The sequence below is a fragment of the Arvicanthis niloticus genome, chromosome 18 (assembly GCF_011762505.2).
Source record: "Arvicanthis niloticus isolate mArvNil1 chromosome 18, mArvNil1.pat.X, whole genome shotgun sequence".
In the NCBI taxonomy this organism is placed as follows: Eukaryota; Metazoa; Chordata; class Mammalia; order Rodentia; family Muridae; genus Arvicanthis; species Arvicanthis niloticus.
The window spans coordinates 22757204-22871930 of NC_047675.1; the positions used below are offsets into that span (position 1 = coordinate 22757204).

General features: G+C 44.9%; 2 protein-coding genes and 1 long non-coding RNA gene across 5 annotated transcripts; 2 read left to right on the forward strand and 1 right to left on the reverse strand.

Annotated features, from left to right (window-relative positions):
• The first annotated feature begins 18608 nt into the window (after positions 1-18608).
• Positions 18609-41996, forward strand: Cfap263 (cilia and flagella associated protein 263). The gene is made up of 9 exons (XM_034522799.2): positions 18609-18804; positions 21244-21370; positions 23038-23199; positions 25659-25814; positions 27436-27516; positions 31126-31281; positions 36377-36484; positions 40324-40479; positions 41843-41996. Exons 1-9 carry the CDS (start codon positions 18704-18706, stop codon positions 41927-41929), a joined length of 1134 nt encoding a protein of 377 aa, XP_034378690.1. The 5' UTR covers positions 18609-18703; the 3' UTR covers positions 41930-41996.
• Positions 41997-42157: 161 nt separating this feature from the next.
• On the reverse strand, positions 42158-61456 carry Prss54 (serine protease 54). 2 transcript variants are annotated; one of them, XM_076915694.1, is made up of 7 exons: positions 61403-61456; positions 60471-60713; positions 60245-60339; positions 56381-56552; positions 48285-48543; positions 47313-47444; positions 42158-42918 (listed from the first exon to the last, which is right to left on the reverse strand). In XM_076915694.1, exons 3-7 carry the CDS (start codon positions 60303-60305, stop codon positions 42388-42390), a joined length of 1155 nt encoding a protein of 384 aa, XP_076771809.1. In that variant the 5' UTR covers positions 60306-60339; positions 60471-60713; positions 61403-61456; the 3' UTR covers positions 42158-42387. The 2 variants fall into 2 exon arrangements, with proteins under 2 accessions (XP_076771809.1, XP_034378892.1); XM_034523001.2 differs by having other exon boundaries at positions 61239-61426.
• A 56-nt stretch (positions 61457-61512) lies between these two features.
• Positions 61513-82641, forward strand: LOC143434959 (uncharacterized). Of its 2 annotated transcripts, none has more exons than XR_013104855.1 (3): positions 61513-61877; positions 62735-62794; positions 76226-76413. It is a non-coding gene; the product is annotated as an uncharacterized LOC143434959 (long non-coding RNA). The 2 variants fall into 2 exon arrangements; XR_013104856.1 differs by lacking the exon at positions 76226-76413 and adding an exon at positions 82515-82641 and having other exon boundaries at positions 61739-61877.
• The last annotated feature ends 32086 nt before the right edge of the window (positions 82642-114727 follow it).

Below are 114727 nucleotides of genomic sequence, written 5' to 3' on the forward strand. Positions count from 1 at the left end.
CATGCATGCAAAAAAAAAAAAAAAAAAAAAAAACCAAACCACTCCAACACAGAAAATAAATAAAATGTGAAAACAGAGGAAAAAATGGAAAGAACCGAAGTGTCCATGAAAAGAAAAAAAAGATAAACAGGTTGTGCTATAATTCTCTATGAGAATGCAGCAATTTAGATGGGGACCTTGACTTGTCTAATGTGTGTGCGTGTGCATGTGCGTGTGCGTGTGCGTGTGTGTGTGTGTGTGTGTGTGTGTGTGCGTGTGTGCGTGTCTGTACTGTAAATTGAACCCAGGGTCTTGTGTGTGCTAGGCAAAGTGTTCCACCACTGGCGTACATTCCCAGTTCCTTTCTACTTCTTGGAAAATTAAAAATTAATTTAAAAATGATTATGCATAGATAAAATCTAGACTGTTCCACACTAAGCCCTTAATAAGAGTTTCCTTTGAGCATAGGCTTGGCTAGAGAGGAAGGCAAAGGTTTCTGTTTTGACTCTAGCCATCCCATAATCTTTTTTTCTTTATAGAGACCTCAGGGAGAGTTTTGACCAGAAAGGGGTCTGAGAGTTCAGACAGTTCTGGCCTGGCATGTTTTCTGCTTCTGACTTGGAAGGAGGGCAAAGGCGAGGGTTCTGGGTTGGCAGGGGCAAGGGCAAGCCCCATCTCCGGGGGATCTGGTAAAACCAGCTGCAAGTTGAATTCTGGAAAGGGCATGTTGACAGGGTGACTCATTGTTGGAGAGGGTGGGGATGGCTCTCTCCTCCCCTTCCCGCTTAGCCACCATGCAGCTGGAGCTTACACAGAAGTCCATCTCTAGAAAAGAAAGTATCTTTTCCAAACCCAGAGAAACAAGGGACCCTTTTGACTTAGGCTGTGCATGAGGGTTTCTTGGAGCCATCTGGAGCAAGCAGAGCCAGGTTCATTGATCAACTACCTATGATGGGAACTGGGAAGAGTCATGAACTCCAGGACCTTCCGGCCTGTGTGCACTGAAGTTGGGAGGAGCCCATGGTTTTAATCACCAGTGAAGCTTCCTTGATTATCTTCATAAGCCAAGAGCGCCTGCCTCTAGGCATTTTCTGTGTGACCCTCAGGGAATACTTGCGAAGCTTACAGAAATGCATAAAAATATCGCCCAAATTTTTGACTATTTATGTATTTGTCTGTTTATTTTTTGTTTTCAGATAGGGTCATACTTGTGCTCAAGATGGCTTGGAGCCCACTCTATAGTTCATATTCATTTCAAGTCTATGGCAATCATCCTTTTCCACCTCCAAAGTGCTGGGATTACAGGCATGAACTACCACACCCGACTTTATCTGACAGACAAGCCAATGGCTATATAAAGTGGGGGCTTCAGCACCACATGTATAAAGCGATGTGGCCCCTCCAAGGTATGGTTGAGGGGAAGTTTTTATCACAGATATAAAGGAGAGTGCAGCTATATGCACTTGGAAAAGTCTAGAGCAGGAAGAGAAAGTAGTAGATTAAACATGACCAGCAGAATTGACCAGGCCATAAGGAGGTGGGGGAGACCAAGAGATGAGTGTGTGTGTGTGTGTGTGTGTGTGTGTGGCAGTGGGGGGGGGGGGGGGCGGCAGAGGCAAAAGAGAGAAAAAGGACCAAGAGAGAGACAAGAAAGTGCAAGATCAAAATGGCAGGGTTCTATAGGAATGAGAAGCTGGGGGAAGGGAAGCCTATGAGCTAAAAAAGTTTAGGGTAGGGGTGAGTGAGAAGAGAAAGATAAGGGTTACGATGCAGGCATGCGCTTTGGTATGCTAATAAGGGCTATGTTACTCACCAGGTTTCTTTGGTTTCTTTTGGACCTGACATTGGCTGAGTCCGGGGATTACTCAGCTCTCTCTCTCTCTCTCTCTCTCTCTCTCTCTCTCTCTCTCTCTCTCTCTCTCTCATCTCTCCCTTTCCTGTCCCTCTCTCTCTGCCTCTCTTTGTATTTGAGACAGTCTCACCAGTCCAGGCTGGCTTCCAACTCAAGATCCTCCTGCCTCAGCCTCCTCAGTGCTTTGATTACAGGCAAGAGAACCTTGCCCAGCAAACTCTGCCTTTTTACCAGCTATGGGGCCAACCTTGAGAAAGAGTTAGAGAGACTCCATTATGTCAAGCAACACTCCCCTTCTTTGCCATCCAGTATTAACTTTACACCAGTGCCAGGCTGGCAGAAACTGAGTGAGGGACTGGTAGCCCACGCTGGGCTCTCACTTGTTATCTGTCTTCCAGCAGTGCTGCGTACTGTACCATGGGCCCTGCATGCAATGCCTGCAAACCCCAGGTTTGCAATGCCTCGGGTCATGCCTACACCGTCTCAGGTCAGTCTTCAAATGGGCCTCCACTGAGGGCAGTCTGCTCTCCTCTATGGTTACGCTGGTGATCCAAGTGGCTCCTGAACCCTGGTTTTATACTTCATACGTACTTATCTGCTTTGTTGATCCTTATTGTTCTGGGCATGAGATTAGAGCATTGTGCACCCCAGCCAAGCTCTCTGCCAAGGATCTTCATTCCTTAGTTTTTTGAAACATGGTCTCACTCTGTAATCGAGGCTGTCCTTGAACTAATGACCCTCTTGTTTCTTCTGCCTTCCAAGTGCTGACCTGTGCTACCATGCTTGGCTTATTTATGTATTTATGTATTTAGAGTCTAGGGCTAGAGAGCCAGATGGCTCAATCCTTAAAAGTGCTTGCTGTTCTTGCAGACGATCCATTTTTTGGGTTGCCTGCGCCCTCATTGGCAGCTCACAACCACTGGAATCTCCAGTTCCAGGGAGTTTCCAATGCCCTCCTCTGCCTTCCACAGGTACATGTACATGCACGCTTGTGCAAACACACACACACACACACACACACACACACACACACACACACACTTAACATAAGTAAATCTTACATTAGGATCTTGGGGCTTATTGGAACTCCTTTTATATCTAGGAATGTCCTCAAACCCCTGACCCTCCTGCCTCTAGCTCTGGTTGGCTGGGATTACAGTCCACACACACTAACCTATTTATCATTTTGATTTCAACAACGATGAGCTAGGCACTTCTTGGCTCCCTCTTCCTCTCCCATTCAGTACCTGCTCTGTCAGCATCTGATCTGTGCTGCTTCTTGGGGAATGGGGAAATGGTGGAGGACAAGGCATGGCTCCCGATGTCCTGCAGGTCAGGATCGAACAGGGATCGCTCATGATCTTCATCGAGTGCTGTCAGTTTTAGTTATCCCTGAGTTCTGTAGAAAGTACCTGGTGGAGGATGGGGTTCTTTTGTAGCCACCTGGAAACAAACCAGAACCACAGCAAGAAGGAGCAGATATTTGGGGGTTCCCCAACATCTTGAGGCTTCAATATACAATGAATGGAGAACTCGGAGTCAACAACTCTTTCTTTTTTTTTTTCTTTTTCTTTTTGTTTTTACTTTTTTTCCTCAAGTCAGGGTCTCACTATGCAGAGCTGTCTGGCCTTGAACTTGCTGTCCTCTGACCTCTAGCCCTCGATTCCCTAGAGTGCAGGAATTATAATTATAATGTACACCAGCACTCATGCCTGTCTGACAGCCAGAAGTTTGTCTTCATTGGGGGAAGGCAGGCAAAGTTCTGAGTGCTTAGGTCACACTGCTAGTGGGGGACAGAAAACAGGAGAACATGTGTCCTTGTTAGCTGCTCTGTCCTTCCAGTTTCCTCTTATATTATATAAATTCTGCACGAAAGAAACCAGAACTTTTTGAAATAGCAGCCGAGCACAGACTTGGGTAAGGGAAACATAGACAGATGAACATCTGGTTTGCCAGGAAGTAAACAGGTACACAAAAGGTGATGATGATGTGTCAGAAGGACACAGGCACCAACTCAAAGGGGCTTTTGCTGGCCAACTTTGGGGTGATTCAAGTGTCACCTAATTTAACAGTTAGCAAGGAATTACAATTTACACAATAAAATAAGGATCTACCAGTTGGGCTGGAGAGATGGTTCAGTGGTTAAGAGCCCTTGCTCCTTTTCCAGGAGACCTAGATTGAATGCTGGTTAGCACCCAAATGACAGTTAAAAACCTTCCATAACTCTAGGTTCAGAGGATCTGACACTCTCCTCCGGCCTCTGGGTGCACTAAGCATGCACATGCACCAGCCAAAACAACCATAGACATAAATTAAAAATAAATAAAAATTTAAAAAAGAACTTGTCAGTCTGTCCTGATATAAATAAGGTAGAATTTAGACAAAGAAACATAAAGGGCTTGATGGGATTAGAAATCCACCATTTGGCATCTGTTACAGTAACAAGAATTTGGGCAAGAATCATAGGAGCACTAACACTGGTGGGTGGAGAATGGTGAGAAACAGGATATTTAAATAGACTCACAGCATCTTCCCACAACATACTCACTAACCACAAAGGGACAAACAGCAGCTGCAGCAGAGAAACCCAGCGGGCGCCATCTTAACCAAGGGGCTGGGACATGTTCAAATTCTCTCGAAGATAGCACTTCTTGCCCTCAAGTTGACACTCCAGTACTCCAATGTTGCTGTCCAATATGAGAATCTGAATTGAATCATAAGAACACACCAGAGAAGCCCAAACCGAGGAACACTATTCACAAATAACTGGTGTTTACTCTTTAGGAATATCAGCTGGGCAGTGGTAGCACATGCCTTTAATCCCAGCACTCGAAATGCAAAGGCAGGTAGATCTTCTGTGAGTTCCAGGCCAGCAAAAGACACATAAAGAAACCCTGTCTTGAAAACAAACAAACAAACAAACAAACAAGAAGAAAAAAAGAAAGGCTATCAAGGCTAGGCCAGCTCTAGAGCACTGGAAGAGGCAGAGACAGGTGGATCTTTCTGTTTAAAGACAGCCTGTTATACACAGTGAGTTCTAAGACTCTGTATTGAGACTTGAGACTATCTTTAAGCAGACACACACATACTCACTGAGAGACCAGACCAACTCCATTTTGGGTTCAGACTCCATCTTAGAGAATCTGACCTAAGGTAGAACTCAAGTTAACCAACAAGCTAGCACCTAGCACTAGTGTCCAGGCTACTCCCCAACAGCATCAATCAGGAGGAAAGCATAAGTAAGGTTTATGGTTTGGTTCCCAGCACTAGCCAATTATTTTAAAGGGCAACAAAAGTCCATAATAACTCCCAATCAGGTGTGTGCCAGGCTAGAAACCTCTTTGCTTGTTTGCTTGCCTCTATGAAGGCTTGCTTGGAACTGGGCTTGGGGCTTCACCCTCCCATGCAGTGGTAGTGTAGCCCAAGCTGGAGTTTGAATAAAGATCCTAGTGTGATTGCATCAAAATTGCCTCCTTGGTGGTCTTTTGGGGGTACATAAAAGGCATAAAAGGAACAAGCTTTTCAAACAATGAAGGTCAAGGTTGTAGAAAACAAAGACTAAGGCACCGTTTGAGACAAAGAACTGTGAAAACACTGGTGGTTCATTTATCTATCTTACTCTGCAGGGCTCTAGCAGAACAACAGATACAACTTACACAAGAAACGTAAATTAGACAACGAACCACAGCAGCCCTATTCTCCTGGTCCTTGTGAATTATTAAAGTTTATTATTTATTTATTTAGGAGGTGCTGGGAATCCAGCCCATATCCTCTGCAAGAGCAGCAATTATTCCTAACCACTGAGTGTTGTGTTTTATAAAAAGATAGAAGGCAGGGGTTATGTTTGGTGGAGGCATAGTAAGGTGTGGGGGAAGGGGTGCCTCTGCAGGCCCATACTGAGGCATCCCTTCCCCCTGAGAGACCAGCCACGGGCTGGAAAGATGGCTCAATGGTTAAGAGCACTGACTGTTCTTCCAGAGGTTCTGAGTTCAATTCCCAGCAACCACATGGTAGCTCACAACTATCTGTAACGGGATCCAACGCCTTCTTCTGGTATGTCCGAAGATAGCTATGTCCGAAGATAGCTACAGTGTATTCATATACATAAAACAAATAAATCCTTTAAAAAAAGAGAGAGACCAGCCACATGGTATAGTATAGAATAGAGTTTATTCAGGGCATGGGGAGGGGAGTTGAGAGGAAGGCAGAGAGAGAAGAGGAGAGGAGAGGAGAGGAGAGGAGAGGGAAATGGAGGGAGGGAGAAAGAGTAGAGAGGCTGGCCAAGAGCACATGAAGAGCGAGAGGGGGAAGGGAATGGGGAGGAAGTAAGGGAGTAAGAGGAGAGAGCAAGAGCGAGAGGAGGGGGCAAACAGCTCCTTTTATAGTGAGTCAGACACACCTGGCTGTTGCCAGGTAACTGTGGGGCGGAGCCTAGACTGAATGCCAACACTGAGCCATCTCTTCAGACCCCAGCTGATTGATTCTAGTTTATAGTTTACTAAAGTGCCCTTGTTTCTAGGAAAGGCACACTGAAGTATTGGAAGATAAAGAGGTGCCACAAATTATTCTTAAGTGTTTCAGAGAAATTAAACACATAAAGAATGATAAAGCCAATGTAAATGGTTAATATTCAGAAGTTTTGGGGAATCTAGGTAAAGGGTATATGTCAATTCTTTTATACTGTTGCAACTGAAAATACCTCTATATCAATGGTTTAAGAGTATAGCCCTAAAAAGAGACCCTATAATTATAAAAAGAAAGAAACAAAGAAAGGAAAAAGACCTGTAATACTGAGGTTTCAATGTGGTCACCAAGAGGACACACCTAAGGGTGGTGTCCAGAATAAGAGGCACATCCATAATGTATATGTGTATCAGATAAAATATGGTAATCGTCTGTTTGCTTCAATGTTTATATGTGTATATGAATGCACACATAGGTGTGCATGCAATACTTGTGTGATGCAGGAACACCCGTGTCATACTGTACCCTAGGAGGTCAGAGGACAGACAGCCTTAGGTGTTGGTCTCTGCTTTCTATCTTGCTTGAGGAATACTCAAGGTGATCGGCCTGCTGGCTTCTAGCAAATTCTCCCATCTTCACCTCCCATCTTGTCAGAGGCACTAGAAACACAGCGACTTCAGAGACCCATATCCAGCTTTTGGGTTGTGGAGATTCAAATTTAGATTTACATGCTCACACAGCTGGCACCTCACCTACGGAGCCATCGACTAGTCCTAACTGGTTTTTCGTTTGTTTGTTTTGTTTTGTTTTGTTTGTTTTTTTGGGACAGGGTTTCTCTGTGCAGTGCTGGCTGTCCCAGAAGTCTCAATGTAGACCAGGCTGGCCTTGAACTCAAGAGATCCTCCTGCCTCTCCCTTCTGAGAGCTGGGATTAAAGGTGTGCGCCACCATGCCCAGCTTGTCCTGAAGGTTGTCTTGAGTTGTTTTCGTCTGTTACTTATCTTAACTAAGTACATCTGGAAAGCCGGTGTGACATACATGCACTGAAGCCCAGTTTCATTACTGTGTGTGCATGCGTGCATGCTTACCATCACTTCCACCTCACTCATTTGTCCAATTCTCCCCAAAATCTGGCCCAGGGGGTATCATTTATCATTCCTGCTCTGAGCATTGCTGCTACTGATAACAACGCACACTGGTTGGATACCTGGCTGAGCATCATCTCATCCAGAGAATGGACCACGGCAACATGTTGAGTGAGTTAAGACATCGATGCTGGGAGCAGGGTCTGCACATAGCAAAGTGCTCACAGGTCAGTTATGACTGCCCACTGTGCATGAGGTATGCGGGGTACCATCAGGCCTAAGATGCCACTCTCCACTGCTGGGACTGCTCCCTAGGTAAGAAGGCGTGGTACATCCTACGCAGGTATATAGCTACAGTGGGCAACTCATGTTGAGAACAGTCTGTGGGTCCATAAGTAGGCTGGAGCAGCCTTGGCTGGCATGAACCTGAGACGGGAATTCTAACACTGCTTCTCTGTTTGGGAAGAGTCACCACCTTTATTTGGCAGCAGTCTTCCTGGTGAGGCCTCATGCAACCTAGTGGGTCACCCCTCCCCAACATAATCTTTTTTTGCTACCATCGGTGCAATGATGTACTGAATAAGACTTGTCCTTTAGCCTGGAGATCTCCTCACTGTCCATGGAGGTCCCAGTCAGGATCAGGTAGGTGCCAACAGGAAAAACAACCCTTCTACAGCCTTTAAGGAGGACACACTATGGGCGATGGGATGGGGACATGAGAATGGAGAAGCGACCATGCCTGGCCTAACCCGAGTTTGCAAAATATACTATGATCTAGCATAGCATTTCTGTGGAGAGCTTTTGGGGCCCCTTGCCAGGAATCTGACCCAAGGACAGGAAAATGGGCTTTAGGCTGGAATGACAAGAAAGTAATTTCAGGCAGGAATCTAAATCTTAGGCTAGAACAAAGAAGTAGGCTTCAGGCATGAATATGACTTTGGGTAGACTAGGGAAGTAGGCTCTGATATTTTGGTCATCCTGATAAGCCCTTAGAAACAGAGATCATGGGAATGATCATGGGACTTCGTTTATTGCCTTGCTTATTTTTTGACTATTTGTGTTTATTGTCTTGCTTGTCCCTTGACTATTTGCATCTACTGTATTGCTAGTTCCTCAACCTAGAACTGACCTTAATACTTACATGTAATTGAAACGGTATAAAAGCAGATTGGGAAAAAATAAACCTGCCTCAGCCTCAAAACTGGCTGGGGTCATGCTACAATGTTGTCTAATTGTCTTTTTATTTTTTTCTTTTTAATCCTCACTCCTGTGCTGGAGAACCTGTTGACTGACTGAGCTGGCATGGTCACATTTCTCCTCCTGAGGTAACACCTAGCAGAAACACACATTTGAATTTTCCCGGTAGCCCCTTATTACAACAGCCCCAAACTAGAAACCATGCATGGTAGAACAGATAGTCACAATGGAATATGAGATACTGTTCAGCGGCTGCAGCAAGAATGAGTGGCATACAATCACCTACACAGGGGCGGGTGACACTTATTAATATGCTGAGTGAAAGAAGTCAGAAATGGACGTCATGTGTTGGATCAGGGTTAGAAGAGAAGGATATGTCAGTGGCTGGGTTCAGGATGCAGTGGGTACTCTTGGGGGTAGTAACATATGTGGCTGGGTTCAGGATGCAGTGGTTACTCTTGGGGGTAGTACATTTATAGGGGTCTCTGGAAGGCTGGGGGTCTGTAGCCCACTAGCACCAAAAAATAGTATTCTATTTTTTCAGTCATAGGCTGGTGGCACAAATCTCTTCCACTTTCAAGGTTGTGTCGAGCTGTACAGGTATGGCTTGTGCACATTTTCTTGTACAGAAATCTTTAGTGAAAAAGGAATACCCCAAGAGAGAGACCATTATCTTTAACTGATCCCCACTTTCTCCATCTCCATCCAGTGAGTGTCCCCAGAAAAAAAAATGGGTGAAGGAGGAATCTGGAGTTGAGTTCATGGCCAAAAGCAAGGGGGAAGAAATGAGTACGAAGGGCTGTGTTCTGTCTGGGTTCTGAGCCCTATGCTGAGTTCTCACGGGAATGAGGTCATGAGGTTTGCAATATACATAGACGTGCAGCCCTAGGGGGAAATAGTGTGATCAAAGGCAATGAAGCATGCAACCAATGAGTGGTAGGGACAAGATCTGAACACAGATGAGTCTGATGCCAGAGCCTAGGGTCTTGGTACTTTTGTTCCTGTCTGATACAGATAAAATAGATGACATAGGTCTTTAATCCTCTCTGTTCAGCCACCATCAGCACAATGCGAATGAGACTTACCCCTTCTTCAGGCAAGCTCCTCACTGGCCTTAAACCACATGCTTCTGATGCTGATTTTTATGTTGGGAGCTACACTCTCAGTGAACATGTACACAGGCTCATGCTTCCTGGGAACATTCTTTGCTTTAGCCGAGACAAAGCAACTTCTAGATATCAAAGATGCCTGGCCATTTCCAATGTAAGAATGTAATTTCAGGTCTCAGCTTGAACTTAAAAATAAGAGATCCTTAGATTTGAGTTTCAGCTTACACTCAAACATTAGCTGCCCCCCCCGAGACACAACCCGGGAGAAGCACATTCTAAAGACTCAAACAAACATTTCAGGAAGAAAGACCCAAGAACTGGAGATTATCAGAGAGATGAACCCTTAACACAGTAAACCTGGGTAAACAGAAGCCACTTAAGCTGACCCTCTTTGTTGTAAAAGATAAGGTGCAAACTTGAGTTACTTAGAAACTGGGCCTGGGAACAGCGGTTTGAAATCCTTTATGGTTACTGTTTAAGAAGTAATTAACTGTCCTTGTGAACGCTGTAAAAAAATGGTATAAAAGCTGCTTTAGCTCCAACTCGGGGTTCCTCTTGTCTGCATACAGGGGAACCCCAGTATACTTGTTATCATCTTATCATCAATAAACCTCGTGTTATTGCAGCGAGTCCCATCCGTGAGTGTTTCTGGGGGAGTGCTTCTCCTGGTTTTGGATCTTTAGGTCCAACACTACAGTCTCAGTGAACATGTGCTCATAGTTAAAGCTTAGTACTTGGGTAGATCGGACCTTGTGGTTCAAAACAGACTCCCGTGGAAATGCAGGCAGGGACCAGCATCCACTTAGAAATACCAGAGGCCAGGTCAATGGAAGGGGTCCCAGAGAAGCATAGGCAGTGAAAAGGCAGGGTGGTTGGATTGACAAGGGTGCATTCTTCTTGCTTCCTAGGGTACAAATGCCTAAGACTCTTCAATCCCAGACTTGCTGGTATCTGGAGCTCATGGGGCTAAGAGTTCACTGTTGTGCTGCAACATGTGTTAAATGGTTTCTCTCCCCAAATGCAGGCTCCCTTGGAACTTCCAATATGACCCTTAGTGAGGACAATGGTTTTCACAGGCGTAATTAGAGCAGAGTCTGGGGATGAAATCATTTCAGATTTAGAGTTGGCTCTTAACGTAATGTTCTGTAACTGATTAAAAAAAAAATGAAGAGCTAAGGAGACGGCTCAGTGGGTAAAGGCTCTTGCCACCAAGATTGACTCAAGTTCAATCCTCAAGGAGGAGAAAACCATCTCCTGTAAGTTGTCCTCTGATCTCCACATGTGTACTGGGGCATGTGCATTCAACTATACACTTAACTAATTAAAGCAAAAGCAAAAAAATAAAATATACAGGAAAAACAGACCTGGTAACTGAAGAAAATACTAAAGGACACAAAGTTACAGGGATAGAGGCCATACAGAGAGGAGACATGGGATGTGGAACGGTGTAGCCAAAAGTCTAAGACACCAAAGAGAGCAAGGAACCACCATAAGCTAAGGAAATCAGGAAGAACTCTTCCCTAGAGACTTCAGAGGGAGAAGAGCATTGCTGACACCTTAATTTGGCATTTATAACCTTCAAAACTGTGAGGCAAGCAATCTCTGTTGCTTAAAGGATCATTTTTTCCTGGGGCTCTAGGAAACTAGCATGAACAGTAATTCCAGCAGGCCATCAGATTAGCACGACCAGCATTCCAGCACACCATCGGATTAGCATAAACAGCAATTCCAACACCTCCATTAGATGCTCATGGCATCCTCAGTTACTACAAACAAAATTAGTTCAGGTATTTCCAGATGTCTCCTGGGAGCGGGGTAGAGGTCCCACCTACCTACCCACGGAGGACCACTGTGGTAACAGGGCAGATAGATCAAAGGACTGAAAGGACTAAGATAAACTTAGATTGAAATTTCAGCCCTGCCCAGTATGGCTACGTGATGCTGGGCAAGTTGCTTAACTTCTCTGATCCACAGTGTCCTCATGAGGGGGAACAGGACACACGGAGGAGCCTGTATCTCACAGAACCATCAGCACTGACGCAACAAGAGGATGCACAGGACGCGCTTTGCAAAGCACGTTAGCACTCAACAAACAGTGACAGAAACAGCGATCGGCCTAACTGCACTTATTAGGCAACGGTAGTATTACCTAATGGGTAACAAGTACACAGGGAACAACAATGATAATTTCCACTATTATTATTCAAATTCAGCAGGCTGAATCACTCAGCCATGCAATAATCTGTCATGAGCAGCCTCCCCACCCAACACCGCAGCACTGGCCCCTCCAGGCGGAGGCGATGCTGGAGTGCTGGCCCATCTTTGTTTCAAGTTTTCTACATACTTTTCCCTTCCCCTGTCCTATGGATCACACTAGTCTTGCAAGATGCACAGAGTAGTCACCGCAAAGTGCTGTCCCCATTTTATAAAGGTGGAAACCAAGAGTCAAAACCACTGGGAGGCTTACCCAAGTAGAGGCGAGCAACCAAGCCATGGCCGGAACCCTGGACCATTAAAACAATCTGCTTCTGGGGCTGGGGGAGATGGCCCAGTGGATTAAAGTGCTGGCTACACAAGCTTGAGAACCTGAATTCAGATCCCCTGCACCCACATAGTCACGGACACAGTGGGGTGCTGGAAACCTCAATGCTGGGGGCTGATGTAGAGACAGGAGAAAGAATGGCTTGGGCTTTCTTGCCAGACAGCCTAACCAAAAATCAGCAAGCTGTGACTGCAGTGAGAGGGGTAGTACATACTATAATCCCAACACAGAGGAGACAGAAGAATCATGAGTTCAAGGTCATCCTGGGCTATATAGGGAATTCAAGGCCTGGGCTACATGAGACTCTACCCCAACAACTAAACAAAAGCAAAAGCAAAAACAAAACAACCCCCCCCAAACAAAAAACCAAAACCGATGACTGGAGGCAGATTTGAAGGACAAGAGGGGGTGAAGTAGCAGTCTGTGTGTTGCAGTGAGCCTGTGTATGCAAGCTACTCCGCTTTCCAGGTGATTCTTTCGGCATTAACAAACTTGCTTGGTAGTGCTTCCAGGACTGAGAAGACAGCAGAAAGGAGGAGGTAGGCTTGAAAGGAAACTGAATCTGGAAAGGGGGAAGGGATGAGCCATGTTGGCATCTGAGGGAAGACTGAGGGGATCAGCAGGGTAAGGGCTCAGAGGCAGGAGCCTGCCTGGCCTGTTTAAGGGGACTGCCAGGGAACTAGTGTGACTAGAAAGAATTAAGTCAGGAGGTCTAGGTAAGAACTGAGTCAGGAGAAGAACTAACAGGGGCAACCGCGTCCTTATAAGGGACTCTGAACATCCTTATAAGGGACTCTAGATCTCACCTTGAGCCAGACAGGAAGTTATCCAAATTCTGCACCAGGAGGCATGATCCAATTATGTTTAACCCATTCCTTGACTGAATGTGAATACACTGCATGACCTGAAGGAGGAAAGCCTTTCCTCCCTCCCTTCCTTAACCCTTCCCTCCCTTCTTCCCTCCCTCCCTACTCCCTCTGTTCCTTCCCTCCCCCTTCCTACTTCCCTCTCTTACAGTTTCCTTATGTCTCTCCCTCCCTCCCTCTTCTTCCTCTCTCCTTCAATTAGCCTTTTCTTTCCTCCCTTCTCATCTGCCTCCTCCCCTTTTCCTGTCCCTTCCCTCTCCTCCTCTCTTACAGTTTTACTGACACATTACAAAGTGTGCAGCGATATGTAACTGCAGCCATTTAGGCAAAAGACAATGGTGGTTCAGATCTCCGTAGTTGGAGCGATAAGAAGTTACAATCTGCATTTACGTTGAAGGAAGAGCCAGTGAAACCTGGTGAAAGATCAGATGTGGGGTTGAGGCTGGGGCACTCGAGGGCTGTTCTAGGATGACTCCCCCGTTTGCTGAACTGAGCTCATGGAGGGAGGAAGTCAGCATCTTCTAAGATGATGAAGAATGTGCAAAGAGTGGGTTTGGAGAGAGAGAAGAAAGACCATGACTTTAATGGGAAGATGTGACATTCGACATGGCTGTCACACAGCAGGTGCAGAAGTTGAATGTGCAAGGCTGGAGTGGAAACGACAGGATGTTTACCTTATAGTTTTATTGATTTGTAATTTGTTTTTGTTTTTTTGGGCTTTTTTGTTTGTTTTTGTTTTTCAAGACAGGGTTTCTCTGTGTAGCCCTCCCTGGCTGTCCTGGAACTCACTCTGTAGACCAAGCTGGCCCAGAACTCAGAAATCTGCCTGCCTCTGCCTCCCAAGTGCTGGGATTAAAGGCATGTGCCACCACTGCCCAGCGATTTGTAATTGATAGACAGCATACATATATACTAAAAAGTTTTTGGTGACCAATTTGGTAAGTTTTAGTCTATTTATATCCACCATGCATGTTCCTGTTCCTTATGTAATCTTTCCCACAGTCCTGTTCCACTGGTCTCCTCTTACCTCAGGCAGCTACTGATCTGTTTCTATCATTATAGACAGTATGTATTTTTTGGAAGTTCATACACAGGCATCTACACAGCACGGATCTTGTGTTTTCTGACTTTTCTCACTCACATCCTTGTCTTGAGGTTTATGTGTCTCCTCGCCTGAAGTAGCACTCCGCTTTCCTACCTGCTGGGCAGACACTTGTGCACACCAATGTCTTTTGTCTTCTATCTGTGGCTAAACATTTGGGTTGCTTCCTATTTGAGACTATTAAAAATAGAGTTGCCTGGGGTTGGAGAGACAGCTCAGCAGTTAGAAACCCAGACTGTTCCTTCAAGGACCTCAGTTTGGTCCCTAGCACCCAAGCTGACTGTCTCAGAACCATCTATGACTTCATCTCCAAAGGAATCTGATGTCTGTGGCCCTGAGCATCTGCATACTCATGATCACACATGCATGCGCACACGCGCGTGCGTGCGCGCGTGTACACACACACACACACACACACACACACACACACACTACAATTTAACATTTTGTTTTCTGTTTTTTGTTTTTCGAGGCAGTGTTTCTCTGTGTAGCCCTGGGACTCACTCTGTAGACCAGGCTGGCCTTGAACTCGGAAATCCACCTGCCTCTGCCTGCCAAGTGCTGGGATTAATGGTGTGTGCCACCACTGCCCAGCTCAATTTAACAAATTTTAAAGCTGTGTAAACATTCTTGTCTTTTGAACTTGATATCTTTAGGTAGACTTAGGTGCCTTCTCTTGGGTGAGCATCTCAGAGTGCATGACTGAGTCACATGGTAAAGTATTTTAGATAGTCAAGAAACTGCTAAATGACTTTTAGGGGGACCGTATCATTCTACATTTGGGTCAGCAGTGGAAGCCTTCATTTACTGCTTGATCCTGTCAGGCTTTTAAGTTCTGTGCACTTACATAGGAGTTTATTGGTAAGTTATAGCTTCTCCATTCACTTTCCATAAGGAAGGAACTGTTGGGCATCGGCTGCTTCGTGGTGCACACACAGCTAAATGCTGCATGTGGCAGCTCTGTTAAAAACAGACTAAATCTATGATGTGGTCCCACAGGTAGTAATGAGTTAGAATTACACTATTGTAGCCAGCCTAACGCAGTGCAATGTGTTACTGGCCTGTTTGTGATTCTCCTGGTGTAACTGAACCCAATGCAATTGAATATTACATATATTTAATAACGAACGAGGCTAAACTACTAGGTTGGTTTAAGTAAAAAGTAGACTTCTAAATTTTATTATATATCCTTTCTGTTACATGCTGTAAAGCAGTCTGCTGTATTATACCAGCCGCAGCTTCCTGGGTTTTGTGCTTACCAAACCACTGCCATGTATCATTCTCTCTGGTGTTTGATTTAATCTTGGGAAGTTTTGTTTATCATGGCCATGAGTGAGCTAGGCTGAACTATGAATATTTATACCCTTTAGCCCAGGAATGCAGTAGGCCGCCTAACTTTGTGCAAGTACACTCTATGGTGTTTGTCCAATGATGCAATAGTCTAACAACCCATTTTCCAGAGTGTTTCCTTGTTGCTAAGCAACACAACAATGTCCATTTACTTACTTGTTTGTTTATTTGTTTGTTTTTGAGACTAGGTCTCAGGAAGCTCGGGCTAACCAATAACATACTATGTGCCTGAGGATGACCTTGAAGACTTGAAGACTCTCCCATTCCCTTCACCTGCGGAGGGGAGGAGGGATGGGGGTGAGGGTCCCTGCAGGAGTCTCACAGGGAATCCGAACCCCCATGAAGAGGTAAGAATGAAAACCAGATGCAGATTGACTTCATCAACCTGGATCAGACTTTGGGGAGTCTAATTTCAAGTGATTCATTGTCAGAATATTTAAAACAGAGTACAGCTTAGGGAAAAGTTTCCAGGCAACATTGGTTCAATCAGTCCAATTTCAGGTGCACAATAAGCCGTAAGGTGTGTCCTTATAAAAATTCCTTTATAAAGTGCATGCGAGCAATGCAGTGGTGGCGCACGCCTTTAATCCCAGCACTTGGGAGGCAGAGGCAGGTGGATTTCTGAGTTCGAGGCCAGCCTGGTCTACAGAGTGAGTTCCAGGACAGCCAGGACTACACAGAGAAACCCTGTCTCGAAAAACCAAAAAAAAAAAAAAGTGCATGCGACTGTCTGTGAGGGTGGGTCTATAACTAAAAGTCCTAGAATTGGGCTGGGGAAATAGCTTAGTGGTTAAGAACACTTGCTGTTCTTCATGAGGACCCAGGTTCAATTCCCAGCACTCACAACTGAACTGTCTGTAACTCACCTTCCAAGGGATCCAACACACTCGCACAGGCAATCATAGAGACAAAATACTATTGCACATGAAATAAAAATAAAAAAATAAAAGAAAATAAAGAAAAAGACAAAATACTATTGCACATGAAATAGAAAATAAAGAAAAAGCCTAGAGTCTAATGTAGTCTCTGGCCTCTAGTCTTGGGAAGGAAGAGTCTGGCATGATCATTCTGGGGAATTTGGATAAGGGACTGCCTCTATAACAAAAGGTGGGAGAGGTCTGCCTCCACAGACAGCAGAAAGGTCATCAGGTCATTAATTAAATTCACTCTCAGCTTTCTGAATGGAATGCAGGCGTTTGATTTTTGTCTCCTCCATTGAGGATACTCCCCTGCCTGACTAACATTCCTGGTTCTCTTAGTGCTTCTCTGTGAGTACAAGGACCCTATCACTTACCAATGCTGGGATGCCATGAGGGTACCAGCACACTCAGCTTGGTTGTGTGCATGTGTCCGTGTATTCTTTAAACAGCATTAGAAGTTGATGTTGATCACAAATGCAATCTAGGGGTGAACAAACACACAGTATCTTTTCTCTCCCCATTCCCATGCCCCCTTACACAGAAAAAAAAAATTCAAAATGTCTCTCCATGGCCTCTTTAGCCACAGTTGCCCCTCTTATTGTTTTAAACAGACTGCAGCTTGGTCTTCTTTGAACTTCAATACATCTACTAAAGAATCCCAGGAAAGTAATTTTACCGATATTCACGGTGGTCTCCAAGCAGTGAGATAACTGTCTGGAAGATGACTGGCAGGGGTCTTCAGCCAATTGAGGGCTGCTGGAAGATATGCAGAGACAAACCCTCTCCTCTCAGCAAGTTACCAGCCCCTTCATTAAAACTGAGAACCCCGAGCATCGCATCACAGCTGACCCTCTTGTAGCTACCAGTCCATTTCTTACTGCCAGAATGGTCCCTGTTTAGATACCAGTGGCAGAGTACCATACACCTCCTGCCTCCAACTTGAACAACACTACAGTCAGTCGTGGAAAACAGACCTCCCCAAACCTCAGTGCTACCTTCCAACAGTGGAATTCTGGGTTTGTCACATCTGCTCTGGGTTTACTCCAGCTGGAGAATTCTGAAAACTTTTGATGCCCTTGGCAAAACCCTTATTATGGTCACATCCACAATTTTCCAGGAACAAGACTCTCTCTCTGGAATTCCTCCTTCTTGACTCTAGTGCCCCTCTTTCTTTTTTATCCTGGAACTCACTCTGTAGACCAGGCTGGCCTTGAACTCAGAAATCAGGGATTAAAGGCATGCGCCACCACTGCCTGGCAGTGCCCCTCTTTCTAATTCCTTGAAGTAAAAGGTTCTTTCTCCCCACCCCACTTCCTTTTTATCTTAGTGTCAGCAGGCTACACTCCCAAGCCAACACAAAGAATTTCAGTATTAACTGTATTGTGCCAATTTAGTTTTATGATGGGTGAGTTAAGGTTTATGTTTTTCCAAACTTAATGCACCTTGAAACTCACACTGCTTTACATGCATTTAAATTTTTAAGAATGTGGTTTTCGACAGCAAATCATAAAATTTACAATTAAAAAATATCTACCATCTTAACCACCTTTAAGTGTACCAAAAAGTGCTGTTGCTGTCATCAGCCCAGACTGCAACTTGTTTGGGTCTCTGACATCTCATTAACTGCAAGCCATTAAAGGGTCTAAAAAGGTCCTTGCCACACATTATCCCAAGATACTAAAGACACAAGACTCAATCTCCTTTAGGGACTTGTCATGAACTCATAGTTATTTTTAAAACGAACCAGTTTCTCTTTCTCTTCGAGCAACGCGAGACGTTGCAATGATATAAAAACTGCAGTTAACATGTGTGAGGCTGCAGGTAGTGATCACAGACAAGAATTCTCACTACACCACCGGGCAGACTTCTGCGAATCTCTTCTAGCTTTCTGGACCTGTGGTTTCTGACTGGGAGGATGAATAGTAGTATTACAGAGTCCATGCAAAGATTTGCATGAAATAGGCATCACATGGTGCCAAGGACAGAGAAGGCACTGGGCAACCCGGAGCTGGTGTTGTGACTACCAATCGAAGAGCAGTGAGACACAGTGTGTTTAGGTATCTGAGTAGCCAGGCACCTTTGCCCAGTCTCCACCGCGAGGCGCAAGGGAGGGGCAGGACTACCCGAAGCTCCGCCCCATAAGCGGCGTTCAGTTGTCTAGGCAACGCTCTGCAGGGTCGCGGCCTAAGTGAAGCCGGACATCTTATTGAATGCTCTCAGAGTACCACAGGCTGAAAGATGTCTGAGGAAGAGTCGGACAGCACGGTCACTGACTCCCACACGGAGGAGGAAGGCGAGCTGCCAGTCATCCAACTGTGCGGGCTGGTAGAGGAGCTCAGGTACCGGCACCATGGACCGCTGCGGGTCTCGGTTGTAGCTTACAGACCACTCACGTCTATGCGGAGCCCCACATTACGATGGAGAAAGAATTTGTGTTTGCCTGGTTAGCCTTGCTGCTTGCTTGCTCCTGAACTGAGAAGCCACTGATGGAGCCTGGACAGGGTGGAGGGACAAGGGAGCCGGTGGCCTTGCAAAGATCAGACAGAATTTAGTGACGATAGAGCTTTCTTTGGCTTGGTGCCTTCCTGGTGCTGGCAAGCCACCTTCCCGGTCTGCATCAAGTGGCCTCCTAAGCCCTTTTCCAAAGTTAGTGTTAAGATAACATTAAGTTAAGTTAACATTAACATGGTGGCTGGGTGAAAACTAAGCTATTGAAATGATTTGATTGAGGCTTTGTGGGCTGAATAAGGATTTAAGCGTGGAGATGGACTGAGAAGAATGATTGGCCCAGTGGTTTGTATTTTCCACAGTCTGTTTTCCATCTTCCACAGCAAGTTACCTGGATATGAAGATTCTGTAATATAGTTGAGGTTCAGTGTACAATGTATTGATATTGCACAGTATCGTGTTTCCAGCGACCGGAAGAGCTGTTGGTTCCATATATCTGTAAATAGTTTATACCAGAATGGGGGGGTTATTACTAATTACCATTTTGAGTGTCTGTCCTATGCCACAGCCTTATATGTGAAACAGCCATCCTAAGAGGCATACACTTTCTGAAGTTTCCTTGTGAGTGTCTATAACTGCCAGTCTTGTATATCAGACAGCTATCTTAGGAGATAAACACGGTCTGAAGTTTTTTACCTTAAGGTCTTGCAGTAGAGATTCAGACTCGGGCCCGTGGAAGGTTCCCCTGAGAATACAATATGTGCTGAGAAGACAAGACTTCATGGTTTTCCTGTTTTCCATTTGGCCTCCGTACTAATCTCAAAATTCAGGAATTAGTTTAACAGTACACGTAGGCCTCAGTGCCACCCTCTTTTCTGCATATGTATGTGAGTATGTGTATGCAGATACAGTGGGAAAGTTTTGGATCTGGAGATGTAGCTTTAGCCCCTGCCTAATATTCATAGGGCTATGGGTTCAATCCCAGTACCCCGCCCCCCCCCCCACATTAAAGTTGGGCATGTTGGCTCACACCTTTAGTTCCAGCACCTGTGAGGGAGGTGGAGTTCTGTGAATTCAAGGTCAGCCTTGATATGCATAGCAAGAGCTCTAGGCTAGCCAGGCCTATGCAGTGATACCCTGTATCTTAGTTACTTTTCTATTGCTGTGACAAAATACTATGATCAAAGCAACTTAAAGAGGAAAGCATTTAAGTTAAGGGCTTACCGCTCCAGAGAGTCAGAGTTCATGATGAGCATCGTGGAGAGCACGGCAGCAGACAGGCAGACGTGGCGCTGGAGCAGTAGCTGACAGCATTCATCTGATACATAAGCACAAGACAGAGAGCAAGTGCTGACTATGAATGGCTTAGGCCTTCAAAACCTCAAAGCCAATGATACACCTTCCAACAGTGCCACACACCCTAATCCTTCCCAAACAGTGCCACACACCCTAATCCTTCCCAAACAGTGTCACACACCCTAATCCTTCCCAAACAGTGTCACACACCCTAATCCTTCCCAAACAGTGCCACACACCCTAATCCTTTCCAAACAGTGTCACACACCCTAATCCTTCCCAAACAGTGTCACACCTCCCAATCCTTCTCAAACAGTTTTACTAGCTGAAGACTAATCATTCAAATATGTAAGCCTAAGGGGGAGGGGGGGCTCATCTCATTCAAACCGCCATACCCTGTCTCTAAACAAACAAACAAACAAACATAAAAGGCAAGTTTTATGTATGAGAGGTAGTCATGAAGGTCATAATCTTGGCATATGCAAGACAAGCTAGATATATTATCTCTGGTTGTTTAAAAAAAAAAAACCACTGTTCAAATACTTCCTCTGTTTATGATAAATGTCCAATGGAGTTTCTAATTTGGAGGCTGGTGGTAAAAGAATAGAGACGTGCAAGCCCAAGGGAGTATCTAGAGATGATTGGTGGGTATAGATATAGCTTCAAGAGTGCGGCCATTCGGAAGAACTTTTACAGATGAGTTAGAGGACATCTGAAGACGACAGCAGCAACTGTCATTAATAGGACAGTAGCACTCTGAATCTCGTGGCTTCTTAGACTCAATAGGCTAGATTAGCCTGCTAAGATACTCTAGCAGAACTATGTGGCCCAAAGCTGACCTCAGGCCACAGAACCCCCCACCACTACCCTTAAAGGAAAGTGATGTCATCATACCTGTTGTATAGGTGAAGAAAGGAAGGCACCAGGAAGTTGCATGTCTTACAGAAGGCCATGAGTAGCCAATGATGTACCAAAATACTGATTATTTGGGTGTGCTATTCACAGAATTCACTTACGTGCCCTGTATCTTGCAGCTATGGAAACTCTGCTCTCAAAACAGAAACAGAGATGTTCGAGAAATACTACTCTCGACTAGAACCCAGGGACCACCGAATGCCACGGTTATCAGATATTAAAATATCAGCAGCAGAATTTTCACAGGTATACAATGAAAGGTGAACAAGACTTCATCCTGTTTGCTTTCATAAATGCAAATAGTGTTTGTGTATCTGCCTTTGGCACATCTTCTTGGGTCAAATGGCCATAAGACTTCCTCTCTTCTATTTTCTGATTATTTCTTCCCTCCTAATTTCTTTCAAGTGGGGAATCCCATTCAGTTAGTAGCTGACTCTTCCAGAATACCTTAATTTATCCAAATGAATTCCTTGAAGGCTAGTATGGTGGCCCAAACCTGTAATCCCAGCACTTGGGAGGCTGAGGAAGGAAGGCCACAGGGTTTGATATCATCCTGGGCTATATAATAAGACTGTCTCAAACAAAAACCCAAGGGCCGGAAGTATATAGCTCAGGAGTAGAATCCTTACTTTGTGGGCTGGAGAGATGGCTCAGTGGTTAAGAGCACTGATTGCCCTTCCAAAGGTCCTGAGTTCAATTCCCAGCAAACACATGGTGTCTCACAGCCATCTGCAATGTGATCTGATACCCTCTTCTGGTGTGTCTAAAGACAGCTATAGTGTACTCACATAAAATAAATAAATAAATCTTTTTTAAAAAATCCTTATTTGTTAGAGACTGGCCTCTGGGTTCAAACCCTTTCACTGAAAAAAATCCCTGAATTCCCTCAACTGGGGAATCAGTTTACAAGGCCTGTCGAATCCAGGCATGGCTGCACATGCCTTTAATCCCAGAACTCAGAGAGTAGAGGCAAGAAAAGCTCTGTGAGTTTTATGTAGCCAGTCTGGCCTACATAGTGAGTTCCAGGCCAGCCAGGGATATACACAGAGAGACAGACTATCTCAGAACAGCAGCTGCAAACAAGACCTGTCCAGCTACATAAATGAGTGAAGTCCCTGTCTGTCAGACTTTATCTCAAAGGGCCAACGATGTAGGTCTATTCTTTGAGGAGCAAACAAATGTACTCTGAGGTTCACACTTTACCGGAGCCACCATCTATGATCACTGCCATTTAAGTGCTTAGAAAATTCACGAGTTTTGCCTGTTTTGCTAAACTTTGTGGCTGGGACACATTGCTCTCCTGTGTTCATCTGAAAGCATGGAACTCTGGGCTTTCCATGACTTATAGCTGGGGTATTTCTACAATTCCTTCCCAGGGGAGATATAAATCACAACTATCCTGTCCTTCTAAGGTCCCAACACAAACCAAAGTACCCTTGCCCAGCTCTCCCCAGTCTATTGCCCCTTCTGGAGACCTGATGCAACTAGAGCAGAATTGCCTACAGGTGGCTGGGAGGAGTGGCCAAGACCCTCTCTGCTCCTGATGAGGGGATGCCAGGAGTTTACAGGCCTGATTGTGCTGGACTCTCAAAGATAGATAGAGCTGTTCTCTTGATGGCAACAGTTCGGTCTAGAAGATAGTGCCTTACAACCCTGTCCTGAAGCATTTCTGCCCTTATAATGCATCAGATATATTTGAACTCACTGCTAAACATAAGCCTTGTGGCATTAGGTGCAGGGTCTTAGGATGACTTGGGAAATGTATTTCTGGCCTAATGTCCAACATCCTTTCCTCTCCCAGGTTCCACCCAGGGCAATTTCTTGTAGGTCTAAGAGCTCATTTTGACGACTACCCAAGGTTGCTTTATCACCAAATCCTCCTTTACCCTGACTTGCTTTTGCTTGGGTTACAGCTACGAACTAGGCGTAAATCCAAGGCCCGTGGAGGTCTGGATCGTATGGCAAGTCTCTCTGTAGAGCAAAAGCTCGATCTTGTACAGAAGGAGCTGGAAGACACGAGAGATGAAATACGGCACATGCGGGCTAATGCAGAACGGGACCTGCAGCATCATGAGGTATCTTCTTCCCTCCGGGTCCCATCACTCTGCTGGTGGGTGTCCACCTCACTGCCTGTCCTTGGGAAGAAACCCAAGGAAGATAAGGCAAATGGAGGACTTACTTTTACAGAACCTACCAATAGCTACATGTGTGTACAACAGTCTTTAAATTTGTTTGATATAAAATATCAAAAATGTTTGACATATCATCACCAACCCCTACGTGCTCAACACCCAGGTATGACCTCATTGCCGTAAGACCACTCTGGTTCTCCTATCCTCACTGGGATGTTAGGAAGTGGACTCTAGGCATATTGTCTACTTTAAGTATTTTATCATCTGTTTCTAAGATATGATGTGATAAGATATGATACCCAACAGGTGAGGTGGAAGTCACAGAAGGACATAGGAACAAGCTTGGCAAACTCTTATATTGAGGAGTCTGGTTTGGGAATCAGGTCAAGTAGAGTAATGGGACCTGAGAGCTAGGCAGAGGGTTTTTTTTTTTTTAAACCATTCATGTCTTAGAAAGCTGGATCCTACTGAGGATAATTTAGCAAAAAAACTACGAGCTAAAGGCATCGTGTAAGGGGACTGGTGCTCCCACATGGGAAGACTAGAGTCTGAGGAGATCCAGTGAAGATGCTATTTCTTGTTGATAAATCAGAAAAGACTGGCCAAAACATTTACTGTGTGATCCGGATACCTTCTAACTTTATTCTGTAAAGGAGTGTGTGTGTGTGTGTGTGTGCGCGCGCGCGCACGCGCGCGCATGTGCGTGTTTCAGTGTTCAATGCAATCCATATTTGTCATAGAATATTTTATTTATTTTTTTAAAGATTTATTTATTCTTGTTTTAAAAGTATCAGTGTGTTTGCCTGCATGTATGTCTGTGTATTGTATGCATGTCTGGTGCCCATGGAGGCCAGATGAATGTCAGGATCCCTAGGACTGGAGTTACAGATAGTTGAGAGACAATGCATGGATGCTGGGAACATAAGGGGTTTCCCCGCAGGAGCTGCAAGTCCTCTTGTGTACCATGCCTTCTCTCCAGCCCCATTACGGAACATTTTTAAAATATGGATAAGCTAAAGGAGCATTTGAAAACAACAGTGCTGCCATCTTAGCAGAAATCATTACTATTCATGCTTGGATCTGTCTCCCTCTAGAGTTCAGATAGCTCTCTGTACATAGAAGGCTTTCCTCTCATGATGTATACCTGTTGATTAACGTCTGTGTCAATATATGGCCCTCCCTTATATTGCTCCAAGTTATCCTGTGGAATCCCAAAACCTTGGATATCGACAAACCCTATCCTATATTTTCCTCTACATACATGTGATAAAGTTTAACTTATACACTGGGCATAGCACATGATTTAAAATAACCAATGTAGATTAGAACAGGTTTTCCAATGAACATTAACAAAATTCCAGCATTTCTTTTGCATTTGGGGGAACTTCATTAAATAAAATAAGGGTTGCTTGAACTCCCACACTGAAATCTGCCCCCTCCCCACGGTCAATGGATAACCCAAGTGACTGCTAATTCACTAATGGGAGGGTAGTGTATATAACAGGATACACTGGATAAAAGATGACTTGTGTCCCCAGTGGTGGGATGGAAGGGAAATTTTATCATGATGTTTAGAATGACGTGCAAATTAAAACCTGAATTAGTGCTTTCTTACATTTTCTGCTTACTTACTTACAAACGGCTGCTCTACAGACACTGAAAGTGCACATAAAAAAGGACTTCTGTGTGCATAGGTTCATTTGCAGTATCTGTTCTCCAAGCTACACAGCACACAAGAGTGCTTGATCATCCTCACTAACTCACCATCTCTCTAGACTTAAGTGGGACTCCTGCTTTGTGTTTTATTAGCTGGGGTTTTGGTAGTATTGTGTTATTTTGAAACAGATCTCACTTTGTATTTGTAGCTCAGGCTAGCCTCAAACTCACAGCAGTCCACCTGCCTCAACCCCCAACTCCAGGTGCTTGGATTACGGGCATGCACGACCACACCTAGATTTTCCCTGTATTTTATATAGCTGACTTTTAATGGATAAAGAGTAATCCCAACATGGAAATAGTGACAGATATAACATCTTGTTTTTGTTGGTTGTCAGCTTCTGTGGATGCGCTAACTTCCAAGGCATATTTTTGTTTGTTTGTTTTTTTGAGACAGGGTTTCTCTGTGTAACCCTATCTGTCCTGGAACTCACTCTGTAGATCAGGCTGGCCTCGAACTCAGAGATCTGTCTGTTTCCAGAGTTCTGGGATTAAAGACCTGTGCCCACTGTGCATGTTTTTGTTTTTTAAAATACTAGTTGTCATTGATCAAGTTTGTACCCAGAGATATCTTTCTAAGCCTAAGAAGAAGCACCTACATTGAGACAGAAGTCATCGGGGACACAGGTATCCTTAGAGGGTGTGCCATTGCGGCATTCTGGAAAGTCTCTCTTGTGCTGACCCAGGCTATCATCGAGGAAGCTGACATTCGGTGGAATGAAGTTCAGAGGGCGGTGCATGACTTTGAAAAAGACATCCTGAAAACCATATCCAAGAAGAAAGGGAGCATTTTGGCCACTCAGAAAGTGATGAAGTACATCGAGGACATGAACCGCCGGAGGGTGAGTTGCTGGCTCTTAATCAATTAAGTACTCAGGAGACGGTCAGAGGCAGGTGGATCTCTGTGAGTTCCAGGCCAGCCTGATCTACTTATTGATAATTTATTGATACTTATTTACAGGCCAGGGCTATGTAAAGAGACCCTGTCTCGAAGGAAGAAAAAAAAAGAATGAATTCTTAGGACAATGATGCAGAAATGGCCCATGTGCCTCAGTTTCCCTCCTGTTGTTCCTGTTGCTCCGCTGCTGTTGTTACGGGGCATCTCCCAACAAGACAGCAGTGCCTGTGGCTCAGTAAAGGGCCCAGAGATAATCCATTCTGGAGATGCTTTCAGGGAACAACCTCTGCTTTACCACACTTACGAAGTGGAAGCCTGTCTACTGTGATTGGTTAGCACATTACCTTGGATTGGATACCTCTCTCATACCACCAGGGTCTCTGTGCAAAAGAAGCACACTGAAGGAGACTTGGAGAGTGCAGACCTGTCCACAGGCCAGCTCCAGGCTACTTCAGCGACTTCAGCGTTCTGGCTTCTGAGGCATGGTGTGCCATGCTTCTTATTTATAAGTGCAGTGTGCCAAGTAGGCTGGCTGCCAGGTCATGCCTGCATTGTCTCCCACACTCCACCATCATGCTTCCCACATATGTAAAGTATTTTTTTTTAATCTCCAGATGTGTGTTTAAACTTTTAAAAAAAGTTTGTATGTATGACTTTTTTTGTTGTTCTTGTTTTTTGGGGAGTTTGCCTATGTGTATGTTTACACACCATATATAAATATACGTGGTGCTTGTGTAGGCAAAAAGAGAATGACAGATCTCCTGAAACTGGGCTTATGAATGGTTGAAAGATTCCATGAGGGTGCTGGGAATCAAACTTGGGTCCTCTAGAGAAGCAACCAGTTCTCTTTAAGTGCCGAGCCAGCTCTTCAACCCCCAAAATGTGTGTTTTAAATGCATGCTATTTAAGCAAAAACAAAAAGAGAAACAAACAAAACAAAACAAACTCAGAAAACCAGGCAAGAAGATTATTAGTAGCATAAGATTGGTTTCTTCTTGTTTGTTATCTTGAAACAAGATCTGTGTGTTTCCTTGGGGAAGGTGTGAACTAGTCCGGTTACTGTAGAGCCTGTAAAGGCCACTCTCTTTTCATCTTCTTCCTTCATGGACCCAGACTGGCATGAAAAAGGAAGGGGAACTGAGTGAGGAGAACATGCTTTCAGTTGCAGAGATTTTGTAGCATGTAAATCATGCTAACCTGTTGAGCAGGGTTATTAATCATGACACACTATGAATGATAAAACATGTGCAGCCATCTTACCATCCAATCAAAAGGCCAAAGAATCCTAACACTGTATTGTTAGTAAAGGGACCTGCATTAGCACCACACCCAATGCCAAGAGCAGAAGCGCTGTAGCCCTGGCACAGAGCCCACCCAGTTTCCTCTGCAACTTGGATTCCAGTAAAATGCCACCCCAATACCAGTTGGGGCAGAATTAAGATGGCTGGAAAGAAATGACTGAATGTCATTGATCCAGTTCTGGTTTGTAGTTTCAGATTTACTATTTGGAGCAACAGGGGAATAGATAAATAATTGACTAAAATGTGTGTGTATTTTTTCCTTAGGATAGTATGAAGGATAAATTGTGTTTGAAAAATGTTTCTCTCAAAGTTCAAAGGAAAAAGATGCTTTTACAATTGAGGCAGGTATGTGGTTCTTTTCTTTCTATTTAAAAAGGTAACCTAAGTGTCTTAGTTTTTGTTGTTTTTTTTTTTTTTCTGTGAAGAGACACCATGACCACAGCAACTCTTATTAAAGAAGGCATTTAAGGTTGGCTGACAGTTTCAGAAGTTTAGTCCATTATCATCACTGTGGGAAGCATGGCAGCATGCAGGCAGACATGGTACTGGAGAAGGAGCTGAGAGTTCTACTTCTAGATTTGAAGGCAGAAGGAGACGGTCCCATTGGATGTGGCTTGAGCAATCTGAGACCTCAAAGCCCGCCTCCACAGTGACACACTTTCTCCAACAAGGCCACACCTTCTTAGTGCTAGTTTCTATGGGCCAAGAATTCAAACACATGAGTCTCTGAGGACTGTTTCTATTCAAACCACCATACTAAGTAATATCCCTACCCATCTTCCCAGCTACTCCTGACAATTATTCCTGTCCTAGACACTGGAATCTTTGAACAGGTTATTTTACACAGTAGAATAACTTTGCAGTTATTAATTTAAGGGTCTTGAGATAGGGAAATGTTCCAGCTTCATTTCTGCTGTGATAACATACCTTGAGGAAAAGGAACCTCGGGTAGAAAGGATATATTTTTAGGTCACAGTTACAGGTTATGGTCCAATGTCATGAGGGAGTCAAGGTGGCAGAGACTTCAAGCAGCTAGTCACATCACATCCACATTTCTGCACTCTTAATACAGTTCAGGACACCTTGCCTAGGGGATGATGTTACCCACAGTGGATTGGGTCTTCCCACATCAGTTAGTCTAATGAAGACTTCTCCACAGGCCAGACCAATGTAGACAAACCCTTGTTGAGACACTCTTCCTAGGTGATCCCAGATTGTGCCAATTGGACAATTAAAGCTAACCCACACAGGAGATGATGTTGGATTACCCAGCTGCACCCAGCATCACTTCCCTCTTTATGAGAGAAAGGGAAAGGGGTGAGAGGAAATTAATAAGCAGAGGTCAAAGTGATGATAATTGCGATACAGGAAGGGACCACAAGCCAAGGAATACAGGCAGCCTCCGGAAGCTGGCAAGAACAAGGCCATGCCCTTCCTAAAGCCTCCAGAGGGATACAGTACTGATAACATTATAATTTTGGAGCCAAACCCATCAGACTTTCAGCCTCCACACTGGGAGAGTAATATACCTATAGGTGGTTAAGTCACTGGGTTTATAGCAGTTTGTTGCAGCGACCAGAAGAAACCAACATGGCTTCTGGGCAGGCAAATTTGAGGCTTTCTGTAAACACAATCGGCTTGAATTTGAGATTCTTATGACACATGTGTGGCTTTCTGAGGGATGTAGCAGAGTGGCATCATTGAAATGTGTGGTGACAAGTGTTTCAACAGCTGACTTCAAGAGCTCCCAATTAAAGGCAGGCTTGATGTGGTCCAAGGATCCTGAAACATGGTCTAATGTCCACCACTTCCTTGCCCAAAGTTTTCTTTTAATCACTATATCAATGTGGGCACTGATGACATGTGCATCAGAGGTAGCCATGAAACCATGGAACTGAGAAGGACAACTTTCATGCCAGGCAACTATTGCTTGGTTACCTCAAGATCTAAAAAGACCTGGATAAGTCAGAGCAGCCCTAACATGACTGAGGAGAAATGCAAGACTCCCAGAATTCCTGCACAGGCATGGGCTTAAAGGAAGAGTCTATAACAGTCAGTTCAGCGGGAGTCCAGGCTGTCCTAGAAACACAAGCCAGACCAAGGAGGGACTGGCTCTGCTCTGCCCTTCCCCAGGCGGCCCCACCAATGTAAATGCCACAGTTGAAAGTAGCAGACAGTGTGGTGAAGGCAAGGGGAGGTTGAATGGCTATTTGTGCCTAGGGCTACTGTGGAAAGGAAGGGAGGGTGTTGAGGGGGACCTCTAGATAAAGAAATGCTGCCCAGGGGTGAGCTCCCAGTCTCCAGGGCTTCATGAAAGCTCAGGCATCGTGACAAGGGGCTTGAAGTGAGGACTATGTGGATGTCCTTTAAGCTATATGTCATTGCTGCTCAGAGGTGACAGGGATGTGAGCCCTATCCCTAAGCCTACAGACTAATGGGGTGTAGTATCCTGAGAAGAGGGTAGGCTCAACTCTGTATAAAGGTAACAGAGATATGAGGGCCTAGAACCATGCTGTCAGAGGCTCAGTGGAGACCGGGGTTACCCTGGTTGCAGAAAACAGACTTTGTAGTGTTGCTGGGTGAATGGAATCCGGATTTAAGGAAATTGTAGCATTTGGAGGAAGCAGCAACCCCAGGGCTTTATGCGTCTCAGTAAACTTGTAGAGGTAGGAATGACAGCAGTCCTAAAGCTGGCTACTGCACCCACAAACAAGAGGCCATGAAGCCTGGACTGGAAGCAGGCACAGTTTAGAGGGGAACCCCTTTTACTAACAAACCTACAAAAATGTAGACTCAAAGAAGGAGAAATTATGGGCAGCCCTTTGTGGGTTTCCAGGTTTAAAGTTGAATTTATTTGTTCACTTTCGAAACAAAGTCTTGCCACATAGCCCATTCAATCCCAAAGTCTTCCTGCCTCAGCTTTCCAAGAGCTGGTGAAGACCCCCAAACTCGGGAGACCCTTCCTCAAGTCTCAGGAAATCATGGCCACCCAAAAATCACAAGAAACCATATCTGGATGCAATCAGCAGAGGTTTATTGGGGAGAGAGTTGGCTAGCCAAGGTCAATTCGGTTTACTTAACTGAATTGACAAAGCCAGTCAGTCTCAGGAGGGTTTTTAAAGGGAAAAACCACAAACCAGGGGAGTGGGAAGGGGGGGGTGAGGGGTTGTCAAGGATACATAACATAAAAATAGTGGAACATTTCAGAGGAGCCCACCCTAAATGATTTAGAGTCATGTGAAAATCACTCTGTACACTCATTCTTCTCAAGAATGTAGTTTTACCATGTCACTGTGCCCCACCCTGTCATTTACCAACTATTTCAGATTAACTATTTTTCTTCCCTGAGGCTTGAGGAATGTTAATCCAGCAAGTGTCCTCTGATTCAGGGATATGTCCTCCACCTGGAATGTGTCCCAGGGCAGTGAAGGCCTGAAATCTTACATCCAGTTCCGCTTTCTGGAACTTGCATTCTTTTGCTCAGGTCTAGGGTAAAGAAAAAGCCTGTATATATTTCATAAAATGGCCTTTATAATTTTTCACTCTACACTGGGATTTACAGGGTTCTTCCACCAAACCCAGATTAAAAATCACATTCCAATGGCCTGTTTTTAGACTACCTCTATAGCTGTGTTGAAGAACCATTTTCCCTGTGGGCGTTCTCCCTCTGCCTGGCTCTAGAGCTTCTGTGTGCTCTTGTCGCCCCCCCGCCCCCCCCCCCCCCGTTTGCACTATACTATTGGCTCTTCTTTGATGCCTGGGATGTGTTTCTTGAGACCCAGAGGCATTGTGTTAACTGAAGTAGCCAGCTCTAGTACACACACCATACCATGCCCGTGCCCAGGACAGCTTCACAGAATGGTGTCAGATCTCACATATCTTGCCAGATTGCAAGGGGGAGCATAACCTTACATCTCCACCGACCTTGCCTGTGTTCTTCTTTCTGAACCACAGAAGGAGGAGGTGGGCGAGGCCCTGCACGATGTTGACTTTCAGCAGCTGAAAATTGAGAATGCGCAGTTTTTGGAGACAATCGAAGCAAGGAATCAAGAACTGATCCAGCTGAAGCTGGCCTCTGGGAACACCCTGCAGGTTCTCAACACCTACAAAGTAAGCTCCGCCCCTGGACCAGGCACCCTGGCAGGCTCCCTCCAGCCACCTGCCCCACCTCAGGGAGGACCCTGTGAACAGGAGTTCACCCAGCCTGTAGGTGTCTCCTGCTGTCTCCTGACTTCTCTTGACTCTCTCCTGCTCTCCTAAAACCCCCAGAATATCTTCACAATCCTAACGGGGACATGAGGCACACCTGGGAGCTGTCCCCTTTTGAACACACGTGTCTGTGCTGTATTCCCTCCCTGACTTAGGGGGAGAGGGACACAGATCCTGGCTTGTTTTAAATTCCCTGGGTGATTTTTATGCACAGTATTTGAAAGTGAACCACATTAGTGCCTCATTTAATTGAGGTATATATTCAGCACTTCACTTAAAACCCTGCAAAGGAAAACAGTCACAGCTACAAATCAGAACACTACTGAATTATTTATCACCCGAGTGCAAGGCTTTGGGGAGAGAAAAGAGGTGCTATTAATAATTAAGCGGGGACTATGGACGTGAATAGGGCCTGTCCTCAGCAGACCAAGCCATCTGGTCACCCTGTAAGTGATGAAGTACCGCAGTGGCCAGCAAGATGAGTGAGCTTGTCACACCCCACCAGCCTGCGAACTAAGAATGGAGCACACGTGTGTAAGTGAACAATGGAGAACACTGTCAAACTAACACAGAAAAACCTACCTGTCTTCTACAAAGTCTACACACACACACACACACACACTCACACACACAATGTGACAGATAAATATCATCTTATTATTTATTTATCTATAATACCATATCCTATTTTTAGTATGCATACGTGTGCTTGTGCGTAAGCATGCCATGGCATACATGTGGATATCAGAGTACAGCTTAAGAGTCAGCTCTCTTCTATCAAGTGGGCTGCAGGGGTTAAACCCAGACTGTCAGGCATGGAGGCAGACAGGTCTACCCACTGAACCACCTCACCAGCTCTGTTCAAAAGTATTACACCCGGTTATAATGTTCTTACTTTCATCAGTAAAACACTTGTAGAAACTGAGCCACCCCACCCCCCCACCCCCGCATAATAAGTAAAATGTTGCCTCTGGTCCTACAAAGCTGAAAGTTTACTATCTGCTTGTCCAGAGTGAGTTTGCTGGCTCTTGACCTTGTGCCTAGGTGACAGTGATGGCTGTAGCTTGGGTAGCTTTCATGTGGCCTTCGTTTGGCCCACAGAAACATAATGAAGAAAGTCAATTTGTAGCAGGTGTCTATAACCCCTGCACTTCGGGATGGGGTAGGGGCAGCCTGGGTGAGATACAGTGAGACTTTGCCTTCTCCAAACAAACAAAAATCCCAAAACCTTCCACACACACACACACACACACACACACACACACAAAGGAAAAAAAGAAAAACAAAGTGAATTTGACTCTGACACTGTGAGACAAGACTTATGCTTGCTCAACATTTTTCTTTACAAATAAGAAACAACAACAACAGACAAACAAAAACAATCTAAAGCAAAGTTGCTGAGATTTTTGTAGAGTTCCAAATTAGAGGCAATAGGGACTGCCTGCCCTGTATGCAAACCCGTTGACCTTCCTTCATCCTGCACAGCAGGAGAGCTATTGAGCGGATCACTCACATTTGCTTATCCCATCTGAACAAGTTGCTTCAGAATGAGACCTGTCCAGGTGACTTTCAGGTCCTTGATCTCCAGAGAGCTGGGTAGGACTTGGCTAGCCCTCACTGGGCCTTGACCTTTTCCCATGGAGACAATCCAGCAGCTCCGGGACTACCTGGACTTGTGGAATTTGGGCAGTGGAGAGCTATGGTTTCCATGGTGAAGCTACTAGGTTGCAGAGCCTGTCTAAAGTCACAGTGTAGATTACAGACTACGGGAGAAAAGGGGGCAGCAGCATAGTTGGCCAGTCAGAATGCTGCCCGCAAGCTTACTTCCCGTGAAGGTGAACAAAGATAGAGCTGAGGAAGATGCTTCGTAGGAATCTGAGGGTGGGCCCAAGTAATGAATTGAGGGAGAGGCTCTCTTGCTTCTTGTTGGCTTTTCTCACGTCCCAGTGGTCAGCACCTGTGAGAAATGGAAGCAGAACAGGAGTGACTTGGGACGTCTGACTTCACTTGGGATTGAATGGTTGCTCAGTTATGGGGAGTGGTGGTGCCTCATCTGGTAGAGGAACTTCAGCTGCCAGAGGCAAGGGCCATATCTCACTCCTGGACAGAGTTTCCTGTGCCCAGCAATAGAAAACAGGGCCTGCCTAGAGCAGGTGCTCAGCAAATAGCTGCTAACTGCCAGCAGTCTGGCTTTTGTATTTGGTGGTCTTGGGAAGGTGAAAGGAAGAACCATTTGGCAGTACACATGTCAAGCACCCAAGTAAGAGACCTTGTTGAAAACATTCAGATTAACTCCCCTCTATTGGCAAAATCCAATGCCCATGCATGCCAGGCACAGAGCCAAATGCTCAGGGCAGAGCTCAGACCATACAGGGAGACCATGCAGGCAGACACGCTCTCCTTTCTTCTGTGACTCTCCTAAGTGAGCCTGAGTGTGAATGATTCTGGTATTTTCTCTGACTCCATGGCCTGAGGCCTGCCTAGGGAGTCCAGCAGGCATAAGCATGTGATTACAGCCACCACAAATCACCCTTGTATGCCTTAAGTGACCTGGTGCCCCATGAGGATAGCATTCTAAAGAGGTCCCCAGCCCCGATCACAGGTGCACACCCTGTGTAATGTAAATCCAGATGGACAGGGAATGTGATGGCTCTGGGCAGGGGGTCATTTTTGTGATGCAACTACATGGCAAAGTTGACCTTAAGATAAGGAGGTGTCCAGAAGGCCTGATTCATCCCACGAGCCCATCAACAGATTTTTTTATTTATTTATTGCTAAAACAAGTCATAGATATGAAGTTTAAGTGAAATTTGGGGGCCAGAAGCCCTCCATCACTGCTTTGAAGATAGAGGCTATAGGGAAGAGCTCTTAGGGGACCTCTAGGAGTTGAATGAACTGCTGACAATCAGGAAGAAACCCTTCAGTGCTATGACTTCAAGGAAACGTGTTCTGCCAACAACCACTGTGCTTAGTTAAATAGGCTCTCAAGACCCAGACACAAGCCCTGGTCCTGACCAATTCCCAGATTTCAGGCTGGTGCTCTCATGCATAGAGAATCCCCTGCACTGTGTCCAGACTTCTGCCCTGAGTAAACGGAGACAAGGAGTGGCCATCGCTTTAAGCACAGGATCTGAGTTGCTTTTGTTACACTGGAGAGTCGGGTCTTTTCTGTAGTGACCTCAAGTCGCTGACCTTGAGTGCCTTTGCATCTCTTGGCCCAACAGAGCACAGTCCATTCTGCCCTGCCTCTCAAAACTGGGCAAATGTCTTCTTCGCCGGCTCTTCTGCCCTTCTACATGAATAGTCAGCCCCGCCAAAACACTGTCCTCACCCCTACACCCGACGCTGACCCTCTTTGTCTGGTTTCTCCTCCTCATACAGAGCAGGGAACAGGAAATGAGGCTTAAATAAGGGAATGTTGTGTTTTATACAAACGCGGTACAACCCGGCAGGAGAGAGTACCTTGGTGTGTCCTGCCAAGGTGTCCACAGGCAAGGTGTCCCCCTGAAGAATCAGCCAAAGGATAGGCCTAGTGAAAAGGGTAGTTTATTTGGGGGAAGGGGGAGAGAGAAGGGCGGGGGGGTAGAGAAGGACAGAGAGAGGAAGAGAGAAAGACGGGAAGAGGCCGGCCCGGGACACGTGGAAAAAGAGAGGGAGAGGGTAGAAGGAGAGAGAGGGTGGGGGAGGGAGAGAGGAAGGGCGGGAGGTCGGGAAGGAAAAGGAAGGAAGGAAGGAAGGAAGGAAGGAAGGAAGGAAGGAAGGAAGGAAGGAAGGAAGGAAGAGCGGTCTTCTTACAAGATTCCTAGGCTCCTAGCTCGAACCTGGCTAGCGGAAACACAAGCTGTTGCTAGGTAACTGTTGGGCGGAGCCTAGAGGAATTGCTAACGAGGAGGCCTGGAAGGACTAGGTCTGAAAGGTTCCTGCGAGCCTAAGGACTCCAGGCAGATGGCTCCTGGTCAGGCTCCTCTGCATTCTTTAGGTTTTGAGCTTCTGGGGGCAATGCCCCTGCACCCTTCTTCCTTTGCGCTTTGTGATCTCCTCTTCCAGTTCCTTCGGGACCCTCTTCCCCCCATCCCCCGACTTTCTTTGCCCTCTCTTCCTTTACAGAGTGAAGTGTGCTTTTATCTTTGAATTCTCTGTCCTCCGTCCCGTCGCAGGACACCCCTCCAGGACACACACCAGCTTCAGCCTATTGTGTACCCTTTCTTCTCACCGTTATGTTCTGCCTCCCCAGCTCCCTTGGCATTAGCTGTGAGTGAGCTTCCTGGAGGCAAGGCTTAGAATGTTTCACTAGCCAGTGCCTGGTGTGTGTGTGTGTGTCCAGTCCTCAGCCAGGCAGAGTACATTCTAGCATTTCTGGAGATTTCCATGCAGCAGAGATGCCAGGGAGATGGTTGTAGAGGAGGCCAATCTAGGCAGCAGGGGTCTGGGGACACTGAAGGGCAAAGAATGTAGGATTCTCTGACACCAGCAAGCCCAACTCCTTTAGGCTGGGTTGTGTAGTGGAGCTCAGGCTGAGGAATCACACTGCATTCATTCAAATCCAGGCTCCCTTACTTTTTAGTGGGAAGGGGGGTCGGATCCTTCTGTGGGGGGAGCTTCCCCCACCTCCCTCTCTGCACCTTCCTGAGGTAATCATCACACCTGCTGAGGGACTGTACCTGCCAGGCACAATGTTCTGTTCCCTACCAGGATGTCTCCTCACAACCTAGCAAGGTGAGCATATCAGTGCAAGAGAAGCTTGGCTACCTAAGATCTCCCTTAAAAAGCAGTGGGACAAGGTTTGAGTCCTATTGCTGGACCACTCTGCATCTCTAGCACAGGCCAAGATGCCAAGGTCCTCTCCTTCCCTCCAGCCGGTTCTCAGATACCTTTGGCAGTCCCGAGCTGGTATGAATGAATCTGTGGGAATGGATGGCCTTGCTTTTGCTCCTGTCTTCCCTCCCCACTGTTCTGAAAGCTCCTCCCTAGCACGTGCCATGTCGGTGTGTTTCAGAACAAGCTTCATCGGGCAATGGAGGTCTACATCAATCTGGACAAGGAGATCTTGCTGAGAAACGAGCTACTTGGGAAGATTGAGAAAGAAACCATACAAGCAGAGGAGGTAAGAGGACACAGCGTGCCATTTCTGATGTGTGCCTCCTTCTTCTGTCCGCAAGGGTCACTGTCCACCAAGACTCCAGATCCTCAGTAATTAATCTAGAGAAAGAGCCCTGCCCACAAAAATTAAAATAGCGTTGACACACAAGAGCAGACGCTAGATTTACAGTGCAGTGATACTACATTTGCTGCTGGGTGATGTTCTAGAGGTTGCTCACAGAGAAAACAGAGTCCACCGGAAATGCCAGAATGGAACGTTCCGAGTTCTGAAGTTCTGTGTGTATAACCTTTAAAAAAATATGTAAGAGGTATATGGCTATGGAACTCATATGAGAGAAAATGCACATATGTTTTACATAAAGGGTAGAGATGAGAGGGTGGAGAGAGAGACGGATGGAGGTGGGGAGGATGCTCTGTGAAGCATAACTGTCCTTTGGATGCTCAGTGTGAGTGGACTGTAGCAGAGATTGAAGGACTGTGACCTCTGGCCAGCCAGAACTCACTCCAAGGCCAACAGCAATCAGAGTGTGGAAGAGTGGGCGGAGCCAGAAGAGAACATCAACGTTGCATGCTTGGAGCACGTGCAGCTGAGTGTCTGTGACCGCAGTATACTAGGATGTTATGCAAAGGGGACCCTTCGGGGAGGTAGAGGAGAAAGTCCGTTGGCCTCCTGGGCAGAAGACAGTCAGTTCAGGATAGGATGTTTTCACAGCTGTGCTGGTGACTGGACAAGTCCACCTATAACACTGCTTTGTCCATTGCTAAGTCACGAGTACAGTTATTAGTGTCACGGTTTTGAGTGGATTCCAGGAGTACGTGTGGCCCAAACCTCCTCACAGGGACCACACCACCTCAGGATTACATCAGATTGTGGTGCTTGTCCACCTCATGCATCATTTCTGTGGGTTCTGGGCTTCGTATCTAGTCCTCTGCAGAGCGGCATGCTCTGTTAATCACTGAGCCGTCTTTCTAGCCCTGCTTGAAAATATTGTATTAATTCTTTGAGAATCTCATACTCTCCCTAACTCCTTTCACATCTGCTGCCTACTCCCCCCCCTCCAAACTTTGAGTCCTTTCTCTGTTTTTAATATTGCTGAGTCCAATTTGCACTGGCTGATGTACTCTCAGGTGTGGGGCCACCCACTGGAGTATGGTGACCCTAACAGGAGCCAGACCTGCCCCATTTCTCCGCACCCCAGAAGCCATCAGCTATTAACAGCTCCTCAGTTACAGGTGGAGGCGCACGAGCCCCTGCCTCCAGACTAATGACTGGCCTAATTTTCTGTAGGTCATGTGCCGGCAACCATAGGTCCTGTGAGTTCATGAATGTGGGAGCCCCAGCATGCCCTGCACTCATTGTTTTGCCTGGGTTTCATAGCCTCTGGCTCTTAGATCTTTCTGCCCATCTCCTCCTTGATGGTCCCCAAGCCTTGGGAGTGGAGGTGATACAGATGCTCTCTCTGTGGATGAGTGCTCCACCGACACGTATCTTTTGTACTTTTCATCTGGGTTTCCTAAGCGGGTTCCCAGGATCCAACTTGGGTTGTCAGAGTTGCATGGAAAACCCTTTGGACCGCTGAACCATCTTACTGACCCCTTCAATGCACTCTTACCCACACATCACTATTTATTTTAATGGCCATCCGGGTAGGTGTGAAGATGTGTGTCTTGTGGTGGTGTTTACTTGGCATTCCCTGATGGCTGATAACACAACGCACCTTTTCCTGCCTGCGCTGCTTGCCTGTTGTTTAAGAGAAACATGCAGTCATGACCTCTGCCCCATTTTTTGAGTTTTCTTTAAAAATTGAGTTGTATGAATTCTTTGCATATCCTGAATTTAATCTCTTATCATATATTTTGGTTTTATTTATTCTGTGGTATTTTTTCATTTTCTTTTTATTTTATGTGCACGAGTGTTTTGCCTGCACATATGTCCGTGCACCATGTGCCTGCCTGGTGCCCAAAAGAAACCAGAAGAGGGAATGAGGTCCCCTGGAATTGGAGGCACAAAAGGTTGTGAACCACCATGTAGGTGCTAGGAATTGAACCCTGTGAAAGAACAGCTAAGCTGGTGCTCTTGACCACTGAGATATCTCTCTAGCCTTCTTTTATCTTTTTTTAAAAAAAGGATTTATTTGTTTTATTTATATGAGTACACTGTTGGTGTCTTCAGACACACCAGAAACAAATTAGATCCCATTACAGATGGTCGTGAGCCACCATGTGGTTGCTGGGAATTGAACTCAGGACCTCCAGAAGAGCAGCCAGTGCTCTTAACCACTGAGCCATCCCTCCAGCCCTGTCTTTTATCTTCTTAATAGGATTGTTTATATCTCAGGACTTTAAAACTTTGGTGAAGTCCAATTCCTGTTTTTCTTTTACTCTGTGTTGTGAGGTTGAAGGTGCTCTAGGCTTCTTTTCTCTTGGCCTTCCCTGGCACTAGAAGACGCTGTGTGCTCATCCGGGTGAGTCTCATTCTATTGAAAGATCAGCACTCTCTCAAGGAGTCCTGGTCCATTTTAATTGACAATAGCATTAGAAACAAGCACCCAGTGCTTTACCTACTGTGCAAACACGAGGACTTGCGTTTGGATCACTAGCACCCTTATAGCCTGGCACAGACATCTGTAGCCTCAGTGATGGTAGTGGCAGAGGTGTGTGTGTGTGTGTGTGTGTGTGTGTGTGTGTGTGTAACAAGATCATCCCTGGAGATCATGGTCTGGCCAGGCTAACCAAACCAGTGAAGCTCCAGGTTCATAGAGAGATCCTGCATCAAAAAGTATAATGGGAAGTAATCAAGGAAGACATCCCATATTGATCTCTGCTTTCATAATCTGCCTGCATGACTATGTGGACACACCCACACAGTCATACACAGAACACACACACACACACACACACACACACGAGGGGGAAAGAGAGAGAGAGAGAGAGAGAGAGAGAGAGAGAGAGAGAGAGTCTTGATAGTTTTTCTCCTTCTTTAGCATATGCTATATCCCATCATCTTGTGGCCTCTGTTGTTTCCAACGAGCAGTCAGCTGTTGCTCTCACCAAGCTTGCACACAAGACTGATCGTCCTGTTTTTCTTGCCATCTCAAGCTCTTCCTTTTGCCTTATCCCTCAGTGGTGTATTTGGGTTGGCTTTCTTTGCATTTATCCTCTTTGGAGCTTGTTTAAATTATCTGGGTGTTGGGCTTAATGTTTTTAAAACAAAAATTGGGAGGTTCTTGTTCATGGAAGCCTTGAGTAGGTTTTCTGTCCCTCCTCCTCTTTCTTCTTCTGTTACTACCACTACGTGTACCACACTCAGGCTGCCTACATCTCTCCGAAACTGCTAGTTCTCTGTGTTTTCACTTCCTCTCTTCATATTGCATAAACTCTACCCATGTATCTTCAAGTTCAGAGCTGGATTCTTCTAATAACTTAAATCTGCCATTGATTCCCTACAATATGCATTCAATGCCATTGAACTATGAGCTTAAAATTGCTTAAGATAGCACATTTTGTTACATAGATTTTACAATACAAGAAGACAGGAAAGTAAAGACGATAGAACCAAAACATATATAAATGCACAATCTCACACACAAAACAGCCTGAGAAATCAGAACAAGAGAAAGCACAGTAAAGAAAGAAAATAGGAAAGGAAAAGAAAGGGTCGAGGATCCTGGCCACTCTGGGGTTTCTGAGCCAGATGAACATCACCATCTGCTAGAAAAACCCAGAGTCTTCAGAGGGCCCTGCCCTTTGCGGCTGTCACCTTCCATTTTGGAACTGTACTGAGACATGGGGATGGAGCAGGAGCTCCCAGAACTTCATGGGCTAATGGGTCCTTCCCAACAGGACAGGGCCAAAGCCTATATCTTGAACAATAAGTTACGGAAGCAGCTGGCTGAGTTCCGGGCTCCACAGGTAATGATGTACGTCAAGGAGAAGATTCTGAATGGGGAACTGGAGAAGACCATCAAGATGTGGGAGCGGAAGGTGGAGATTGCAGAGGTGAGCCTGCTGTCCCCAGGTGGGATCGAGTCCGACTTAGTCCTGGTTATGGGATCACCAAGTATCTCAAGCCGTCAACACTTTTCTTCAGAGTCTTGTACTTCAGGGCTGAACTTACAGGGAGGGATGTTGGACATGTTGCATCTGTGATAAATCTCTGCAGCTGTTTCAGCTGCTCAGCCAAAACGAACAGTGGATTTCCTTTCTAAGTTCCACTTTTAATGATTAGGGACAATGTACTTTAGGGTCAGAAAGAGACTCGTATGACACAAGTGTGTTTAGTTGCTTGTTTTCGTAATAAATTTTAGAGTCTTCTAAATCTGTCCATATCATGAGATTTATTAATTACTGCTTCTTTCATGGAGAAGATAGTTTTTAAGAAAAGGAGAAGCTGCATGGGGTGGGGGTGGGGTCGCACCTTTAGTCCCTAGCACTGAGAGACAGAGGCAGGTAGCTCTGTGCTTGAGGCCAGCCTTGTCTCTTTATAAAGTTCTAGGGTGTGAAAGACTACATACATAGTGAGATCCAGTCTCAAGAAAGAAAGAAGAGGCCTGAGGTTGGAAAGGAAGGAGGGAGAAGAAAAGAAAAGAAAAAAGAAAAGTTGTTTTTAATGGCTCTCAGAACCCAACACCATGCATTTACATTGTTACTGTAGGCCCCTTGTTTATAACTAAGCCCGCAGCCTTTTAGATGGGCAGTATGCACTTTGACCCCATATGGGCTGCCCATTAGGGTGTCATTAGTGTAGCCTAAACATCACACGGGCTGCTGGGGACACTGGCATCTTGACCCTAGTTCCATTTCCCTCATATGGTAGCTTGGTGACAGAGAAGACATTAGAGACTTGGGGGTACATACCTGGGAACTGAGCAGAGAACCCAATGGGGGCATACACTGTCTTATTTCCCTGGACAAAAACATACTCTTTAAAACAGACTTTCAGGTGTTGGTTGTTGCTGTTTCGTCTTTGCTTTTCTTTTCCTTTTCTGAGACAGGGTCCCACGCATCCCAGTTGATCCTTCAGCATAAATTCAGCTTAGTAGGTAGCTGAGGATAGCCCTGGCCTTCGGATCCCCATCTCCCCACCTGCTATGTTGATCACCATTCCGATGTTGATAGGGTGCTGTGGGCCAGATCCTGAGCGCTGAGAGTGCTAGGCACACACTATACTAACTGAGCTACAGGTCAGCTCTAGAAAGATCTTTGGGGCATCCGTTGCCCTAAGGTGACGTCTACCAGCAGAGTGCACCACAAGAGCCCAGCCCCCAACAGGGGCTTAAAGATGGTGGTGGCTTTCAGCTCAGGCACATGCTAGCTTTCCCAAGTAACCCTTCTCCCCCTTTCTCCCTTTTTTGTCTTGTAGATGTCCTTAAAAGGGTACCGTAAGGCCTGGAATAAAATGAAGGCTTCAGATGAGCAGCTGCAGATGATCCGGCCCCCTGGGAAATAGCTAGGAGCAGCCGGCAGCTTGTAGACCAAGATGTGACCCATTAAAGTTCTATATTATTTTCCATTAATGGGGTTCTTTCACTTGTTGCCTATGCCCAGCTAGCATCCCCCCTCCCCCAACTACCAGGCCACATCTAGATGGTCACCTGCAGGACCACGTCTCCCCATGGGAATATCTTCGCAGCCTGGCCCCTGGGACCATTAACAGTGAAAGAACCACAAGGGCACTCTAATCGTTTGACACTTGTTAGCCCACATTTAGTTCACAAGCATAAATGAAAGTGACCTCCCCACATATGGGAGTGGGACGGAGGAAGGAGAGCCAGCCCGGTGCTGCCGTGGGCCTGCCCGTGGCCACCCAGGGGGCACCTATCAAGGGCAGACACCAGAACAGTACGGCAGATCCCGACCGTCTTGCCCTCTGAGGCTTCTTCTCTGTGGTAGTAGGTTAGCTCCTAGCTAGACACCGCTGCCCAAGAAAACAAGCACGAAGGACATCAAGATCCTTTCTTGGGACCAACGCAGCCTGTTCTGGCCAGCCACAGCCCCGTCCTCCCCCGCCTCCCCACCGTAGTAGTCATAGTACATGGGTTGAATAGCCACCTTCGAAGGCCCGCCTGTTTCCGGTTGCCCGTTTACCCTGAAGTTCTGCCCAGTATTATTCTGCTTGTTGTATGTAGTGGATATTCTTTGTCCTTGGGAGTAGGAGTGGGGCCATTCAGTATAGCTATGTACAGAATACGAATTCTTTGTCAGGGCAATATTTGATTCGTGAAAGGGGAGCTCAGGGATCAACTTCTCCCAGAGGTGGAGCGAGGACAGGGAAGAGCCAGCCTTCCTCGTCTTGGCCATGATCCAGTCGCTGTAGTCTTCCACACTGGTGTACAGAAACAGTCCAGGGCATGAGTCGCCTCCATAGGCCAGGAGTCCTCTCAGGATCCAGAGACCTAGCTTCTTTACTTGACACATCATAGGGCTTCCTGGTTCCCCCTGCAATAAAGGACAAAGAGGGCTTCAGGTCTCAGAAAAACTTCCTTCTCAGTAGACCCTTGTACCCGTGTCTGTTTTAGAAAGTCTTGCATCGATTCTCTCTGGAAATGGGACAAATTAGAGGCTACCATTTAAAATCTAGACAGCCACCACCAATTACAACATAGACACACACACACCTCTCCTTTTCTGCCTCCTCTTCCCTCTACCCCTCTCCCTCTTTCCCTCTTTCTTGCCTGCTTCTTTGAGTCTGGATCTCATATAACCTACTCACTGTGCAGCTAAAGATGACTTTGAACTCTCGATCCCTGTGACTCCAACCCCCTCGGGCTGGGAGTACCAGCCACCACAACTGGTCTTCCACCAAGGGCTGGGGAGCAAATCCCTGACACTGGGGTTCTATGCAAGACAAGCACCCTCCAGCAGGGCTACTTCCTTGGCCCAGTTTTTCTTTGTATTATGCAAACTATTTGTGGCCCTGATACCCAGATTGCCTGTAGCTTCTTGGCTCAATTTAAACTGTCTTGTCTTTTTCTAGTACCATGAGTCTTCCTCTCTTTTGGCTGCTCCTCCCCCAAACACCAGCATCTTTCCATTCTGGGTTAGAATGATCACACCTCTGAACTCTTCTCCTGTTCGTTTTTTGCTTAAGGAGGGAGCTGGATAGAGGGGCGGGAGGACCAGAGTCTCTCAGGAAGGAAAGCTGTGCTGGATCTACAGCTTCCTGCCCCCTGCCACAGCTGCAGTCCATTTGGACTGAGGCAAACGACCAGGTTCACATGCAATGCGTAGGTGAGCTAGCGCCTGTAACATGTTCAGCTCTGGTGCTGGGCGTGCAGTATGCACACAGTAAAGTATTTGGTGCGACTGTTAGCTATGTGTGGGGTTATAAGGGCTATGCTTTTTCTGTAGGAAGTTGGAGAAATTGGGGAAGGCTCAAAATAACTACCAGGTTTCATTTATTTCACCTGTCCCTCCTAAGGCCCCTTCTTCTTGCACTCCATAGTCCATCTTGGGTCCGACATAGAGGAAAGACTATTCACCCTCCTTAATTTTTTTTTTGTCCCCCTTGACCGGAAGAGCCAGGCAGGCTGGCCAATGATATGTTGCTCTTGCTGTTTGGACTGAGGTAATCAGTGAGCAGGGTGGCAATGGATAACAGTGAACAGTTTGGAAAAACTCGAGGAGACGCAAAGAGGCAAAGGGTGACCTCTCAGCTGCTTCTGCTTTGTGACCTGGGTAATAGCCCTGCCTGGGGTATCCCTTCCCACTATATTCTCCCTTGCTTAGGAAGTATGGGCAGAGCAGGGGTGAGAGTTCATGGTAGAAGTGACTGGGAACAGGGCAGAGATGCGGCACATACATTCTGGAAAGACACCGTCAGGCCTGGGTAGCCTTTTAGAAGGCCAGAAACAGTGTAAGGGCAATAGAATCTGCATATTATCCCATCTTGCTCGCTCCAGGGGCAGCACGGCACCCCTGTACTTCCATTTCTTTCACAGTCTGCTGTGTCACCCCCCACACACCATCAAAAAGCAGATGGTTGATAGGTTATTTCCGAGTTCTGACTGGCTACCTGGGACTGTTGAATGACCATTGTCTATAATACACCAAGGCCGCTTGGGGCATTGCTGATGAGTGATATGGTCTCCATCCTCTCACTGGTCCCACCCCCAGTTGATCATAACTGCTCTTGAGGAAGAAAATGGATGGAAGTTAGGACACACAGCATGATGGTCCTGATGCACAGCAGTGGGTACAGGCGGCTCTGGCTCGCACAGAGCTTTGCTGCTAACCCCAGGCTCAGAATGAACGAGTCTTTTTTCTTTTGTTGTCCCCCCCTCCCCCACCCGCCCATTCTTCCTCACCTAGTAAAGCCATGATTTTTGGTTTCTGAGGTAAAAGCTACAGAGGCCTCTGGCCCAGGAACCCTGAAGCAGCTCTGTCTTACCTCCTGGGGTGAGGGGGAGAGAGAGGCCCTTCTCTCTGGGTGGTCTTCTCCCTCGACATCCCACAAAACCTCTAAGAGTTGTAAAAACCATAAAAGCAAAGAGTAAAGTTCCACAGCAGCTCTTCTGGGTCCACAGGGAAAATCACTAGTCAGATTCTAGAGCTGAAAGTTTCTTCTATACCCAACAAATGTGGTGTTCAGAATCCAGACACCAGATCACATTTCTGTTCTCCCGCAACAGAAGACATTCAACATAATGAAGTCACCATTAGATGTTTTGTGAGCAGAATTCAGTTCAAAAGCTAAAGGTTAGTGGCTGAGGATGGCTCAGCGGATAAAGTGTGTGCTGAGCAAGCTTAGATGCTGAGATGCTGTAAATGACTGGTGAGCTCTGGAGGCTGGGTGGGACGCATGGGGCAAGTAGGCTAGCTAGAGTAGCCACATCAAATGATCACATAGTATGTTCAGCCAAGAGATATTGCCTCAAAGTAGTAAGGAATTCATCTAGGAAGACAATGGTTTTAGATAGACACACATGAAGCCACATACGTGTGCACCCTGCATGCACACCCTTCATACATATGAAAGATTTCACAGGGGTGCCACAGTTAACAACTTTGCAGGGTGATCACTTAACACAATATACCATTTCTAGAGTCTAGGCACACTTCAACACTTAGCATCTTGGAAAAGATGATGTATTTTGGATCCGTTGATGGCAAAGTCTAACTGTCACCCTTCTGTCTTAGCACTGTGTAAAATTATGCCAGCATCTACAGCTGATGGCATCTTAGGTACAATGAAATGTGGTACTGGACTGGTGGGACGATTGCCACCAGGATTTTATTAAATAGCTATGACTTGTACTGTTTTTAGAACATCCAATTTGAGAAGTTGCTGAAGCTGAACAGTGGTAACATACACCTTTAATCCTAGCTCATGGTATCTCTGTGGGTTTGAGGGCAGCCTGGTCTACAGAATAAGTTCCAGGACAGCCAGGGCTACACAGACTCTGTCTCAGCAAAACAAAAGAAGAGGAGGAGGAAGAAGAAAAAGAAGGAAGAAGAAGGAATGAGGAGGAAGAGGAGGAAGAAGAGGAGAAAGAGGAAGAGAAGGAGAAGTAGGAGCAGCAGCAGCAGCAGCAGCAGCTGAGGTCTTCCCCTGACAGGGAGCCAAGCACAGAACAGTTAAACAATGTTGAACCACTGCAGGAAGAGCAAACTTGCTGCTTAATGAGAACCATCAAGCCTTTGGTATCCAAAGACTTTTAGAAAGGTGTGTGTGTGTGTGTGTGTGTGTGTGTGTGTGTGCATTCTTTACTCTAAAAACCCCCTTGCCTTCTCTCTCTCTCTCTCTCTGTGTTCTTTACAAAAAACAAAACAAAAAACAAAACAAACAAACAAAAAAACCCTTGCCTTTTTCTTGAAGGAAGAGCATTTTGACGAGAGGAGTCTTGAAGGTTATTTGTAGATGGGAGAGTTGATCGACATCTTACCAAGGCAGATTTAAGTTGAGAATGTAGCTTAGTAGTAGAACATTTGCCTAGCATGCTCTTGGTCCCATGTTTGATCCCCAAAGTATATTATGTCTCTGTGTCTGTCTGTCTGTCTGTCTGTCTGTCTGTCTGTCTGTCTATCTGTCTGTCTCTCTCTCACATGCACGCACGCACACACGCGCACACACACAAACAGAAAGAGAGAGAGAGACAGAGAACTTTGCCTGCTAGCCTTAGGTTTTTTTCTCCTTACTCTATTTATTGACTAGTCTTAGTAAGCCACATTAGTCTGGGTTTAGACATTAGGGAACCTGAACCAGATGGCAGTAAATTCTGCACATTTTGCTCAGATCATAGGACAGTCATTCTCTGCAGTGCTTGTTTGTGTAAAGAGCAGGGGTTCTTACAGAAGAAATCCCTAGTTCCTGGCAAACAGTGCATCAAAAGAGAACCTAGGTTCTGGTTCCGAAGGTGCTGGGCATGGTGACTCCAACCCTGCAGACCTGTGTACATACATACCCACAAGTAGAAGCAGGACTCACCCCTTACATGTTTAGCTCCTTAATGAGCATCTGTGACTCAGATATGTTTGATCATTACACCGAAGATAGTAACTTCATGTAGTCCTTTCAGCAGATTTTTCTTTCTTTTTAAGGTAAGATGTGATAATGTAGTTCTGGTTGGCCTTAAATTTATGATCCTTCTGCCTTGGCCTGCTAGGTTCCAGAATTCTAGGCATAACATGTCACACTCAGCCACTCAGCAAGTTTTTGAGTATCCACTTTCTGCTAAATGTTATTCCTACCAGAGACATGAATCTCACCTCACTCTCTCTTTGTCCTTCATTCCCCTTTGTCCAGTGAGGAGGCGCTTCTATGATTCCTTGGTCCCATGGGTGCAACCCATCATTACTTTTGGGATTTGACTACTATTGGATCAATTTCTTACCAGGCAAACATTGTTGGGTTCCTTATTTGTGTGACTGGCACATTCTGTTTTCCGGTCTCTATGTATAGGACACACTTCAATGTCTGTTACGGGGATTCTCCTCAGGATACTCATTGTCATGTGATTTCCTGTCTGGACCATGCAACAGAGAGCCCAAGAGTTATTAACAAGAAGGTGATCCTGTGTCAATATAACAGCAACTCACATAGCCAAACAGCAGTGGACAGAAAAGTCCCATTAACCCATAGAAATCAGAACCTGTGTCTGAGTTTTTACTGAAAACTATCTTTGCTTTGAATCTGAATCTGTAAACAGAGAACAATTCACCCTTCCTCCACACTTAAAGACTATGCATTTCCTTGTTTCATTCTTACCCAAGACGACAGAAAAAGAGTGACTTAGGTAATCAGCTCTAGTCCCCTCACTCCTCCTGGCATTGGGTGAGGCAGTTTGCTGCTTGTTTACTGCTTGGGTATAGAGAAGAAAGAGGAGGAGAAGGGAGGAAGGGGAAGGGAGGAATGGGAGAGGGAGGAGGGGGAGGAGGGAGGAAAAAAGAAAAGGAGAGGAGAGAAGAAAAGGAGGAAGAGGAGGGAGAGGAAAAAGAGGGAGAAGAAGAGGAGGAAGTGAGGGAGGGGGGAAGAAGAGGGGGAAGAGGAAGAAAAAAGAAGAAAAGGAGAGAAGAAAAGGAGAAGGAAGAGGAGGGGGAAGAAGAGGAGGAGGAGGAAGAAAAAGAAGAAGAAAAGGAGAGAAGAAAAGGAGAAGGAAGAGGAGGGGGAAGAAGAGGAGGAGGAGAAAGAGGAGGGGGAGGAAGAGGAGGAGGAGAGCGCCCCCTGTCCCCCACAAAGGCAAACACTAGGAATCAGCCCTAAACATCAAGCACCCTGATTAGGACAAGCCCTAAAGAAGTTCATCTGAGTCACCCCCCACTGCCAACACACACACAGCCTCCTCTAGGAGAAGGAATGCATTAACTGCAGACGTGGGATTCCATCCTGCTACCCAGCAGTTCCTCAAGGCTGGTGGTTTATGTAGCTTTTTGCCCAGGAAGCAGATGGCCTGGACCAGGTCGTTGAAATGTATGGCAGATTCTGTCTTCAGGAGGGCTATGTTATTGCTCATTGAGTTGTTATTAAAGTTCTCGTGGGGGATGATGGTATTGACTGAATACTCTCTGTGGTCAGTCTTTCGGGGATCCATGTTAGATATACCAACAACAGCAATGACCTCCTTCCTAGAGAGAAAGACAACAAAGGGGATTTTGAAAAGTCAAGACAGAAAGGAAGCTTCCCACTTCCCTCATTTCTCATTTCTCACAGTTTTTATTTTCAACCCGGCATGCTCATCCAACCCATTCCCTGGGTATTTTGGTTTTGTTTTTAATTTGTGTGCGCGTGTGTGTGTGCATGTGCGTGTGTGTGTGTGTGTGTGTGTGTGTGTGTGCTGCTATATATCTGCCAAGGCCAGAAGAGGGCGTTGGATTCCTTGGATCTGGAGTTGCTGGTGGCTGTGAGCTACTTGATGTTGCTGAAAATCATATTTGGGCTCTCTGGAAGAGCAAGAAGCGTTCTAACCACTGAGCCATCTGTCCAAACCCTGGGTTACTTTTTACTCGTACCTTTGAGCTCAGTCTCCAAGGAATTTCTTCTAGGTTTGTGCTTTCCCTTTTGATCTCAAGGACTCATGGGGGATTCTTCTGTCTTCATACATTTATTTATCTTACCAACCAAAGATCATCTGTTCACATATCACTGGGTAACTTTGTGCATATGAATAGTGTTTTTAAACATAGTAGCCAAGTAGTGATGATACCAGCTATGTAATCATAACTCTCACTCACAGTCTTAGCAGTTTACATCTTAATGAATAATACGATACGGCTAACGAGTGGGAAGATATGGCGTAACAGTGGTTAACAGTGGTGGAGTTTGAGCTGAGTATCTTTTCTTCATCAATTGGGACTCACCCAAGGAACTGTAAGAACTCGAAGCAAATGCGAATACTGTGAAACCATAAAGAGGATCGAACACTCAGCATCCAAGCAGGACAACTGAGAGTGACAGGTGACATCGGCTGCCACTGAACTCAGAAGAAGCTGGGTGAGAAGGTTCTCAGCAAAAAAAGTCAAGAATGAAGGTCAAGTTAGAAACAGCATGGAGGAGAAGAGAAAACACAATGAAAGCCTTAGTAAGTAGGCTGAGAACAGTGACTAAAATGAGATAGAAACTAGCAAAGTTTTCTTGTGTGTCTGTTTTCACTTTTGTGTGTGTGTGTGTGTGTGCGCGCCCCCCAACACACACACACACACACACACACACACACACAAACACACACTGAGTTGCTCTTTCACTGTCTTCACTGAAGCATGGTCTCGCAAGCCCAGGTCCCAGACATAGCTGTCTCCCTACCTAGGTGAGAAGAGTTTTAGGTCAGGTAGAGTTATATGGAGCTGGGCGAGGGAACCAATCAACACTTTACCTCAGGAGAATAAAGATCCAATTATACTGTCTCCTACAGCTAGTGTATGCTGCATTGATGTGACCCAACAGGAACCAGTCAGTAGGCAAGGCAAACTGCTGCTGTCACCCACACAGGCCAAACCCTCTGGGGCCCACCAGAAGGAGGAAGACGAGAGAGTGGCTCATGAATGACAGATGGGAGCCATCTGGCAGAGCTGGACATCCAGTCCATCAAAGATGAAGTCATTCTAAGTTTGATCATACATGTTCTTGTCTAACTCATCAAAGTCAGGAAACTGAAATAAAGGAGAACAGCAGGCTCTGGGAAGCAGGGCTGAGCCGGGCATCTCCTTGGCACATAAGCATTCAGAGTCACCCTGCTTAAAATCAGAATTGCCTCAGACTTCTTCACAGAAACATTTAATACCCGGAGCCAGAGGGGCAATAGGAGGGGGAAGAGCGATGCCTAGAAAATGGACAGGAAGAGCAAGCCATAGAGAGGACATGAACTGGGAATCAGAGTCTTTTCATGTGAGTGTGTGTATGTGTGTATGTGTGTGTATGTGTGTGTATATGCATGTGTATATGTGTGTATGTGTATGTATGTGTATATATGTGTGTATGCATGTGCATATGTGTGTAAGTGTATGTATGTGTATATATGTGTGTGTATGTGTATGTATTGTGTAAGTATATATGTGTATGCATGTATATGTGTGTACATATGTATGTATATGTGTGTATGTTTATATATGTGGGTATATGTATGTGTTTATATACATGTGTATATGTGAGTGTATGTGTATATATGTATGTGTATATGTATGCATGTGTACATGTTTGTATGTGTATGTGTAAGTATATATGTGTGCATATGTGTATATGCGTGTACATATGTGTGTATATGTGCGTGCATGTATGCATATGTATATATTGTGTATGTATATATATATGTGCATATGTGTGTATGTGTGTGCGTGTATGTATGTGTATGTGTGGAACTGTGTATGTCAGGAGTCTTCACAATCTCTTTTCTGTCCAATTTTCACATAGAGGGAAAGAGCCATGTGAAGACACAGCTAGAAAGAAGCAAACATGCTGATACACTAACCTTGGACTTTGTGGCTAACCCACCCGGACTACAATATTTTGTTATGGAAACCTGAGCTGACAAGGGGAGAGAGGATTCCGTCTGTGTTAATAGACCTAAGAATCAATTTAGAAAGATGTATAGATATTCCTGAACACGTTAGATTTTTAAAAGAGAAACATCACGGAAATTGATGACAGGACATGGTGCAATGGAAGGAAACTAGTGACTGAGGGATGTTTTCATGGTGTATCTTTGCTTCTTTGTGGATAGTAGCCTGTATACATGGATTTCCATTTAAACATATAAATTCTGGCCCTCCTGAAGACAGTGCTTAGAGACACTCAGAATAGTCCAAAGTTTGACACAGCACTGCAGGCTTTTCTACAATATAGCCTCGGACAAAGCTAGGATGTCTCAAAACCCTGGCAATAGAACTGTTTACCTTTATACCAAGAAGGTTTGGAAAGCACCAAAATCTGTGTGTGTGCCCAGACAGACTGTGAGGGCTTCATGCCAGAAGACCTAAGTCTTTAGGAGATTGTCTAAAACAAAGAAGCATGTCGGCAGGACCTACAGCAGTTCCATCTTTGTTAAGTGTGTCCATAGAAGATCAGGCGTTCCTCATTATTGAGGAGCAGAAACTTGTTGTGAAGGTGTTGAAGGCAGAAGCACAGGGTCAGAAAGTGAAATAAATATGGAACTTTTTAAAATAATAAAAAGGCTTTGTAAATGAAAAAATTATAGATAAAACATATATATACATATACATCATATATATTACATATACACAAACACACACATACACACATATATATATAGACACAGAATATATATATATATATATATATATATATATATATATATATATTCTGACCACTATGAGGGTCAAAGGTGGAGCATCCATAATGAACTAGACATCATATGGTACTAAGTAAACCTCCAGTGTTACATATGGGTTACATATTATTGAGTGATTGGCCAAAGGGATCCCATGAAATCCTCAGAGATCACAGACTACTGCCAAGGCTATTGGTTACTCTCTACAACTTGATGGTAAGGCCATATTGCTGAAGACATCACTTATGCCATTGAACAAGGAGAAGCTGATCTGGTGCCTAACTAGAAGCTTCATTCATACTGACTAGTGTTCATGGTTCTGGAAGGTATTCAGCACAGTACCAGAGGAAAAAGGTAATCGTGACTATCACTCAGCTATAAACCCTGACCCATAACAGCAACCTGCCTGCAAGATATGCCAGTATAACAGTGGCACAGATATGCGAGTAACCAACCAACTCCACAAGACAGAACCCACACCTGATACAAAGTGGCCAAGAACCTGAGACTAGATAGGTCACAGGCCTGAGAAGAAACCTAATACTATTGTTTTGCTAAAGAACGCAGCAATAAAATGACTCCTAATGACATACACACCAAACCACATTAAAGGAGTGATTTTAATAGTAGGTGGGAGTTAAGACAGAGACCCACAACTGGGCAGAGAGTTTTCACTCTTGGGAGCACTCAGTCCTAAATGAGATGTGTTCATTAAACCCCTCCTTCTCAAGGCTCAGGGATCTATAAGGAAGAAGAGATGGACTGTAAGAGCCAGAGGTGATGGATGACTCCAAGGAACCAATGTCTTCCAGACACAATAGAACTGACATGCATGTGAATTTGCAGAGACTGTGGCAGCACACACAAGACCTACACTGTTCCAAGCCAGACAGGGTCCCAGCATTGAGAGGGGAAAGCAGACACAGAAAGTCCAAGGTTAGAGTATGAGTAGGTTTGTTTCTGTCTTGACTTACAGGCAGCAGCCCTAACCAAAAAGTCATTTGCAACTGACACCTGCCGGCAAAGGGAAAACCAGTTATCTCTAGTAGAGATACTGGGTGCTGGGTATCTCTAGGGAAGGCCCATTCCCAGGAACAGTTGGCCAACACAAATCAAACTCAGTGGTATTTTGTGGATCTTTTTATTTCATTTTTGTCTTGTTTGGCTTTTTTTTTTTTAAATATCTCATTCATCTTTTGCTTGTTTTGATTTTTGTTTTTGTGGGATTTTGTTTTTTTTGCTTTTGAAAGAGAGAATGAAGGGAGTTGAGGAGGTAGAGAGGTGAAGAGAAGTTGGTGAAACATGATTAGAATATATATATTTAAAAAAATAAAAATAAAATGCCATATGAGGCCCATTATTTTACACATACACTAAAAGAATAATAAAAGTAATTTTAAAATACATAAAACAAGTATTAAAAATTCAGCAGCTCACGGCACTTCATACCCAAATACTGCTGGGAGAGAGCCGGTCTCCCAGGAGTGTAGGCCCACCAGTGAGCACAGGTAACACCACCACTTCTGCTAGGAAGGATCCGCACTGAGACCTCAGGACACAGGAACTGAGGAGTAGCCTGGGACAGGATCCTTCCGGTTTCCATCTGCGCCCCAGAGCTGACCCTGTGCCACAGCTCTCCATACCCAAATTCATCCCAGAGAGAACTGGTCTTCCAGGAGTACTGACACACTGGCTTGCAGGAGGAACAAGCCATAGTCAGATCAGCTAACACCAGAGTTATCCAGATGGTGAGAGGCAAGGGCAAGAGCATAAGTAACAGAAACCAAGGTTACCTGGCATCATCAGAACCCAGTTCTCCTACCACAGCGAGCTCTGGATACCCAACACACCAGAAAAGCAAGACTCTGATTTTAAGTCACATCTCATGATGATGATAGAAGACTTTAAGAAGGGTATAAATAACTTCCTTAAAGAAATACAGGAAAACACAGGTAAACAGGTAGAAGCCCTTAAAGAGGAAACACAAAAATCCCTTTAAAAATTACAGGAAAACATAACCAAACAGGTAAAGGAATTAAATGAAATCATCCAGGATCTAAAAATGTAAATAGAATTAATAAAGAAATAACTAAAGGAGACTACCCTGGAGATAAAAAACCTAGGTAAGAAATCAAGAGTTATAGATGCAAGCATCACCAACAGAATACAAGAGAGAATAGAAGAGAGAATCTCATGTGCAGAAGATACCATAGAAAACATTGACACAACAGTCAAAGGAAATGCAAAATGCAAAAAGCTCCTAACCCAAAACATCAAGGAAATCCAGGACACAATGAGAAAACCAAACCTAAGGATAATAGGTATAGAAGAGAGTGAAGATTCCCAACTTAAAAGGCCAGTAAATATCTTCAACAAAATTATAGAAGAAAACTTCCCTAACCTAAAGAAAGAGATGCCCATGAACATACAAGAAGCCTACAGAACTCCAAATAGACTAAATCAGAAAAGAAATTCATACCACCACATAATAATCAAAACATCAAATGCACAAAACAAAGAAAATACTAAAAGCAGTAAGGGAAAAAGGTTAAGTAACATATGAAGACAAATCTATCAGGATTACACCAGACTCCTCACCAGAGACTGTGAAAGCTATAAGATCCTGGGCAGATGTTATACAGACACTAGGAGAACACAAATGGCTACTATACCCAGCAAAACTCTCAATTACTGTTGATGTAGAAACCAAGATATTCCATGACAAAACCAAATTTACACAATATCTTCCCACAAATCCAGCACTACAAAAGGATAATCGATGAAAAACTCCAACAGGAGGAGGGAAACTACAACCTAGGAAGAGCAAGGAAGTAATTGTCTTTTAACAAACAAAAGAAGACAGCCATACAAACATAATTCCACCTCTAATAACAAAAATAACAGGAGGCAAAAATCACTTTTCCTTAATATCTCTTAACATCAATGGACTCACTTCCCCAATAAAAAGACACAGACTAACAGACTGGATATGTAAACACGGCCCAGCATTTTGCTGCATACAGGAAACGCACCTCAGTGACAAAGACAGATCCTACCTCAGAGTAAAAGGCTGGAAAACAATTTTCCAAGAAAATGGTCCCAAGGAACAAGCTGGAGTAGCTATTCTAATATCGAATAAAATCAACTTTCAACCAAAAGTTATCAAAAAAAAAAAAGATAAGGAAGGACACTTCATACTCATCAAAGGAAAAAAAAATCTACCAAGATGAACTCTCAATTCTGAACATCTATGCTCCAAATGCAAGGGCACCCACATTCATAAAAGAAACCTTACTAAAACTCAAAGCACACATTGCACCTCACACAATAATAGTGGGAGACTTCAACACTCCACTCTCAGCAATGGACAGATCATGGAAACAGAAACTAAACAGAGACACAGTAAAATTAACAGAAGTGATGAACCAAATGATTTTTAACAGATATCTATAGAACATTTCATCCTAAAACAAAAGAATATACCTTCTTTTTAGTACCTCATGGTACCTTCTCCAAAACTGACCATATAATCGATCACAAAACCATCCTCAACTGATACAAGTAGATTGAAATAATCCCATGCATCCTATCAGATCGCTACGCACTAAGGCTGCTCTTCAGTAACAACAAAAACAACAGAAAGCCCACAAGCACACGGAAGCTGAAAAAGCCCTACTCAATGATAACTTGGTCAAGGAAGAAATTCTTATGCTTCCTTCTGTTTACATAATGCATATTATACTATCTTATATACAGGGTATGCAAGAAATTATCATTTGCTTATCTGTGATAACTGAATGTTTGCTTTTTGTTTGGTTGGGTTTTTTTGTTTTGTTTGTGTTCATATTTGAGGCCAACTCTCATGTAGCCCAGGCTGGCCACAAACTCAACACATAGCCAAGGATGACCTTGAACTCCTTGATCCTTCTGCCTTCACCTTCCAAATGCTGAGATCACAGGCCTTAGATGGTTACTTTCTTTCCAGCATTTTCAGTGTTATTAGTCATGCAATGAACAACTTCGTTCATAAAACCTTTCTTCCCAAGAGGTTGAAATTACCTTCTTTAATGCCAATTCTCAAAAGTTAAGTGCATTGGACCAGATAGAAGTAAGGTATCCTACAATACCTATGAAAATAGTTTTAGGACATTTGCCAAATTCTTTAGTCATATGATTTTTTTCTTATTTGTAAGAATCTAAGCTTATGGTATATAATTTGGGGTACATATGCAAGCGCAATTAGAGAAAAGAAGCCACAGGTGTTCTTAGCACCCAGAGAAAAGCCTTCTGAAAGCAGCTCTAATTTATTTCCACTTTCTCTGTGTGCTTCTCTCTGTGGCACAATTATTTATTTAAATGACATTTGTAAGGCCCAGGATGTCTTGATAGGACTCCTGTCGACTTCCTCAACTTACCCTGGAAGGACACCCGGTGGATATAATCAAAGAATCCACGCTTCCGTGGTTATGGCAAAATCACAAGTGGACTTCCTAGATACAACCAATGGCATCTTGCTTTTCACTGGCGCCACCCTCGGGCCTCATAGTAAAGTTCCATGAGTCACTGGTGACCTCAGGACCTTGGTGCAGGCACACATACCCAGAGTCAATCCTACAAGCCCCACAAGTCCCCAGGCCTACAGGACATTCCACTCCCCAACCCTCACACAGGGGAGCACTGGCCTTTGCTGGAGAGCGGAGGCGGTGCTGAGGATCCAGAACTCGCTGAGAATGCAGCCGAACGCCAGGTGGGTGTACTGTTTGTCCTGGATGGACACCACCCAGGGGAACTCGGTGCTGCTTACAAGGTTCTCCTTTAACACGTCCTCGGTGTTGGCTTTCTGGATGCCACAAACTGCAGAGGGAGCAGAGACCTCAACTGTGGCAAGGAGCTAGCCCCACTGTGAGCACCGCCATTCCCCAGACCTCGGGACTCCTGTTCCGCTGGCTGTTTTGCTTGGGGCTCACTGTACCACCCGGATGCTTTGTTTATCCCAGGAGAGCTTCCACATTAAAGATGCTTGGCTGCATCTCTGAACCTTGTAAAATTCTCGGCTACTGGCACCTCTCTGCCAAGCGCAGCACCTCTTGCTAGGCCTTGTCTGGCATCTTTTGTACAAAAGCGGGTGGTAACGGGACCCATAGGCATCCTGTAGAGTCTAGACCCTTCCTTCAGGGAAAAGCTGTTGCTTGCTTCCTCAACTCTTCTCTCACAAGTGTATGATGCAGTTTTCCAGATTTGGGATGTCAGCACTCTGATGGTCAAATGTATGCATGGATTTGTATATTCTTGTCCTTTTGTTTTCTCTAGTTCAATTTCTACTATGGTAAGTGTGAAAAATAAAGTCTGTGGTGGGTAGTTTTAATTATCAACTCGATGCAACCTAGAATCACTTGGAAGAGAGTCTTAATGAAGAATTATCTAGATGAGGTTGGACTGAGAGCATGTCTGTTGAGGACCCTTAACTGCTATTTGATATAAGAAGAACGGGGTCACACTGGGCAGTACCACTTCCTGGAGGGAGGGTGTCCTTAACTGTATAAGAGTAAAGAAGCCTCAGGGGTGGTGGCTTACATCTTTAATCCCAGCACACAGGAAGTAGAGATAGGGGGAATCTCTGTGAATCTGAGGCTAGCCTGGTCTGCAGAGTGAGCAGAGTGAGTCCTGGCCAGTCAGTGCCACGTAGTAAAACCTTGTCAATAAGAGAAAAAATAGTAACAAAAGCTAGTTTATGGAACAAGTAGCTTTTGACTATGGGCATGATGTGACTAGCTGTGTGAACCCCTCTGGTGGGGTGTTTAGTAACAGAAGTAACACTAGAACAAAGCCCCTCCCCAGCAAAAGTAGTTTAGGGGCCCCGATAACTTAAGAGCATGAAAGGGTCTTGAGGCCCAAAGGTTTGAGCACTGCAAGCACCCACATACTATGGGACAATTCTCCCATAACCTTGAAGGTGGGCACTGCTAAGGTGGATGGACAACTCCAGTTTTAGGGCAGATCAGAGGAATCCAAACTCCACCACTCGCCTAGTCGTGACCTGTGTTCCAGACCCCGCCCCCTGCCACAGCTTTAAATTCAACCTTCCCTTTCCCTGTACCCCCTGGAAGCTTCTCCTTGCATGGCTCCTCTTACCAGTTCTGTTTTGCTTTATTAGTGTGTCCCTAGGAGCTAGTGTGGTGTCTAGTATCTAGCGGGTGTTCAATAAGTTATCTGGTGCATGAATAAAATGACTCTGTCGATTATCGACTCCCTGACCTCCTGTCAGGAAGGAGATAAAAGTCCTGCCATGTGGAAGCTGTCTCTGTTCCCCCTCCAATCCTGCTCACCCTCTTCCTTCTAGACTGTCCAGCTGAGCTGTCTTCTGGGAAGCCTGGATTTTGTTTCCAAGAGAATACAATGTTGTTTAAATGATATGCCCCCACTGTCAGCCTGAGGTTGGGTGAACCTGTATTGTCCTTAACGGTCTATATTCATACAAGCATGGAGACTGTTAGAACAGGAAAGATCATGGAAGAAAGAGAAGAGAAGAGAGGAGAAGGCAAGGCCAGAGACTGACTTCCTTAGAGTGCTGGGTGGGGTGGGCTGAGCCCCCACTTTCCTGGCATCATTCATAACAAGATGGTACACTCCATGTTGTTCCCCAATTTGCTGACACCCCACTATTGTTCCAGTCCTCCCTCTGACATTGATATACCTTGTTGAGTTCTCGCCCTCACAGGGCTCCTCAGCTCCTTGTGGAGCCAGGGCGTAGAGATTCACCATCCTGAGAGTATCAGGCATCTGCAAGAATCTCTAGACACTGCACTGGCTAAACATTTACCAGGGTAGATGTGTATTTGTGAAGTGCCCGGATGCAGACTTCAAAGTCAAGCTAGTGTGCTGAGATCATAGGCAAGCCACTACTCTCTGACAGCTTCCTCTTTTAAAGGGTGCAGTCCTGGGCCTGGCTGTACATCACTTGGGCTTGTTGCAAGATCCTACAGAAGGTTATGGGACTATGCAAACTATAGCTCTATAAACGACTGTGCTGGGCCTTGGGGCAAAGCTGGCAATTCTGTTTCCAAAAATGCAAGCCGACTCCCTCCTCTCAAATCAATGCTTCTGTGTTGGTGGCTTTGGGTCTCCATGCCGTGTAACAAGCACCCATAGCAGATCCTGTGTACCGGACTCCCAGTGAATGCCTTTTCGGCCATTCATCCACCTGCACAGAGCCCTGCCAGGCACTGGGTTGAGAACTAAACATGTTGGGATGGACTTAGAGTCTGGGACAGAGAGATGTGACCCAAAGGATATGCTGAGAGTTTAGAGGAGAGAACAGGAAGAGTGGAAGACTTCTTCCAGTGGTGACCTAGGATGTCAGCAGCAAAGACATTTCCAAAACGCAAAGTCCATCGCCATCTACAGTATTGTCAAGAACTCAGAGAGGGCTAAGCATAGCAGAATATACCTTTAATCTCAGCACTCAGGAGGCAGAGACAGGTGGATTAAAGCCAGCCTGGTCTATCTAGGATAGCCAATGCTACATAGTGAAACTCTTGTCTCAAAACAAAACAAATAAGCAACATGAATGAACACAGAGGACCTCTTCACTGTGGGGTATCCTGAGACCAAATGTCCATCCACAGACTTTGCTGGGAGAACACTAAAGCCACTAACCACTTCAGAAATACCAACAAATGAAATTCCTTGTCTATGCCTTGGTTTTTCTCTAGAGAAACTGGTGATTTAGAATGCAGGCATTAGCCAATTCTTCCCAAGCCAAGAGCCTCCATGTATGTAATGACATTCCTTTTTCCAAAGTGCCACTTGGGTACTGAGTAAGTACATGGGTAGTAGAGTACTTGTGCAGAGTCCCTGCCTTGTGCCCCAATTCCATCGATAATGGCCTGATGAGAATATTTGGTTCGGAGAGCAAGTGTTTCCCTCCAACCCCTTGAGTCTCAGCTTTGGCTTAGTGGGAGAGACGCTATGTCTGTGTTTCTGAGCATCTCTTGGTCTCCTTGGCATGGAAAAGGAGGAGGCTGAAGATGGTGTGGGGTCTTTGCAGTGTGTGTGTGTGTGTGTGTGTGTGTGTGTGTGTGTGTGTGTGATATCTTCCATCTAACCAATGGCCCTGAGCAGTCTACAGGCCAGGAAGAAGGGGACAATAGCAGCCACTTTTGCAACCTGAGAAACCTCTGCCTCTGTGGGACTAGTCCTGATGTGTGTCACAGTTCACAGAGCTCAGAGCACTCCAGGTGGGTGAGGTTGAGCCGAGTGTGGGAGGCAACTTTCACTCTGACCCTTCCGCCCCATAAGTGATTCTGGGCCCTATTGCTGATTTTTCCTATTTCCCACCCTTAGAATTAGACCCACATCCCTGCCCTGACACTCTGCATTTCCTAGTCCCTGCCACTTACACATGCTGCCCAGGACAAAGGGCTGGGGATGGTGAGTCCCTCTCTGGGCATTTAGGGCCACCTTGTTCTCCTGGATGACCCTCCACCCCACCCCACCCCAGGCTCCACCTGTCACTGAACGCCTTGGGAAGGAAGCTACACACTCACTGGCAGATGACGAGTGGGACATGTACAGCAGCATCAACAGCATCCCTCTCATCTCTGCCATCCCCAGAGAGAAGCGCAGCAAGCACCATGAGCAGCTGGGAAGACAGAAGACTTGTGACTCCATCACCATCCACAGACAGGCTCCCCTGCTCCCCGAAGGGGGTGATCCCCATTGTAGAAGCTTGTTCCTTTTTGCCATCAAGTTTCCCAGATGGAGTAAACTGACCTGTCACATCCCCAGCGCTGGGTTCCCTGCAGGTATGGCCAAGGAAGAGGCTGTCTGGCTCCGATGCTTGGCTAGCAGCTTGTGAGATGGCCCAAGGAGAGAGGGTATTCTGTGTTTTTTCCAGTTGTCTTCTCAGAGCAGCCTGGGGCCCTGGTTGTGCTAGAGAGTTGGTTCTCTAAAAAGGGTTGGCTTTTGATTTGTGGAATTCAACCCTTGCTTTGACTCTATAGCCATAAAACACTGCTAAAAGAAAAGACAGGGTTTTGATGGGAGCTCTCCCAGGCCTTAGTGTCTTACTGTGATGTCTCCCTCCTAAACTAAAACTCACATCAGAGATGAGAGTGATGGTGCATGCCTTTAATCTCAGCATTAGGGGGGTGGAGGCAGGCAGATCTCTGTGAGTGAGAGGCCAATCTGGTTTACAGAGTGGGTTCCAGAATGGCCAGCACTGTTACACAGAGAGGCCCTGTCTTGAAAAATGAAAACAAAACTACAATGACAACAACAAAAAAACAAAAACAAACAAACAAAAAACCCCTGACGTCCAGTGTTTCTGGGATGTCATCACTGATAACAGTCCCAACATTTGTTCCACACATTCATATAGCCACCCTAGACACAGACACTCTCACAATCCCCATTTTACAGACTCAGAAACTGAGACCCAGAGACACTGAGTGACAGGCTCAGGGTCACACAGCAACTAAGCAGCGAATCCGAAATGTGAGCTCAAAACTATCTGAACCCCTAAGCCCTTGGGAGCATCACCTCACATCCTGGTGCCTCACACTGTGCGTCATGACCTAAGGAAACTGTATGCACAGTTCTAAGTCACCATGTTCCCCTCATGACACGAGATGTTCCTTTTGCCCTCAGGATGACGCTTCGAGTTCTTCTGTGAACTATTCCGACTAAAGGAGAAATGAACTCACTGTGGCCTTATGCAGCAGAGCTCTACAGCGGCGTCTCTTCTACGCCTTGGGAAGAATTCCAAGTTCCATTGTGGCGTCATGGTTACCACGGCATCTCTCAGCAAACATTTGGACCCGAGAACTTAAGAGGAACAGGAGGAAATGTATGAACTGCCTGACCTTGACAGGGTTATTTTGGAAGATACCTTCTGAGTGTGACTAAGAAGACTTCTCCTTTGCAAGAGCACAAGGTCCTTGGTTGCAGCCATTGGCGTCTCCTGCTCAGCACCTGCCCCCATTTATACGAGGTGCTTTGCATAGTAAGCATATCTTGAGTCCCCCTACCAGGATGGTTTTCTTGAAGACTTCCAGCTTGTGAGTCCAAACTACCCTACTGGAGAGGCTCTAAGAAACCGTGTGGCCAGGTGGGATCTGCTCTCCAGCAGCTTTGACTTTGCACAACTGTAGGGACTAAACAAGTACTGGCAACTTCACGGTAAGATTTAGCTCTGTAGAAACACGGAGAGCTTTCGGGTTGCTGGCATGGGCTCTCAGAAGAGACCTACTTGGTTGATAAGAGTGGCCAAAGGCAGGTAGTTTTAGGGGGATGGAATGTGGATCCTAAGAAAGTGATGGCTGTCTCCTACTGTTCCCTGATGTCCCCTGGGGGAATAGGTTTGGGCAGTGAGAACTGATCTGGCCATTGTTTGGTGTTGAAAGTCCCCCAAGACCTTTCCTGTGCATTTTCTCACTCCCTAGCCATACCCTCCCTGGAGGAACAAAGGAACTGTTCCCCAGACAAGGATACAATGGCTCAGATTGGTCACTTCCCTAGAGTCAGCCACCTGGAGGCTGACAGGAGAGTGTGAATCCAGATGTTTGCATCCTGGAGAAACTTGCTGGGAGCCAGCGGTTTCTCTGCTTACCTCATGGCTGTTTTTATCTGGGGCAGAAGCAGATAGAGACCCGGCTATAGCAATAGTTGCCTTCGAGGGAGGAGGGAAGCAGGGAAGAAGCAGGGAAGAAGAAGCAGGGAAGCAGGGAAGCAGGGAAGCAGGGAAGCAGGGAAGCAGGGAAGCAGGGAAGCAGGGAAGCAGGGAAGCAGGGAAGCAGGGAAGCAGGGAAGCAGGGAAGCAGGGAAGCAGGGAAGCAGGGAAGCAGGGAAGCAGGGAAGCAGGGAAGCAGGGAAGCAGGGAAGCAGGGAAGCAGGGAAGCAGGGAAGCAGGGAAGCAGGGAAGCAGGGAAGCAGGGAAGCAGGGAAGCAGGGAAGCAGGGAAGCAGGGAAGCAGGGAAGCAGGGAAGAAGCAGGGAAGAAGACTGTCAAGTGACCTTTTCTGTTTCTATTCACCCTAGACAGAGAGCACAGCTGCAGACTGAAGAAATGATTTCATCCAAATCTAGCCTGGTGAACCAGTGAGTTGATTGGGGGTTACTCATAGGTACATAGGTGAGGGGTTACTTGTAAAACTATGAACTTTTATTTAAAAAAAAAAAACAAAAACAATGCTGTTTTAGAAAAGCTCAATACTTTTGAAGGAAATCTTTTCTTTGATTATGATTAGAAAGCAAAGAGGCTGCTAATCACCTCCAAGACCAGCGTCTGTTTTCTCTTTCTCTCCAGGATATCTGATAGAAGGAAATAATTGACTGGCTTTGCAAGTAACCCGCTCTCCAGTGCCATGTTCATAGCAGACATCACTAATCTAACACTGCACCCTTCCCATCAGAATAGGCAGTCATTACCAATCAATCAGTCATTTCACAAGAAAAATCTCATTTATTGTCTTAGGTCTCAAAAATAAAAATCTGTCTCCTTCAAAGAAAAGACAGACTTATCCCACAGCCCCAAGCATTTAAAATGAAGATATATAGCCTACTACTTCAACTAACAAGCTATCAATTTTCAAACTAAACATTGTAAATGATTTGAAAAAATGAAAAAAATCATCTGGTTATGATTTATGAATTCAGCAAAGTAGATAATACACTGATACTTGAACAAGTACGGAGTTTGTAGTGGTCTAGCCTTTCATTTTTAGTATTCAACTCTTTGACATTTTTTGCAGAGATATTTCAAGATTTTTCTGGATGTTCACAGTCCCATTCCTCCTGTCTCTCTGGCCCCGCCAACTACCAGTCTACCCCGCATCTTTATGCATTTCACTACAGGGAACCTTCATCTAAACTGGGTTGTGTACTTGGTGGCCTTCTTTTTTTTTTCTTTTTCTTTTTTCATTATTTATTTATTGGATATTTTATTTATTTACATTTCAGATGTTATCCCCGTTCCCCACCCCACCCCCAAAGCCTCCTCTCTCATGTCTCCTCCTCCTTCTATGAGGGTGTGCCCCCACTCACTCACCCACTCCACCTCCCTGCCCTCGAATTCCCCCACACTGGGACATCCAGCCTTCATGGGACCAAGGATCTTCTCTCCCACCTGTGCCCAACAAGGCCATCCTCCCCTACATATACAGCTGAAGCCATGAGTCCCACCCTGTGTGCTCCCAGGCTGGTGATTTAGACCCTGGGAGCTCTGGTTGGTTGGTATTGTTGCTCTCCTCATGGGGCCGAAAACCTCTTCAGCTCCTTCAGTCTTCTCTCTAACTCCTCCATTGGGAACTCCTTGATTTGTTCAATGGTTAGCTGTGAGCATCTGCCTCTGAATATGTCAGACTCTGGCAGAGCCTCTAAAGAGACAGCTATATCAGGCTCCTGTCAGCATGTACTTCCTGACATCCACATCAGCAGCTACCTTTGGTGACTCCCATGGGATGGATACCCAGGTGGAACAGTCTCCAGATGGCCCCTCCTTCAGTTTCTGTTCCACACTTTGTCCCCATATTTGCTCCTGTGAGTATTTTAGTATTTTGTTACTCCTTCTAAGAAGGACTGAAGCACCCACACTTTGGTCTTCCTTCTTCATGAGTTTCATGTGGTCTGTGAGTTGTATCTTGGGTACTGTGAGCTTTGGGATAATATCCACTTATCAGTGAGTGCATACCGTGTGTGTTTTTTTGTGATTGGGTTACCTCACTCAGGATGATATTTTTCTAGTTCCATCCATTTGCCTAAGAATTTCATGAATTCATTGTTTTTAATAGCTGAGTAATACTGCATTGTGTAAATATGCCACAAAATCTGTATCCATTCCTCTGTTGAAGGACATCTGAGTTCTTTCCAGCTTCTGGCTATTATAAATAAGGCTGCTATGAATATAGTGGAGTATGTGTCCTTGTTATATGTTAGAGCATCTTCTGGGTATATGCCCAGGAGGGGTATAGCTGGGTCCTCAGGTAATGATATGCCCAATTTTCTGAGGAACTGCCAGACTGATTTCCAGAGTGCTTGTATCAGCTTGCAATCCCACCAACAATGGAGGAGTGTTCCTCTTTCTCCATATCCTCTCCAGCATCTGCTATCACCTGAGTTTTTTATCTTAACCATTCTGACTGGTGTGAGGTGGAATCTCGGGGTTGTTTTGATTTTTATTTCCCTGATGACTAAGGATATTGAAGATTTCTTTAGGTGCTTCTCGTCTATTTGAGTTTCCTCGGTTGAGAATACTTTGTTTAGCTCTGTGCCCCATTTTAATAGGGTTATTTGGTTGTCTGGAGTCTAATTTCTTGAGTTCTTTGTATATAGTGGATATTAGCCCTCTATCAGATGTAGGATTGGTAAAGATCTATTCCCAATCTGTTGGTTGCTGTTTTTTCCTTTGCCTTACAGAAGCTCTGCAATTTTATGAGGTCCCATTTGTCAATTCTTGATCTTAGAGCATAAGTCGTTGGTGTTCTGTTCAGGAACTTTCCCCCTGTGCCTAAGTATTCGAGGGTCTTCCCCACCTTCTCTTTTATTAGTTTCACTGTATCTGGTTTTATGTGAAGGTCCTTTATCCACTTGGACTTGAGCTTTGTACAAAGGGATAAGAATCAGAATAGATTGATTTGCATTCTTCTACATGCTGTCCTCCAGTTGAGCCAGCACCATTTGTTGAAAATGCTGACCTTTTTTCCACTGGACGGTTTTAGCTCCTTTGTCAAAGATCAAGTGACCATAGGTGTGTGGGTTCTTTTCTGGATCTTCAAATCTATTCCATTGATCTTCCTGCCTGTCTCTGTATCAATACCATGCAGTTTTTTGTTTTTTTTTTAATCACTATTGCTCTGTAGTACAGCTTTAGGTCAGGGATGGTGATTCCCCCAGAAGTTCTTTTATTGTTGAGAATGGTTCTCGATATCCTGGTTTTTTTTTTGTTGTTGTTTTTTTTTTTTTGTTGTTTTTTTGTTTTGTTTTTGTTTTTGTTTTTTTTGTTATTCCAAATGCATTTGCAAATTGCTCTTTCTATCTCTTTGAAGAATTGAGTTGGAATTTTGATAGGGATTGCATTGAATCTGTAGATTGCTTTCGGCAAAATGGCTGTTTTTACTATATTAATCCTGCCAACCCACGAGCATTGGAGATCTTTTCATCTTCTGAGATCTTCGATTTCTTTCTTAAAGACTTGACGTTCTTGTCATACAGATCTTTCACTTGCTTGGTTAGATTCACACCTAGGTATTTTATATTATTTGTGACTACTGTGAAGAGTGTCATTTCCCTAATTTCTTTCTCAGCCTGTTTATCCTTTGAGTAGAGGAAGGCTACTGATTTGTTTGAATTAATGTTATATTCAGCTACTTTGCTGAAGTTGTTTATCAGGTTTAGAAGTTTTCTGGTGGAAGTTTTGGGGTCACTTAAGTATACTATCATATCATTTGCAAATAATGATATTTTGACTTATTCCTTTCCTATTTGTATCCCTTTGACTTTCCTTTGTTGTCTAATTGCTCTAGCTAGGACTTCCAGTACTATATTGAATAGGTAGGGAGAGAGTGGGCAGCCTTGTCTAGTCCCTGATTCTAGTGGGATTGCTTCAAGTTTCTCTCCATTTAGTTTGATGTTGACTACTGGCTTGCTGTATATTGCTTTTACTATGTTTAGGGTCTGGGCCTTGAATTACTGATCTTTCCAGGACATTTACCATGAAGGGGTGTTGAATTTTGTCAAATGCTTTCTCAGCATATAGTGAGATGATCATGTGGTTTTTTTTTGAGTTTGTTTATATAGTGGATTACATTGATGGATTTCTGTGTATTGAACCATCCCTGCATTCCTGGGATAAAGCCTACTTGATCATGATGGATGATTGTTTCAATGTGTTCTTGGATTTGGTTTGTGAGAATTTTATTGCGTATTTTTGCAACGATATTCATAAGGGAGATTGGTCTGAAGTTCTCTTTCTTTGTTGTGTCTTTGTGTGGTTTAAGTATGAGTGTAATTATGGCTTCATAGAACGAATTGGGTAGTGTTCCTTCTGTTTCTATTTTGTGGAATAGTTTGAAGAGAATTGGTATTAGATCTTCTTGAAAGGTCTGATAGAATTCTGCACTTAAACCATCTGATCCTGGCTCTTTTTTTTTTTTTTTTTTTTTTGTGGAGAGACTTTTAATGACTGCTTCTATTTCTTTCCTGGTTATGGGACTGTTTAGATGGTTTATCTGCTCCTGATTTAATTTTGGTACCTGGTATCTGTCTAGAAAATTGTCCATTTCATTCAGATTTTCCAGGTTTTTTTGAGTATAGACTTTTGTAGTAGGATCTAATGATTTTATGAATTTACTCAGTTTCTGTTGTTATGTCTCCCTTTCAGTTCTAATTTTATTAATTTGGATACTGTCTCTGTGCCCTCTGGTTAGTCTAGCTAAGGGTTTATCTATCTTGTTAGTTTTCTCAAAGAACCAGCTCCTGGTTTTATTGATTCTTTGTATAGTTTTGTTTGTTTGTTTGTTTGTTTTTTGTCTACTTGGTTGATTTCAGCCCTGAGTTTATTTCCTGCGTCTACTCCTCTCGGGTGTATTTGCTTCTTTTTATTCTAGAGCTTTCAGGTGTGTTGTCAAGCTGCTAGTGTATGCTCTCTCCATTTCCCTTTTGTAGGCACTTAGAGCTATGAGTTTTCCTCTTAGCACTGCTTTCATTGTGTCCCATAAGTTTTGGTATGATGTGCCTTCATTTTCATTAAATTCTAAAAAGTCTTTAATTCATTTCTTTATTCCTTCCTTGACCAAGTTATCACTGAGTAGAGCGTTGATCAGTTTCCATGTGTATGTGGGCTTTCCATTGTTTTTGTTATTATTGAAGACCAGTCTTAGTGCCTGGTGATCTGACAGGATACAAGGGATTATTTGAATCTTTTTGTATCTGTTGAGGTCTGTTTGGTCTATTTTGGAGAAGGTACCATGAGGTGCTGAGAAAAGGGTATATTCTTTTGTTTTAGGATGAAATGTTCTATAGAAAACTGTTAAATCCATTTGGTTCATAACTTCTGTTAGTTTTACTGTGTCTCTGTCTAGTTTCTGTTTTCATGATCTGTCCATTTCTGAGAGTGGGGTGTTGAAGTCCCCCACCATTATTGTGTGACATGCAATATGTACTTTGAGCTTTAGTGAGGTTTCTTTTATGAATGTGGGCACTCTTGCATTTGGAGCATAGATATTCAGAATTGAGAGTTCATCTTGGTAGATTTTTCTTTTGACAAGTATGAAGTGTTTTTCCTTATCTTTTTTGATAACTTTTGGTTGAAAGTCGATTTTATTTGATATTAGAATGGCTACTTCAGCTTGTTTCTTGGGACCATTTGCTTGGGAAAATTGTTTTCCAGCCTTTTATTCTAAAGTAGTATCTGTCTTCGTCATTGAAGTGTGTTTCCTGCATGCAGCAAAATGCTGGGTCGTGTTTACATATCCAGTCTGTTAGTCTATGTCTTTTTATTGGGGGAATTGAATCCATTGATGTTAAAAGATATTAAGGAACAGTGATTGTTGCTTCCTGTTATTTTTGTTATTAGAGGTGGAATTATGTTTGTGTGGCTATCTTCTTTTGGGTTTGTTGAAAGATTACTTTCCTGCCTTTTCTAGGTTGTAGTTTTCCTCCTTGTGTTGGAGGTTTCCATCTACTATCCTTTGTAGGGATGGATTAGTGGAAAGATACTGTGTAAATTTGGTTTTGTCATGGAATATCTTGGTTTCTCCATCTATAGTAATTGAGAGTTTTGCTGGGTATAGTAGCATGGGCTGGCATTTGTGTTCTCTTAGGATCTGTATGACATCAGTCTAGAATCTTCTGGCTTTTATAGTCCCTGGTGAGAAGTCTGGTGTAATTCTTATAGGTCTACCTTTATATGTTACTTGACCTTTTCCCCTTACTGCTTTTATTATTCTTTCTTTGTTTTGTGCATTTGATGTTTTGATTATTATGTGACGGGACAAATTTCTTTTCTGGTCTAGTCTATTTGGAGTTCCGTAGGCTTCTTGTATGTTCATGAGCATCTCTTTCATTAAGTTAGGGAAGTTTTCTTCTATAATTTTGTTGAAGATATTTACTGGCCTTTTAAGTTGGGACTCTTCACTCTCATCTGTACCTATTATCCTTAGGTTTGGTCTTCTCATTGTGTCCTGGATTTCCTTGATGTTTTGGGTTAGGAGCTTTTTGCATTTTGCATTTTCTTTGGCTGTTGTGTCAATGTTTTCTATGGTATCTTCTGCACATGAGATTCTCTCTTCTATCTCTTGTATTCTTTTGGTGATGCTTGCATCTATAACTCCTATCTCTTTCCTAGGTTTTCTATCTCCAGGGTAGTCTCCCTTAGTGATTTCTTTATTGTTTCTACTTCCATTTTTAGATCCTGGATGGTTTTCTTTAATTCCTTCACCTGTGTTCTCTTGTAATTCTTTAAGGGATTTTTGTGTTTCCTCTTTAAGGGCTTCTACCTGTTTACTTGTGTTCTCCTGTATTTCTTTAAGGGAGTTATTTATGTTCTTCTTAAATTCCTCCATCATCAACATGAGAAGTGATTTTAAATCTGAATCTTGCTTTTCCGGTGTCATGGGGGTATCCAGGACTTGCTATGGTGGGAGAACTGGGTTCTGATGATGCCAGGTAACCTTGGTTTCTGTTGCTTGTGTTCTTGTGCTTGCCTTTCACCACCTGGTTAACTCTAGTGCTACCTGCACTCACTGTCTCTGACTGGAGCTTGTTTGTCTCTCCTAGTATCTTGCTTGTGTCAGAACTCCTCAGTCCAGCTGTCCCTGTGATCTTGTAATCCTGAGATCCTTGGTGAAAGAGCTCCTGGGACTCGGGCTGCCTCTGGGATCCTGAAATCCTGTGATCCTGAGCATGTTAGAGCCCCTGAGAGTCCAGCTTCTTCAACTGTTCTGAGTGCAGTGGTTCATCTAGGTTGGGTCGGGATATGCTGTCTTCCTGGTAGCAGACTAGCTAGGAGTCTGCCCCAGCAAAAAGGACCAAGCAAGGGGCAGAAGGGGGGTGGTATTCTGGAGGGCAGGGTTTTGGTGGATGATGGGTCCTGAGTGACCCAGACTCGCAGTTGAAGTTCTGGGCCATTGGGTTGTGGGGGAGGGTTCTTACCCAGTGTTCTGAGTACAGTGGTTCCTCTAGGATGGGTCAGGATATGGTGTCTTCACGGGAGCAATCCAGCTAGGAGTCTGCCTCAGCAAAAAGGACCTTGGCGGCCTTCTTTGTCTAGCATCTTGTATATAGCATAATGATTTCAAGGCTCTCTGTGACCCGCGCAATCGTCTCGCCAGGAAGAATGCACGCAGACACCAGGATCCTTCTGCAGCAAGCGTTTATTGCGATAGAAAGAGGAAGACCCAGAGCCCTGAAAAGGCGCTGCTTATATGCACCCTAGAGCGGCGTGCTTACTTCTAATTGGCTGCTTGCTCATTACCTCATATTACGCCCCAGGTTGGGCAGTGATTTGGCGAGCTTTCACCACTTGCACATGCGCAGTCCACTTATTACTTGCGGGGGGGGGGGGGGGGGGGGGGGGGGGGGGGGGGGGGGGAGGACCGGATGCCAGCGCCATCTTGTAATGGAGAACGTTGTCACCACTCACCACGGCTCTCTACAACTCTTCATGTTAGTGGGTGTATTGGTGCGCCATTCCTTTATAAGGCTGGCTGGTATTACATGTATGTCTATACATGTAATATAACTACCATTCATTCTTCCCTCATGAGAGAACTGTTTCTACTTTGGGGCTATCATGCATAATATGACTATTCGTATTTATCTGATTTAATCTTGTTGGGCCTCTTGCCTGAATGGAGTCACATTCTCATGACATCTGGGACTTTTCTGGCCATTGTAACCATGACTATTTATGTCCCTTTATCTCTCCCTTTTCATTACACATATGTTGATGAACTTCGTGGTGTCCTGGTTCATTTATCTTTATTTCGCAGGCCTGATGATATCCTGAGGAAATTATCCTTTTCCTCGCTATTCTAGTCTGCTACTGAAATGCTTTATGGATTTGAGGGGGTGGGTGTCATGCTTTTCAGCTGCAAAATTCCCATTTGGGTTCTTTTGTATGTTCTAGCTCTTTAGTAACTAATAGTATCTAGCTGTTCATTCACAGTTCCCATAATTTTTTTTATATTTAGTTGTTTGAATATTCTGAAAATAGCTAATTGGATGGGGCCTGTTGATCACTGGTGGAGCCTGGGTTCATCCCTAGCACTGTGTGTAGGTCCTCTGCATGCAGACCATCCTCTCTGGTTCTTTGTATGTCCCATGATTCTTTATTGAAAGTTGTAGCCAGACACCACACAGCTGCCTTCCTGAGAACTGGTGGTTTTCTTTCTAGGCATTCTTCTGGTTCCATTAAGACATTAATCCCCTGAGTTCTGAAAATCTTAACCCTAGTGGTTTTTACTAGATTTTTTACTTGTTTTTAATGGAAGGGCAGACTTTTAGAGATCTTTACACTCCCATTTTTACTACTTTGCCTTTTTCATTCATTTATTCCTATTGTGATAAATCCACATAGAACCCCTCTCCTTTTATCATTTAAAACTTCTAAGCAGCAGCTCAGTGGTGCTAATATATTGGTTTTGTGCAACTTCACCACTGTTTTGCAGAGAATTCTTTTTCTGAAGCAGGATCTCCCTATGTAGCCATCCAGGAGGGCTGGCCCGAAACTTATGTAGACCAGGCTGGCCTCAAGCCTGTGGCGATCCTCCTACCTCTATCCCTTGTATGCCGAAATAACAGGTACACACCACCACATCTGGTTCCAGAAGGTTTTCATCTTTTTAAACAGGAACTTCCTGTATCAAACTGTAATGCCCATGTCCTCTGTCTACAGGCACTGTTCTATTTTCTGTTTTGAGGAATCTGGTTACTTGTGGTTCCACACATAATTAGATCCACACTGTATCTGTCCTGTTGTGTCTGACACTTCATGTGCTATTTTTATCGCTTATGTGTGTTGGGGCATGTGTCAGAACTTCATTCCTGCCGGGCAGTGGTGGCACACACCTTTAATCCCAGCACTTGGGAGGCAGAGGCAGGCAGATTTCTGAGTTCGAGGCCTGCCTGGTCTACAGAGTGAGTTCCAGGACAGCCAGGGCTACACAGAGAAACCCTGTCTCGAAAAAACAACAACAACAAAAACAAACAAACAAAAAACTTCATTCCTTATGTGTGTGTAGGGGGTGGGGCAGCTGAAGCTGACATCTGGAGCCTTCCTCAATTGTTCTCCACTGTATTCACTGAGGCAGAGTCTCTCAGTCAAACCCAGAGAGCACCAATAAGGCTCGTAGTCATAGTTAGCTAACTTCGGGAGTTCCCTGCCTCTGCTACTGGGCCTTTGGACTATAAGTGGCTCATCCAGCCACATGGGATTATGTGGACTTCGGCCCTCACGTTTGCACATTGTACACTCTGTCCACTGAGCATCTCCCTAGATGCTGCATTCCTTTCTAAATACCATATTTTATCTATCCATCCATCCATGAGTGCACATATGGCACTTTTCTATCCTTTGTCTATTGTGATGAATCCTGCTATGAACCCTGGTGTATAGCTCCCTCTCCAAATTCTGGATCTTAGTTCTGTAGACATGTACTCACTCACAACAGATTTGCCAACTTGCTTTTGAGTCAGGGTCTCATAATTCCAAGGATGTCATTAAGCTCACTGTATAGCAGAGGATGGTCTTGAACTCCTGATCCTACTGCCTCCACTGCCCAAGTGTTACCCCTTACCGTGTATATGTAGTGCTAGGGATTAAACCTAGAGCTTTGTGTATACTAGTTAGGAACCCTACCAACTGAGCTACAACCCCAGCCCTGTGCTGGCACGTTCACAGGCGCACATACCCACACACACACACACACACACACACACACACACACACACACACACACACACACAGAGTCTTAGTTAGAGTTTTACTGCTGTGAACAGACACCATGACCAAGGCAACTCTCATAACAACAACATTTCATTGGGGCTGGCTTACAGGTCCAGAGGTTTAGTCCATTATCACCAAGGTGGGAGCATGACAGCAGGCAGGCAGGCATGGTACAGGAGGAGCTGAGAGTTCTGCATCTTTATCTGAAGGCTGCTAACAGAATACTGACTTCCAGGCAGCTAGGATGAGGGTCTTAAAGCCCACACCCACAGTGACACACCTACTCCAACAGAGCCACACTTTCTAATAGTGCCACTCCCTGGGCAGAGCATATACAAACCATCACACACACATACACACACACACACACTAAATAATAAAATAAACCATTTGAAAGGGACTCTAAAACTAATAAGCCAATTCAGTAAGATTGCAAGACTATAAATCCAACATACAAAACTGTGGCTGGGGGTGTGGCTCCATAGGTAAGGTGCTTACCATGCAAGCATGGGTGGCTAAGTTTGGATCCCTAGAACCCTGGGAACACTGGTACATGCCTCTCGTCCCAGCATTGGGGAGACAGATACAAGAAGATCCCAGGGCTTGCTGCTCAGTCAGTCTAACCAAATCAATAAGCTCTGGGTTCAGTGAGAGACCCTGTCCCAAAAATTAAGGTGGAGATCACTTGAGGAGTACACCTGGCACCAACCTCTGGCCTCCACATGGACACACACACACACACACACACACATGCATATACACGCATACATGCACACCCATAGGCACACACATGTATCTACACACACATTGCGACACACACCTGAATACATATACAGGGAGAAAATTAGCAGCATTTCTATACAGTAAACACAAACTAGATGAACAAGGAAATCAAGAAAACAATCCCATAACAGTAGCACAGAAATACTCAGGAATAAGTTTAATCAGAAGGGTGACCATTTATCAACTAAAAGCCATGAAATGGTAATGAAGAGAGACACTAATGACTGGGCACATAGTCTCTGGGGGTTGAAAGAATTAATGTGTCTAATTCTTAATCTATAGATTATATGCAATCCCTACCTATCAAAAACTGAAAGGCATAATGATGATGATGATGATCATGATAATAATGACAGCCGTAGGTATGGGAACCCATGCCTTTAATCCCAGCACTTGGGGGCAGAAGTCAAGGAGCCTCTATGCTTGAGGTTGGCCTGATCTATAGAATGAGACCCTGTCTCAAAGACAAACAAACAAAAAAATCTGTGTCATTTTTTTCATAAAAAAAGAAAAGTCCTGAAATTCAAATGAAACCACAAAAAATTCTGAATCAAGCATTCCCCCCCCCCAGCCCCCAATAACAAAGCTAGAGGCTCATCACTATTTTATTTCAAAGTCTGCCACAAAGCTATAGTAATTAAAACAGTGTGGTGCTGAAATAAAAATAGATATTTAGGCCAGTAGAATAGAATAGAGCCCATGTGCATTTGTGATCAATTGATCAATCGTCAACCAAGCTGCCAAGAGAACACCATGAGGAAACAGTCCCTTTAGTACAAGCTGTGGGGGAAACTGGATGTCCCCATGCAGAAGAATAGACCCTTGTTCTCACGCTGTATTCAAAGGTATCTCAAAATGGATTAAAGCTTAAACATAAGGCCTGAAACTGTGGACTGAAGTTTGTAGAGGAAAACATAGGGGGAAAGTTGACGGTTTAGGACTTTTTAGAACACGGCTCCAAAGCACAGAAACAAAAGCAAAAAACAGACCAATGGGCTGTGAGCTTTGTACAGGGCCAGCCTATGGACAAGAAAGCAAACTGAAACACACCCATAAAGAAAATGGCAGAATGAAGAATGGCCTGCTGTGGAGTGGGAGCGTGTGTTTACAGATGTGAATCTGGGGAGCGGGTAACACCCAAGACACCCAAGGAGCTCAACTCAATAGCCAGAAAAAAAGTTATAGCATTCAAAACGAGTGGATTAAGAGCTGGCATCACGATGTGTGCCTGTGGATTAAGAGCTGGGGTTACGGTGTGTGCCTGTGGATTAAGAGCTGGGGTCATAGTGTGTGCCTGTGGATTAAGAGCTGGGGTTACGGTGTGTGCCTGAGAGTGCCAGCAAGCACTTGGGAGGCTGAGGTAGGACAGCAAGCTTGAGGTCAGCCTGGACTACACTGAAAGACCCTGGGTTAAAAATGGATACTGCAATTTTTACAAATTTGAAATGGTCAAAGGGCCTGGGTAGATATATCTCAAAAGAAGACACGCAAGTGGTTGGCAGGTATCCCACATTCAGCATCCCCAACCATCTGTTAGGACAGCTGTTTTTTAAAAAAGACAGGAGACAAGCAAACATTGGTGAGGGTGTGGAGAGACAGAAACCCCTGTGCAGAGATGGAAGGGTTTAAATTGGTGTCGCTATTTTGGAAAACTATGTGGGTCCCTCAAGAAAGACTTAAAAATAGAACACTGCCAAAGGAGTGAAATCTGAATATCCAAGAGATAAATGCGTTCCCTTCTTCATACAGTGTGATCAAAAATAGCTACTGTATGGAATTAACCTAAGTGCTCACTTACAGATGAACGGGTGGTGAAAACATGGTATTTATGCACCCTGGAATATTATTGAGCCTTAAAGAAGGAAATCCTGCCACTTGTGACAGCGTTGATGAATCCGTAAGACATTATCTCGGGGAAATAAGCAGGCACAGAAATACAGTTATATTATAGCATGTATGTATGGACTCTGAAAAATCCACAGAAGCCAGGAACAGAATGGTGGCTGCCAGGGGCTGGGGCGAAAGGACAGAGAAATGCAGCACAGGGGGAGCGGAGCGTCACTTGGGCAGGATGACCGAGATCTGAGATCCATCATAAAGCATTGTGGCTGTCATTGACAGCAGTGAGTCCTGCGCTTGAAAGTTGCCAAGAGAACAGATCTGCAGTGTTAGAGCAGGGAAATAAAGGATGTGGAGCTATGTGCACGGTAACTAGCTTGATGGTGGCAACCCTTCTATAATAGATGAGGATAGTAGTTCACATGGAGCTGGCTCAGCAGCTCAAGTGATTATCAGGCAAGCATAAAGTTAGACCTTTAGTACCCATGTAAAAGCTGAACACAACAGTGTGTGTCTGTAAACACAATTCTGAAGGGTAGAGACAGGTGGAGCAGTATAGGGTGATATTTAGAAAATGGCGCCCAATTCAGCTTGTTCCCGGGCAGCCATCATGTTCCTGTCACTCCTTGGCTCAGACCGGGACTCCGGCTAGCTAGATGCACAGGCCCTGGCACCCACGAGATGCCATCCTCCACATCTGCATCCACAAAGCCCGGCTGAACCCCAGACAACATCCGCCATCCTCACAGTACAGTAGAAATGAGACTCTTAAAGCTTAATGATTATCTAAAGGATTTGTATATTTAGAAATGCTCAATCAACAAGATGCCCACACAATTAGAGTTGTTACCCAGTATCTAACCTTTTGATAGAAGTTGCTACCCAGGACAGCTTTCGACTCACCCATGGTTCTCCATGGCTGATAGGCTTCTCCTTCTCCTCCCCTTCCTCTATTTCTCTCCCAGCTCCACCTCCTCTTCTACGGCCTAATCACCAAGCTCCACTTCAAATACAATGAGGCAGAATAAGTATCCTGCTACAGAGCCGAGGACTCACTGGCCAGCCTTAGACTAAGTCACAGTGATCTCCAAGTTTGGAGTAGTACCAGAAGATACCCAGTGTTGAGCTCTGGCCTCCACAGATGCATGCACAGGTGAGTGCACACACACACACACACACACACACACACACACACACACACACCACTGTGGTAGTTTGAGTAAGAATGACTCATTAAACTCATTTGTTTCAATGCTTGGTCCCCAGTTAGTAGAACTGTTTGAGAAGGATTAGAAGGATTAGTGGCCCTGTTGGAGGAGGTGTGTCACTTTGGGTAAGCTTTAAGGTTTCAAAAGCCTATACCAGGCCCAGTCTCATTCTCTCTCTGTCTGCCTGCAATTTGTGGATCAGGTGTGAGTTCTCAGCCATCTCCTATTTCCATGTGCCCCACCATGCTAATAACAGACTAACACTCTGGAACTGTAAGCAAGTCCCCAACTAAATGCTTTATTTTATAAGTTGTATTGGTTATAGTGTCTCCTCACAGCAATAGAACAGTAACTAAGACACACATTAAAAAAGAAACATATGTATATATATATATATGTATATAGTGTATGTGTATGCATACACACACATAAATTTTGTCACCTTTAAGCTGAGAGGGGAAAAAATCAAGAAATAAAAGGGATGAGACTGAGAAACATATATATATATATATAGAGAGAGAGAGAGAGAGAGAATATCACAGATAAAGGTGAAGTTCTCAATATGGCCCCATCAGGAAATCCTTCTTCTTCTTACTGCTCCGAAGTCATCAGTAATATAATTCTGGTGGTTTGCTACCATCACGTGGATCCAATACCTCGAGAGTCTTCACATGGTCTCGCACCCGTGTAACATTCTGTTGCTCTTCGGACAACCTTGGTTTAAGATCTGAAAGAAGTTTCTTAAGGGAGGAAGGATTCTGGCGTGTGGGTCAAGGGGGGTGCGGTCCAACATGACTGTGAAGTCAGAATGCCTCAGGGCTGGACAGCTGGAGCAGGAGGCTCTGGTTCTGTCACGTGGGCAGTGAGTAATTACAGAGCTTCAGAGGGAAGCAGGGTCAGGCTATACCCCTCAGCTGTCTCTTCCATCCATCCACTACCTCTGGAGAGGCCCCGCTTCTAAAAGGTCCATATCCTACCTAAACAGCACCACCAGCAGGGCGTGTGCCAGCTTCTGCAGGACGTCTCACACGTTAGCAAAAACACTTGTCCGGGTGGACATTTGAATTGTTAGCAACTTAAAAAATATGAACCAACAACTCTGTGGCAAATATGGCCCCACAGGTCTTGGTGGGATTTTCATGTTCCACGGGATGGCGTTGTCTCACTGGAGAGACACTATCCCAAGTCTGTACTGGGAGTCTGTCTTCTAGGCTGAGTTTTTCCCAGTCATAAACCATCTTGGGTTATATTTCTCAATGGTAACAACCAATGCCCTGAAGGAAATGGAAAGACATCTAACCGGGTTCTCCCGAGGCTGTGAGCTGTCCTACATAGCAACTCCTCTGCTTCCCCGGGTCTCTGGGACTTGACCTAGCTGCTCCTCTGCTTCCCTGGGTCTCTGGGACTGGCCATTATTCAGTTCCACTTGGAACCTCAGAGTCCCCAGAGGAGCTTTAGAGTTCCCTTAAGTGAGAGGTTCATGGCATCTGGCCACCAGCTGGTGCTTTACAAAGGACAAAATCTGCCACCAGCTCTCCACCCCTCAAAGGATCCCTTTGCTAATTAAGTTGCTGGCTTTGAGGCTAAACCTTCCACATTAAAGAAGACAGTGTTGAATATCATAGTCCCTGTAGGAACCTTGCAGAATGCTGCACAGAGAGGGAATCTGCAGCCCCAGAACGGGGTTCAACACCTGAACCTCGGAAAGACCAGCCATTGTGGAGACAAGCAAGCCAAGAAAGAGAAAGTAGAAAGTAGAACTGATATTTCCGCCCCTAAACACATTACGAATAGATCACTTTAGAAAATGTCTGACGGGCTATACATAGCTGCACCTCCTATGGCAGCGAGTTAAGGATGTGGGGGTGGTGGGATGGAGAAAGGCCTCTTTTATTTTTGGTTTTATTCAATTTTGTACTTTTCCTTTAATAAGTTTGTGCTGCTTTTTTTTTAATAGTAAGGGACATTTATGGGACACAAGCTGTCATCCTGCCAGTCTCTCTGTAGTGTCCAAAGCAGCCCAGATAATTTTAATAACATTCTAGTATAAAAAAATGGTAATGAAAATTTTAGTTTATGTTTCAGAAAATGCATGATATTTTCTTTGCACTGATCGGCTAATAAGCATGTATGAGAAAAAAAAAAAGAGTCAGGGGCTGGAGAAATAGCTTAGCACTTAAGATCTTGCAGAAGACCCGACTCCAGTCCCCAGCACCCTCATATCAGCCAGCTCCCAGGAACACCTCAGGCCTCCATGGGTACCTGTGCACATGCACACACACACACACACACACACACACACACACACGCCTACATCTAAGAAAAGACAGGGGAGCTATTTTAGGGAAGGAAGAAGAGCAGTTGAGATGCCATAGGTCCCTCCATGGGTCCCTCGCTGCTGAATAAAGCAGTGTAGACGTCTGCACGTGGTGCGCCTGTCAGACTAGCTTGCTGAGACGGTGTGCCTCAGTGAAGAAACAGGCCTCTTAGAGTGCCTGCCTCACCTTACTGAGCCCAACAGGGATGACAGGAAATTAGAGGTGCCTATACCTCAACTGACAGCTGGGGAAAGACAAGAGGAGTATTAGATTGCTGCTACACTCAGCCAGGCACTGCAGGCCCCCACCCCTGACTCCCTGCCTGCCACGCTCACGTCTGCCCTGAGAGCCCAAAACTTTCTGCAGGTCCGGGCCCCACACTACACCCTGCCTCTGCTCTTCCTGTCTCCTCCAGCCATCCTCCTGCCTGCTGCCAGGCACCTGCCCTGGGCATCATGGTTTAGGATTTCTCTCCCTACCCACAGGCATGAAGCAACTCAGCAGGGCCACCAAGTCCCCTGACATCAGCAAGTGCTAGCCTGTCCAGTATCAGTCACCCCATCACCCCCGCTCCTCAGTTACCCACCTTGCCACAGATCACCAAGTCAAAAATGCCCGACATGGCCTCACATTTCTTCCCTTCTGGATGATTCTCTAGCCCTGTCCCCAATTCTTAACTCTTTAAGACTCAAATTCCACCAGGCAGTGGTGGCCTTTAATCCCAGCACTTGGGAGGCAGAGGCAGGTGGATTTCTGAGTTCAAGGCCAGCCTGGTCTACAGAGTGAGTTCCAGTACAGCCAGGGCTACACAGAGAAACCCTGTCTCAAAAAACAAAAAACAAACAAACAAAAAGTTGTCAAGACTCAAATTCCATCATCACCAACTAAAAATAGCTGCCACTAATAATCGATATGCGTAAATACCTTCTTTAATTGTCACAGCAAACCCAAGAGGCATAGCTACTATTATTTTCATTTTACAGATGAGGAAACTGAGGCACAGAAAGGTTGAGATCCAGGATCAGGACCCAGGTCTCATCACTTAAGACTGGGTGCAAATATGCCAGGCAGTGGTGGCGCACGCCTTTAATCCCAACACTTGGGAGGCAGAGGCAGTCGAATTTCTGAGTTCAAGGCCAGCCTGGTCTACAGAGTGAGTTCCAGGACAGCCAGGGCTATAGGGCTATACATAGAAACCCTGTCTCGAAAAACCAAAAAAAAAAAAAAAAAGAACCAACCCAAAAACCAAACAACAACAACAAACCTGGGTGCAAATGGCAGACATGGGAACTGTGCAGGTTTCTCTCATGTTGAAATAGGATAGTCCTGAAGAAAAGGCTGTGTGTGTGGTCAAGAGCCCAAGGAAGGGACAGAGCAGGAACAGGAGAAGGAAACTGACAGGAGAGTCTCTTGAGGGATAATAGGGAGGGTTGGGTTGGGCACCAACATCCCCAAGAATCCCCATTTTCTTTAACATGTATTAATTGAGTAGCTGCTACATGTTGACCCAGTTCCAGATGAATGAATCAAATATGGCTTCCCACCTGCAAACTTCTAATAGTAAAGACAAATGTTTAAAACATGCATGCTGTGCCTGGTGATGTGTGCTGTAATTCCAGCTACTCTGGAGTGTGAGGATCACAGTTCAAGGCCAGCCTGGACAACTTAGCAAGCCTCTGCCTCGAAATAAAAACACAGGGGGAGTGGGGCTGGGGAGAGATGGCTTAGGGGTTCAGAGCACCTGCAGAGGACCTGGGTTCAGTTCCCAGTACCCATGTGGCAGCTCACAGTCACCTGCAACTCCATTTCCAGGGGACCCAGTGCCCTCTAATGGCCTCCATGTGTATCACATAGACATGCAGTCCACTCATACATGCAGACAAAACAGTCATGCATATCAAATTTTTAAAAATACCTTTAGGAGCTGGAGGCTGGAGAGATGGCTCAGTGGTTAAGAGCAGCTGTTGCTCTTGCAGACCGGGGTTTGATTTCCGGCCCTTACCAGATGACTCACAATTACCTATCACTTGAGTTCCAGAGGACCTGGATAACCTCTTCTGGCCTTTGAGGGCTCCGTACATATATAGTGCATGTAAACTCAAGCAGGCACATGGATGTATACGAAAACAGTATTTGGGGGCTGGAGGGACGGCTCAGTGGCTAAGAATGCTGTCGCTCTTGCAGAGGATCTGGGTTCGGCTTTCAGTATTCATATTCAGGCCAACTGTCTGCAACTCCAACTCCAGAGGACCCAATACTCTCTTCCTGCATCTGCAGGAACTGCGTGAATGTGGCGCATAGACATGTAGCCAAAACACCCATATACATAAGAAAAACATTAAAAATAATGAAAAACTGTTTTAAAAGTTAAAGGGGTGTGTGTGTGCTGGAGAGAAGGCTTCATGATTAGGAGTGCTGCTGATTTTCAAAAGATACATTCTCGTAGATAAAATTTCCTCGATCGAGCGCCTTCCTACTAAGTACAAGGTCCAGTACTTAGAGAAGCAAAACCAAAAGCCCGCATTCATACAGGTACAATCTATGTCCATGGTAAGCGCTAGGAAGAAAAAAAACCCAACCAGGGGCGAGCTGCATGTGTGCTCTTTTAGATCACGTGGGGAAGGGACGAGCTGCTGCACTAACAGTCTCAAAGTGATAACCCAGTCTCTGGAGTAGGCCACGTGATGCCAGAGGATCTGACTGCAGAGGTCAAAGTGGGATTTATCCAGATGTGATTGGCCTTGAGACATATTTAAAAGAAAAAAAAAGAGAAAAGACCCAAGGATACTAAAGACGGAGCTACCCTGATTCTGTTCTCTCTTGTCTCATCTTGTGACACCAAACCTGGACTCCTCACCAGGCACTTGAGAATGACCTTGAACTCTGAACTTCCAGCCTCTACTTCCCAAGGGCTACAGGTGTGTGCTCTCAGTCCTGGATTACGTGCTGGGGAGCACCCAGGGCTCCATACACACAGGGCAATCACAGCCGGGCTACATCCTGATTCCTGGCCTTGTTCTGGACCACAATACACCTATGCTAGGTGTGAGTATGGTGTGTGTGTGGTGAGCGGGGTGGTATGGTATATGTATGTTGTATGTATGTGGTATGTGTGTGTTTCAATTAAGGTCTTGGACAATACCATTGATGTTTTTAAATTTTTTTAGGTTAGCAAACAAAGTAACAGGCTATAGTATGGCTTGTTCATATGTGTCATATTTTGGTCTCATTCACTCCCCTCTCCTTGCACCTCCCCATCCCCACTGGACCCCTCCACCTCCATTCTCCTCCCAGTTAGTTCCTGCTTCTGCTCTCCTATTACAATATTACAAATAAATATTGAATATTACAAATTTCATTACCCTCTTGTTGCCCAACACACACACACACACACACACAGGCACACACAAACTAGTGAAGCCAAGTGGTGTCTGTCTTTATGATACTGGCTTGGTTTACTAGAAGGTGTCATGTAAGCTTCCAAAGGAGGGAGGCAACCAACAGTACTAGCCAGAGGTAACACCCATGAGTCACTTACCAGCCAGCTTGGCATGGGTGCAGAAGTGGCATGCTTGCTTTGGCAGTAACCAACAGCTCTCTAACTGGATTTCAGATCTTCTCAACAGGAAAGAAGCCATGGTTTTTGGAGGAGAATCTATAGCCACTAATTTACTAAACTGTTATGATCCCTGACAACGACCTATAAACACTTGTCCTTCTACCTACAGATAAGTGTAGTGTTCACTCCTCATCAAGGAAGTCTGCTAGAGAAAACCACAACCAACCAAAAATCCAGAGTTGTGGAGCCCAGGCCAATGGAGACATGCAAGACTCTCTTGCACCTAAGGCGCATGGAACCTTGTAGAAGAAGGAACAGAAAGACTGTGAGAATCAACGGAGAGTTTTATGGCTAAAGGAACTCCATCGAAAGCTGGCATCCATCCTGTTACCCACTAGCCATTTGTCTCTGACTCCAGTCCCTGGAAGATAAGTTCCCAGTGACCCTGACTCAGTGACACCCCTCCCCACATCCAAAAATGTACCATTGTGATGATGTACTTGCTATGATATGATTAAATGCTTTTTTTTTTACTTCTGTAACTTGCTTGCCCAGAACCCAAAGATTCGTTTTATTGCTGTAATCACTTAACTCGACAGAGCATAGCAGTTTTTGCTTGCTTGCATGGATAGTGAAAGTCTTCCCTTTTAAAAGTACTTCCCCATTAGCCGCCCCCCCACCCCCATGGCAATCTCAAATTTGACTCAGAGATGGTTCATCCTTCTAGCAGCTAATCAATAAATCTTTTAATTTTAATTGGGTTGAGTCTATGGCCTTTTCCCAGGGGTCACAAACTCCATAACATTTGCTGTGAGATTGTGTCATCAGAAGCTACCGTCATAAAGTCTCATCAATATGGACACCAGTGAACATATTAAAAGGGGTGGGGGAAAATCCATAAAGCCTGACTACACAAAGAACTATAGGCCACCAAGAAAGCTGGGACCGGGAGATGTGGTTTTCCCCAGGAAGAGCACAACAATTGGATGTCCAGTGCCAAATCAAATGGTCAGCCTTGAAAACATACAGGTAACATTATACAGACTAAGCATTGTATTTAGGAATAGGTACGTACATACATACATACATACATACATACATACATACATACATACAGTAATTAGTGAAAAAAGAGGCCATGAATTTGGAGACTCAGGAGGGACATATGGGAGGGTTTGGAGAAAGTAAAGAGAGAAATATTGTGATTATAATCTGAAAGAAAGGAAGAAAGAAAGAAAAAGGAAGGAAGGAAAGAAAGAAAGCAAGAAAAACTGTGAATGGGGAAAAATCAGCAGCTCACCTATGAAGACAAAAGCATCAGCATTCCTTCAAGCCAAGAAAGCACAGAATGGATTTTTTTTCCCATCGATGAATGTACTAACTGCCAGCCAAGACTGCTAGATCCTGCAAAGCTACCAGCAATCAGGACATTTCAAGACAAGCACTGTTGAAAGCCGCTTGCCTCCACCTCACCAGAGCAGCAGAGGACTCCTAATCAAGGCTACCACAGAAAGCAGGAGACAGAATAAGGACGATGTAACTTACAAAGGTACTCACATTTTAAATTAAACAAGTCTCATTATAGAGACCATTTTCCATCTGATGGTTCACACCTGTAATACCAGAATTTGGGAAGCTGAGGCAGGAGGATCAAGGTTAGCCTGGACAGTGCAGAGACGCTGTCTCAAAATAAAACTAGAAACAACTTTCCAGAGGACAAGTAAAATAAGACATTGCTGTGTAGGAGGTGAAGGTGCAGTCATTGCTGTGTAAGGAGGTGCAGTCATTACTGTGTAAGGAGGTGAAGGTGCAGTCATTACTGTGTAAGGAGGTGAAGGTGCAGTCATTGCTGTGTAAGGAGGTGAAGGTGCAGTCATTGCTGTGTAAGGAGGTGAAGGTGCAGTCATTGCTGTGTAAGGAGGTGAAGGTGCAGTAATTGCTGTGTACGGAGGTGAAGGTGCAGTCATTACTGTGTAAGGAGGTGAAGGTGCAGTCATTACTGTGTAAGGAGGTGAAGGTGCAGTCATTACTGTGTAAGGAGGTGAAGGTGCAGTCATTACTGTGTAAGGAGGTGAAGGTACAGTCATTACTGTGTAAGGAGGTGAAGGTGCAGTCATTGCTGTGTAAGGAGGTGAAGGTGCAGTCATTGCTGTGTAAGGAGGTGAAGGTGCAGTCATTGCTGTGTAAGGAGGTGAAGGTGCAGTCATTGCTGTGTAAGGAGGTGAAGGTGCAGTAATTGCTGTGTACGGAGGTGAAGGTGCAGTCATTACTGTGTAAGGAGGTGAAGGTGCAGTCATTACTGTGTAAGGAGGTGAAGGTGCAGTCATTACTGTGTAAGGAGGTGAAGGTGCAGTCATTGCTGTGTAAGGAGGTGAAGGTGCAGTAATTGCTGTGTACGGAGGTGAAGGTGCAGTCATTACTGTGTAAGGAGGTGAAGGTACAGTCATTACTGTGTAAGGAGGTGAAGGTGCAGTAATTGCTGTGTACGGAGGTGAAGGTGCAGTCATTACTGTGTAAGGAGGTGAAGGTGCAGTCATTACTGTGTAAGGAGGTGAAGGTGCAGTCATTGCTGTGTAAGGAGGTGAAGGTGCAGTAATTGCTGTGTACGGAGGTGAAGGTGCAGTCATTACTGTGTAAGGAGGTGAAGGTGCAGTCATTACTGTGTAAGGAGGTGAAGGTGCAGTCATTGCTGTGTAAGGAGGTGAAGGTGCAGTAATTGCTGTGTACGGAGGTGAAGGTGCAGTCATTACTGTGTAAGGAGGTGAAGGTACAGTCATTACTGTGTAAGGAGGTGAAGGTGCAGTAATTGCTGTGTACGGAGGTGAAGGTGCAGTCATTACTGTGTAAGGAGGTGAAGGTGCAGTCATTACTGTGTAAGGAGGTGAAGGTGCAGTCATTGCTGTGTAAGGAGGTGAAGGTGCAGTAATTGCTGTGTACGGAGGTGAAGGTGCAGTCATTACTGTGTAAGGAGGTGAAGGTGCAGTCATTGCTGTGTAAGGAGGTGAAGGTGCAGTCATTACTGTGTAGGAGGTGAAGGTGCAGTCATTGCTGTGTAAGGAGGTGAAGGTGCAGTCATTACTGTGTAAAGAGGTGAAGGTACAGTCATTACTGTGTAAGGAGGTGAAGGTGCAGTCATTGCTGTGTAAGGAGGTGAAAGTGCAGTCATTACTGTGTAAGGAGGTGAAGGTGCAGTCATTACTGTGTAAGGAAGTGAAGGTGCAGTCATTGCTGTGTAAGGAGGTGAAGGTGCAGTCATTGCTGTGTAAGGAGGTGAAGGTGCAGTCATTACTGTGTAAAGAGGTGAAGGTGCAGTCATTACTGTGTAAGGAGGTGAAGGTGCAGTCATTACTGTATAAGGAGGTGAAGGTGCAGTCATTACTGTGTAAAGAGGTGAAGGTGCAGTCACTGCTGTGTAAGGAGGTGAAGGTGCAGTCATTGCTGTGTAAGGAGGTGAAGGTGCAGTCATTACTGTGTAAAGAGGTGAAGGTGCAGTCATTACTGTGTAAGGAGGTGAAGGTGCAGTCATTACTGTGTAAGGAGGTGAAGGTGCAGTCATTACTGTGTAAAGAGGTGAAGGTGCAGTCACTGCTGTGTAAGGAGGTGAAGGTGCAGTCATTGCTGTGTAAGGAGGTGAAGGTGCAGTCATTGCTGTGTAAAGAGGTGAAGGTGCAGTCATTACTGTGTAAGGAGGTGAAGGTGCAGTCATTACTGTGTAAGAAGGTGAAGGTGCAGTCATTACTGTGTAAGGAGGTGAAGGTGCAGTCATTGCTGTGTAAGAAGGTGAAGGTACAGTCATTGCTGTGTAAGGAGGTGAAGGTGCAGTCATTACTGTGTAAGGAGGTGAAGGTGCAGTCATTGCTGTGTAAGGAGGTGAAGGTGCAGTCATTGCTGTGTAAGGAGGTGAAGGTGCAGTCATTACTGTATAAGGAGGTGAAGGTGCAGTCATTACTGTGTAGGAGGTGAAGGTGCAGTCATTACTGTGTAAGGAGGTGAAGGTGCAGTCATTACTGTGTAAGGAGGTGAAGGTGCAGTCATTGCTGTGTAAGGAGGTGAAGGTGCAGTCATTACTGTGTAAGGAGGTGAAGGTGCAGTCATTACTGTGTAAGGAGGCGAAGGTGCAGTCATTACTGTGTAAGGAGGTGAAGGTGCAGTGCACCCACAATCAATACAGTCTTCACTTCCCCATTATCTTTGTTGGAGAATCCATTGAGTGAGAAGCATGTGTCAAGATCACAGAAAAGCCCCTGGGCCACTTTTTTCCTGGGACCTTCTTTTGGGGAGACCTTCATGTGCTGACATTTCCCGGTCCTTCCTGGGGTAAAGGCAGGGTGCAGAGAAGATTTTTTTTTTTTTTTTTTAATCTTGTATGGTTTTGGAATCTACAATCTAGATAGACCCAGCACACATCCCAGGGAAGTTTTGTTTTTTGTTTTTTTTTTTTTTTTAAAGAAGTTTTAATGATGATTATCAAAACATGAATTCATTAGACATGGTCCCTGGGGCCTTGTTTTGGCAGGAAACGAGAATTAAAAGGTTTTAAAAGGTCATTTTCAGTAGGGTGTGGTGGAGCAAGCCTTTAATCCCAGTACTCTGGAGGCCGACAGGCGGATCTCTGAGTTCGAGGCCAGCTGGGTCTACAGAGCAGAGTTCCAAGACAACCTTGTCTTGTAAAAACAAAACAAACAATGACAACAGAAAGTCACTTTTAACCAGCCCAGGAAGCAAAGTGCAATGGTCACATCAGCTGCATCCTGTGTCTATGGCAACAGACATTCTGAACAGTAATTAAACATAGATCTAGGACTACTGCACTAGTCTCTGCCACAACTACAATACATGAGGACCAAGCAGCAAGCTACATGTCCTTTGAAGAAATCTGACACTTTCCAGGGAACACAAACCAGCAAAAGCTGCTGTTAAGTCTTTCTGCTAAGGGAGCTGCCCCCACCAGCTCCAGGACTGGGGTTAGAAGAGGGTGGGCCTTCACCTCAACTACTTTCCATTCATGTGCTATTTGCAAATCAGAGCAAAGACAGTAAAGGATAATAATGGCGTTGCCTTTGGAATCTTTTTAATTTATTGCTTTACTTTTGTGTACACACACACACACACACACACCACGATGTGCAGGTCCTCTGGAGTTCTTGTCTTTCACCCTGTTAGGCAGGGTCTCTCATGTTTCTGCTGCTGTGTGATGCACCAGGTTGACTGGATGAGCCTCTGAATAATGATTCTGTCTTCATCTCTCATCTCGCTACAGGCATGCTGTTATTAAGATGCATACCACCACATCCAGTTTAAAACTTTTTAAAATAGTGTGTGTGTGTGTGTGTGTGTGTGTGTGTGTGTGTGTGTGTGTGTGTTTTGCAGGCACGAGGAAGTTAGAGGACACCTTGTAGTTCTCTCCTACAATGTGTGTCCCGGGTACAGAATTCAGCTCCTCAGGTTTGGGAGCAGGTGCCTTTACCAGCAAAATCATCTCTCTACCCCCATGTTTGGCATTTTACTTGGGCTCTGGGGATCAAATTCGGGTCACCAGGCTTCTGCAGCAAGCACTTTTACCCACTCAGCCATCTCCTAGCCCATAATTTATATATATATATATATATATATATATATATATATATATATATATATATATATATGTATATATATATTAAAGTTTTCAGTTTTCTTTTTTCAATTAGAAATTTTCTAAAATTCAGGATACGGTGGGAGATGGCTCAGCTGGAGTAAAATGCTTGCCTTGCAAGATGAGGATTTTAGTTGGATCTTTATAACCCAAATAAAATTGCTGGGCATGGTGCCAGGAGCGTGTGCGCTGGGGAGATGGAGACAGGAGAATATCTGGGTCTCACTGGCCATTCAGTCTAGCCTAATGAGTGAGTCCAGCCAATGAGTAACTATCTCAAAGGAGGTGTATTCCAGAGGATGACACCAGAGGTTGTCCTCTGGCCTCCATATGCATGTGCATGTGCACATGAGTGTGCATCACACACACACACCTGCACCAACACACATGATACAGACAGATACCTGCATGAATACACATATGCAAAAAAAAAAAAAAAAAAGAAAGAAAGAAAGAAAGAAAGAAAGAAAAAAAGAAAGAAAATTTCGTGGGGTAGTGATGACACATGCCTTTAGTCCCAGCACTCTGGAGCCAGAGACAGACAGATCTCTGAGTTTGAGGCCAACCTAATTTACAGAGTGAGATCCAGGACAGCTAGGGCTGTCTGAGGGACATAGAGACATAGAGAAACCATGTCTAAAAAAAAAAAAGACAGAAAGAAAGAAAAAAGAAAAGGAAAAAAGTAAAAACAAAAAGGAAAAAAGGAAGTTTCTGAAATTCAGACAAATATTAAAAAAGAAATACTTGAAATCCTAGGTAGGTCCTTTATATTCTTTTATATTCATATTATGTATACATATATATTGTAACATTCTTCTTAAGTATATAGTTTTATGTTCTTTCTTAATCATCTGCTTTGAACTTTATTACATGTCATTATTTTTTCAAAACTGCATCTTTTAACAAAGAAAATCCACTAAAAGATCTTTTTACATTTTAATTGCATCTAATGCTAACCCAGGGTTTTGTGCCTGTAAGCATCCGATCAACCTCTGAGCTACATCCCAACCCCCAAATCAGCCATTGTTTGCTGTCTCAGCTGCCTGACTTCTGGAGGTATGTGAACAAATGTCTCTTTACCCCAGATAAGGCCCCCAAAACAGACCAAAGAGCAGATTCCATAAGAGTGTAGTTCATTGAAACAATTGAGTTTACGGAGCCTGCTTCCATATCTATGGGTACAGGTAACTTACAGGAACATAGCTCACAGGATGACAGAGAAGACCCACCCCAGCCTGAGTGATGGTTTCTTCCCTCTGTACAAGAAGTACCACCCAAGACCACGTGACAGTCGAGACAGAATTACATACAGCTAGTGAACAGAAATAGGGTGTTGGGGAGGGGAACACAGGAGGGAGGGAGTGGTTGGAATCTTAAAAGTCAAAAGACTGACACCTCCCATCACCTTCTATGAGGGTCTATCAACAGACCCTGTCTTGTGAAGGTCATGTAAGGGTCACTGCCACTCAAAGACGGTAACAGCCGAGCTATGCTTGGAAACCACTTCATGACGGCCTCTTCCCATGTCATGTAAGAGGTCATTTATTTTTAGCCCTCAGCTTCAGAAGTTGGGGCTCTTGACTTCTGTAGTGTTGCTAATACCCATTTGGAGGCTCGGCTGAAGCATGAGAGTCAACCTTTCTATCTGGTGATGTGCGTACAGACACCAAAGCACTGCAGGGAGTAAGAGAGAAGGCCGTGGGAACACACCAGTGGCCGTGGTAACTTTCGTCCAAGTACCTCAGTCCTTTACGACCAGATAGAAAAAAGGACTATGGCTATGAACAGTGAGAACAGGCCAGGGGCATGGTGACAGATGGCACTATCCAGCACTCAGTAGGCAGTGGCTGGTAGCTCTCTGTGAGTTTGAGGCCAGCCTGATCTACATATCCAGTTCCAGGTCAGCCAGAGCTACATAGTTGAGACCTTGTTTCAAAAAAAAAAAAAAAAAAAAAACCAAACAAACAAATAAACAAAACAAACAAGGAAGAGGAGGAGGAAAGGAAAAAAAGATAAGAAGAATGTGATTCCTGTATAGTCCGTGTCCAGAATTGTCTTCCAGGAAGGATGTGCTTATCTTCAAGTATGAGTGGAGAAAGTTGGAAGTGCCCATCAGTGGATCCCTGGGTATGCCTACAGTGGACCACCATTCAAGTTTTTGAGAAGAAAAACATCTGGCCATATAGTACAACATGGATGGATCTGGAAGTCACTTTACATAATAAGACAATCCTAGCTGGGTGTGGTGGCTCACACCTGTGTTCCCAGCACTCCAGAGGCTGAGTTGGATGAGTATCTAAGTTCAAGGCCAGCCTGAGCTGAACAATGAGATCCTGTCTCCAAAAACAAACAAAACAACATTAAAAATAGCTAACCAAACAAACCAACCAAACACACCATTTAAAATAAGGCCGCATGAAGGGTGGGTACCATTTGCTAGAGAGATGGCTCAGCACTTGGCTGCTCTTCAAAGGACCCAGATTTAATTTCCAGCAGCTCACAACCTTCTGTACCTCCAGTTTCAAGGAATCTGGCACCCTCTTCTGGCCTCCAAGGGCACCAGGTATTGTACGTGTTACATAGACATACAGGTCAGCAAAACACTCATACACACAAAATAATAATAAATCTAAAATAAAGCAAAGCAATCCTTGGAGGACAAATCCTGCATGATTCTACATAGATGAGGTATCTGAAGTCGAATCATAGAAGGACAGTTTCCAGAGGATAGACGGAGGACAAAATAGGAATATGTAATTGATAGGAAGGGAGACAGGGGCTTTGTTCAAATTCAATGGCCAGTCGGCATAGCCGAATAGTGAGCTACAGGTTCAGCAAGAGACCTTGTCTAAGAAAATCAGCCAAAGGATGACTGAGGAAACCACCTGGTGTCAACTCTGCTCCAGCACACACCTGTGCGCTTATGGCATGGTTCATGTACATATACCACATGCACATGGATGAGAGAGAGGAGGGGGGAAGAGAGAGAGAGAGAGAGAGAGAGAGAGAGAGAGAGAGAGAGAGAGACATACGTGTTAGCAGTTGCTTCCTAAGTTTTCCTCATTTCCAAGCGCTCTGGCAGCTCCTGATAAGCCCTCCCCAAACCCCTCTGCATGTCTAGCCTGGATATTCCACTCCTGGATAAGTGGGTGGAGACATGGAGACAAAGAAAAGTCCGAAATGGGTCCAGGGTGAGGAAAACTTTCTATATACTAAACAGTGCTGATGGTCACTGACTGCATTTAACACAATTGAGTTGTACACTTTAAAGTGGCTGAAATGGTGGGTTTTATGTTGTGGGTATTTTACCATAATAAAATTTAACATCCAAACTTGGGGGCCCGAGAGATGATTCAGTGATTAGAAGCACTGGCTGCTCTCCCAGAGGACCCAGGTTCGGTTCTCAGCACCCAGTTGATGGCTCACAACTGTCTGTAACTCCAATCCTAGATAAGATAATTTAACTAAAACAAGATTGGCCGTTTTTTTTTACCTTCTTCAAAATCAAGGTATAATTTAACCAAACTTATAGAGTAAGAAACGATTTGGGGCTCACCACTTGCTCTTCCAGAGGTCCTGAGTTCAATTCCCAGCAAGCACGTGGTGGCTCACAACCATTTGTAATGGGATCCGATGCCCTCTTCTGGTGTGTCTGAAGACAGCTACAGTGTACTCACATACATGAAACAAACACACCTTTAAAAACAACAAGAAAAAAGTAAAAGAAACAATTTGGCTATAACTAAAAGTGTCTGGTTGGATTTTAACAGACATCTCTGTGTATCTCCGTGAGGTATAAAATATTGTCCTGAGACTAGCTCATCTCCCTATTTTTGCTGATGTACAGACTAGGAAAGAAGAGGACGCGCCAGCTTTTCCAACCCCCTGAAATGCCTCATTTTGAAAGTACTAGGCTACATAACCTGTCTCAGAAGGAATTGCTTCCAGTCTTACTCCAATGGGCGGGTAGGAAGGAGTATTAGTTCCTCCAGCCCCTGACAGGAGCTGAAGACTGACCGTAGCGCTGAAGAAATTCAGCTGATTCTAGAGTTGGTTGGTTGGCTGTATCTGTCATGGTTGTTCTAAATATCATGGGTTTCCCAAGTGAGGGGGCGTGGCCTGCTCTGGAGTACTTTGTCACTTTAAAAAAAAAAAAACAAAGACTCAAGAATATAGCACTCACTTGAGTGTGCTGGCACAGGCCTTTACTCCCAGCACCAAGGAGGCAAAGACGGGTTATTTTAGTGAACTCGAAGCCAGCCTCGTCTACATAGAGTTCCAGGACAGTCAGAGTTACATAGTGAGACTCTGTCTCAAAATGAACAAACAAACAGCAACAAACCCAATTTAGAGCCCCAAGCTTTTGGCTGTGACTTGTGATCTCAGCTGCATATTGAAGTCATCAGGGAAGTCAGATGTTGCATGGTGTGAGGCTAAGCATTTGGCTTCTTTCTGTTCAGTAGGTAGGTCTACAGTGTCCCCCGTGAGGAGCTTGGTGATTAAGAGGCTGGAAACACTGTCCATTTGTCAGCGGTAAAGAATAAATGACGTAGTTTTCTGCTCACACTGCAAATCCTACTCAAGTTGTTCCGAGAGTTCTGGGCAAACAACGAAGGTGGAAGAGACACGTTGTCACCTGCTCACTCACGGAAATCCTCGGTCCTGCAGCTCAACCAATCATTCAGTTCACTGGGTCTCTGCATTAGAAACTGCGCTGGAGCTTGCTGCAATGATCATTTTGGACGGTAGGAGGCGGTGTTGCCCACAACATTTCATCCTCAAGTTTTCTCCAAGGGGCAGCCTGGCTTCTACCTTAATCCACAGCAGAGAAGCTGCTATTTAGATAGATAGATAGATAGATAGATAGATAGATAGATAGATAGATAGATAGATAGATAGATAGATAGATAGATAGAGATAGATAGAGATAGAGATGATAGACAAGGAAGGAAGGAGGAAAGGGGGAGGGAGGGAGGAAGAGAGAGCAGGAGGGGAGAGATGCTCAAAGCAGACATGCACTAGTCTCTGGTCCCTGTTTTTAAGAGGAAGCATGAAAAAGAGACGGGAGAAGAGCTTTTATTTACTGGCTGATTTCTCAGTGTTTTTTCTTCTTATTCCTGGCATCAGGTGGTTTTCCATTTGCCTCCTCTCCAGTGAAACTGTGACAGCCTCCCCTGTGAAAATATCTATCAAATCAGACTGACCTAGGGAGAAAGCATCTATGCGGCTGTGACCATCCCTGGATGGCAGAACCTAGAACATGATTTCTCCAGGCTGAGCCTTCCGGCTGCATGTGGCTTCCCTCAATGCCCCTTGCAGACAGAGCAAGCCTCCGTCTGAGTGAGACCCCTTTTCAGCCCCAGCGTCTGTCTGTTTTTGTATTGGGCTCAAAAGTAAGATTTCATTTCATGGGAATTCTCTGTTGCCACACACAGAAACCCTCTAAAGTTTAGACACCCCGGTGTCACAGAAAGGCAGCAGAAGACTAGATGCCAAGTATCCAGAGAAACAAATTAAGTTGGCAAAGAGAAAGCCCTTGGCAGACATGGCATTTAATTAAGCCTTGCTCTGCTTAACTGAAGTGTGTTCTACGTTAATGTTCATAAGCTTGTACTCTCAATGAAGTTCAAAGATGTTCCTATCAAAAAAAGTAAAATAAATAAATAAAATTGGCCTGGCAGTGGTGGCACATACCTTTAATCCCAGCACTCGGGAGGTAGAAGAGGCAGGCAGATCCTAGAGAGTTTGAGCCCAACCTGGTCTACACAGGGCAGCCAGAAACACACAAAGAAACACTGTCTTGAAAAACAAACAAAAAATTAATTAATAAAAATCTTGGAATTCAACACAATAATTTCTCCATATTTATTAAAATCTGAGGCAAGAGAGGAGCCTCAGTGGCTAAGAGTGCTTAGTGATCTCGCAAAAGATCCAAGATGGATTCCCAGCACCCACTTCTGGTGGTGCACAACCTGCCTGTAACTCTGGCTCCAGGGGCATCTGATGGTTCAAGCCTCTGTGGGCACCTGCACTCATGGGCACATACCCCTCCCCCATATACAAAATTAAAAATAAATATATTTTTAAAAAATCAACCCTTCAAAATGAAATATTCAATTTTTTAAAAAAGATTTATTTATTGTATGTGAGTACACTGTTGCTATCTTCAGACACACCAGAAGAGGGCATGGGATCCCATTACAGATGGTTGTGAGTCACCATATGGTTGCTGGGAATTGAACTCATGACCTCCAGAAGAGCAGTCAGTGCTCTTAGCCGCTGAGCCATCTCTTCAGCCCAAAATATTTAATTTTTAAGAATCTGCCATTTTGGGCTGGAGAGATGGTTCAGCATCTGTAGTGGGATCTGATGCCCTCTTCTGGCGTGTCTGAAGAGAGCAACAATGTACTCACATACATAAAGTAAACAAGTATTTATCATTAAAAAGAAAAAAGAATCTGCCATTTCCCAGGCATTGGCACACTTGGGAGACAGAGGCCAGGAGAAGTTTGAGAGTTTCAGGTCAGCCAGAGCTACAAAGTGAGATCCTGTTTCAAACAAACAAACAAACAAAAACAAAACTACCCTTCTTTCCTCCACTGATCTGAAACTCCAACTTTAATCTGAAAACAGATGGTTGTGTAGTGTGTATTTGGGGAAAAGAAAATCATCTCTGGGGTCTCTGTATTCCACACCCAGGATTCACAAGTCCAACCAAGTGCCAGCATTTATGTGTTTCAACTCTTTCTTGCTTCTCAATGTGCCTCGAATTCTCATTCCTTGTATTCCCACCCTGGTTTCTTTATTACACTGGAAGCTCTCTAAGGGAGAGGGATGCTGCTTTTTTTTTTTTTTTTTGTACCTTTTGAATTCCAAAAAGCTTTTCCTTATCGGGAGCGGGCATTCCATCAATATTTGGAATGAATGGGAGGCTGGATAGGTAAATTTCTCACACAGTCAAATCTCTCCTTTCCAGCCCTTCCCCACGCCCACCTGCACCCCATCCCCCACCCAACTGGAAATCGCCTTGATTTGTTTGTTTGCTTATATTTTTATGTGCATTGGTGCTTTACCTGCACGTATATCTGTATGATGGTGTTGGAACAGGAGTTACAGACAGGCGTGTGAGCTTCCATGTAGGCGCTGTGAAGGGAACTCCGATCCTCTAAAAGAGCGAGCAGTGCTCTTAAACAGGGAGCCACCTCTCCCGCCCAGAACTCCTCTATCTTAGGTTTCCCTGTATCACCCCTTTGGAGTCCGGTCTCCTGTAGCTTGTTCATATCGCTTACTGGTTTCGCTCCCATCCAGCCTTCCAATCGTGGCTGTCCACTTCTCTAGGTGAGATTTATCTGTCCATGGCCATCTCTGAGATGGTGTTCATGGAGAGGTGAACAGGCTCCAGAGAGGGAGAAATTCACACAACTTTTTTAAAAATTTTTGAAGCCATTTTAAAATGCATCTGAACGTTTTTTTAAAAATTATAAATTTTATTCAAATTTATTTTTAATGGTAATGAACATGTATGGATAGTGATGGGTGCACAGCAAGTGGCTTTTGTTATGTTTATAATCTGCAGCATCCCCAGACTCCTGTGTTTGAGCTGTTATTATATGTGTGGAGGTTTTAATATGCTTGGCTCAGTGGCACTATTAGGAGGTGTGGCCTTTTTAGAGTAGGTGTGGCCTTGTTGGAGGAAGTACGTCACTGTGGGGGTGGGCTTGGAGACCATCTCCTGCCTGGAAACCAGTCTTCTACTGTGTGCCTTCAGAACTCTCAGCTCCTCCTGCGCTATGCCTGCCTGGATGCTGCCATGCATCCTGCCTTGATGATAATGGACTGAACCTCTGAACCTGTAAGTCAGCCACAATTAAATGTCCTTATAAAAGTTGCCTTGGTCATGGTGTCTGTTCACAGCATTTAAAACCCTAAGACAGACAATAGGGATCATTTTATGTGAATAATTCAGTGTCATTAAGCATGTGTTGTTTGTGACCAACATATTGAACAGGAACAACTTACGGGAGTAGGCTTCATTTTGGCTCACAGCTTCCAGAGAGTTTCAGCTCCTCACGGAAGGAAAGGCAAGCGGCAGGAACGTGGTGTCAAGAGTGTGATACTGGAGTGATGGTTTTGTACACTGTGTAAAGATGTGTTTCTGTTGTCCTTGCCTGCCTTAAGGCATCTTCTGATGGGTTAAAATAGAAAGTCTATAGCCTATAGCAAAAGGCAGAATCGTAAAGTAGGACTTCTGGACAGAGAGAGAAGTGCGGGTGTGGATGGGATGTGGGGAATGATTCAGCCAGCGGGATTCAGAGGAAGTCAGACATATGAACCTGGAGAGAGACAACTAACCAGCCTTGAGACAGAACTTCGATTATAAGTGGGATAATTGAGATACAAGCTAGTAGGAAGCAATTCATAGCTACGGCCTAGGCATTCATAAATATCATAAGTATCTGTGTCATTATTCAGAGCAAAGGCGGTCATAGAAAGACTCACCTCTACAGTGTGAATAGGCGGCCAGTCTGGAAACAAAGGATGGCCAGAGAGAGCGGCAGGGCTATTAATTCTCAAAGGCCTACTTTCCAGTGACCTACTTTTAACGTCACTTATTTAGGATCCACCTCCTAAATGCTCCACAGCTTTCAAAATAGTCTCAAGGCTGCGGACCAAGCACTGAAAACACGGCTCTGTGGGAGCATTCCACGTCGAAGCCACGATAATGACTGCGCATGCGCAGCGCGACTGTGCGTTTACACCTCCCGCTTTCAGAACCCGTTTCTTCTCAGCAAACTGAAGGCAACCGGACGTGGTGTCTCACACCTATAGTCCCAGTGTTTGGGAGGTGGATGGAGATTAGGAGTTCAAACTGATATAATTAGCTATGTGCAGAGTTTGAGGCCAGCCTGGGCTACATAAGCCCATGCCACAAAGAAAGAAAACTCTGAAGTTGCACCCATTAAACGACTCCCTATTCTCTATCTTCTTGGCCCCTGACAACCAATATTTTTATTTTAGTTTAGTTTAGTTTACTTTAGTTTAGTTGTTTACGACAGGGTCTTGTTATGTAGCCGTGTGGGTCTTGAGTTCTTGCTTCAGCCTCCACCATGCCTGTGTCTACTATTTATATTTTTGCGGCTGCCAATCATACTGCCCTCCATAGAGCTAAGACATTTTCTAATCTCGCCATCAGTTTACAGGGTTCCAGTTTCTCCCTGGCTTCTTCTGTCTTTTGTGTTGCAATTTATCAAGGAAAGATACATGTAATATATTTCCTACCTGTAGGTGGCAGTATTTTAACACTCTGCATCATCATTTAAAAAGGTTTTTTTTTTTTCTTAAGAAATCATCATGCAAAATGATAAAACGCTTTATTATTTAAAAATGTCAAGTACACACAAAGGTAGGAGTGTCACAAGGGACCCCACTGTCCCCAGCAGCCACTTCAACCTTTGCTATCCTAACCCGGCTTGTATAATCATTAACTTACCTTCCCTTCCATTCATCTGGGTTATTTGAAGCAAATCTCCAACTACTACTACCAAACTAGAACAGGAAAAGTCATGACGTCACTTGTGAAGTGCCTATGAAAATCTAGTGACATTCATGGGACTCTGACAAATAAAAGGACAGCTAAGAAGCAAACAAAAGGCAATTGCCACCCTACCCAGATGAAAACCATCAAACTCTACATGGTTATTTGGTGACCCTGGAGGTGTTTTAGAGTGTGTACACAGATAATAGAAAATGTGTCGCTTCAGTTTCTGTAAGTGATTGCTAAGTCGGAGAAGCGGCAGAATGAAAAATGACTGCAGAGACACGTATTTGGGGTTAAAGGAATAAGAGCAAGTTAGAAGTTTCTGCAGAGCGAGCAACTGGATATAGAAAGGGAACGGGAACAAGCCAGGCGAGTGGAAAATTACTGACTTGTTAGAACAAAGCCGTGACAGCTGCTGGCTCTAAAATTAGGAACAGAGGCGAGTTTTCAGAGCACCCCCAAACAAGTCATAAAGGCTTGGTTCACCCAGCACCTTCCACAGCGATGTTAGCTCTCAAAAAGTGTGCAGCGAGCTCCCCATGGGTGTGTCCCTCTGCTGTAGCTCACTTGTTGATGCCCGCTGAGAGCAGGCAGGGCTGGACCTCTCTGAAGGAGCTGCCCTTGAGTGACAGCTCACTGAGAGTCAACAGCAAGATGATTTCGTCTCTAGAGCTGTTGGTGTTTTCTGTGCTTTCTGGAGGCCTTTGTTTCCAGAGACAATCCAAAAAGCCATAGCTGTTGCTGGTCACTGTCCCAAAGTGGGAAGTACTCTGGTGGCCAACCATAGCACCCCGATTGCACCACAAGGACCATGAACTTTCAAGCAACCGGGCAGTCTATTTTTTTTTTCAACTGTCTGATGCAGAAATCTAACCAGATACAGGAAGACAGTGGAAAAGAGAAAACAAGAAACATTTAAAAAGAACACTACATAGTTTTCTGTACCCAGGGCGAGTTTGTCTTTGGGATGAACAGAGGCTGACTGAAGGAGCCCATCGGTATCTTGGTACACAGTACTTAGCATCCCATTGGGAAGCCAACTGCATCGCTAGCATCTAAGTCAAACTCGGATACATTTGGTCACTGACTAGCTCATAGATCTAGGAGTTGTTCTTGACTCTTTCAAAGTTAGAGGTTTTAAATGGTGTCTCAAAGTCCTGCTTCATCCCCTCATCTAGATAGCCAGGGTAATGCTCCTACAGATGCTTCTCACCTCCCAGTGGGTTTGTGTCCTGCAAATCTATTGTGAGTTGAATATGCTTATAATGTGTTTAGCCTACTGGATGCCATAGCTTAGTAATGTAGTGAGTGAAGCAGCATATATTTCAACTGGGAAGCTGTCCCTCCCTGTCAAGCCCCAGCTTTTGCAAGAGAATGCCACCGGCCCTGGAAAAAATTCAAATTCTAAATACAGTTCCCAGTCAATATATTAACACTCACAAAATTGTGAGGTCAAAAACGTGTGAGTCGTCTGAGGATGGTCCTCACCATCAATACTTAGAAAATGGAGGCAGGAGGGATGCAAGCTCAGGTTCATGCACAGATCAAGCTCAAGGCCAGCCTGGGCCAGCGTGGGACCACTGTCTCAGAAACTCCCCAAATGCCCAAATCATCCAGGAACCGGGAATTTCGAATGTTTATACCTATAATATTAGCTACCAAGCAGACAGAATTATCCTGGCACTATAGAGTTCTTGTTAACTGCTACTTGGTAATCCTGACATGGAGATAGTTGCTGCGAGAACAATAGATAAATAAATTTGTGGATGTCATCCACTTTCTAAACTACCCAGGAGCCAGGAAGCTGAAAGGGCTCTTTCCTAACTGAAAGAAGTCTCGACTGGAAGCTGGAAGACTGTGATCTGTGCTTTGGGCTGTAAAATGACAAAGAGGGAGAAGGTTCTAGAAGCACCATGGAAGGGCCGATTAGGAATTGCCGAGCAGGAAGGGATGGTTAGGAAGTGATTTTGGGGGTGGTAAATGAAAGCAATTAGAACCCTCAGTCTCTCTTTAGGGAGACAGTATGCTTGCCAATTCCAATGTGTTACTAATGGTTCATTCCTTGATTGGAAAACCGTGGTTAGTGAAGACCAGGGATAGGTTACACCTGTGTAAACTCTGATGCTGTGGAGACATGGGTCCAGATGATTCTTTGTCATGTTCTTTATAGTAGAAAGTTTCTCAACACCCCTGCCTCCTGCCCCCTAGATGGCGGGGCCACCATCCTCTTAGCAGCAACAGTCAGAAATGTCTCCACATATTTTCACATGACCTCTGTTAGAGTCACATGATCTGGTGGAGAGACAACGGGGTGCCTGTTCAGCCACCAAAGCAGGGCTGGCACCGCTCAAACCAATTGGTTCCATGAAGCAGAATTTGGGACACCATCTGGGACAGATGTTACAAAGATCAGTGAATAATTGTCCACTAGGGCTTATGTGGGGAATTTCAAAAAAGCGACCTGGAAGCTAAGCACTCTTCAGCCGCCTAATGCTACTACAACAGACCTAGAACCCTGAAGAGTGTAAGCAATGTGGGCTGAGTAAAGGCTTTCTTTAAACCATATGACAGCATGAATGGCAACTGTCAAATAATCTTACAGGACTCCTCTTAAAAGTCAAACTGCTATAGACAGAAAGTAGGAAGGTGCTGCCGGGAATGGAAGACAGAAACGGAAAGGTTGTTAATTAGTGGATAGGGCATCTGTTTTGTAATATGGAAAGAGTGGTGGGCTGTTCTCACAACTATATAATGTGCTAACCATGACTGAGCTGTACAATTAAAATGGCTAAGATGCTAAGTTTGGGGCGCGTGTATTTCTGCACACTTTCCTTTCTTTCTTTCTTTCTTTCTTTCTTTCTTTCTTTCTTTCTTTCTTTCTTTTGTTTTTGAGACAGGGTTTGTCTGTATAGCCCTCAAACTCAGAAATCCGCCTGCCTCTGCCTCCCAAGTGCTGGGATTAAAGGCGTGCGCCACCACCGCCCAGCTCTGCACACTTTCTAAAGACAACATATTAAGTTCACTCCTTCGGTAGTGGGGGTGGGCGAACAGTTCCAGATATTTAACCATCCAGGCTGATAATCCCAGAGAAGGGCTCTGATTGGCCTGGCTTTAGACCCATCTCTACCTATAGCATTCAGAAGAGAATGAGATGGAGGTGCCATGGTTCCCAAAGGCTGTAGGACAGCGGGAAAGGGCAAATCCACACATCTGACCTGATTAACTCTAGTCTGCGATATGGGGCCTGCAATGCCAGCTTTCGTTTAAATCACCTGACAGGTGTGGACAGAGACACATAATCCAGAACAATGGAGGAGAGGGACAGGCAAAGGAAACCCCAGCAGGAGTCCAACAACCCATCACCATAAATGATGACACAGCGCTTTGTCATCATCATTCTCTATTATCACTGTCACCAAGCTGGAACGGAGTTGGCTGTGTCCACCCAGGGCTTGGCAAGCCGTATGCACAGTCATCACGATGCTTGCGACTAGCTCAGGCGTCTGCAAAAGGCAAGCCTGTGATTTAGAAAAGTCAAACCAATTCTGAGTAAGAGCCTGTACTTCATGAACGGGGAAAGGGCTGACACATTCGGGCTTTGCTCAGCGCCCTGTTAACAATGGCATTAGATGTTAGAATGCCACGGGCAGAATCACACTCCCCATGGACTTGGCAACTAAGGAGCAAGACCGAGTTCACAGTACAGCTCTGACATTTTACAGGGTCAGCCCACCTCTGGAGCCTCCACTGCCTCATGAATATGAATGAAGGTGGCAAGTTTAGCATCTGTAGCTGGTAGAGGAACAAAGTTACAGGTAAGTTCTCTCTCTCTCTCTCTCTCTCTCTCTCTCTCTCTCTCTCTCTCTCTCTCTCATTTTTTGAGACAGTCTTATTATGTGGCCTAGGCTGGCCCCTAGAATGCTAGGTTTACAGGAGTGCAACAATACAACAATGGCCCTTAGAGTGCGTGTGCTTGTATGTGTGTGGACGTGTGCATGTCGGTGTGCGCGTTTGCATATGGCAGCCACAGGTCACCCCAGGTACATTCTTCAGGAGCCATCCACCTCGGTTTTTAATACAGGGCTACCCACTTAGCCGGGAACTTGCTGTTCCGCTCACCTCCCGTGTCCCCTTTCACCCGTGGAAGAGAGACACGAGAGGCAGAATTCGGGTATTACCACATCGAGGCTTTAATCTTGTATCAGCAGAAGTGAAGACCTCGGAAGGGCTGAAACTCGGAATGGCACTGCTATTTATGCCCTAGAGTGGTGTGTGTTCACTTCTGATTGGCTGTTCACTCATCACCCAATATTACGCCTCGGGATTGGCCAGTGACTTTGGCGCGCTTTTTGCCTTTGCAGCTGCGCAGTTAGTTGTTTACTAGTGGGGAGAACACGATGTCCACGCCATCTTGGAATGGCGGATATATCACCACTAACCACGGCTTCCTACAACTTGCCAATTTGGCTGACTGGCCAGGGAGAATCACTGTGTCCCTGCCTCCAGAGCGCTGGGGTTACAAGCACAGGCCACCAACACGTGGCTTTTTACATGGGTGCTGGGGATTAAACTCTGGTCCCCTTGTGAGGCAAGCACTCGACTGAGCTAGCTCCCTGCCCAGACTACCACCCACACCCTGTTTTGTTTTTTAAATAAGGGTTTTCATGAAGGCATCTCCAGTAGGACAGTTAGACTTCAGCCTGTCCCTGACAGCTGCCAGTTGTCACAGAAACAACCGCGGCTGAGCATGATGAAATAAAGCAACTGGTCTCTGAGATGAGAGGTTCTGACGACGTCTGTGATGGATTTTCTTCTTCCTCAGTGTTACCAGCTCCTCTCTATCTCTGTCTTTGCCGCCGCGGTCACCTCCCACCCTATCTCCTCTACCAGCCTGTTTTCCATTCCGTGTCTTTTTCTACCTCTCCCCACTGTTTATTTGCAGCAGCCAGTGCCTGATGGCCTCTTGTCATACAGCTTCCAGCTTCTGCTTTCCCTATTGAGTGGCCCAGGAGCCTTCCGGCTCTACTCCCAGGAGAGACTCTGATGGGGCTTCCTGATCCACCCTGCTAATGGGGGTGTTTTCAATGGTTCCTTTTTCAGCCTTCTGATCCTCCGTGGGAGGGCCGATCTCTACTCAGCTGTTCCTCATAATTTAGGCACCAGCAGACCTAGGGTGAGAGCTCCTTGTACAGAGAGGAGCTACCTACGGCTGCTGCCAATGCAGGACCAGGGCCGGGCTGCTTTCTGGAAGGATCAGCAGATGTGGAGGTGATAAGGTTGCTTGAACCCATGAAAAAAGTTCTTATCCCTAAGACATCCCTGTGCTATGCTGTAACCACTGCATTGGCCACTTCAAGGGCACAGGTAGGAGCCCTTGCCACCCAGAGCACACTATGTGCTAGGGAAACATATTGAGTTCTATACAAACGACAGGGAGGTTGCAACGATCTGAAGGGCTCACAGAATGGCCATTGACTAAAGAAAGCATTAAATGGCGTGCATGCGGTGCACAGCCATACATGCCCCCAAATACTCATTCACATACAAATACATTTTATTTTATTTTATTTAAGAAAGTATTAGATGGGGCATAGCAAGATAAGAGAGGACCTTGAAAGGCTTTGTGTCTCTTGTGGACACCAGGGGGCTTTAAAACATTGTAACATTGTAGCCTAAGGAAGACAAGGAGAGTCCAGATTTCAGCACTTCTCCTGGTGGGATTTAAAAGTATGCAGCTTACTGGTAAAGATCAAAGGAATCGCCACAGAGAAGGCAGAATGGGAGCCGAACCCCTGTCAGTATGTGGAGGTGGGCGTGGTACTGGACAGTGACCTAAAAGACATAAAGGCATTTTATAGATTAAGCCCCTCCCCACCATCTTTACACTCACGGTTCCTGGGTCTGGCTTCCCCGTAGCTCTGTCTTCATGGTCCTGCCCCTGACTCTGGTGGCTTCCTCACCAGAGCCCCTGGGCTCCTTTTCACCCACTGCTGTGTCAAATGAAGGCACAGACCCCAGTTCTGAGATCAGCACCAAGGACTTGAAGGAGACGGCGTTGGAGACAGTGAATGGAAGTGATGCTCTTGACAATGGAATGAGGGAAATGAGCATCAGGAGGCTGTGGTGAGGCAGATGAGGAAGAGGATAGAGAGGAGGATGAGGCTGAGGCAGACACAGGCCAGCAGGCAGCTGCTGTTGCTGAGGATGATCGTGCTGATACTGAGAAGCTGGAGATGGATGAGGACACTGGACAGTAAAGAAGAAAAGGTTGATCCTGAAAGGATGCCATGGCCCCTTCACCCTCCGCGTTCCAGGTCAGCATCCCAATGCATTCACCTGTGAGTAGAGAGGCTGCCTACAGCGGGCAGTTCCATGGGAAGATAATACACACTCGCACGCACGCACGCACACACACACTACACCCATATACATGCACACATATACATGCATATACACACATATGCAAATGCACATACACATATACATACACACATACATAAACATATACATACACACAATATACATGCACTCACACACGCACTACACCCATATACATGCACACATATACATGCATATACACAATATGCACATACACACATATACATACACACATACATAAACATATACATACACACAATATACATACACACACATACACACACAATACACATGCATATACACATATATACACACACAAACACAGACACACACACACATACACACACTCCATCACTGTACCAAAACCACAATGTGAATTTGCAGCGGGAGAGGGGGAAAAGCCCAAACCAGAAAGGTCCTACATTTCTTCTCTAAAGCTCTTTAAAGGGGAAGTTGTATTTTTGATTCATATTTCATACTTTTGTAATATTGTTAGAGTTAGGTCATTTTTACAATAACAGTGACCAAGCTACCCCTCAGGGCGTTCTCTGTCCTAATTTTGAGTTTATATGGTCATATGACCATATTCATTATCATTTCAAAGGAGAAAAAAGTCTTGTTTTTTTAAAGGAAAAATCAACAAGACCAGTCTTACTGTAACTATTCCAATAACTTTTTAATAAAAGATTTATTTTTAATTATGTGTGTGCATACATGCACACATACATGTAGGTATGTGCGCATGAATACAGGCGCCTGCCTAGGTCCAAGGTGTAGGATGGACCTGTAGTTACACATTGTGAGCCTCCTGATGTGGGTCCCAGGTGACTCAACTCAGGTCCTCAGCAAGAGTAGCACATTCTCTTAACCACTGAGCCATGTGTGTGTGTGTGTGTGTGTGTGTGTGTCTGTCTGTCTGTCTGTCTGTCTGTCTTTACTTAGCTTTACTATTCTTAGCTGGTTTGTATAAGATGGGTTAAAAAGCCAAAGTTTAAAAGATTTCTCTTTTATTCTCTCTCTCTTTTTTTCATCTATGAAGTCGCTGTTTACTTATTTATTTTTTGGCCTGTTTGACGTATTCATGAAACAATAGCTAACAACCAACCATAATATTATTTTGCTGAGTTGTTCTAACAAAAATAATTTCCTATCTCAATACAACAGTATTTTTCATGGCAAAAGGGCAGCTCTTTCCCATATACCCCCGTCCTCACATACGAACAGTGGTTATTGAAATCTCAGGGCACAGCAACCTGTTTCTTCCAGGCCATGATAACGACTACCTTAACACATCATTGTTGCCTAGAGGCCACTGTTGTTAGTAAGATCTACTCGGATTCTAGGCAAGCCTTGGTTTCTAACAGCATCATCCAACGTGGTTCCGCTGCCCTGAACTCTTCTGCTATGCTCAGTCAGACTCCTCCCACCCATGGGAACGACTGTTTTTTTTTCCCTGTTCCCATAGTTTTGTCCTCCCTGCCACATATATCAGTTGGAACTACACAGTCCAGTGATTCGCCCCTGGAGTGGCTGGTTTTCCTTAGACATGTTTAAGGCTCTGCTGGGTCCTTTTCCTGATCCCAATAGTTAGCTCTTCAGAGCATATACCATCATCAAATTCTCCTGGGTTGTTGGAATTTGGGTATAAATTCAACAGGCATCGAGCTGTGGGTCACAGAATGTGGAACCTGGTGGAGACAGGGCCACCAGGGATGGTGCATGAACTAGCAAGGGAAGGGAAGCAAGGACAACCTTTACCTCCGTTGAAGGAGAAGGAACAAAAACTGGCTCAATGAGACTGGAACGGGTGAGAGAGGGCTGCGGGGAGCGTGTTCTCCAGGAACTCAGGAAGAGGGAATATCAAGAAAAACAGGCTGACGAATAGCATCAAAGGCTGCAGAGAAGGCAGGCCCCATCACACTCGGGAAGGCTGGAGAGATGGATCCTGGGTAACATAGTGATGTGGGGGCCTTGAGGCCAGAGAGTGCACACTGCAGCATTCAGACATGTCCCTGTGAAGCAGGAGGCTGGCACGGCCAGCGTGGGCTCTGCTTCTAAGCATTTCAGTCAAGGTGAAAAAACAAGGGTAAGCAATGGTTAAGACTGCATGGGGTCATGCCGGTAACTCTGAACTTGTTGCTATATATATAGAGAGAGAGAGAAAAAAATAAAGTTCAGAGTGTCCTCTTCAATTTCCTAACACCAAACCTGTCAAGTTAATAGAGCTTCCCCCAAATGAGTCAGACCAAATGACATAGACCGTATGTCATTGGCTCTTAGGCACTGGGCCGTGACTCAGAAATGCTGACAAAGAGCCATGTGGAGCTGCGCGTATGACTACTAAGAAGCACCTTTGCATTGTCTAAGAGTGATTTAAGAGATTGCACCGGGGCACACACAGCTAATGGAGCAGCCGGAAGAACGGAAGTAACGTTTCCCTCTGTGGAACTTCGAGAACTTGCATCTTTAGAATGCCTTGAGATTGTGAGTGAACCAGTAGACATGTATATATTCCTTCCTTTGTATTGAAACCAGGGTGGGGGTGCAGTATTTGTTCAACTACACAAATTCTATAGCTCGTGAAACTGATTTGTTAAAATAGCAGTGCATAGTGGTAAGAGTAGAGACAAAGAGACATCAAGATGGCTCAGTTCTCAAAAAGTACTTGTCACGCAAGCTCGATGACACAAGTTTGATCCCTAGTATTTACCTGGTGGAAGGAGAAAACAGAATCTTGGGGGCTGGAGAGATGGCTCAGTGGTTAAGAGCAGTAGCTGCTCTTCCAGAGGTCCTGAGTTCAATTCCCAGCAACCACACGGTGGCTCACAACCATCTGTAGTGGGATCTGATACCCTCTTCTGATGTGCCTGAAGATATAGCTATAGTGTACTCAAGTAAATAAATAAATAAATCTTTAAAAAAAAAAGAAAACAGAATCTCAAAAGTTGTCCTCTGACCTCTACACATATTCCGTGGCATGTTCTAGACACACACACACACACACACACACACACACACACACACACAAATGTTACCATTTTTAAAAAGAGAGAGCCAGTGAGTGTGTATCTCGGAGGTAGAGCACTTGCCCAGTATGCCTAAGTTCCTGGGCTTGATCCTCAATGTGAGGTGAGGGGACAGAGACAATGAGACAGACCTAGCTTGAATTTTAAATCCTCTTCCAACCTCTTAGGAGCTGGGGACTCTCTGGTGGGTCACTTATTCATAAACAGGAAGACAGCACTGAGCACAGAGGTTACTGACGCAGGTCCAGTAAGGTCACGAATATGTTGTGCTTGGCTCAGAGCATGGAGGCCTGTGCTACACAGCAAGACTGTCTTACAAACCAAAGCAAAACAAACAGAAGAAGGATGTGGTCCAGTCCTAAACTAAAAACCAACGTTAACAGATGCTCCCTGTACCTGAGGTCGGAAATACTCTTAAATGATTCGGATTTAGGAAATTAAATGTTTGCCTAAATTCTTTTGCATGGTTTTTTAAAGCCTCCAATCCATCAGAGCAGAAAGGCTTGTAAACCTTGCAAACACAACTGACATTCTAAGGTGGGTGATTCCTCCTTATGGCTGATACCAACTTCAGCATTATCTTTCACCTCTGCCCACTAGTGCCTGCAACTGCTACCCACTCCCTCCTGTTTGGCAATCAAAAAACACTTGTGCAGATTTAAGCAAGCCCCTCCCTGGGGAACAAAGTCACCCCCTGTTGAGAACCACCTACCAGGGTGAGTGATTTCCCAGGTTTTGTTTAGTTAATTGGCAAGTCTCAGATTATTTTTTTGGTTTTGTTTTTGTTTTAAGATGGGCCTCTTGTAGCCCAGACTGGCCTTGAACTCACAATATAGCTACCCTCATTCTCCTGCCCAGGCTTTCCAAGTGCTGGGATTACCAAGTGGGCGTTGCTACGCCTGGTTCTAGGTTTGCTTTTTATACTATACATAGAATCCAGTTTTATCAAGAAATTCTGGCTACAAAAGGTTTTTGAGATATTCAAGTGGCTTTGTGAAGTCCGGGCAGGGGAAGATCTGCAAAGTAGCTCCAATCAAAGAAGAATGTCCCAAGAACACAATCTACACAATCCAGAAAATTCTGAATCAAAGCCTGGGATAGGATACCCTCTCGGCTGGACTCAACTTGGACCTGTTTCTGTTTCTCCATGGCTGTGTCCAGTTTCAGCTGCATCTTGGTATCAATTAGTGCAAATATCTGAGAGGAACCTGACTGGTCCAGCTCATTGTTCTAAACCATTCCTGGGAGTCAGTTATCTTCTGCTTGGCGTAAGGGCCTTCCGATCGCTGGATCCAGGGCTGGAGTGGAGGTGGGGGTGGGGGGGCCCTTGCTTTAAGACAATAAGAACGGTAAACTGACACTCAAATGCATGGGACCCCACTACAAGAGGCATGGTCTAAGCCCCCTCCAAGTACATTTATATGATGGAAAGACAGAAAGAAAGACACACAGGTGCAAGGCATGGGTGGCCAATTGTCCCATTAGGCCCCGCTGGGTTTGCTTGTTTTTAATTAGGGTTTGGGTTTGTTTTAGAATTTTAAAATTTTTGCCGGGCGGTGGTGGCCCACGCCTTTAATCCCAGCACTTGGGAGGCACAAGCAGGCAGATTTCTGAGTTCGAGGCTAGCCTGGTCTACAGAATGAGTTCCAGGACAGCCAGGGCTACACAGAGAAACCCTGTTTCGAAAAACAAAAAAACAAAAAAACAACAAAAAAAGTAGAATTTAAAAATTTTTAAGTTGACTTTTAAAAAAATATTTATTTATTTTATATATGTGAATACACTTTCACTCTCTTCGGACACACCAGAATAGGGTATTGGATCCCCTTACAGGTGGTTGTGACCACCATATGGTTGCTGGGAATTGAACTCAGGATCTCTGGAAGAGCAGTCAGCATAAGCAGCCCCCTTATGTTGATTTTTATGGTGCTGAAGTTTGAACCCAAGGACTTGTGTGTGCACAGCACACACCACTGTGCTTTATCACTGGGCTAAACACCAGCCCTAGGAGTTTTAAATCTTTATGTTGGTAAACTTACCATTCTCGTTATGTCTATGCAGACAGCTCTATAACTGTGTTGTGTAAGCTCTGTCACTCCTCCACCTTCAATACTGTTTCGTCCTTCCACACAGAAGGTTGGTACCCACCAAACAACAGCCCTGCCCCCCTTTCCATCCTTGAAACCCTCATTCTTTTTCCTGTCTCCGAGAACCTACTACTCTAAATACCACTACTGGGGATCGTAAACTATTTCCTTGTTTGAGACATGGTCTCATTCTGTCCTTGAGCTCACTATGTAGCCCAGGTTGGCCTCAAACTTGAGCAGATGCACCTGCCTCAACTTCTGAAAGGGAGTGCTATATGACAGGTGTTTGTTTCTGTCAGCTGGGTGAAAACCCAGTGCAGGGCCCCCACGGTCAGCCGTGTAGCACGTGATCTTCTGGAAAGTGCAGGAACATTCCATGTTCTGTTTACGAATTTGTCTGTCTATAGAAACTCGGGATGATTTCTACATTTTTGGCTATTGTGGATGGAACTGGGTCATTTTTTTTTAAACACTAAAATTCTGTGCCCCAGGAAACTTACAAGTTCTAGGGAAACTGGGACAGTTGGCCTCCCTACCCATGGACCCAGCTGTCAAACCAGAAAGGAGCTAGGACGTCCATGAAAGAGGGCAAAAGTATCCAGCAGGTAAACACCATTTGCACCAAACATGATTTTGCTGTTCCAGGAAACAGCAAACAGGAAACGGTGACCCTTATGGCAGAGCCTCTGAGGGTAGAGCAGGCTAGAGAGAGGTGGTTCTCAGAGGTCCCCAATGGACCACCCAGCTCTCACTGACAGAATGATAGCATCTATTGTCCAAATGGGGTAGCAAAGATAAATCTGCCCCACCCACCCCAGACACACACACACACACACACACACACACACGAGACTCATCCGAACGTAGCATTCAGTTTGCTTAAACCTTGCCTTACTCATCAATACCAAGGTACATCGGAGATCAAACCCCTACAAAACCAAAGGGCTTTCTATTCACAGGCAACTTGATTAAAAAGTCCTGCCTATTCCATAGAAGTGAGATCTGTTTCTTTTCCCATGTTTTTGTGCATTGTTTCTTAAACACACTCACTGCTAAAGGCTCTGCATTTTAATATAGTTTCTTTCACTCTGTGTCACTTGGAAGAAAACAGAAAGCTCAGCTTCTGGCCTTCAGCACAGGGATGTTGGTATCTCGGGAGCCTGCCAGGCCTGGCTCTGTTTCCTAGTCTGTTGCAGGGCTTGCTGTGTGGCAAGCTTAGGGCCAGAAATTTTGAGGAGGTGTAAAATTCTATTTTCATTGGTTTCCCAACTGCTAGTGCTAGCAGATTCGAACATTTTTCCAATTGTTGGTGACATCACAAATGTGTGGAAGGGAGGGGAATATATTTTTTAAAGCACTTAATCTGTGTATTATGAAAGTATACCATATTTTTATTTTTTAAACCTCGGAGTTTAGAATTCTTTAAAAACAATTTTGTTGTTAGATTTGTTCATGTTATCTCACCAGTGAGTATTTTGCCTGCTTCACCAGGTGCAGTCTAGCAGCTCACAGAGTTTTGTACAATATCATAAGTAGAATATTAACAGTGACAATGATTCATCCACCTTGTGAGAAGCATTTACTTATACGTTGTCCTATTCATGCATACTCAGGTAGCTGTCTATCTGAAGTTATTTTCAATAGTGCTTTATAAATGCCTTTGGATGAGAACACAGATGACCACTTTGGGAGGGTGAACTGTTGAGTCCCAGGGTGGGTGTGGTGGCTTTGGGAGATACTACTGGTACTTTTCCATACTGGTTCACCAGCAGCAGCAGCAGCACCTGCTCTTACCAGTCCTGTGGAGAAGTTTCACTTGCTTCACCGCTGTGCCTGTCCATCCATCCTCTTCTTAATCCTTTAGTCGTCCTGGTAGATGGGACTGCCTTTCTCCTTTATACTCTTTTCAGCGCTTGGCAGTCAAGTCCAATCCCTGCACATACAGTGCAAGCACTGTATCCCCTGACTTCATCCCCAGCCTGGTATTCTGACTTTAATTGCATATCCTTGGTGACTAATGATGCTGAAGATGGTTTTTAATTTGGTTATTTTCCCTGATTTTTTATTCAACGCTTTTTTACTGTGAACACTTTCACACACCAAATGTTGAAAGGATTAGATAGTGAGCTTCCATCTGCCCACAACTATATTCCAACCATTGATAATCTTTTGCAATATCCTCTCGTCTCTTTCCCCACTTTGATCGCTCGGTTGACCATGGTTAAATAACTTTCCATCACAAGGACATTTGATTCATAGTTATCCCAGGAAGTTCTCTTAGAAAGAGGCACTGTTCTCCATAGCTAGAAAGTCATGAGGGTATCTAACACAATTGGCAATAAATTCCTTAAAATGTCATGTAATAGTCCATGTTCAAATCTCCCAATATCTGCAAGTTATCAATAATCAATATTTTTTCTTGAGCTAGAATCGAAGATGACATGACTGGTTCATTGTATGTGATTGTTATACCTCTTTAAACAGACCACACCACCACCACTCCTCATAACACTGAGTTTCTGAAGGGTCAACCTCTCCCCCAGTTGTCTATAGGAAAGATTTTTATTTTGAGACAATGTTTTATGCTGCATCTCAGACTATCCTCAAACTCAAACTTGCAATCTGTCTGCCTTAAAGTGCTGTACCACTCAGCCTGGTTTAGGAATTTTAAAATATATATGTTCTAGAACTTTGGTGGCTTAAAATTGTCAACTCTTATCTCCAATGATATTTCATTTCATAATTTGTGGATCACAAATTCTGGCAGGGTTCAGGTAAGCCATTCTTTTTTTTTTCCATGATACCAGTAGTTATTGGTGAGTATTGTCTAAAGGACAGGTGTGGAGGGTACAAAATGGTGTCATTCTTGTGTCTGATAGTTGGGTTGGGATGGCAATAAATGTGGAATTAGCTGAATCTGCTCATTAGAATATGTCTCTAAGGCATCTCCAGCATGCCGCATCTTACATGATCACTTCCAACTCTGGGGTGAACCTGTCGGGGACAGGACAGAAGATGCAATTATTTCTTATAATAACCTTGGGCTGAGAATCCACAGCATCTCCAATGCTATCTATGTTCCAAGGTGGCCCAAACTCACCCCAGTGCAAGTGATGGCAGCTATGTTTTTAAAATGTCTGTGTTCACCATCTGGCCACAGACGATCTGTCTTTTACTCGTATGCAAAATTCACACCCTGATGGTTGAAGAGATAGCTTATCAGTTATAAGAGCATTTGCTGCTCTGACAGAGGACACAGGTTTAGTATTCCAACACCAACGTGACAGCTTTAGTTCTAAGGGACCTCTGACACCTTCTTCTGACCTTCTCAGGTACCAGGCATGCATGTGGCACACATGCAAAATGCGCAGTCATACACATAAAATATCAATAAGTCTTCTGAAAATTCACATCGTCTTTCACAACTCCTCGCTGTAGTTTGGATAAGAGACTTGCAAAGGCCCGTCTGTTGAACGTTTGGTTCCTGCCTGTGGCACTACTGAGAGGTGTTGCAGCCTATAAGAGGTAGGGCCTATGGAGGAATCTTAGGTAACTGGGGTATGCCCAACCCAAATAACAATTTCCTTTGATTAATTTCTTAATGATGTCTTAAGGAGATAGTGAGACCACAGCCCCTCTTCTCCCTCTTGTCCATGGCTTGACCACGGAGTCAGCACTAATGTCTGTCTGTTGCCCTGATGTGAAGCTACCCTGGCTCAAAGTAACACGGCCAGCTTGCCATAGACACACCTCTAAAGTGTAAGCCAAGATAAACCTTCTGTCTCTGTAAATCGATTATCTCTGGCATTTAAAAAAACAGTAATGGGAAGCTGACTCACACACAATATCAATTGGCAATAGCAAGCTTAGGCTTTGGGACAGTCCTTTCTTTCCTGGGTCCCCTGTGAAGCTGCTGTATGACCACACCCTTAGACATCTCCGGAGCACTGCAGACAAACTGAGAAGAGATATCAGATGATCCCTTAGGATTATCCTCCATCCCTGCTCCCACCTACTCGGGATGAAACTTATGGGTTTGGGGGAAAAAAAAAAAAAGAAACTTATGGGTTTGTATGTGGTAGACAAGCTCTCTACTGCTGAGTTAGTCCTTGATATGAGAAAGGAGTCTACTGCATTGCCCAAACTGGCCTTGAACTTGTTATTCACCTGCCTCCACCTCCAAGTGCTGGAATAACATGCACCACCATACCTATGTCCTTCGGGGTCTTAGTGTTTGCAAATCTGGCTCAGCTGTGGAGGAGGGTACTGAACTCTCTCAGAAGTCTTGATTGAAACACTGGGGCAGGAGTGCTGGAAGCACGTAGAACTGACTTAATTGGCAGCCAGCCTGTGTCCTTAGGGGGAATGAGTCACAGATGGGAAAGGACCACATATAGACCAAAGCAAAGATAGATCCTCAGGGGTATCTTTGTGGCTTAGGCAACCATGTCCTCAGCTCAACTGTAAGGCATCTTGGAAATCCTCAAGTTACCTAAAGCAGTCAGTATTGGATTCTCCTGTTATGTAAACACATAGGGGAGCCTGTGGAACAGCTCAGTCAGTAAAGTGTTCCCCGAGCAAGCATAAGGGCCAGAGCATGGAAAAAAAGCCAGGCTTGTATCGGCACGGGGTGGGAGGGCAGAGACAGGAGATTTCCTGGAGTTTCCAGGCTAGCCCAGATGAAGCAGTGATCCCTGGGTCCCAGTGAGAGAGCTGCCTCAAAACACAAGGTACGGGGGCATCTAAAGACAAGAGCCACCATTGACTTTTGGCCTCCATAAACATATGTATCTGAACATACATGAACATGCATATGCGTACACACGCCCAAAATAGCATGGCAGTCATGTGCCTGATGGTTCTGTTGGTCGGGATCACCCAAAGCAGTGGGAACAGGTGGCTTAGAGTGGGAAGTGGGAAGCAGAAGCTCCTAGCTTCTTTAGAAAGTTTGTTAGGTCAAATGATGGCTTGCTGGGGCACACAGGTGAAAGGTTGTCTTGCTGAAGCAGACACAGGGGAAAGGGTGTTTGATATAGCAAACACGTGAGAGGACTGATGAAGGACTACCAGTATGACCTCATAGACAGTAAGGGACAAGCCCTGAGCATCGGCTTAGGTTTGTCCCACGTCCTTATTCTTTGCTAACGGCATGCATGTATTGGTTTGTCTTACGTAGCTTCTTTGAGCTCACCTTGTGGTAATGGCACCATCGAGAGAAACTTGCCAAGGAAGTGCTCGTGAGGTTCCTGTGGAACAGCTCAGTCAGTAAAGTGTTCAGTCAGTGAAGTGCCACTTCAGTGGCCTCCTTGGGCTGATAAGTGAGCCGGACAGTTCCTTCAGGATTGAACTGCTGCTGTTGGTTCCTGCCTGCTGTCTGCCTGCCTAGAGCACTGGTCTGCAGCTGCCTGTTCCATGCCTGCTGTCTGCCTGCCTAGAGCACTGGTCTGCAGCTGCCTGTTCCATGCCTGCTGTCTGTCTGTCTAGAGGACTGGTCTGCAGCTGCCTGTTCCATGCCTGCTGTCTGTCTAGAGGACTGGTCTGCAGCTGCCTGTTCCATGTATGCTGTCTGCCTGCCTAGAGCACTGGTCTGCAGCTGCTGAGCCGTATTTGTTGTTTGCTATGGGACTGAACTGCTGCCAAAGAAGATCGAGCTTGCCCCCAAAGAACTATTGCTGAACAGGCCCAGTTCCCCCATATCCTAATAGCTTTTCCACTACCTTT

Bases quoted from the DNA above. Each gene is read 5' to 3' on its own strand.
- Cfap263 (XM_034522799.2), top strand. From the start codon at position 18,704: ATGTCTGAGGAAGAGTCGGACAGCACGGTCACTGACTCCCACACGGAG. The intron at 23,200-25,658 runs GTATCTTCTTCC...GTGCTGACCCAG, and splicing joins GGGACCTGCAGCATCATGAG to GCTATCATCGAGGAAGCTGA. The intron at 31,282-36,376 runs GTAAGCTCCGCC...GGTGTGTTTCAG, and splicing joins AGGTTCTCAACACCTACAAA to AACAAGCTTCATCGGGCAAT.
- Prss54 (XM_076915694.1), bottom strand. From the start codon at position 60,305: ATGGCAGAGATGAGAGGGATGCTGTTGATGCTGCTGTACATGTCCCAC. The intron at 56,553-60,244 runs GTGAGTGTGTAG...CTCCCTCTGCAG, and splicing joins GTCCCACTCGTCATCTGCCA to TTTGTGGCATCCAGAAAGCC. The intron at 42,919-47,312 runs GTAAGAAATTGA...CCTTTATTGCAG, and splicing joins AACCCAACAATGTTTGCCTG to GGGGAACCAGGAAGCCCTAT.